Source organism: Vitis vinifera, chromosome 19 (genome assembly GCF_030704535.1).
Source record: "Vitis vinifera cultivar Pinot Noir 40024 chromosome 19, ASM3070453v1".
Taxonomy (NCBI): Eukaryota; Viridiplantae; Streptophyta; class Magnoliopsida; order Vitales; family Vitaceae; genus Vitis; species Vitis vinifera.
The window spans coordinates 8,569,700-8,674,937 of NC_081823.1; the positions used below are offsets into that span (position 1 = coordinate 8,569,700).

General features: G+C 35.7%; 8 protein-coding genes across 11 annotated transcripts; 3 read left to right on the forward strand and 5 right to left on the reverse strand.

Moving 5' to 3' along the window:
- Nucleotides 1-1,159: 1,159 nt before the first annotated feature.
- Nucleotides 1,160-35,082, reverse strand: LOC100258303 (threonine--tRNA ligase, mitochondrial 1). The gene is made up of 20 exons (XM_010646269.3): nt 34,785-35,082; nt 34,455-34,692; nt 34,025-34,084; nt 28,409-28,498; nt 21,259-21,333; nt 21,011-21,139; nt 20,821-20,910; nt 9,748-9,836; nt 9,570-9,666; nt 9,403-9,489; nt 8,744-8,828; nt 7,777-7,871; nt 7,460-7,492; nt 7,278-7,364; nt 4,958-5,050; nt 4,785-4,877; nt 4,462-4,683; nt 3,889-3,960; nt 2,537-2,608; nt 1,160-1,471 (listed from the first exon to the last, which is right to left on the reverse strand). The coding sequence occupies exons 1-20, from the start codon at nt 34,940-34,942 to the stop codon at nt 1,376-1,378; spliced, it is 2,061 nt and encodes a 686-aa protein (XP_010644571.1). The 5' UTR covers nt 34,943-35,082; the 3' UTR covers nt 1,160-1,375.
- Nucleotides 35,083-57,150: 22,068 nt separating this feature from the next.
- On the reverse strand, nt 57,151-57,819 carry LOC109121767 (uncharacterized). The gene has a single exon (XM_019217029.1). It carries the CDS (start codon nt 57,817-57,819, stop codon nt 57,151-57,153), a length of 669 nt encoding a protein of 222 aa, XP_019072574.1.
- Nucleotides 57,820-58,427: 608 nt separating this feature from the next.
- Nucleotides 58,428-76,093, forward strand: LOC100254897 (inactive beta-amylase 4, chloroplastic). 2 transcript variants are annotated; one of them, XM_002265662.4, is made up of 10 exons: nt 58,428-58,781; nt 62,428-62,556; nt 62,961-63,210; nt 63,581-63,801; nt 63,878-63,955; nt 64,034-64,193; nt 72,983-73,236; nt 73,826-73,895; nt 74,798-74,866; nt 75,790-76,093. In XM_002265662.4, exons 1-10 carry the CDS (start codon nt 58,597-58,599, stop codon nt 75,940-75,942), a joined length of 1,569 nt encoding a protein of 522 aa, XP_002265698.1. In that variant the 5' UTR covers nt 58,428-58,596; the 3' UTR covers nt 75,943-76,093. The 2 variants fall into 2 exon arrangements, with proteins under 2 accessions (XP_002265698.1, XP_059591147.1); XM_059735164.1 differs by lacking the exon at nt 75,790-76,093 and having other exon boundaries at nt 58,480-58,781; nt 73,834-73,895.
- LOC100249765 (probable pectate lyase 22) lies at nt 76,075-78,089 on the reverse strand. The gene is made up of 4 exons (XM_002265693.4): nt 77,960-78,089; nt 77,097-77,843; nt 76,861-76,999; nt 76,075-76,468 (listed from the first exon to the last, which is right to left on the reverse strand). The coding sequence occupies exons 1-4, from the start codon at nt 78,055-78,057 to the stop codon at nt 76,244-76,246; spliced, it is 1,209 nt and encodes a 402-aa protein (XP_002265729.1). The 5' UTR covers nt 78,058-78,089; the 3' UTR covers nt 76,075-76,243.
- A 3,433-nt stretch (nt 78,090-81,522) lies between these two features.
- Nucleotides 81,523-82,498, forward strand: LOC100261678 (protein TIC 20-v, chloroplastic). The gene has a single exon (XM_002267833.5). It carries the CDS (start codon nt 81,665-81,667, stop codon nt 82,289-82,291), a length of 627 nt encoding a protein of 208 aa, XP_002267869.1. The 5' UTR covers nt 81,523-81,664; the 3' UTR covers nt 82,292-82,498.
- Nucleotides 82,499-88,128: 5,630 nt separating this feature from the next.
- Nucleotides 88,129-89,803, forward strand: LOC100266865 (fasciclin-like arabinogalactan protein 1). Its single transcript, XM_002267789.4, has one exon. The coding sequence runs from the start codon at nt 88,281-88,283 to the stop codon at nt 89,496-89,498; it is 1,218 nt and encodes a 405-aa protein (XP_002267825.1). The 5' UTR covers nt 88,129-88,280; the 3' UTR covers nt 89,499-89,803.
- A 1,388-nt stretch (nt 89,804-91,191) lies between these two features.
- LOC104877664 (extensin) lies at nt 91,192-91,713 on the reverse strand. The gene has a single exon (XM_010646434.1). The coding sequence runs from the start codon at nt 91,711-91,713 to the stop codon at nt 91,192-91,194; it is 522 nt and encodes a 173-aa protein (XP_010644736.1).
- Nucleotides 91,714-92,391: 678 nt separating this feature from the next.
- On the reverse strand, nt 92,392-100,291 carry LOC100256580 (nudix hydrolase 10). Of its 3 annotated transcripts, XM_003634717.4 has the most exons (9): nt 99,950-100,291; nt 99,139-99,348; nt 98,313-98,378; nt 97,735-97,875; nt 97,175-97,252; nt 97,022-97,072; nt 96,876-96,910; nt 96,329-96,437; nt 92,392-92,693 (listed from the first exon to the last, which is right to left on the reverse strand). In XM_003634717.4, exons 2-9 carry the CDS (start codon nt 99,313-99,315, stop codon nt 92,502-92,504), a joined length of 849 nt encoding a protein of 282 aa, XP_003634765.1. In that variant the 5' UTR covers nt 99,316-99,348; nt 99,950-100,291; the 3' UTR covers nt 92,392-92,501. The 3 variants fall into 3 exon arrangements, with proteins under 3 accessions (XP_003634765.1, XP_019072945.1, XP_010644572.1); XM_019217400.2 differs by having other exon boundaries at nt 96,876-97,072; nt 99,950-100,084; XM_010646270.3 differs by lacking the exons at nt 96,329-96,437; nt 96,876-96,910 and having other exon boundaries at nt 99,950-100,084.
- Nucleotides 100,292-105,238: the final 4,947 nt, after the last annotated feature.

Below are 105,238 nucleotides of genomic sequence, written 5' to 3' on the forward strand. Positions count from 1 at the left end.
CACCGACATCAGTTCGTGGGATACCAAATGGTGGGTCACATATATTCCCTAAATCTTAAGCTAATGGAAGGTAGAAGTTGCCCCACATATAAGGCCCAACCAACATCCGTGATCAGCCCATATGGGACATTAGACTCCCATCCATCCTGCCTTATTGATTGATTTATCAATTTATTAATTAATTAAGAGCGAGTATAACAGTAATTTTAAGAAATTTTATTACTTAAAATAATAAATAAAAGACTAAAAATACTTCTTAAAATCATTATCAAGTGCATCTAACCGTGTTTTTACTTAAAGTGATTTTAGTAAAAGTGTTTTCTCTAAAAGTGTTTATAAGATAATCATCAGTGGAGTACTTCTTAAAGAGAAAAAAAAGCACTATTAAAGTGCATTAAAAATATATCTGATAATGATTCTAAAAAACATTTTTAATATTTTTAATACTTAAAAAATTTCATCATTCAAGAGATAGAAATGTTAGAAATGTTTTATAGAATCACCTCCTCAAAATGTTTTTAGTGGAAGTATTTTTAGAAAAATCACCAATCAAGTATTTTTTAAAATTTACCAAATATCTATTTTTTTTAAATATTTTTTAAGTTAAAAGTGTTTTCTATAATCACTTTCAAAGTGATTTTTAAGTGTTTGATAGTCAATCTATAGAAAAACCTTTTAGAAAACCTCTTATTTTTAAAAGTGATTCCTAAATTTCTATAAACACTTAATTTTATTTTATTTTAAAAAAAAACACATTATAAGTTAAAAACACTTTTTAAAATCACTATAAATCAATAAACTCTGTTTAGAAGTGATTATAATGTTGACATATTATAATAGAGAAAAATAATGGAAATTCATTAATATGTTTTAATTAATAAAAGTACACACGGTTAAAAATTTTAAATCTCACTTTCAATCAAATTTTGATTCTTCTCTCCTTCTACCTGGCATTATCATTCACTTCTATTTTCATCGTATTCTCACATGCCAAATCCATCTGGCTGCCTTTGGTATGCGAAAATAGTAAAGGATTGTGCATAAATTTCACAAAGCTTTGAAACTTACGTTTAAAATAGACTCTATCATGTCACACAAGAGCCGTATAATTATTTATTTATTTTTATAAAATAAAAAAATAAAAAATAAAAGGTGGGGGTGGCAAAGGACAATTCTTATTTCTCAATATAAGGTAAATCATATTCCTAATGTTAAACCCAAATTCACATAGCACAATACAATTGTAACTTATAAATAAAAGGCTAGTCAAAATACAAGAAAGTAGGTATAAGCCCATCTGATCTGTGGGTTGAATTCTTAAATCACTTGCATATTGATCCATCTATTCTGTTGCCCATTTCCTTTTCGTGGGGACCTAATGAAAAGCTGCAGTTTCACTCTTGAAGTAACTGAGGAGGTTTTCCATGCTCATAACTGAATGGTCTCCCTTGTCTCTTACCCGGACACTCACCTGTGGATAATAAGTATATTGGAGAAAATAAAGAATGAATATAAAAGGAGAGAACAGAAACTTTTAGCAAGGATCAACAACCAGGAGATAAATTGCAAGGCGTATTTATGACAAGGGTTACACCTCACACAGAAACTAACTTGTATAAAATATACAGAATACTTGGAACCAGAAATCATATACCTCATCAGGTGACACAGGAAAACTAGAGTTTTCAGCAGTATAGGCTACTCTAACATACCTGGCAAAATTAAGTATCTATATACCATCTAGACCTCTAATGGGATCCTTTTGGGAATAAGATAGAAGTTCTTAATATCCCTCCCCACCATTGATCTAAAAATGGAAACAGTCCAGGTCTAAACCTCAGCAATTGGTGTTTTGTGGGGACGGGGAGAGGAAGGGTGGTTGGGTGTTTGGGTGGTTACCAAAGTAATTAAGATGCAGAGCACAAAAAGTATGTCCAAACATCCATGAAGAAGTTATAAAACACTATCACATTTTGGGATAAATATACAGTTTGATTACATCAGGGTCTTTATGGAAGAAAGGATAAATAAAGGAATTTACACTTAGTTTTAATTAATGAATAGCCATCAGAAAATGATTGGGGGATTAACTCCTCCTTGTTGCACACTTCTGCCTTTTGTGTACATCAAGCATGAAATTAATCTAGATTACAATGTAATTAAATGTTTTCCAAGTTGTTCATAAATTGAGCTTTCTATATTCTATTTCTCAACGATTTTCTAGGGAGTTTAGGGCAAAGGGCAATGTACACATCTGACAATTTTGTATATGCCAAAATCATAAATGATACAAAGATAACATAAGTTTAAACACCCTATATACTTGGGGCACCTAGACACTCTATATCCATGCACTATGCCAAGATAACACTGCTCACAGCTCACCACAGATCAAGAGTCAGTTGACAAACAACTCATACACATCAATGCAACAGAAAGGTGCAAACTCTCTCAAATTTAGTAGTTAAATGTTAAAAAATTCAGCAACCCATCAAGAGGCACCTAACTACATGAATTCAATTATTATATGTCAAACCTGTCTTGTGTTGGCTTCCTCCTCGCCAACAACCAATATAAAGTTGTACTGGGCCAACTGAGCTTCTCGTACCTGTAGGTAGACTAAGTCAGTAATGAGTAGATCTTATATGTTATTATTAAACAATAAAAGGAACAATTTCTGACAGGCATCTGTGTGACCAAAAAATGAGGATTCAGGATATTGAAAGTTAGAGATATTGTGTAAAAAAACTAGGATTTTTTATTAAACATTTTATTTTGGCAAAATTATCTAGTGTTTAAGCAATTTTAATCTTTAAACCTATACCCGGACTATCCAATTTCATCATGTTTAATCATGAAAATCATGCTTTGCTTAAAATATGGATTTTAGCAGATGATTATATTTAAAAAAAAAAAAAAAAAAAAGTAAGTTTGCTGGCAAGTGTACTTTTATAAAAATACCCCAAGATAAGAAATTTAAAAAAAAAAAAAAAAAAAGGTACAAAAGAGAGAGAAAAAATGGCAGTTATTTTAAAAATATCTCTATTTTTAATTGATTTTTAATTAAACTTTCTCTTTCTTTTTTTTTTTTTCCCTTTTAGTATGTCATATCCAAGTTTTTATACCCATTATTTAAATCCTTTTTAGTCATCTCCATGTATCTTAAAATTTTTGAAATGTGAAGAATAAGATAATACATAAACCCATATCAGACAGCACCTGAACCCATGCAACATAGCATAATAATTACCATTAACATGAATGAGAACACTATACAGAATAGAAAGAGATCTAAACAGGCTTCCCCCACAATATGTAATTCACAAGTATCATCTAGTTCCTTTTTGGTGCAATATGTGATATAAGTGATCAACTGAAAAGGATACCCATTACAAAGATATGAATATGCCGACTTCCATCAATGAGAACAACAGATAAAACCTATCATGGCATTTATTATCCAATCAGTGGAACAGTTTCCCTTCTTAGGTTTATATTTGCATTAATTAGTAATAACTTTTTTTTTTTATCAGATCTAATTAGTAATACTTCAAGCTTGAAATTTTAGTTATTTGTGAAGTATTCCACTCATCAATGCAGGTTTACATTACTACTTTCATGTTACAATGTATGAAGTTGTAGCAGAAATTATTAGCATGAATACTGAACCCCTCCTCTAAGACATTGGAAATTGGAATCTTGAATCACGCTCTTAAACCACAATTAAAGCGTCATAATTCCAGGGAAAGAAAGAGTTTATAATTTTGTAAAACCAAGTATACCCTTCCATTAATATTTAAGAAACACTTCTTAAATAAGTACGATCACTAAGCATATAAGATCATTTTCAGTATGGAAATTTGATGATAAGGAAAGTGGTAAACACACCTTTTTCTGGATCTTTCTATCAGTTGTATCAACATCAACATAATAACCAGCTTGATGAATCTGATCCCTTACCTGTGAGAATGCAACTGATAAGGTAACAATTTTAAATGTCTGCTCTACAGTATACTCTTACTCAACAAATAAGGGTCAAAACATACTGTAATTATCAAATTTCACCATTGTTTCTTAGAACCATTCCTCAAATGACCCAACCAATATAAATAAATGAAAAATGGAGCAAGTTATTGAGAAAATAAGGGGAAAAAAGATTGTCATATCATTTCATAATCTGAAAACACAGACAAGGCACAGCCATTATTAAGAAAAGAATAATGTACCTGCATCAGAAAGAACTGTACAAATATCTAGATGAATACAGCCCAACATATAGGAAACAAGAATTCACTATATGTTTCAAATATAAAAAATAAAATAAAAAAAAGAGTCAAATTTACCTAGTCCCACGGCATGCGTATGCATCAGTAAAGATTTCTAGAAAGTTGAGAGTGTGAAACCAAATATAAAATATTATAGACATTAACCAGCAATTGTTAAACGTACATAGCAAACTACCTGAAGTGCATATGGCTGAGATTTCTCTGACACAGGGCAAACAATTGCTTGACGTGGACTAAGCCAGAAGGGCCATTTCCCCTTGTAGTGCTCCAAAAGTATAGCAAACATACGCTCAACAGACCCTAGGATGGCTCGGTGTATCATGACAGGTCTCTCCCTCTTAGCTTCATCCTCTGCTGAGTAAGACAAGTCAAAACGAGAAGGAAGCTGAAAGTCCAGCTGCAACCACATTATCCACTAATTAAAACCTAATTCCGCACCAAAAAGTACAAAAGTAGCAGCACACTAAAGAATAAAAAAAGCAAGTTAACATGATAAACCTGTAATGTTGCACACTGGAATTTCCTATTTAATGCATCAGAAACACTAATGTCAATCTTTGGTCCATAAAATGCACCGTCCCCTTCATTTATCTGTATAGCATGACTCAAATAATAAGAGGCAAGAGAACTTCAAATATAGAACGGTACAGGGTAATTTATTGCAAAGTTACCTCCCATGGCTTCCCACTCTGATTCAAAGCTTCTGTAAGCGCAGCCTCGGCTTTTTCCCATGTTTCTAGATCTCCAAGGTATTTCTCTGGCCTCTACATTACAAAAAAGTGTTACAAAGAATGATGAAATATTCCTCATTCCTCCAAATTATAATCTAAGAAATAGCAAGATATATAGAATCAAAATAAAAAATTCTATTAACCCTTGCCCAACGATTTGCACATCTTTGAAAGTAAAATTTGTGCAACCATCCCCATGTAGGATCAAACTCACAAAAGTATGTGTATTAAACAAAACCACTGTGCATAAGAAGCCTTTAAAAAGCCTAACAAAAAAAATAAGAAGCCTTAAAAAAACTCCAAACTGGAAAACAAAATATCAGGATAGCATTAAATCAGGGTTTTACATCTCAAGGTCCTAGGACATTGCTGTTAACATATAAGCCATTGCATGGAATAATCAAATATTACTCACTCAACATTATATTTTTAAAGAATCGGCCTCATATATGGAACCAAAATAAAGGATTCTGTTATCCCTAGTCCAACCATCTACACATCTTTAAGAGTAAACATTCTATAACCATCAAGGGATGTATAGAGATCAACTCACGATACAATCTCTACAAGGAAACATGATCATTTGACCCCCTTTATTAGTTAATTAAACAAAATGCTATGGATATTAAACAAAAATACTATGGGTAAAATGAGCTGGTAAAGAAACTTCAGTTGAGTTATGCTATAGGAAAGGAAGGCTAAGTACAAGGAGGGGGGGAAGGAGGTTGTAATAGGCCTTAAACCACCCTTGCACTTGTAAGCTGGAAGCTCATCAAAGAAGATGCAACTGGAATCAGTTATTACACATTACAGCTTTACAGAGTTTGATTGCTTATCCCATTCAAGCTCAAAATGACCTTGAAATCACTTAACTAAGTTAGGAATAGAAAACTCTCTCATATAATAGAGGAACAATTAGGACAATTCAAAATATTATAATAATGAATATGCAAAATAAAACCACTGGCCAAACATTTTGAGACACAACTGGCACCAACTGCCCAAAAAACACAAGTCAAAATCACAGAAAGTATTCCAACTTACTAACAAAAAAGGAACCAGTAAGATCATATATCCCTAAAGGCTGGCAAGGGGCATTCCTCTATCGAGACATTGAAGTGTCTAAAGATTCAAAGTAGCTTTGGCTCAGCTGTTTCTTCTGTATAAACCAGAACCATAATGCATTATCCCAAGTATTTGGTCCTCTTATGAACCAAAATATAACCCATCGATTTTTGTACTTATTTTTCTTATTGACCCTCAACATGAAGTCAACTCCCGGATTTCATGTTTTTTCTTTTTTTATTTCCCCCCTTCTTTTCTGTGTGGGGCTGTTACACAATCAAACCTAGAACCTCCTCAATACAGAGGCCAACCCCTTGCCACATGAACCAAACATCAAGACCCTAGTCAAACCTGTATAAGTGGATGATCCATGAGTCAATAAAAAAATTAATTACAAGGAATGCGCACTTCAACTTTGATATCCTTGTTTTTTACATCTTCTAGAAGTACCAAAATTTCATTCCAGAAAAGAATAAATGTAAACCACAATTTAAATTATATCAGAGAATCTATCCAAAAAAAAAAAACTAAATTATATCAGAGAGTTTAATTGTCTTTCCTACTAGTTTCAATTGCTTTTGCATATATCAATCTTTTCCTTCAGAAAAGGGTTTCAAAATTTTAAATTTCAGGCACCACCTAATTAGGGGATAAATTCATTATCAGTCAAAAAATGATACTATGCTTCTAATTTCTACACATCTCTGTCAACAAAGACCTGAGACAGTTTTCAAACCTTCAAACTCTAGGCACCACTTAGGGGATAAACTAATTATAAACAAGAGATGATACTACACTTTTGGCATCCATCCTGACAGGTATCTCTTGACAGTTCCAATTCTACCCCAAAAAGAATATGCACCCAAAGCTGAAGCATTTAACCTTTGTGACAGGCAATCAGTCCATTTTTCCTAAGGTAATCTTCAAAGGCCTCCCTAATGACCACAGAAGCTAGGAATTTGAAAAGCAACTGCATAATGGTCTACAACTGAAAATAAAAAATAAAGCACCCAAACTATCGTTTTTTTGTAAGTTTTGTGTAATTATACTGGAATGAACACTGATATGTGCAATCAGCACCATTATAAATTCACATCTGTTGATCCATGGGAGAATCACCATTAATAGATTCTAGAAATAACATGAAAGTTGGCAAACTCAATACTTTAAGGAGAAACAAGGTTTAGATGCATACTGTAGATAGCTTCAGCTCATAAGTGAAGCCAAATATATTGTAGGCATAATTGATGAAATCCAAGACACCCATGACTTCATCCTTTATCTGAAAATTTGAAGTAAAAATATTCACCCAAGGTACAGGAAACAAAAAAAGAGTTATACCAACATTTTGCTACATATCATTAACTCTAAAATCACCTGGGACTCCCTGCAGAAGATATGTGCATCATCCTGCAGCAAAACAGGGACCAATTATGGTTGTTTCTAAAGATATAAATTATGGAACTAGTGTTATAATCCTCAACCACATCCAAATTAAATGGAACTTTGCACAAACATAAGGCACTTCAGGCCCAAGAAAACTGTAAGGGTAAGACACATAAGATCGCTAGCAATGAAAATTAATAGCTATGTGAGGACAGTACAGGAAGGCTCCTGAACACATAGGGGGAGCCAGCCCAGTACAATTTTCACCAAATTCTGATATCAATAAGCTACAACAACCAAAAGAATACCTGCTGAAATCTCCTGACACGAGTTAAACCTGTAAGTGCACCACTGGCTTCATTTCGATGCAAGACCCCAAAATCAGCAAGCCGAAGAGGAAGTTCTGCAAAACGATCCTACACAATTAGGATGTGGTGGTGCAAGGATGCCAAAGGGAGATTGTTTACAATTGTGCGAGCGATTAAGAACCAGAGAGATTGACCAGGATTTATAAAAATTCACTTCTCATAACTCCTGAGAAATTGTACATAGGCTCATTGTCTAAACCTAGATTTAGATACAAACAAATAAAAACAACTACACTTAGTTGTTGTCTTTCCTGTGGGAGAATGCTAATTTACAGATGCATTATCATGTCAAATAAGCTGACTCCACACAAAACAAACAGACCACACCAGTAAGGCCCAACATGCCCAAATTGAAAGGCATGGAAAAAACAAGAACGGTTCCATAATAGGATAAGACATATGGCTTATAAATCAGCAGACAAGGTAGCCGTATATAAAGCAAGACTTACTTGGGGTGAGGTTACTTTTAAGAAGTAAATTGACAAATGGAATCAGCTCAAAGGAATGTACCACCATTACACAAAGCAAAAAAAAGACACAGAATCCTCAGGAATCAAAGCATAAATAGTTTAGTCCCTAAAGAAACCCATGGGACAACTACTAAAACAAGAGAAGCATTTCTAACAATTGTTATATCTTTTTTATATTCAAACTGTAAAGGAAAAAAGAAAATGCATACAAGTTAAGATAACTAAAAATTGCAGCACAGAACAATTTGATTGGTAACACTAATGATAAACATATTGAAAGAACATCAAGATCCAGGTAATTTAGGTTCTTCCATCCTTTTGAATCAGTATGGATCAAAAGAAGGCTATTGCCTCAATCTAAGATGGAGCCTCAAAGAGCAAAGGAGCACCATGTAATGCTATTTAAGATAAATATATAAAAAATCAAATGCACTCACCTCTATATGAACGAACTCTATGTTCAAACATCAAACAATGCCCTGGGCAATTCATTGGCTTAAGCCCAAACTCTTGTTTTTCAACCTACAACAAAAGGCTAGATGTAGTTTCAGAACAAAGTAAACATGATCCAGGAACATGAAATATAAAGATATACTTCTCCAAGGATGAGTAAAATGTTTAAGAAAGAGATCTAGGTGCATACATACTCCACCTTCTAAAACCTAAACCACTTCATAGATTTCTTTAAAACAACAGTAGTAATAATGCAGTGACAATAACAACAAAAACAATAATAATACATTACCCTCCAATGCAAGGGATAAAATACTTATAACAGTATACTTCTATTAAAAACAGCAGCCCTACACCTAGAGCATGCACTCCCACATCCAGAAAAATTCCCCTCCCTATTTTTAATTCAAATCCCAAAAAGATAAGATGCATTTTTGTACAAAAATTCATTTCTTCTTGCATTCAATCAAAAAGAAAAACCTAGGGGTATATATATAAATATTAGATATAGAGAAAGAGGGAGAGAGTATATTAAAGTCTCTCCACCCTCCCACTTTAACAAGAAATTGGCTTTCTGAACCATTGAAGACAACAATATAAAGAAATATGACTATCTAGAAATGGTTTTGTTGAAAAACCACACCTCAAATACAAACATATTTTCCTTGTAATTAGCAGCATGACCAGATGTTTCCCAAAGTTGCATATTATACATAGTTGGTGAGAAAACCTGCCAAAGCAAGCAACATTAGAAATCTTTTCATTATAAATATTTTTGCATTACAACGACTATGGAGCTGGTCCATTAACCTCATGGTAACCTCTTTCCCTGTATTGAGCTTTTATGAACTCCATCAACTTGTTGTAAATTCGACCCCCATGGGGAAGGAAGAACCAACTTCCAGGGCTGAAATTCATATTCAAAATGAATATCATTTGCAATGTTAATCATGTGGATATAATATTAACTTAACCAAATTTCTTATACCTAAGTGGGTGACAGAAGAAAAGCTCCTGTTTTACACCCAACAATCTGTGGTCATATTTCTTGGCTTCTTCAATTCGAGCAATATATTCCTGAACAAAAGATGACAATCATTAAGTACCAATTACTACATAATATCATTTGAAACACACAATTTACCCATCAAAAAAAAATATTTGAAACACGCACAAATGACAATAACATAAGAAAGAGAAAATAGAGAAGGAAGAGATAGAAAAAACTAGTCTCACTAAGGCCTTCTAGAAGTAGCACCTAGAAGACAAATAATATGTAAAGGATGCAAAAAAATTATCATTCATCATATTCATGTTATAGACCAATTAGACTCATTTATGGGCTTTCCACAATCCTATACACTCAACAATACCATAAAACGAAAAACTCAAACAATATATTAAACAGTATTTTAAAAGGCTATTAAGACTTAGACCTTGAGGTTTAAGGGTACCAGCCCTTTAAGTGAGGTTTTCCCATCTCTTTTTGCATTAGCAACATCAAAAGAGGCTTGGGTAAATGAAGTTTGGACAGCCGAGGGGGATAGGAGGGGAAGTTGGACTCCTACTTTCAATAGGCCGTTTAATGATTGGGAGTTGGAAGAAGTGGGAAGGTTACTATGTTATTTGGAAGGGAAGATGGTGAGGGTGGATGAGGAGGACAGAGTGAGTTGGGTGAAATCAAAGGACGGGGTTTTTTCGGTAAAGTCCTTGTATAAGGCTATGCAGCCGGCTTCTTCAGCTTTGTTCCCTTCAAAGATTATTTGGAGGTCTTGTGCTCAGCCCAAGATTAGCTTCTTTGCGTGGGAGGCTTCGTGGGGTAGAGTTTTGACTTTGGATCGGTTGCAAAAGAGGGGTTGGGTTTTGGCTAATAGGTGTTTTCTTTGTCAAAAGTGTGGGGAGTCGATTGACCACCTTCTCCTACATTGTGAAAGAACAAGGGAGGTGTGGACTTTGCTCCTCTCTTTCTTTGGAGTTTCTTGGGGTTTTTCCACATTCGGTGAAGGAAACTCTTATAGGTTAGAGAGGCTCTTTGTGGGCAAGAAGAGGAAGGTGGCGTGGCTTTTGGGGCCGTTATGCTTGTTTTGGGTTATCTGGAAGACTAGGAATTCAATGGCTTTTGAGGACGGTGTGTTGTCCATCCAAAAGCTGAAAATTTCTTTTTTGTATTTACTTTGGTCGGAAACCAAATTGTGGATAAAATATGGGCCTTCAACCTTAATAGATTTTATTGAATGGGTGTGTATTCGATAAGGGAGGGGGTTTTTTTGTGTTTTCCTAGTGGTTTGGGTTCTTTTGTAAGGGGGTGAGTTGTTCTTCTCTGTATCTATTTGAGTCGCTTCTTTAGCGCTTCTTTTGCAATACACATTTTTTCTTACTGATCAAAAAAAAAAAAGGAAAGACTCCATGAATTAGCCTTGAGGCTATAGCCTTGATCTAGGGCAACTGAGGCTTAAACTTCAAATGTTCAATGGTTGGGCAAGATGTGGTATTGCCAAGACAACCACCCTCCTAGCTATATTGTCGTATATATTTGCTACATGCATGTATATTGAATTTCAGCTGGTACTGTATTGTCATTTGTCACACAGTTTGCCAATACAAGCCAACACCGATACATAAAACCATGAACCAAAAATGGAACCTATCACACTAAGGGCCCATTTAGGTTTTGATTTTAAACCCCCTTAGAATCACTTTTCTTATAATTTTTAATAACTCATGTGTTTAGTAAAATAAAAGAAAAGTGATTGTGAGATAATCACCTACTTTGGCAACCATTTTGAGAAGTAGGCAAGAGGTACTCTTTTAAAAGTGATTTTCAAAAGTTGGAATATTTTCTTTACTGATATTTTAAATTATCCAATACGCCCTCAAATAATTTTTGAAATATCAACTTAACACTTGCGACAAATATAGAGTATTAAAGAAAATATTAACAACTAATTGATAATTTATTTTTATTTCTTTACAAGTAATATTATTATTTATTATTAAACATAATAAATAGACACTATATTATATTATTAAATATTTTACATTAAGTTCTATTATTAAATATATGATATTAGCTTATATTTATTAAACATTTAATTATATTAATTTTACCTTAAATATAACATATTGGCACTAATTAATATTAATATTTTATTTTTATTTCTTTATTCGTAATATTGTTATTTAACATTATACATGATAAAATATTATATTATGTTATTAATTAAATATATGAAACTATTCTATATCTATTAAATAGCAATGGTTGAAGGGACACTCGATTCTAGTCTTCACCATCGTTTTTACTTCAGCTCCGTGTTTAGTGGATGGTGAAAATTGAAGAGCTTCAAGGGAATTTGGAGCTTTAATTCGTAATTTTGAGATATTCCTAGATGGCTTAAGTGAAAACCATGAGAGAAGGATGGTGTTGGTTTGTAGTGCATTCACAGTCCTTTGATCTCTCTAAAGAGGAGGTGGGAGATTGAGAGGTGCAATTGTGGAATTAGGCAAAGGCTTCTCAGTTTGGGTTAGATTTGGGGAGTTGAGTTTATGATGCTTATTGGAAGGGGTGGAAGCATGCTATAGAGATGAGGAGTTGCAGAGATGGAGTAAAGTTTAAGAGGAGGGGGGTAGGAAGTTCAAACTAGAGTGTCAATCAAATAGTGCAAGGAGGTTCATTTTTTGTTATGTTATCATGACAAAGGCAAAGAGATTTTCTTTGATCTTTCCAAAAAGGAGGGGTCTTCATGGAGGTTGGTCCATTTTGGTGGAGAAACTTTGTTCGTTAGGGGTTGTTTGTGCAATTGAGGTAAGGAAAGAGGTCATTACAGTAGAGAAAAGGAGTAGCTCTAGGGTGGAGTGGAGTCAAGAAATGAGACCTGTGCAAACATAGTTAAGAAGAATATGGGCTTGGTGGGAGATGTGATTTGGCTTCAGCTTGGGGAGCAAGGTGCAAAGTAGGGAGAAGCAATACAAGTGTTGTCTGGTTGGGAAGCTTGATGAGGGCTCAATCTTGGTACCGAAGTTAGGTTCGATGAAGAGATGGGCAATTGATCTTTAGCCTTTGACAGGGGATTTAACTATTTTAGTTTTTGGGGGAGCTCTTCTTATGTTTGAGTTTGAAGATTGTTTGAAGGCATAGAAGGTCCTTACTAAAGGCTTAAGAAGGTTTAAGGAGAGAGTCTTGCATCAGGCAAGTTGAACTTTGAAGGCTAGGCGGTTGGTTAAGGGGTGGTCCGTTAAGGAAGCGTGGGTGAGAGTGTTGAGACTTCTTATGAATCTATGGCGTTAGGAGGTGCTCCAAAAGATTGGGAACTATTGCAAAGGTTTCATCATTGTGGACGAAGATACTGCTTCTTTGTCTCAATTGCAATGGGCTAAGATTCTAGTGAAGCTAGATGGAAAGGACTTTCCAAGTACTTTGCAAGTTGTGGTCGGTTCATTGAGTTTCTCCTTGCAGTTGTGGTGGAAAGGTCCCTCTTAAGTTTTCAGAAGTGATTCCGAGTAGTTTCAATAGCAATTATCTTGCTCCAAGGTTAAAGGTGATGAGGATTGTGGGTCACGTGCGAGCAAAGGTGTGGGGAAAGAGTTGTACCCTGTGCAAACTTATGGGGATGACATGTCAATTTCACCATTGAGAGTTGGCCCTCATGCTACCCGGCTTAATTCAACAACGTTCTGGGTATGCCAACAAAGGGCTTTGAGGAGATCTTACCCTTGCTTAAAAAGATGAAGATAAGAAAAGGATAGAAGGCTCAAGTGGTTGGTTTTAAAAGGAAGAAGCTCGAGTCTTCAAGGTTTGAAAAGGAGCTTAGAAGGTTAGAGTGCTCAATGAATTTTAAAGGTACAAGTTGTGGAAGACGTAAAGATAGGGAGAGTTAGGACATTATTTCAATTGGTCTATGAAGCTAAAAATTTTGGCTTAGAATGTAAGAGGGGCTAACGATAGCAACAAAAGAAATATCATCAAGTAAGTGATTAAGTCTTAAAAGGCGAACTTGGTCTGTTTACAAGAAACTAAGATCTAAGAAATATCCTTTAGTTTGGTTCAAACATTAGGGGTGGGCAGCTTCCTAGAATGGGGTGCTCTAAATTTGCATGGTGTGGCAAGGGGGTTCTAATTTTTTAGGATAACAAGGTGATAGAGTTGACTGGCATGGAGATAGGAACGTTTTTAATTTCCAGTCGGTTCAAAAACCATGAGGATGGCTTATGTTGGGTCTTTACAAGGGTATATGGCCCTACTGCTAGGAGTTTTCAAGAAACCTTCTAAGAGGAGGTAGGGGCAATTGGGGGTTTGTGGCAAGTCCCATGGTGTATTGGTGGAGACTTTAACATTATCAAATTTCCTAAAAAGAGGAACAAGGGTTCAAGGTTGTCCTCAGCTATGAGAAGGTGATAGAGTTTATTGGTATGGAGATAAGAATGTTTTCGATTTCCTATCGGTTCAAAAACCATAAGGATGGCTTTTGTTAGGTCTTTATAGGGGGTGTATGACCCTACTGCCAAGAGGTTTCGAGAAGCTTTCTAGAAGAGTTAAGGGCTATCAAGGGTTTGTGGCAAGTCCCATGGTATATAGGTGGAGACTTTAACATTTTCAGATTTCCTAGAGAAAAGAAAGGGATTCAAGGTTGTCCTCAACTATGCAAAGATTCTCGGAGGTCATTGAGGACATGGAGCTACAGGATCTTCCTTTGCAGGAGGGTCCTTTTACTTTGAGGAATGGATTAAATAATCAATCACAATTGAGAATGGATAGATTCTTAGTCTCTAAAGGTTGTGCAGTGTCACTTACCTAGACCCGTTTCTGGTCACTTTCCAATTGTGTTAGATCAAGGGGGCTTGAGGAAAGGCTCTTCCCCTTTCAAATTCAAGAATATGTGGTTAAAGGAGGAAGGCTTTAAAGATCTACTGAGATCTTAGTGGTTGGGATTCCACTTCAAAGGTACCTTTAGCTTCATTTTAGTTGAAAAGTTGAAAGCTCTAAAGGCTACTCTGAAGAGGTGGAACAAGGAGATCTCTAGCAATGTTACAACTAGAAAGGAATTGGCATTAAGTCAAGTGGTTTTTTGGGATTCCAAGGAAGGGTCAAGGGTTTTGTCTTTGGAGTAGCAGAATGTCAAGAAGTGGGCTAAGGAGGAGTATAAAAAGTGGGTTCTAATGGAAGAAACTCCCTAGAGGCAAAAATCATGGGAGTTAAGGTTGAAGGAGTGTGACAAAAATACCAATTTTTTCCACAAAATGGTCATTGCCCACAAGAGAAGAAACTTCCTAGTTAAGATTAAAATCAAAATGACATGGGTGGTAAAGGAGAGAGAGATTAAAGATGGGGTGGTTTGAGCTTTTCAATCTCTTTTGTCTGAAACAAAGGAATGGAGACCCAACTACAATGGGTTGTCTTTTGATGCTTTAGGAGGTGATGATGCAACTATGTTAGAGGTCCCGTTCTTTGAGGAAGAGGTGTTCAATCCTCTCTTGGATCTTAGTGGGGATAAAGGTCCAAGCCCTGACAGCTTTTCTTTGGCATTTTGGCATTTCTGTTGGGATGTTTTAAAGGAAGAGTCAATAGGCTTCTTTAAGAATTTTCACGAGAAAGGAAGATTTGTAAAGAGTTTGAATGCATCTTTTCAGGTGTTATTTCCTAAAAAAGGGGGGCTAAAGACATTAAGGACTCTTATAAGCTTGGTGGTAGCCTTTATAAGTTGTTAGCTAAAGTGTTAGCCAATAGGCTTAAGAAGATTACAGTTAAGATGGTGCCTCCTTCCCAAAATGCTTTTGTGGAGGCAAATTCTAGATGCTTCACTGATTGCTAATGAGGTTATTAATTCACTTTTAAAAAACAATAATTGCGGTATAATTTGTAAGCTTAATATTGAGAAGATTTATGATCACGTTAACTGGAATTTCTTACTAATGATGTTAGAAAAGATGGGTTTTGAAGATAAGTGGATCAATTGGTGTATTCCTATAGTGAACTACTTTGTTCTTATCAATGGCTCTCCTTAGGACTTTTTTCAAAGCTCTCGGGTTTTGAGGCAAGGGGACCCTCTATCACCTTATGTTTTTGTGATTGTCATGGAGACCCTCAGTTGTTTCCTTAAAAGGGATAAGGTTGAAGGTTTCTTATAGGGATGGCAAGTGAGAGGCAGAGGAGAAGAGGGGGTGGAAGTATCTCATTTGCTAGTTTTTTATGACACTTTAGTATTTTGTGAGTCTTCTCTAGATCAGTTGACTTACTTGAATTGGTTATTTATGTGGTTTGAGACTATATTGGGGTTAAGAGTTAATTTGGAAAAGAGCGAACTAATTCCAATGAGGAGGGTGGACAATTTAGAGGAATTGGCTAAAGAGTTGGGTTGCAAGGTTAGTGTGCTCCCTTTAACTTATTTAGTCCTTCCTTTGGGTGCTCTATTTAAGTTTGTGGCAGTTTGGGACAATGTGGAGGAGAAGTTTTAAAAAAGACTAGCATTATGGAAAAGACAATATATATTCTAAAGGGAGAGACTTGCCTTAATCCGTAGCACTCTTTCCAACATGCCTGTTTATTTTATGTCCTTATTTTGCATTCCAAGTTGAGGTTAAAGTAAATCCAAAGAGATTTCCTTTGGGGAGGAATCTCTTGATGCTCAACAAAGCCCTGTTGTGCAAATCCAAAGAGGTTGGAGCAAATCTAAAGCGGAAACCACATTTACTAAGGTGGTCTATCATCTACTCAGACAACAGAAAGGGTAGTTTAGAGTTAGGAATAGCTCAATGCTCAACAAAGCCCTGCAATGCAAATGGAGTTAGAGTTTTGCTCTAGAGATGAGGGCTTTTTGGAAGCAAGTCATTAGCAAAAAATACAAGAAATGGAGGATGGTACTCCTGCAAAGTGAGAGAAGGGTATAAGATAGAGCCATGGAAAGCTATTAGGAAGCATTAGATATTTTGAGTTACAAAGTTGCCTTTTCTATAGATAATGGGAGGAGGATAAGGTTTTTGTAGGGCAAGTGATGAGATGACGATCCATTGTGCATGTCTTTTCCTTCCTTATTTCCTATAGCTTCTTCCAAGGAGGCTTGGGTGGACGATGTTTGGAACCTGTCAACTAATGAGGATTGCTAGGCCCCCCACTTCTCTAAGCAGCTCAACAATTGAGGGGTGGAAATTATGCAGCGTTTCCTTATAAGATTGCAAGGAAGGCAGGTGTGCAAGGATGTGGATGATAAAGTGTTAAGGGTAGAGTTAAAGAATGGAAAATTTTTTGTTAACACCCTTTACAAGACTTTGGAGCCAGGAAGACAATGTGTTTTTCCAACAATTGTAATTTGGAAATCATGGGTGTTGTCGAGGGTGGGCTTCTTTGCTTAGGAGGCTACTTGGAATAAGTTTTTAACCTAGAATCACATTCAAAAGAGAAGGTGGCCTTTGGCGAATAAATGCTTCCTTTGTCTTATAGAGGAAAAAGAATTCATTGATCACATCCCCATCCATTGTTACACCGCAAGGGTTTTATGGAAGTTATTGTTTTCTCTGTTTTGTGTGTTGCAAGCGCTCCCTTCATCAGTTAAAGAGACGTTTTTAGGATGGCACGGTTCTTTCGTGGGTAAAAAAAAGGAAAAAGATGTGGTGGGCTACTCCCTTATGCCTTTTCTAAACAATTTAGAAGGAAAGAAACAATAAGGCATTTGAAAATAAGGGAGCACTCAATTCAAGGGCTTAAATTTTCTTTCCTTCGTAATCCTTGGGTGTGATCTTAGTTGTTTATAGTTTCAAGTCCTACTTTCACCGTAGATTTTGTGGACTGTTTGGGCTCAAGTTGAGAGAGGACTATTTTTTGTTGTCCCTTTCTGTTTTTTTGGTGGTGCTTTTAGGTGTTCTTTTTATACTTCCTATGTATTTTAGGACGCTCTTTTGATGTTTCTCTTTATGATATTCTCCTTTTTATCCATAAAAAAAAAATATATATATATATTAAATAGTTAATTAAAGATTATTATATAAAACAATTTTACCTTATATTATTTCTTTTTCCTCAATAATTTTTTCTAAATCAAAATCATGATATCTAAAATTAATTATTAATCATCCACGATCACAATAAATGAATCATTTAGAAACAATATTGTTGTAACTTTAATAAGTGCACATATTAAATGCCAGTTGAAACTCTATTGTTGTAACTTTACTAAGAATTGGTCTTTACATTTTTTGATAAATTAGAATTGGTCTTTGCATTTTTTGATAAATTAGAATTGGTCTTTACATGATACAATGATTTTTTAATTAAATGTTGACTCTTATAACGAAGTAAAGCAAAATGGTTAAATTGTTAGCATTCCTATTTCAATCAAATTTTTTTTGATTGGCAAACACACAAAGAAGCATATATTAGCAAGGAGCCCCAAAAACAGGCCCAAAAGCATACAGGGAGTATACAAGAGGCGCCCTAGGGCACAAAAAGAAGCAGAAATACAATACCAGCCCTCACCTAACACCTAGCCAATCAAAAAAACCGAGTAAAGAGAGAGGACCTTCATTTACAACTGGTTTAGACCACACCCAAAGATTACAAACAAAAGAATTTTTCAACCTATTCAATGATAGCTCCTCATTGTCAAAGGCAATCCTATTTCTTTCCTTCCACACCGCCCAAAAGATACACGAAGGGGCAGCCTTCCACACCTTTCTGCGTTTCTTGCCCATATTAAATCCACTCCACCCACTAAGGGTATCTCTAACCGAATAAGGCAGGACCCAAGAAACACCAAAAAGAGCAAATAATAATTCCCATAACACTCTAGCCTTGGAGCACTGAATAAGAATATGATCAATAGATTCTTCTTCCTCACAGCAAAGAAAGCATCTGTTGGCTAAACACCGACCCCTCTTTTTGAGTTGATCCAAAGTTAACACCTTACCCCAAAAAGCTTCCCAAGCAAAGAAACCCACTTTAGTAGGCACACAAGGATTCCATATAATATTGATAGGGAATTGAACACCACTTCTTGAATCTAAAATGCTATAAAGAGATTTAACTGAGAAAATCCCATCCTTTGTCTCTTTCCACAACAAACAATCTTCCGCAAGAGGATTAAGCCTCCTCCCCCGAATTATCACAAGTAATCTCTCCACCTCCTAGTCATTAAAGAGCCTAGAGAATCTGGGACTCCAAACCCCTTCACCTCCAGAATGGTCCCACATCTCCTCTATCCAAGCCTCTTTATAAGATGCAAAGGCATACAAAGAGGGGAATGAATTACAGAGAGTGGAGTTTCCACACCAATTATCTTTCCAAAATTTCACCCTTCTACCATTCCCCACAGAGAAGCCCACCCTGTTTTGCAAAAGAGCACCTTCCTTCCTTATATCCTTCCAAAAACCAACTCCAAAGCCCTCCCTGACCTCTTTAGAGTACCACCCCCCTTCTTCCTCCCCGAACTTCCTACTAATGACACACCTCCATAGTTTATCCCTTTCATTCGCAAAGCGCCAATTCCATTTACAAAGAAGGGCCCTATTGAGAATAGACAAACGTCTAACTCCCAAACCACCCTTACTCTTATCCAAACACACGGTATCCCATTTTACTAGATGAGGCTTTTTCTTCAAAGCTCCTCCTCCCCATAAAAAATCCCTTTGAATTTTTTCCAATCTTAAACTAACCGCTCTAGGAATTCGAAGTAACGACATCAAATATATAGGCATACTTGACAAGGTACTCTGAATAAGGGTCATTCTCCCGCCTTTAGAGATGAATTGCCTTTTCCACTTGGCAAGCCTTTTCCGGAACCTTTCTTCCACTCCATCCCAAACGGCCACGGACTTATGATTCGCCCCCAAAGGGATCCCCAAGTAAGAAGTTGGCAGCCTACCCACTTTACAACCAACCTCAATAGCCAACAACTCCAAATTCTCCACTCTCCCAACCGGCAAGATTTCGCTCTTATCCAAATTGATTCTCAATCCTGATAAGGCTTCAAACCACATCAACAGCCAGCTCAAATAAGCCATCTCATCTTGGGATGAATCACAGAAAACTAGAGTATCGTCGGCGAACAGCAAATGAGAAACCAACGCCCCATCGCCTCTTCTACCTTTTATCCTGCATCCTGAAAGGAAACCCCCTCTCACAGCCCTATGAATAAGCCTACTAAAAGCCTCCATCCCAATCACAAAAAGATAAGGAGAAAGAGGATCTCCCTGACGCAAACCCCTTGAACTATTGAAGAAACCCTCTGGGGTACCATTGATTAACACCGAAAAAGTTGCTGTGGAAATACACCAAGATATCCAACCAGTCCACCTCTCCCCAAATCCCATTCTTTGCAAAACCGACAACAAGAAATTCCAGTTTAGATGGTCGTAAGCCTTTTCTATATCCAGCTTACACAACACCCCGCTCTCCTTACTTTTCAGCATTGAGTCAATTGCCTCATTGGCAATTAGGGCTGCATCTAGAATTTGTCTACCTTCAACGAATGCATTTTGAGCTGAAGACACCACCTTTCCCATGACCTTTTTGAGTCTGTTAGCTAACACTTTCGCCAACAGTTTATACAACCCCCCTACCAAATTTATCGGTCTAAAATCCCTAAGATCCTCCGCACCCGCCTTTTTAGGGATAAGGACCAGAAAAGTTGAATTAAGGCTCCTTACGAATCTGCCACCACACTTATTCACAATGATCAAACAATCCCGTTCACCAAACACTTGAATATTTTTAAAACTCACTACAATTTTGAGACCGCAGTTTACCAAATGATCAATTGCTTCACATCACAATTGCTTTTTCTTTTAATTAGTTAAAAGAGATTTTTTAAAAGATACAACAATACCAAACTGGCTTTAAATTTCATAGTGTTCATAATCTTGGTCAAACCCAAATTTTGAACTTGATAAAAAACAAAATTACCTCCTTGTCAAAAGAGAATATCTAAACCAGTCCCACATGCCATGCAGTTTTCAAATTGAATAAAAGAAAATGTCAAACATATATATCCAGCAGTTCAACAAGGCAACTGACCAACTAACAAAATGAAGAAATAAACCATACATACAAAAAAAGTGCCAAAAATGATATTACCTTCAATCGTTTTGAATCAGGATACGATATCCCATAAACTCTTTGCAAACTTTCACGATCTCTATTTCCTCTCCAGTAAGCTGATGAAGCCTGAAAAATTACAAACACCTCAGTAAAACAGAAAATAGATTTGCAAACACACATAAAATTACCTCCCAACTACAGGTCCTTTATGCAACGAACACATCACCTTCAAACAGGCAAATGCTTTCACAAAAGATGTATTTGGTATATGGGGTCCACGGCACAGATCAACCAATGGCCCACATCTGTATACTGTGATAGTTTTGTCTTCGGGTAAGTCATTGATGATTTCAATCTGATTATGAGATATGATAAACAACCCATATGAGTAACAATAAGAGTAGTAAGAAAATAAGGAAGTAGCTAAGGATAGCTCAAATGGTATGGATGATATAAAAATGGAGCTTCACTCACCTTAAAACTATTTTCAGAAAACATCTCAAGAGCCTGATTCCTTGACACTTCAATGCGCTCAAAAGGTTGCTTTTCCTGAAATATAAAAAATATTAAGTAACATATTTTCACAGAAAAGCATTCTTCTGAAAATGTTTAAGAGCAAACACAAAAATCAATCTGCCAAACATTGGACAGACCCAAGACTGATGACAGTATAACTTTATGGTTCTGAAAAATCTTGCATTTTCCAAACTCAAATTTACAATCAAAATCTATAAAAGTGTCAATCCTAGAATTGAGCCCTCTACATAAGAAATCCTTTAGTTTTATTTTGAATTACAAATTAATCTGAATCTTGATTACTATTATCTTACCATTCTAGCAAAACACACCATTCCATACCCAGCTCCAACTCTATTGTGAATTAAATTGTATTCTTCCATGATAAACTTCCCTTGATATCAATTTCAATTGCATTTAAATTTCTTGGGGCACTGTGATGGATATGAATTGCAATGCTCATCTGCATAATTGCCTTTATAGGAATTCTAAATTACTAAAATTTAGCATAGGATTCATTAGGTTGAACAATGTTGTCCTAAGCACAAGGGGTAAGTTTAATAAAAAAATAACATGATCAAGCACTGAATGACTAGTGGAAAATAAAACAAGAATGAGGAAATTAATTTTAAGAAAAAACAACTAACATAAGGACTTTCATTAGATCCGTGTTAGTGCACAGAAGTGAGAGAAAGAAAGATAAAAAATTCCTGGATTCCCAGCTTAAGTACGTGGAGCCTAAAGAGGAGTTTAGTACTCAATAAGAAATCTCATGGAGAACCAAAACCACATAATGGACAATAAACATGAATAAAAAATTAAGACCAAACAACCATTCCTTAGATTTGTGTTAAGCATGTGTGAATGCAGGCAAGCACACAAAAATAAGAGAAAGAAATACAGAAGGGCAGAGATGGAAAAGATTCCTGGAATTTCTATATATCATTGACTATCAAAAATGGAAGTGAAAGGAGGAAGAAGATGGTTAGGAATAGAATCGAAATCTTTCAAGATTTCTATTGAGCTAGCCAGAAGCAGGGAAGTAGGAAAGATTATAGAGGGGAGTTGAGGCTTCTCTTAATGGATCAGATTCAGCAAGAAGTTTTTGTCTTTTCCATTGGAGGGGATGGAGGCATGTTATCCAAGAAAGGAAGAGTTGGATAGAGGGTGGTAGGAATTACAAGTTAGAATTGTGGACTAATGGTGCTGGGAGGTTCCTTGTATGTTCCATGTGCTGAGGGGAAGCACAAACATTCTCTCGAGTGTTTCCATAAGGAAAGGGAGTGCTCTGAGAGTAGAGTTTGTTTGCCAGAAAGCTGAGTTGTCCTAAGGTTGTGTCTCCTCTTAGTTCTGCTGAGGCAACTCTAGTTTGCATGTTCTCTAGTAAGGAAGTGGGGTTAAGGTTTCAAAAGTGGGAGAATCCTATGCAGCCATGGTGAAAAAGAACCCATTGGAGGTGGGAGAAGTGTGGATTGAGATTGGGGGGATGGATGCTTTGAGCAAGATGCACCTTGCATCATTGCCTAGTGGGTAGATGGGATAACTTCTTAGACCAGACCCTGTCCTTATCTTCCCTAAAGAAATGGCTATGCTTAACTGGTGGCTGCAAGGAAACCCCCATTAAGCATTGTTAGGAGGACCTCTCATTCTGTTTGAGTTTGAAAAGGTCTTCAAAGCAAAGAGGGTTCTGTAAGAGGGGCAGAGGATTTTTAAGAAAAAGTTGTTGGATAAGTCCATGCAAAGGAAACTTGGACGAGAATTGTTGGGCTGTCAGTTTTCTTGTGGACAAGGAGTTTTTGAGCAATTAGGAGGTGCATGTGGGGGCTTCACGATAATAGATGAAGACACTGCAAAGTGATGCAATTTGCAATCAACGAGGGTACTGATTAAATCACACGGGAGGAGGGTGTGAAGAAAATAAGTAGTGGTGAGACTTTCTTGTTTTGCCATTCAACTATGGTAGGAGATCCCACCGTGGCTTTCTCAAGTTGAACCAAGGCTGCTTAGAAAGAAGCTGGAAGTTAGGGATGAAGTGGTGGGTTTGTCACGTGCCATGGAGAGTGTGGGGTGGCTCTACATCAGCTATAGGTAGGGATTAATGTGTCAATGCATGGTGATAAAGTGACCAGCATGGATAAGGGTTCTACCGATGACACAAGACACCTAGTCCCAAGTAAGTAGCAGGTCAACTAGTATCAGAATATTATTTAAATTACCTACGAAACTTGATACTTGTAGTACTTGGTTAGTTGTGGTTGTTATTTATGTGAGTTTTCATTTTCTAAGTGTTGGAAGTTCTAAAGACGCTAAAGAGTTATTGGGATAGATAGGAGGGACAGATGATGGAGAGAGATCATTCCTCTTTTGTTCTATTTTTAGTCAATGGAAATCTCCCCTTGAGAGTTTCTTTGGTGTATTCCAGATTTTCTTGGGTTAGGCATGTTCCATATTTTTAATCCAGCCTACAGCATAAGGAGATGAGTGTTTTTTTGTGGGCAGCTAGCTGCAAATGCTCCATTAGCATTTTCACCACAAAGTTCTCACAACTTCCACTATATATGATTAGATTACAAACCTTCTTTGCGACTGTACACTGTGATCGGAATATGTTGTTGGAGAATGGTCCTTTTGCTTAGATGAGTATAACACCCTCTTCACCACACAATTAACCTGCTCTCCATCTTCTTCTGCAAATTCAGCTCCTTGATATAAATCATCATTTTGCTACATCTCCGCTTCATTAGCAACCACATTCATCTTCCTGCTTTGCCAGGTTTACTAGTTTTCTAGTTGCACATTGATTTGATTTATTGCCAGGTTTTCCGCACCTATAACACCTCTGAGTTGCATCACTGACATAAGGATTTTTAGACACCTCCATGTTAGGTGTCTTTGTTGTTTTCTTTATGGAACTAAAACCAGTATTAGAAGCATCCTTGGTCTGTATACTTGTGTGTGGGTGAGTTTTGTGGTGCTTTTCCTTTCATAGTAGCAGCATATGAAGAATCAGGAACAATTCAATGACTATAATTTGATTTTCTCAACATCTACTATAACATCTTTGAGCCATATTATGGGCTTTATCCACCATATCAATTCTCTGCAACCCAATCCTTTTTCTAAGAGATGACTTCAAACCATTAAGATACCTTGAAACCTGTTGATTTTTTGTTTCAACTAAATTATCACAAGTGAAGAGCTGTAGAAATTCAGATGTGTAATCAAAAACTGACTTGTGACCTTGCATGTGATTCTAATACATCTGGAACAGGTATTGCTCATAATCTGAAGGTAAAAGTCTGCCCATCAGCAGTTGTTTCATTTTCTTTTGAGTCCTCACAAGCACTTTTACTAGCCACTGCCTATTCATCTGTAGTTGATCCCACCATACCATTGCCCCACCCTTCAACTAAAAAGCAACAGGTTTCACCACTTTCCTTTCTGGAACCTTCATTATGTCAAAGAATCATTCTATCACAGAAACTCAATCCAAAAAGTCTTTTATGTGTAGATTCCCTTCAATAACTCTTTAGTGCTTCACAACTTCTAACACTTAGAAGATGAAAACTCACATAAATAACTACCATAAATAACCAAGTACTACAAATCTCAAGTTTTCTAAGTAATTTAAATATTATCATGATACTAGTTGGCTTGACTACTTTGTTGGGACTAGGTGTCTTGTGTCACACAAGCCTATTCCCATTAGGTGGCAAGAATGTGCCCACGCCTTAGAGGGAGGTGCTTTGGTTGTACACGATCCTATTAGGTGTGATGTAATTAGAGATATGATGGGCCAAAAGCATGGATCTGGACCAAACAAAAGGAATTATGTTGAAGGAGTGAGGCCATGGTTCAAAGTCACGGTCTCAGTCATTGACTTAGAGGGTCCCAGTGCATATTGGTCTCAACATCTTTGCTCGTTATCGAGCGCTACACAAAATAAAATAATTAAAAAGTTCAAAAAACTATAAAATAAAATAAAAAATACTTTGTAAATTATAAAAAAAAAAATAGGTACAATTAAATAAGCTCAAAAAATTAGTAAAACGAAATTGTCTCACATTTAACATTGTTTATATAATCATAAAAGTATCTACTAAAAGTTATTTATGATATTGCTAAGAATTGAAAATTATTTTATTTCAAATATAATGATATTTTTACTAAAAGACATACAATTCAATAATCAATTCCATGTTCAACATAAATATAATCCTTATACCATATGAAAATAATTACTAATTTCCTAATGTAAATATGCTATTAAATAATTACTTTTACAATTATGATTCTATTAAACAAATTTGTTTTAAATAATTATTGATTTCCTAATGTAATTTAATTCTAGAATATTATATGATAAAAAATTTATATGATATAATAAATTAAAAATGCAATCTCTATTAAACAAATTTGTTTTAAATAATTATTGATTTTTTAATGTAATTTAATTCTAGAATATTATATGAGAAAAACTTTATATGATATAATAAATTAAAACTATAATCTCTATATAAAGACATACCATATAAATTTATTTTATGCAATCCATATTATTACCATTAAATCCCATGCCACCTTTAAAAAAAGCCATTTCACTTTACCAATTGGTGAGGCAACTCCTACTTTCCCAATCTTTGAGGCTTTGAACTCCCACCCAACCACCCTACCATTGAAAGAGTCCAGACCCATAACATGAGGGGAGAGCAAGCAGCCACCCACACTTCAAGAACCGCAATGGGAGTCAATAAGGGAGAGCAAGCAGTGACCGTAAGACCCACCTTACCCACTTTCACACAAGACCCACCACTTTGAACCATGATCACCAACCTCGTTAGTGAAAGAATCAGTTCTACACTTTATCGTGCTATATTGTAGTGAGGTAAGTGAATGCCCTCATTCCTTTAGTGGTTTCCCCTCTCATAGACTTCTAAAAAAGTCACAGGTGGGGTTTAATTTGATTTTTTTCTTCTTCTTTGATCTTCATCATGGCGAACGGGATTGATAGTTTGAGAGTTTAAAAGGGAATATCTGATTTTTTATGAAAATTTTCTGATCCTCTGTTGTGATTTGAAAGAAAAAAAAAATCTTTGTTTTGACTTGGAAAAATTTATGTGATTTAACCGATTCGATTGATTTAACTTGAAATCTCAATCGAGTCACCTGAGTCGCACCAATTTAGAGTCGAGTTTAGGCATAGGACCATATCTAGTATTGAACTCATCGCAAAAAGGAAAAAAAAAAAATCTTTGTTTTGACTCGGAAAAATTTATGTAATTTAATCAATTCAATCGATTTAACTCGAAATCTCAGCCGAGTCTCACCAATTTAGTATCAAGTTTGGGCATAGGATCATATCAGGTATTGGACTCATCGTGGCAAGTGTCGAGGTGAATATGACTTGGCCAATATTTTGAACTTTGAGTGGGGCAAACCTAATGGACAAAAGTAGCCCAAGCAAGATGTGGCCTTACCCTTAGTGAGGCCAACGAAGAGGTCCTAGGCCTAAAGGAGGGGAAGGGTATTAAGGGGACAAAGGGTAAGAAAGGCCTAATCTTGCCAATTATAGCCCAAGGTGGCAAGGAAGGTTATGCAAGCTTGGGCCTTGAAAGATTTAATGGAGGATTGGACTAAAAAGGCTTAGGCCTTGCTATTTTAAAAGGTGTTGATCCTAACCTAAGGGTGCTCTTTGAGATTGGGCCTCTCAAGCAACAAATGAGTCCTTTGCCCACTCTCAAAAGCTTGTCCTCACAAGCTCTAACCATCACAAAAAGGACACAACTCAAGCGAGCAATTGTGTAGCAATGGGGCTAAGGGTAATCATTGTCACATAGTGAAGAAGATGACTAATACAAAGTGGCTTTGGAGAGACCAGCTCCAATCAATGAAGCTCTCATGGTAGAAGTGCCACACTTCCTAGGTATGGCTCCTCCCTCTCTTTCCTTCTTAGCATGCAAGGCCTCCTCTCCTTCTTTTCCTCTCACTATAAGAAAAAACAACCATAAGATGAGGTAGTGAGGAGTTTGTTTTGCTAGAGGGAGCAAGTTGAAGTGCGTTCTATTGAGCCCAATGGAGTGGTGAGTGGGTCTATGCAATTGGAGCATGATTGGAGGAGTTCACAAAAAATGCCATGAGGTGCATTGTTGACATGGAAGCAAAGCGGTTGGAAGGGGGAACAATTATAGTAAAGGAGCCTCCCCCCACTATTATGAAAGGGATTCCCACACTTCTATGGATGCTTCTATAAGGTTTCATTTTTCAGCAGTTTTGTGTGGATGCCAGTTGATAGATTTAAAGGAGAAATCCTAGCTCTCCTAAGGAGGACAGAGCTTAGGAAAAAGGGTAAAGTACTAATATGAGGATCAAAAAGAAATTTGTCTTCGGGTCTAGATTTAAGAAGGAGCTTCACAAGCTGAAGTGTTCCATCAACTATAGTTCTACTTTAGGCAAAGGAAGGAAAAGTGGAAAGAGCAGTTGGGAGTTAGCCAGATTTTGCCAATGAAGCTTTGCATTATTTCTTGGAATGTTAAGAAGGATCAATAAGGGGAGGAAAGTGGATAGTTATTTAATCCATCATTAGATCACAAATGACAGACTTGGCATGTTTACAAGAACAAAGAACAAGCATATGTCAAAGCAGATTGTGAGGAGTTTAGGCGTGGGCAAGTTCTAGGGTGCCATGGAAGCCAGGGATCATGCAAGAGGGATTTTGGTCTTTTGGGATAGGGTGCTGACTTAATTGATATGGAAGTGCGGGCATTTTCAATCTTCAAAAACTGTGAACATAAGTTCGTCTTGATGTTTTCAGGGGCGTAGGGGCCAGTACAAAATAGGGAGAGGAATTGGACAGAATTGGGTAATATAAGAGGGCTCGGGAATTGTGTGGCTACAATTAGCAAATTCATCAATAAAAACAAATAGGTAAATGATAAAGGAACATTGTGAGAGTAAACTATCCTATTTGTTATATCATTGGTACCTTTTCTTTATTAGAATATCATTGCTATCTTAATGGTGGTCCATCACTTTCATTATTAACAATAAACTGGAGAAAGCCTTAATCTCAATACTTGGGGTAATAGGTCAAGTGCTAAGAGAACAATACCCCAACAGCTTTCAACACGCCTGATTCAATTTGCTTGAAGTGATCTTCATTCAAGCCCAATTCACCATAAAATGCATCATAATAGAAACCCTACACCATAAGATGCCAACATAAAGTTGATTTTATGACCAATAACATACACACAAGTAAAGAGCTAGATGAAATGAAACACATACAATTCTTTACATCACTAAAGTTAAGCATGAAACATCAAATAAATAAAGATATTGCATTACAACAGATCACACGCACCAAAGAGAAGATAATGTCATAAACATCTCTAAATAGATAGGAAAATGTCTGAACATGCATACAACCTCAAATACAAGCATAGATGTACCTAATCACATAATTACATTTAGAGTCCAAATGCCAAAAAAAAAAAAAAAAAAAACAAACAGACAAACAAATATACAAACAAATAAATACAAAACAGAAAAATAAAAAAAAAATAAAAAATAGTTGCAGATCCTAACTCCTTTATATGGTGACCAAATACAGGGTGCACTTCCAATTGAGAAGTTAATGGGTAAATGAAGGACCTTTTACCAAATGCACCATGATTTTCTCACAAGAAGTTTTCCCAGTGAGTGTATCCAGTAGGCTAATAGCTAACAGGAGAAAATACTTTCAGAATAGAAGGGGTACCAAAAGTGGGACAATGCAACAGAAAATATAGTGCCACAAATCTCCATCAGAACTAGAACTATTGAATACCACAAACTTATACGTCATTTCATTTTATGTCAATTTAGAAATCTCCATAATCAAAATTTCCTTACAACCACCCTCTTTTCTAGACAATATTGACTTTTTGTCTATGTAATTTGAGTTGTTTAGCTATTCACATGCATAACTTCCAACAGGCAAGTTTTATAATGGCTAGATAAAACATAAAATAGAAGAGGTCATATAATGTATTTGATTAAGAGGCTAACTCTATGTTCTAGATCTTACTAACAAAGGTTAGAATGGATCATAAGTCTGTTATTGCTCAATCAGGCTCTAACAATTGAGCAGCTTATGAGGTTCTTGAACTATGACTAGCAAGTATTATCTATGTAATCAAATGGAGGAGACAGTGTATCATTTTCTAATTCATCTTCGATGAGCTTCTAGTTTGTAATCTTTGTTGGTTTTCCCTTTTAAGGCACTTCAAGTGCTTCCCTGGGTAGAGATGTTTTGTTGGATTGGCACAACAATTTCAATGAAAGGAGCTGCAAAGTGAAGTGGGAAATGGCTCCTTTCTCTTTCCTTTGGACAATATGGCAATGAAGGAACAAGATATCCTGTGAATCATTTGACCAATCAATGTTGATTGTGAGAAAAACATTTATTCAAACTCATGTTTTTGTAGTCCAGAATTTTAGTAATGGTTGCTGATCTCTCCTTTATAGACTTTGTGAGATAATACACAGGGATTTTCTACAGTTGAGCTGAAGGAAGAGAGATATTTGATAGGATGGAAGCTGATCTCTAGGCCACAAAGTGAAGGAGACAAAGGACTAGTGGAGTTTCCTTGAGCAATAAAGCCCTTACGGAAAATGGTTGTGAAGACCCCAAAGAGAGAGTGATGCTCTTTGGTAAAAGGTCGCTCGAAGCATCTATGGGGCACAATCCAATGGTTGGAATGACAACATTCAGATTAGTAAGGTTGAGAGATTCTTGTACTTCTTGAGTTTTGATCTCGTCCCCTCTCTTTTATTCATGGAATTTCAATTTCCAGCACAACCTTTCTGACCATGAAATTGAGAAACTTACCATCCTTATGTCAACTTTAGCCCATGTATATATTTTCTTGTTTTTAATGATAGGAACTTTAGCCCATGTGCATTTATCATTGACTCTCTTCTTTTTGTTTGTCTATTGGTGCCTATGGTACACGTCATGTGTACTTTAGTGCACCCCATTGCTAAGGCATTTTTAATATATATCCATTTTTTGCCTTCAAAAAAAAAAAAAGGACCATTATCATCCACTTTTCCAAATATGAGGGTTTTGCCTTCAACACCCTTTGATCTATTATTTGCCAGTTCATTCTTTAAAGCGCACTTCATCTCCACCAACTCGAAATCCCTCCCTCCTGCAAACTTTGTTTGGAAGCCTAGAGTCCCACTTATAGTCAAAGCCTTCACATGGCTAGTGGCAAATATGAAGATTAGTAATAATGATTTGTTGCAAAAGAGGAGACCTCACAAAGCCCTTAGGCCAAATATGGTGTCATATACGTAAGACAAATGGTGAATCAACGGATTATCATTTTTATTTTTTTTTTGCATTGATTATGGTATAAGTTAATTGGACTTGCAAGATTGATCGGATTCCACCCAGGAGTGTGGTGGAGATGTTAACTATTGCTTATAGGAGTTTTGAAGGTCTTCCTAAAGGTAGGTCACTATGAGATATTAGTATTACTCTTATACTATTTTGGAATATATGGCCTAAGAGGAATGCGAGACTTTTTTAGGACAAATGGTGTCATAGTTCAAAGTCGCGGTATCGGTCATTGACTCGGGAGGTCCCGAAGCACATCGGTCTTGGTATCTCGGATCGGTATCGGGTGATACACAAAAAATTCCAATTTAAGAGCTCAAAATAATTTTTAAAAATTATGAAAATTATTAAAATAAATAAATACAAATAAGTAGAGTAAAAAAATTAATAAAATAAACTTCTATTATATTAAAATTATTTAAATTATAATAAAAGCAAACTTTTGGGATGATTTATAATAATATTAAAAATCTCTAAAAATATTTTAATTTAATCACTTGATAATATTCTTATTGAAGATGAAAATAATAAAAAGTAAATTTTTTTTTATAAAAAATTGTTTAAATTAAATATTTTGAATTTTTAAAAAATATTTTCAATTATTAAAAAAATAAAACCATGATTCATCTTTAAAAAAATAAATATAATTTTTCTTATAAAATATATTCATTAATTTTAATTTTTATATAAATATTCATTTCCTATTTATTTGATATAAGCCTAATATTCATTATTCATTTTTTACCATTATAATTTTCATCAAATTATTTAAAACTCAAATTCCCACCAAATACTCATTATCTACTTAAAAAACAAATACATATTATTTAAAACCCAAATCCTCAATTCTGTTAGATACCCATAACCCCCATCCACCAGTCAAACACCTATCTCTCTCAAGATACCCATTTCTCCTCTAAACCCACAACTCCCTATTTCTCTGCAAAATACCACAACTCCCTGTTTCTATGCACAATACCCATTTTTGAAAAGTGTTTAAACCAAAGACAAAATATCTTTATGAAGATACAGAAGGATGAAGATGCAAATAGGAATGAAGATGCAATTAGGGATGAAAATGCAAGGTTCAAACTCTCTGTATTTTTCATTTTCGTGGGTTTTGATCATCTCCTCTCCTCCACCATTTCTACTTCAATATTACCTTTTTTTCCATTACCAATTACCCAAATGGCTTAGTCTCAACATGATCTTGGAGTTGTCTCAAACTTTCCACGGGATTCACTCTGAGACTGTTCATTTATCTTCAATCCAACCAAGTTTGTTCACGAGCTGGCAAAATATCCAACTCGGGTATCGGTTTGGTACTGGCCATGGCCGAGGCGGATACGACTCAACCGAGTCGTACCGGTCTCGACCAAGATTTTGAACCCTGAATGGAGTACTATGGGGACAATGAGGAATTAATGTATTTTCGCTCCTCTTTAGGTGTTAACTAGTGCACCATTTGTGGCCATCCCTTTGACCATTATACCATTAGACTGGAACCCAGTAAACAAATCCACTAGGATGGTTGAGGGGATACTCCTTATATGGATGCCTCCTCTAATGGGCAGTGTCAAGTTGAATTTAGATGGATGCTCTTTAGGTAACTTGGGACAATTGAGAATTAGAGGAATGCTTATGGATCATCATGGAACATTATTGAAAGTATTCTTTAAGACTGTTGGAGGAGTCTAGCCATTGAAGCGGATATATTAACATTATTGGAAGGCCTAAAACATGCTAAAGTTGAGGTTTATTCAACCTTCCTGTAGAAAGGAGGTTTTGCAGTAGTCCTATCTTGGGTGAATAAGGAGAGAAGCTTGTGGAGGTTTAATAGATGGCTACACCAAATTTTTTATATTAATCTTAGAGTTAAGGTGTTCATTTTGGTAGATTTCTTGGGCAGCTAACCATTTGGCGAATATGCTAGCAAAAAAAAAAAGGTCAATTAGTTCATTTCTCTTATAAGGGATTTTCTATCCCCCAGAAGCTTTTGAGTTTGTATTGGTAACCATGTTTAGATGTGCATTTCCATCGTCTAGTGTAGATAATTTTTTCTTACTTTTGATCAAAGCTATATAGTGGTTGTGGTTGCGAGAAGTAATTCCCATCCTTCTTTGTATTTATTTAATCCATGATAATAAAATGTCTATTCCAATAAAAAATATAAATAAAATTCTTAGAGGATCTTACCAATGATAGTGGTGGTGATATTGAGAACCATCTGATGGAACCATGAGAGAGTTGGATTTGGATGAAAGGGGGAGAAACTAAATTATAAATTATTGAAAATGAAAAACAATTAAACTTTCTATTTAAGTTTATAAGTCCCATCTCTTCTCAACGCATTCACACCACTCCTTTTCTTACACATTCACAACTCAGTCCAACATTTAGGTTTTATGTATTTTTTTATTTAGATTATATTTATTCAACTAATTTGTTTTTTATTTAGGTTATTATTTATTTATTTATATCCACTCTTCTATACTATTCATGAAATTCTTTCTAGTCCATCAATTTCCTTCTTTTATTTTTTATATATAGCAAAATTTTTATGCAATTTAATGATTCCAATGTTGCATACCCTAGTTAGAGCGTAACATTGAAAAGACAAGAACCAAACAAACATTAGAAGGGTGTTTGGTAAATCAACTTAATGACTTAATATGACTTAATGACTTAAATTATTAAATAGATTAAGCATATTTGGTAAAATAACTTAATATCACAACCTAAAGTCAAAAATAACTTTAAGTACTAAGTTAAAATAGTTGACTTAATTTTAATCTCAAATCTATTTTGCTTCATTTGCCCATATTTAGCAAGGTACATTTTACAACCATGACATGACATTCACATCTCATCTTTTATAGTAAATATTTTTATAATTATCATATGCATCTATAATACTTTAAATATGAGTGTTTAACAAATAAAATTATTACTTAAGATTAGTGAAAGTATAATTATTAATAAAAATTCATGAGGGTAAATATGTTAATTTGATGATTTTGAATAAAAAAATTTAAGTTAACTTTACCAAACAACCTTAATACTTGAAGTAAAAATTAAGTAATAAATTTTAATTCAACAACTTAAGAATAATTAAACTTACATTTAACTTAAGTCATTAGGTAATATGTATTAAGTTCTACCAAACACTCTCTAAATCCAATACCACCAAGTTGCATATATTTAACGGTACATTAAAATTCTAATACAAAATAAAGGTGATAAGAAGGTAAAATTAATTAAACAAAAATAATAATATTTAAATAAAATAAGAAAACATCACAATCAGATTGGCTTCCAAAACTAATCATGCTTATAACATACCTCTCCTCTTGTGGTACAGGGCCCAATGCACAGCTTGCAACCATATTCCATTTCAAGGGCCTACACCATTGCATGAGCTATCAATTCAATTGCTCAAAAAATATGACTCTATTTGGGAAATGTCTTCAAAAACAATTCTGAAAAACAGTTTTTAAGAATTAAAGTCTGTTTGGAAATCTAGAATGTTCTTAATTCATTTTCTATGTTTTTAAACATGTTTTAAAAATGTGTGCAATAATTTTCAATTATTTTTAAATTTTGCCAAGAGGAAACAAGTGAAAACCGCTCAAATATGTTATCTAAAAACAGCTCGTTTTCTCCTGTTAAAACTGTTTTCTGTGTTTTTGTTGTAGAAAACTATTTTCAAAAACAGTTACTAAACACGCCTATATTTCCGAAAACTAAATTGAACGAAGAGAACTGCTAGAACCTGTCCCAGAATGTGTGCACTCGAATGCCAAAAAGTGTCCCGACCTTCATCACTATCGAATGTGAACAACTTAAGCCCGCAGTCGCCCTCCAGCGCCCTCGACATGTCCCACAAAACTCCATTCACTTGAGAAATCAATGCATTGGAGGCTAAACCTTTCGATATCTCTTTGGCGATATCAAAAGGCGTAGTCTCCCATTTCTTCCCTTCCTTCACTGTCCCATCCGGCAAAGTTATCCTTCGCCACATAAATATCAAAAATCAACCAACGATACCAAAAAAAAAAAAAGAAACATATATATTTACTATAGAAACAGAGAAAGGAATTACTTTATGGGGTCACCGGAAATGGATCGGCGGTGAGAGATTTGTTGAGATTTGATGGACTCGAAGAGGGCTATGCGCTTGGGAATGACGCAACTGAGATATTCGTCATCCTTCGGGTGAGAGTGGCAGGGCTTCGATTTTGCATCAGGTACGTCTCCCATGGGATCGCCGGCGGTGGTAGAAGAGTAGTGGTGGAGAGGCAGAGGCAGAGAGCCGGCGGCGCGGGAGGGTGATAGCGAAGCGGGAGAGGGAAAAGGGGAGTAGGAAGAATATGGCTGACTATAAATATTTTGATGTGAGGTCTAAGGGTTTTAATATTTTTCAAATTCAAATTTGGTAAATGCAACAAAATTTAATAATATATCTATTATACGAATATTAAATAATAAATAAAGCTAAAAGCATGGTTTTAAAAACCGGACCGGACCGGCCGGTCCGATCGCCGGCCGGTCACAGTTCCGGTTCGGTCCGGTCATTAGACCGGATGGAGACCGAACCGAGATTGGACCGCTTGAACCGACGGTCCAACCGGTGAACCGGCCGGTTCTGAGGGAAAAAACCGGTTCAAATGATTTGAATTTTTTTTTTTGGTTTTCCAAATGCTCATTTTCAATCTCCATATTCCAATTTCCAAAATGAATGAAGACATTAATTTTATATTTATTAGTATGCAAAAATCTTCATGAATATTCAAACATGTTATGTTTTTATTTTGAGTAATTATTTTAGTGTTGTGGACTTATGGTTGACATTTGTATTATTTGTTATGGACAATGTGTTAAGTTAATAACTCTTTGATAATTTGGTTATTATAGGATAGTAATGGTTTGATTATTTGATAAATATTGAGTTTATTGACATTATGAATGTATAACATCTTATATTGTGTTATAAATATCATATATGATAATTGATGACCTCTACAAGTAAAAAATTTTGTGACAAAACTCAAGTTACTCAATAAACAAAGTAGATGCTGTCAAAATTTACATAGAATTTATTAATGTTTTAATTTTTTATATTATATAAAATAATAAAATATATATTTATGACGTCACCGGTTTGATAGCGGTTCGACCGGCGATCCGACCAGTGAACCGTAAATCGGTAACTTTTTCGGTTCAATGACCGGTCCGGTTTTTAAAACATTGGCTAAAAGTGAATTTCCATGCACCTCCATACCCTTTATTATTATTATTATTATTATTATTTTTAAACCATCGGGTCACCTTACGCGCACTCCGACTAACAAATATGAGTTTTCTATTCATTAAAAAAAATAAAAAAGCGAAAGTATCCCTATAAATTTTGAGAGAAAAGTAAAATTCACAATTATATTTGGGAAATGTTTTTAACAGCAATTCTAGAATAATGTTGTTTAATATTTTATCCAACAAATGTTTGATTGTTACATCATTTTAACCTATTTTTTATATTTTTTAAAACAACTCCCAAAATATAAGTAAAAATAACTTTAAAATAAATCTCTAAAAATATATATTTTTTATTTTTAATAATATAAATGTTTCCAAATTTATAATTGCTAAATGTGCTTTTCTATTTTTATTTAACATTTTATTTGTTTTTTTCTTTAAATTCTCATATTTTTATAATTTTTTTTTAGCATTCATTCTTGAATCTTTTAAAAATTTACGTGTTACAGATATTAAAAACATTTCTTGTAACCATCAAACGTATTCTCATATTTTTAAACGTATTCTAACCATAAGGGTTTGTACGTCAAATGTTTCCAAACACACTCTAAGTTTAAAATTTAAAAACACTTCTTTAAATAAATTTCATTTTCATTTTTTGGGAATTGAGCTAGAGATTTATTCCAATGATATAAAATTTAAACAAAATAAAATAAATAAACTTAACTTTTCTATTCTATTAATAAAATATTTTTACTATTTTCTCCATATTTGTTAGTGTTCTATATGATTAAAATATTTGTGTGTGCCATGATAGATGTTTGAAATTTCTCTATTATATTTTTTATAATGTATCAAGATTTTTTTTCAATTTACGAGTCAAGTGTTCTTTCCCCATTATTGCAAAATACTTTGATTACACCATATAAATATCTTACTCTAAATTACCATAGAAAAAAGTCGTCTTAACATCTATTTGTCAAAGTTCAAGATTTAGAGTGTATTTGATAATGATTATAAAAAACGTTTTTAATATTTTTAACACTTGGATGATAGGAAAATTAGAAACACTTTGTAAAATCACTACAAAACACACTTTTAAACTAGCTACTAACCATAAAGCAACTCTAATGGAAGTTATCTTTGCTATTAGAGAGAAAATTTCATCAAAATCCACACATTTTTTCTACAAGAAATTCATTTCATTTTGCATAGCTCTCAACTAGTTGCTGTCATCCTTGCGAGACTTAGTGGGTATTTGATAAATCAACTTGATAACTTAAAGTGATTTAATAACTTAATTTAAGTCATCAATTAGGTATGTTTAATAAAATAACTTAACAATATAATAAAAAATTAATTTTAAGTAATAACTAAAAATAATTAACTTATTTTTATGTCCACATCTTCATTTTACCATTTTTTTCCCTTACTTATCTTAATTACCTTCGGGATCTCCTTTGTTGCTCGATAATCTCTATTGTTATTTGACCTCGACTATTGCCTCCACCTTCATTACTACTTTAACTCTCATTGGTTGGCTTCAAGATTTTAACATCACAAACGACCATAGGTTCATTGAGAGGTTTTATATTTTGCATGAACAATATTTTTTTACATTTCATTAAATGCGAATAAATTACAAATTTTAAATGAATTTTTGTATATTGTAATATGAATATTATTTAATTTTTTTAATATTTATTTTAAAATAAATTTTTGTGTATTTATTTAGTAGTGTAATATTATTTCATCTTTTATAACAAATATTTTGTAATCATTTTATAAAATTTCAAGTATTTATAATACTTTAATACAAATTAAAAAAAATAAATTTATTACTTTATATTAATAAAATAAATATTAGTTATAATTTATAAAGGTAAATATATCAATTTAATGATTTATAATAAGTTTTTTAAGTTAATTTTATCAATCAATTTTAATATTTAAAGTAAGAATTAAGTAATAAATTTTAAATTAATAATTTAAGTATAATATAACTCAAAGTTAATTTAAATTATTAATTAATAAATATTAAGTTTATCAAACATTCATCTGCATTCCCGATAAATTTGTGGTTCCCTTTATCAATAACTAACAACATTCAAATGAGGGATGTTCAATAGAGGGACACCGCTCTCTGAGAGACCCCATAGATTGGGGTACCAAATCCTTTTGATGAGGTGACTACTCCTTGCACTCCTCACGAGTCATGCCCAATTGGCTTCTATGCATATATGTCAAATGCGATGAAAGGAAATAGGTTACATCTACCCAAACACACATCTCTAAGTAACTTGATAAAAATTTAAGAGTAACAAAGAATAGAAAATCATCACTAACACATACAAATTACAATTAACATCATATCCTTAATGCTAATTGAAATAAATTATTCTCTATGTGGTGATAAACCCAATAGTTTAATCACATAGTAAAACACATATTTATATACTATAATAGTGTGTTTGACAATTATTATAAAAAGTGTTTTTGAGTTTTATAATATTTAAATGATGAAAACTTTCGAGTGTTATAAAACTCATAAATACTTCGTAGAATAACTACTAGATGCACTTTAAAAGTGTGTTTGACAGTAATTTTATAAAATGCTTCTACTCCTTTTAATACTTATAAATTTTTATATTTAAAGTATAAAAAATGATTGAAACACTTCATAAAAAAATTGTTAAACGCATTCTAAATGGAGTTTTTAGATAAACTATTTAATTTTCAAAGTAGAAACTTTCACTCAACTAAGAGGGTGTTTGGTAAATTAAGAGCACGTTTGAGAGTGATTTTATAAAGTGTTTTTAGTATTTATAACACATAAAGTTTTTTATTTTTTACGTATTAGAGATGTTATAAATACTTTCTAAAATTATTGTCAAATGGACTCTAAAAGTGCGTTTGGTAGTGATTTTAGGAAGTGTTTCTATCATTTATAATACTTTAAAATTTTTATTTTTTAAGTATTAAAAATATTAGAAACACTTCTGTGGACCCCGCATTTCGGCTCATGCGTTTCCCACTCGATGGCGAGCTCGATTTTTATTTGAAAAATTGATTTTTATTTGATTAAGAAAATGACTTGGAGTCGCCACTTATTTTTGTTTTATTTTTAAAAGGGTAAACAAAATAAGAAAGAAAAACCCTAAGTGTGACTCCTTGTTTTGGAAAAGGTTAGTCTACGAAAAACCGGATCAGGTTCGGGGGTCAGGTTACTTATCGGGAAGGTACGGTAAAGACCGTAGCACCCCTCTAAGCCCCTGAAGTCGGGTCTCTACTAATAGAATGAAACGGACGTGGCAATCGAATAAGAAAGTCAATGGATACTCACATCAATTATGCATATACGAGAATCAGAATATGTATAGTGAATGATCAGAATGAGTGAATGCGTACCTGGGCAGCAAACAGCAACGCGCTATCATTGAATGAGGTTAGTGAATAAACACAATGATTATATGTATATCAAGGAACAGAGTAAATCGATCACACATGGCAAATGAATCGATCAATCAGTCAATCAATCATGAAATCTCGTATGTGGGGCCCCCACCAAAGCCCATTCATTTTTGCATGAATTAATATCACAGATTCCATTATTCTGGAATTGAGAAAAATTCATTCATGTCTACTAAAATCAAGAAGAGCAGAAGATTGTTTTGAAAATCAGAGTAGAATTAAAACTATTTGAGAGAAGATTGGGTTTTTGAAATTTATTTGAAAATTGGATGTGGATTATTTGAAAATTGGAGTTTTAGAGATTAAATATAAGAATGAGAATTTTAGAAATTAGATTCGAAAGGAATTGGAATTTCAAAGAGCTAAATTTGGGAATCTGAATTTTGAAAAATTATTTAAAGACGAAATTTTAATAAACAAATAAGTGGATAAATAAAGGAATGGAATAATAATAATAATGATGAAATAATAAAGATTAAATAAATAATTGCGAAAATAGAAATTGAATTTATGAATTTGGCAATTATGGAAATTAATTAAGGATTGAATTTTGAGTAAATGAATGAGTGAACAAGTAAATAAATTGGATAAAAAAATAATAATGATTAAGTAAATAAATGTGGAAATTTAGAAATTGAAAATTGAGAATTGAATTTGGAAATTGAGAATTTGAAGAATTATGTAAATGAATGTAGAAATTTAGAAATTGGAAATTGAATTTAGAAATTGGGAATTTGAATAATTAATTAAGAATGAAATTTTAAATAAATGAATAAGTGAATAAATAGATAAATTGGATAAAGAAATAATAATGATTAAGTAAATAAATGTGGAAATTTAGAAATTGAAAATTGAGAATTGAATTTGGAAATTGAGAATTTGAAGAATTATGTAAATGAATGTGGAAATTTAGAAATTAGAAATTGAATTTAGAAATTGGGAATTTGGATAATTAAATAAGGATTGAACTTTAAATAAATGAATAAGTGAACAAATAAATAAATTGGATAAAAAAATAACAATGATTAAGTGAATAAATGTGGAAATTTAGAAATTGAAAATTGAAAATTGAATTTGGAAATTGGGAATTATGTAAATGAATGTGGAAATTTAGAAATTAGAAATTGAATTTAGAAATTGGGAAATTGAATAATTAATTAAGAATGAAATTTTAAATAAATGAATAAGTGAATAAATAAATAAATTGGATAAAATAATAATGATTAAGTAAATAAATGTGGAAATTTAGAAATTGAAAATTGAAAATTGAATTTGGAAATTGGGAATTATGTAAATGAATGTGGAAATTTAGAAATTAGAAATTGAATTTAGAAATTGGGAAATTGAATAATTAATTAAGAATAAAATTTTAAATAAACGAATAAGTGAATAAATAAATAAATTGGATAAAATAATAATGATTAAGTAAATAAATGTGGAAATTTAGAAATTGAAAATTGAGAATTGAATTTGGAAATTGAGAATTTTGAAGAATTATGTAAATGAATGTGGAAATTTAGAAATCGGAAATTGAATTTAGAAATTGGGAATTTGAATAATTAATTAAGAATGAAATTTTAAATAAATGAATAAGTGAATAAATAGATAAATTGGATAAAAAATAATAATGATTAAGTAAATAAATGTGGAAATTTGGAAATTGGAAATAGGATTTGGCAATTTGAAAAATTAAAATAGGATTGAATTTGAAAAAATATATACGAGAATAGGATTTTTGAAGAACAATAGTAATAATAATGGTGAGAATTAATGATAATAACAATAATAACAATTATGAGAAATAATAACAATAATAATAACAATAGTAATAATAATAAGAATTAAAAATAAGGGCAACAATAATAACTATGAGAATTAATAATAATAACAATAATAATAATAAATAATAATAATAATAATAGCAATAATAATAATAATAATAACAACAATAACAACAACAATAATGATAATAACAATTAAAGGCTAAGAGGGTGATGGGCTTAAGCCCAAAAACCAAAGATTAACAAAGAATTGGGCCTAATGGCCCAATTCAGCACCAAGATGGGCCTAAAACTCCAAGGCCCAAAAACCCCTTTCTTTCCTTTCTTCTTCTTCCTTTTTTTTTATTTCTTCTTCTTCTCTCCCCCCCGCGCAGCGCCCCTACCAATGGCAGCCATGCCAGCGCCGCCGGACAGCTCGCCCGTCGCCGCCAGCCGCCAGCCGCCAGCCGCGCCTCCGGCCAGAGCAGCACCAGCCGGCCAGCACGCAGCCGGCCAGCGTGCAGCTTGCTGGAGCTTCTCCGCGATCAGCTCCTCCGCCATCAGCTCCTCCGCGCCGTCAGCTCGCGTCGCCGACGCCGCCAGCATCGCGCCTCCATCGCCAAGCAATTGATAGCAAAGGAAAAACAAAGTGAAACGAACAAGAGAAAGAAAAGAAAGAAAGGCCATACCTGCGCGAAGAAGTCCTCCCACCAGCTCTTGCTCCTCCTTCCTCTTCCTTCACGCGCCCCCCCTCTTTTCCTTTCTCTCTTTTTTAGCTTTTTCTTTGGCTTCCCCCGCAAGCCTCCCTGCTGCCTCTCCCATCAGCCGCATTCCCGGGGTGGTCAGAAGGGTCCTCATGATAGCAAAATAAAAATAAAAATAAAAATGGCCCAAAAGACTAACCCTCTTCCCCGGGAGGGGGTCTACAAATATGCCCCTCTTCGGTAGAGTTCACGAGTGTAAGAGATGAATGCTGGAGTGAAAAGAAAGTGTGAATAATGAGTGCAATGAAGTGAACTCTACCGAAGAACCAAGGAGACCCCCATAGGGACACTAGTGAGATGTGAACTCACTCAGGCCAAAAGACAAACACAAAGGCTCTAATCCTAAAAGAGAAAGATGGGCGCCTCAAAATGCCTCTGAAGCCACACTAAGGATCCAAGCTCCCTCTAAAACGTCTCCAAAAGTGACCCGAAGATCGATGTCAAAGGTGAGTAACGGTCGAACCACCCTGGAGTACGAACAAGAATGCGTCTAAAGGAGACTGCCCTATGTGGACTACGAGATGAATAGGCGATAAGCACAGGGTAACGAGGTGAGGAGAGTGAGAATAAGTGCAAATCCATGAAGGTGAGACATGCAATGCCAGAGAATATGAACGCTAGGAGCTGTGACTTTGCATGACAAGACTGACTTTAAACGCTAAACTAGAAAATAAGAAAATAAAGCTCTGGAAGTAAAACCAAAAAGCTAACTCTAAATGCTACACTAGAAGGCCCATAGGTGAAGACCTACGGTGGTGACACAATAAAAATGCCCATAGATGTCAATCTATGGTGGTGAAAATCTCGAAAGCCCAAGGATGAAAATCCATGATGGTGATAACTGAAAGCCCATAGATGAAAATCTATGGTGGTGATAAATCTGAAATGCCCATAGATGAAAATCTATGATGGTGATAATAACTGAAAAGCCCATAGATGAAAATCTATGGTGGTGATAAATCTGAAATGCCCATAGATGAAAATCTATGGTGGTGAAAACTGATCAAAGCCCAAGGATGAAAATCCCTGGTGGTGAATCTGAAATGCCCATAGATGAAAATCTATGGTGGTGATAATAATTGAAAAGCTCATAGATGAAAATCTATGGTAGTGATAAATCTGAAACAAAGGCTCATGGATGAAAATCCATGATGGTGAATCTGAAATGCCCATAGATATCTGATCTATGGTGGTGAAAATCTGAAACAAATGCTCATAGATGAAAATCTATGATGGTGATAATAACTGAAAAGCCCATAGATGAAAATCTATGGTGGTGATAAATCTGAAACAAATGCTCATAGATGAAAATCTATGATGGTGATAATAACTGAAAAGCCCATAGATGAAAATCTATGGTGGTGATAAATCTGAAAGGCCCATAGATGAAAATCTATGGTGGTGATAAATCTGAAAGCCCAAGGATGAAAATCCATGGTGGTGATATAACTGAAAGAAGGGGGATGCCCTAAATAAGATGACAATAGGGGGATGCCCTAAACAAGATGATGGTAGGGGGATGTCCTAGGCGATAACTCATAAAGATCGAAAAATGGGTCTGACAACCATGAAATCAACCTGAAACACGGTAAACCCAAAGAGAGGGGGTATGCCCCAGTAGAAAAACGCTAAAGGGGGTATGCCCCAGTATGACGACTCGCAAAGATCAAGAAATAGATCAAGCAGTGAGAAAGTACGCAAAAGATCTGATAAACTCAAGGATGGGGGTATGCCCCAGTATGACAACTCACAAAGATCAAGAAATAGATCGAGCAGGGAGATAGTCTGCAAAAGATCCGATGAACTCAAGGATGGGGGTATGCCCCAGTGTAGGATAGTAACTGACATAAGACACAAAACCTCACCATACAAGACACTCTGGGATATGCTCAACGACGATGCAATGGACAAGATATACATAGCCTCAATGAACAAATGCTAAAACAAGACCAAACATCACCAAAACTATGCTGACAAAGCAAAACCCAAATAATGGATCAAACAAATGCTGACCAAGACTCTAGGTCTGAAATGTAAGCAAATCAAAACACGACATGTCAACTATCAATATGAGTACATCATCAGAAGTATATCAACAATCTAACAGACCCTACCATCATGGGGGATGTTGAACCTAATGTCCAAAGGCATGTGAAAACCCAACCAGAAAACCCGAGAATGGTCTGCATCCTCCTCTGATCACAAAGGAAAAGGATAAGGTCATGTAAGACGATGAAATATGTGGGCTCAAAAGATGTAAGGCTCCGATAAGATGGGTGCAGGTATAACGGTGTCCAATGTAGGATGGATGGGCGTGTAACAAAGATGAGTGAGTACCCAAATCCAACTAGGTATGCTGAGAAGACTGAGCCCAGGATATCAATGACTCTATGATCCATTGAGAGCAGCGATCATAAACACGAAATGGAGTCTCAATGTCAAAATCGGCAAGGTGGCTATGCCCCAGTGTGAATGCATCATCTCAGAATGGGTAAGCTCTCAGTGCAGAATGATCTCTGGAAAGTAAGTGCCCGACATGAACTGTCATCTCACAAAATCATCATCAATGACGAGTGGGCCATGCCCCAGTGTAAGCATCTCCAAATCAAACATCAATGAGAGGAGTACAACCAATCATACATCATCTGATCAAAGTGAACCTCTGCTCCTCAAAGCCATCGTGGTAATGTGAAGAGAGTATCTGACCTCCTCTAAAGAAAAAGCACGTCCCAATGTGAACTAGTATCTCTAAGATCAACCGCCAATGAAAGGGGTATGCCCCAGTATAGGGCAAACCCTGAAATGACTAAACTCTACTGCATGCACTCATCAGTGCCCGTGTCCTGATCCAATCATCTCAAAAAATGTCAACAATGATGAGAAGGCTATGCCCCTGTGATCACATCAAATATATCACCCAATCATATCTCGTACTCCAATGTGAAATGAATCTAATCGCCTCCAAGGAACAGCTATGCCTAAAAACCAATCACGGACCAAAAGGGGTATGCCCCTGTGTAAAATACACTAGATGAAACGCGCCAATCATGTCTCATGCTCCAATGTGAAAAAGGACATCTGATATCCTCCGAGGAATGGACGTGGCTCAAAAATCCATCATCAACTGAGAAGAATATGCCTCAACATAATGGTCATCCAATAGAAAAGAACTCTCCGAGATGGTTATGCCCCAGTGTAGGGTCATACCATAACTCCTGGTCCATCACAATCAAAACGCTCTCGAATCAATCCCAAGTATCGCTCACATAAGAGCTATCAAACACAATGCATGATGAGTCAAAAGAACCAGATGAGCCCAGATCACCCGTCATCGAATGCGCGATCCAAGTCATCCACGTGTACAACTGAAAAAGACCCATAGATCAAAGGGGCGTCTCTCGGAAGGAAAGCATGATGACATCGAAGCGTCGCGAGGTGCAAGCCTAACTGGGTAACTCCCGAGAGGCTCCACGGAGGAAACATAGTGTCAAAGTGTATCTCGTAAGTGGGGATGAGCGTGCAACTCCATGAAGATCCATAAATCTCAATCGAAAAGGAAATATGCCCCAGTATGGGCATCGAACGTATGGCAGGTCAGAGATCGGACGACATGAAATCATCTATCATCGGATCATGTGACATAAGTGAAGATCTACGAATCACATCTGAAATGGAAAATATGCCCCAGTATGACATCCGATGTACCCGATCTGTCCTGATGACCCGAGAATAACACCGATGGGACGCGTAACAGATCGTATCCCTCTGAAATGATGACGCGGGAAATCCAGGCACTAGAGACAACTCCATACGACTATATCAAAGGGTATGAATCTGGCTGAATGACTCAAAAGAGGCTCCTCGGAGTAGCCGGACAAAATGAGATCAAACATCGACCTAGCATGTATCTCATAACCATGGATGATCATGTAAACCAGTGGGGATCTATAAATCTCGATCAAGATGGGGAATGTGCCCCAATGTGGCATCGAGAGTGCAATACGTCGAAAAATCAGATGAGCTCAGGTCATCCATGCCTGGCTAGACGGCTCTCGATAGGCTCCACTAAGGAATCATCGTGAGGATAGCAAATATATCATCATCTCTACATACATCTCGCCAAATAAGGCTAGGCACGCGACTCCCTCGTGATCTGTAAATCTCATCCGAACCGAAATATGCCCCTGTATGGCGTCGAAATGTATGATAAGTCGGAGACCAGATAGCATGGAATCATCTATCCTCGAACATGTGACCTCTGCGAAGATCCGTAAATCTCACCCAAAACGGAAATATGCCCCAGTATGGCATCAGGTGCGTGACAGGTCCGAAGAACAAATGTCATGAAATCATCCATCATCGCACATGCGACTTCTATGAAAGTCCGTAAATCTCATCCGAAACGGAAAATATGCCCCAGTATGGGCATCGGATGCACGACAGGTCAGAAATCGAGCGACACGAAATCATCTATCATCGAACATGTAACAATGGTCGTCCGAATCCATAACTGAATCATGCACACATGCCCAAAATGTACCTCCCAGGTGGAGAGGCATGATGGAATCCAAGTGTCGAGAAGTGCGGACCCGGCTGGGTGGATCTCAGAGGCTCCGTAAGATAAACGATCATGTCCACGTCTCGATGAGCATCCAGTAAGTGATGGTCGCGCAAGTCCGTGAGGATCCATGAACCTCTAAATGAAATGGGATATGCCCCAGTGTGGTACCAGAGGTATGATAGGTCAAAAATCAGGTGACACCAAATCAATCATCATCAAACTCACGATCCTGGTAATCCGAACACAACTGAATCAGACCTACACATCAAAGAGGCGACTCCCAGAAGAAGAAGCATGACAATATCTAAATATCAACCAGATCTCAATCACCTGTCCAAGTAGAGGCTGCCGAAGACGACATCTGATCCCATGGCCTCAGGGTGGTCTTAAGACACGGGACGTAACGTAGGCCAAGGTGATAGGGTGATAGAAACGAAAGGAAACTAGGCTCAAATACCCAATGATCAAAAACTCATGCCCTCATATATGAAATGCAACATGTATAGTGAACCCCATGAGCCATGGACCTGAGAATGCCTAACGTGAATATGATATCGATAAGGAGACAAATGAAGCAAAATGAACTGGTAGTGATACGTGTAACGATGATGCGAAGTATCGAACCCGAGATGGGTCGCTGTAAGGGGAGAATAAGATGTGAGGGGAATGAGATGAATCACAAGCAACGATAAAAACGACAGCGAAACAATGGATATGTGAAGAAAGGTAGTGATCGACTCAGATCAAACATGAAGTGAAGTCACATCAATAATGAATGTAATGATGGGAAGGACAATGACTCGGAGTCCTAAGGAGAAGGTCACTCATCTCTCTCACAAATAGATATGACGAAGCAATACAAATAACATGGGATCTCAGAGAGCTCACATACGAACTCCCAATAACGAACATACTCGATAAAAATGACCCCCAGACATCAATATACATACCCAATGATCGAGAACACTATGCACATACACACATGTGCTAATAATAATAATAATGATTTGATTTTTTTTTTTTTTTTTTTTTTTTTTTTTTTACATATGTACAAATACGCGTACCCTGAACGTGAACAAATGAACCCCAAAGATGATATCAATAACAAATGGACACACCCCCAAGTGATAAGGTAACAAACAAACTCTCTCTGACGAGATGACCTTCTCAAACCAAGGATCTCTAAATCAGTGTCCGCGAGATAGATGGTGGAAATGATGTGACTACCCTCCATGTGATGAACTGAGGAGGCTCACCACCCAGGGTGAAGAGAAATATGAAACAAACGAATAGTAGATAGGATAAGGAAGAAGAGACGAATAACATAACCAACAAGATGAGATGAAAATGCAGAGGTGCAGTGATAGGAAAAGATAATGAGAAAAACATGCCTCTAGGTCCAAAGCTCATGAAACTACCAAACAATGCATGCATACATTAAAGGGCCCCTATCCCGGTGTGAAAATGTGAGCAAGGCGATAAGAAAGAAAGACTATAATACCCATGTGAGGCACAATGGGCTAGCAAAGGACTATAATGTCAATAAAGGTAATAAGATATGAGCTAACCGAAATGAAGGCCACCCATCCTACGACCATGGTCTCAAACATAGTACCTCTTTAGCTGATCCACGTTGGTTGGCTCTGAGAATCGGTTTCCATCTAAATCCATCAACCACGCAGCGCCCTCTGGGGTCAACTCCCTGATGAAATAAGGTCCGCTCCAGTTGAGTCTGAACTTACCTCTAGGATCATGTATCAACCATACTCCGAATGCTCCATAATAATCTCAAAGATGATCCTCTCAAAGCAAAGTGAATGGTGATCTCATCAGGCATGACTGCCCATCATAATCCAACTCTCATCATACAACATCAATCTCTGTACTCACGGAAAAATAAGTGACAGTCTCATCAAGCAATCGACCAATCCTCATATCGTAAACCACCCAAAGATCATAAGCTAACCTTCGTCATGTGAGATCAACCCTAGGGTCAAACTCCTCGCTCTCTACCTGGTCGGACTAGAGGGGGAATGTGTAAAGCTAGAAAAAAATAGAGGATGGGAAAGTCATATAATGGTCTCAAGGGTAGTGTTGTGCAAAGCTCACAATGGATGGATGTAGGTCAAAACAGAGTCAAATTGCGGGAAGTGAGCAAGGCACTACTCTGATCATAAGAAGATGCGTCACAATCTCGAACTTCCTGAGTCAAATCTCTGATTCTAGGCTAATAGGCTCAATATCCTCCCTGGTCAAGCCTCAATACCACAACGTGCAAGTGAAAAGACGCCTCGAGTAAAAAGTATAACACATCATATCACAAAACACAAAGATATGTCCATAAAAGAAAATACATCCAATGGGATAATCCGATGAGTACATCATGCAAAAAGAAAGATAACAAAGACAAATACTCAAGAATCGAGTTATAGTCTCTAAAAGTCAAAAGTAAAACGAGACTAAACAAACAAAAACAGTGACTGGTCCTGTCATCACATATCTAGCCACAGAGGGAACAAAATCTGAGCGCCACCGTACCAAAGTAAGCCAATCATGAGTCAATCGCTCAAGTCAATAAGATCAGGGACTGCTGGTGAAGGGGCGTCTGCATGCATGGCCTGAGCTGAGGTAGGAATAGGAAACATATCGGACTGAGGATGCCCAAACGTCCCAGAATCAACAATGTCCTGTATGGCATGTCGTAGAGCAGTGCAACGATCAGTGTGATGTCCTACTGACTGATGGTACATACAATATAAATCAAGTCGAAACTGTGGAGGCACTGGATCTGGAAGTGCCCTAGGAGCCAGAGGAGCCAAAAGTCCCATGGCTTGGAACGTCTCAAAAACTCTGCTCAGGGGTGCGCTCAAATTTGAAAAGTGTCTCTGACATCGTCGACGAGGGTGAAGTCGCTCCTGAGGAACTGTAATAACTGGAGGGCCCCGAAGCCGGGATGGAGGTCGTGTCGACGTAGCCAGTGAAATGGATGAGGAATGCTGTTGGAACACTGAATGTGGGCGAGGCCGTGGAAGTGAGGCGCCCAAAGTAGCAAACATCGATGGAGTCAAATGTGGTAATGAAGGCATCGCTACTCCTGGAGCTCCTCTCGATGACGATGGATGCTCTGACAAAATAAGCTCAATCCTCTCAACCCTCCGCGTCAAATCCACCATCATCTCATAAAGAGCAGTAAGAGTAATGGGTGGGATCTCGTCCGACATGGTGAACCTCAGCTGAAGAAGTCTAGTCTCAAGGTGCTCTGTATCATAATCATCATACCATCAATCTCCGCTCGGGGACCAGTCACGACACTAAAACCGTCCAAGACTCTAAAACAAACACATGCAAGAGACAAAATAAAACAACACACGACGCTACTCAAAACAACAACACATAAAATACATGATACGAAACAATGATAAAAAGAAGATGAGAACACATACCCAAGAAAGCAACAATATCACTAAGTGAAATCAGAGTACATCATGCAAAATAATAGGACAACAAAGGTCTACTCTCGAAGCATAAGGTACGAACTCAAAACACTAACTATAAAACAAGACTCAAATACAAAGCAAAAGATAACAAAAACTCAAACGGCCAACTAACAAGGTAGCCCCAAAATACACCAACGAGGTATCAAAGTGTCTTGTGAATATCAGTGCCCTGGGCGTCCAAAACATGATGGTATAAGCCCGAAGGAGGAGGAACTGCATGTGTGGAATAAGCCGGAAAGGAATCAGCAGTCATATCCGGACCAAGATCAATGTCTGTAGTCGATATGGGAAAACTAACTGCACCACTGTCAATAAGATCCTGTATGGTGTGACGTAGAGAAGCACAATAATCAGTACGGTGGCCTGCCATCTGGTGAAATGCACAGAACTCATGAGCACGAAAACGCGGATGCAAGGTACTCGGGAGTGGCCTAGGGGCCAATGGTACTAAAAAACCAGTAGATCTGAGTCGCTCAAAAGCTCTATCCAAAGGCATCCCCAAATCAGAATAAGTCCTCTGACGTCGCCGATGGGGACGAGACTGCTCATACCGTGGGATACTAGTCTGTGGACGCTGAAACTGAAATGAAGGTCGCACCGTGACAGTATGAGGATGCACAGAAGGGTACTGCTGAACCGAATGAGGATGACGATGCTGTAAAGGCGGGAAATCACTCCTGGGTATCTGCAATGATCTCGCATAGGGATGATAACCAGGTCGTTGATGCTGAAAGTCCGCGGAACATACGTCTCCATGGCTCTTAGATGATCCAACAACTCCCTTCCCCTCAGTATCTGAAGAAGGGATAATATCTGACCATAATCCTCTAGATATGCCATCATCTACATCGAACAAAGCTTGAACCAATGATCTGAAATCATGGAATGGGACTCCTGTCAAATGTCGAGCAAACCTAGGGTGCAAACTCCTCAAAAACATGCTCATCTGATCTCTCTCGGAAGGTCGCTCAATCATCTCTGCAGCCCTCTCCCTCCAGCGAGAGATAAAAGAGGAAACAGACTCATCTGATCCCTGTCTAAGAGACTCAAGCTCTCTACGTGTATCACTCGTATCACCACTGAATGAATACTGTCTCAGAAACTCCTGTGCTAAGTCCTCCCAAGTTCTCCGACGAGATGACTCTAATGAAGCGTACCATCTCTGTGTCATGCCGCTCAATGACAATGGGAACAAAGTGAGCAACTGTGCCTCATCTAGACCAAGGGCCCTCATAACTGTGCTATAAAGTCTGAGATGAATACGAGGACATCCAACACCCGTATATCTCTCCATATCAGGCATCCTGAAACCGACTGGCAAAGTGGCCACTGGCACATCGTCAGGGTCATCCCACGAAATCATCTCATCACGGTCTCTCATCTGTCTAATCCGCTGCTCGAGTCTGTCCATACGAGAATGATGATCCTCAATAATGGTAACTGGTGTGACAATAGGTGGAATGACAGCAGCATGATCATGTGAAACAGTAGGCAACGTCTGTGTAGATGGCATCTGAACGGGTAGAATAGGTGGTGTCACTAAATCAGATGGCATGTCCTCGAGCACTACATGTCTACTCTGCTGAGTATCCATCATCTAACTCAAACTGGTCAATGCCTCCTGAATCGAAACCATAGAAGTGATGAGCTAACCAAACGAAACTGACTATGAATCTGTCTATAGCAACCCAGCAATACGAATCAACCTCTATCCCACTCAACCCAGGGCACTGAACCAAGACTGGGACTACAAACAGACCCCTACAAAAGAACTCGGGCAAAACGACTCAAACACGACTCATGCAACGACACGGGATGTAACGAACAATGACCAATGCATGATACAACACAACTCAATACATGACAGGGTGCGATACACAATCATATGGTGACGATCAAAATTTGGATATACAATAGAATCTCTAGAGTCACATGAATGTCCAGTGTGAGACGACTACAAATATGACTAAAGAAATTCTATCGATGATCCAAAAAATGATCGAGGTGTGAAGAAAGTAAATGGGGTGTGAAGAACACTATCACGAGATCGATACTCAATATAGACCAAAATGTCCTTGATTCAATCTTCAACTCGAGCTCCATAAGAAAAAAATGATAAGGTGATCAAGGCGAATCTCTCGAAAAATGTGTGAATATGAAATGTGTCTTTCACCTTTCTGTAATGAAAATATGAGCATCAAGTTGAAAATCGAACCAAGAATCAAACAAATGATGAGATACTAAGCCCGTGATAGGTGTACAGTGTAAAAAGATGATCAATGAACATATCCCAAAGTATCAAGTGAGTGACAACAAAGTGAAGGGGTGTGCCGAGCTAAGAAATGATAACGAAAGCCCTAGGGAGAAAACATGACAAACTCATCGAGTGAAAAGAACATACTAAAGCGACAAGACAAAAGGTGATCCAACCGTACTCAAACTCATACCGATCTCCAAGCACTCTCAACTGGAGACTAAAAAGAGGGAATGTCAAATCTGAAGTGTAACCACAGAGGCTCTGAAAGCCCTCAGATGCACCCACGTGTAGGGAGGGAGTCCTAATCGAAGGATCTACGGCTCAACCTACGAGGTGAAGATGGCTCTAAATGGATATGGGTGGACTTTAAAGATCCCTAGCAGAAGCGATCATACCCTCCGACGGTACGCAACCCTCTGCACGCCTCCGAAGAGACGGGGTGCTTCTATGCAAGGTGGTCATCACCTCCACATATGCACTACCTCGCATCCTAGGGGGCTCCTACAGTGAAAGCTCTCACACTCTCAACACTCAATGGTCAACTAAAGTGCACAGTGAATGGTGTGGGTGCATCCGAAAACCCTAAGAATCTAGAGCAGAAGAGGAAACACACTGGTCGCACGACTATCCATGAAACCAAGCTCGGGGCTATACAGGTCTTCAATGATCGGACTCCAATCGACATCAAAGTGTCGCTCTCCTCCAGAATGCTCCCGTGCATCGATATAGCCCGTCGCTAAACCTTACTCCTAATCTCTGGCTCGGTCAGAGAGCAAGCACACAGAATGTCTCACACTTGCAATAGTGAGAACCGAGATGAAAGGAATGACCGAAACCAAGAGAGTTGGAGGTAAGGGGATAGAAGTGAGACCCACCTAGACAAGCGGCATGCAATCATGCAGAGGGAGGGCAATCATGCATCATACAGTCAGGCAGAGCAGGATATATCACTCATGTACACACAAGATAAGCGAGAATACGACAATCAAGACGAATAGTGATACAAACATCATGCTCAAAGACGATCAAAATAGTATACGAGTCAGAGAATCAACATGTTAAGCCGAGTGATATACAATGGTGAGTGTATGCATGTGAAGTGATCAGAACAATCATGCCAAAATCAGAATCAATACGTTAAGCAATGCAATAAGATCAATCATCAATAATCCAGCATGTCAAAATCTCAAATGAATACGACATCTAAGCATGCATCAAGAAATCCTCAATGTGCAATGAAGAGATGAGCATCCACTGATCATCCAATCAAATGCCACGTTTGCTTCACTCTAAGTTCAAGCTTGACCCTCTAAAAAAATCCCCAGTGGAGTCGCCATTTTGTGGACCCCGCATTTCGGCTCATGCGTTTCCCACTCGATGGCGAGCTCGATTTTTATTTGAAAAATTGATTTTTATTTGATTAAGAAAATGACTTGGAGTCGCCACTTATTTTTGTTTTATTTTTAAAAGGGTAAACAAAATAAGAAAGAAAAACCCTAAGTGTGACTCCTTGTTTTGGAAAAGGTTAGTCTACGAAAAACCGGATCGGGTTCGGGGGTCAGGTTACTTATCGGGAAGGTACGGTAAAGACCGTAGCACCCCTCTAAACCCCTGAAGTCGGGTCTCTACTAATAGAATGAAACGGACGTGGCAATCGAATAAGAAAGTCAATGGATACTCACATCAATTATGCATATACGAGAATCAGAATATGTATAGTGAATGATCAGAATGAGTGAATGCGTACCTGGGCAGCAAACAGCAACGCGCTATCATTGAATGAGGTTAGTGAATAAACACAATGATTATATGTATATCAAGGAACAGAGTAAATCGATCACACATGGCAAATGAATCGATCAATCAGTCAATCAATCATGAAATCTCGTATGTGGGGCCCCCACCAAAGCCCATTCATTTTTGCATGAATTAATATCACAGATTCCATTATTCTGGAATTGAGAAAAATTCATTCATGTCTACTAAAATCAAGAAGAGCAGAAGATTGTTTTGAAAATCAGAGTAGAATTAAAACTATTTGAGAGAAGATTGGGTTTTTGAAATTTATTTGAAAATTGGATGTGGATTATTTGAAAATTGGAGTTTTAGAGATTAAATATAAGAATGAGAATTTTAGAAATTAGATTCGAAAGGAATTGGAATTTCAAAGAGCTAAATTTGGGAATCTGAATTTTGAAAAATTATTTAAAGACGAAATTTTAATAAACAAATAAGTGGATAAATAAAGGAATGGAATAATAATAATAATGATGAAATAATAAAGATTAAATAAATAATTGCGAAAATAGAAATTGAATTTATGAATTTGGCAATTATGGAAATTAATTAAGGATTGAATTTTGAGTAAATGAATGAGTGAACAAGTAAATAAATTGGATAAAAAATAATAATGATTAAGTAAATAAATGTGAAAATTTGGAAATTGGAAATAGGATTTGGCAATTTGAAAAATTAAAATAGGATTGAATTTGAAAAAATATATACGAGAATAGGATTTTTGAAGAACAATAGTAATAATAATGGTGAGAATTAATGATAATAACAATAATAACAATTATGAGAAAGAATAACAATAATAATAACAATAGTAATAATAATAAGAATTAAAAATAAGGGCAACAATAATAACTATGAGAATTAATAATAATAACAATAATAATAATAAATAATAATAATAATAATAGCAATAATAATAATAATAATAACAACAATAACAACAACAATAATAATAATAACAATTAAAGGCTAAGAGGGTGATGGGCTTAAGCCCAAAAACCAAAGATTAACAAAGAATTGGGCCTAATGGCCCAATTCAGCACCAAGATGGGCCTAAAACTCCAAGGCCCAAAAACCCCTTTCTTTCCTTTCTTCTTCTTCCTTTTTTTTTATTTCTTCTTCTTCTCTCCCCCCCCGCGCAGCGCCCCTACCAATGGCAGCCATGCCAGCGCCGCCGGACAGCTCGCCCGTCGCCGCCAGCCGCCAGCCGCGCCTCCGGCCAGAGCAGCACCAGCCGGCCAGCACGCAGCCGGCCAGCGCGCAGCCTGCTGGAGCTTCTCCGCGATCAGCTCCTCCGCCATCAGCTCCTCCGCGCCGTCAGCTCGCGTCGCCGACGCCGCCAGCATCGCGCCTCCATCGCCAAGCAATTGATAGCAAAGGAAAAACAAAGTGAAACGAACAAGAGAAAGAAAAGAAAGAAAGGCCATACCTGCGCGAAGAAGTCCTCCCACCAGCTCTTGCTCCTCCTTCCTCTTCCTTCACGCGCCCCCCCCTCTTTTCCTTTCTCTCTTTTTTAGCTTTTTCTTTGGCTTCCCCCGCAAGCCTCCCTGCTGCCTCTCCCATCAGCCGCATTCCCGGGGTGGTCAGAAGGGTCCTCATGATAGCAAAATAAAAATAAAAATAAAAATGGCCCAAAAGACTAACCCTCTTCCCCGGGAGGGGGTCTACAACTTCCTATAATTATTATCAAACGCACCCTTAGAGTTTGTTTGGTAGTGATTTTAAAAAGTATTTTTAACATTTTTTACACTTAAAATTTTTTATCTTTTAAATATTAGAAAGAATACAAACGTTTCTTAAAATTACTGTCAAACATAATCTTAATGACGACTTAATAACTTAATTTATATCAATCTTATTTTTTATTTTTTACTTTGTTAAAATAATTTAACATCAAAACTTAAAGTAAAAAATGTTTTTAAGCATAAAATCAAAATAATTAACTTATTATTACTTAAATCTAAAATTATGTTTACAAAAAATATTTGGAATTGCTATAAATTAAGTCGTTAAGTCACTTTAAGTCATTAAATTGTTTTACCAAACACCCTCTAACCCAAAATGAATGAACCTCATTAAATTGATATTATACACTAGGTATACAACTTAAGTCCAAACTAAACCACAATAATTATGCATTTAGCAACTTAAAGATTTTAATGGAAGTAATGTAAGTTTGGACGGCAAACATTGCGGATATCTAAAATCTTTACAATTTTTTTAATTAATCACTATTGTGGAGATATTTTTTTAGTATAATTTGTATAACTTGATTAACAAGACATCAAAGAACAAAGAAAGTTAATAAAATATATTACATTCAACCCTTACCCAAATTTAATACATTCTAATTGTGCATGATGTAACATTTTTTCAATTTATTTATTTTATACTTTGTTTTATATATATTATTTATCTCTTAATATCTTAGTCATATTTTTCACATCATAGTTATATTGTTTCTACCTAACTCATAATTTTCATAATTTAATTATTTTTTTAACATTTTTCTTACTATATTTACATTTTTTTTATCCAAGTCATGGTTTTGAATTTATATTGGATGTTAAAGTATATTGAAAATTCAGTAAAATACCAAAATAAATATTATAAAATATTCCTATATTAATCTTTATTTTAAAGTATCTTTATTTTTAACTAGAAGTTAAAAAGCAAAGTTTATGTGAAATTTTAGAAAATTAAGAATCCAATGATTAATGGACCTCTAAAATTATCACAAGCTGAAAGCATCCAAAACATATGAACAACTATCTTACCTCGAGATTAGGAATCTCTGGTCCCCGTAATTTATACCCGACAAAACCACCCGGTCAGGCAGACAAATACGTCAAAAGTAACGGCTATATTACCCGCTACAGCCGGTAGCAATGCACCCCACCACCCCAACGGTCATGTGGCCTTCGACACCTGTGAGTCACAACGTTTAGTTTGGGAAATTCCTATAAATATCTCCCTCAAGCGCCCTTCATCTTCATCGGACTCCAATCATTTGAATCACATTCGTTAATCACCCAGCCTTCTCGCTGCGACGTCGTTTTAGCCCCCGTTATTTGCTCTGCGACGTCGTTTTGGTTGCTGGAGTTTCTTCTACACGAAAATGTTTCGTCTCGTTGTAGTTGCTCTGTTGGTGTTGTGTGTGTCGGGTGCCGGCGTCGTACATGGAGCCAATGCTCCGGCACCGTCTCCTAAGTCGCCGACGTCACCATCGCCGGCATCGACTCCACCGGCCAAGTCTCCAGAGTCGGCATCTCCAGCCAAGACTCCAGAGTCGGCATCTCCGGTCAAGTCTCCAGTGTCACCACCTGCGGCTAGTCCCGTCCAATCCCCATCAGAATCGCCATCTTCTTCGCCGCCCACAGCCTCTCCCGTGACGCCTCCGAGTGCCACTCCGGCTGTGAGTCCAACTACACAAGTGTCTTCTCCGGTTCCGTCTCCCGAATCCACTACTCCACCATCCGCATCTCCATCTGCAACTCCGGCAGCCACTCCGGCGACGTCTCCAGAAGCATCGACTCCTTCGGCGACGCCTCCAGAAGCATCGACCCCTACCGCCGAGTCTCCAGCAGAAGTTCCGGCCACTGCTACGACTCCAGAGGCACCCGGAAGCATTCCTTCCAGTTCCGCAACTCCTGCAGAGTCGCCGGAAATTTTCCCGTCAAGCAGTCCTCCGACACCAGCGAGTTCGTCTCCTGAAACTGCAGAGGGTCCGGTGAACGACGATTCGGGTTCGGAGCCAGTATACCGGACTGGAGTCATATTGAGCGGGTTGGCTCTATTGGCCGCTTTGGCTATTTAAAATTATTTTTTCCCTCCTGTCTATTATTTTCACTTTTAGGGCACGTATTCTTCACACCTCACGAAAAAGAAAATAGCAAGAGGGGGAGGGAGTGTGTGATTCTTACTACGTTGTATAATTTTGTTTGGTAATCGATATTAAATAATATAATATTTATTAATTTAATTTATTATTATTATTATTAATTTAGTCTACTTTCTCTGAAAAAAAATATTTTTGTAACACGAAATCATTGATAAACAGGCTCTGGGCTCAGCCAAGAGTTGTGGGGACCAAAGCACTTTGGTTGTCGCAACGCCAAATCAATCGTGTGTAGGTGTTTCGCTACCAAAAATAATCATTTTTGGAATTCTTTCTTATCCCTTGTGTGGATTGCTACTTACTTCCACGTCGGAAATGTGATTCACGGGACAAACCCCCCCACGTCTCATTTATCAGTGCAAATCTCATTTATCTACTTCTTATTTACGCCATCTATTTTATAATTAGATCCATAAAACTTTTGATTTTATTGTTTAAACCCCTCTCTTATCGTACTAGTCTGTAATATCCATAAAAATTGTATGCGAACTTTTTGAGAAAAAGTTAATGTAGCAGAACCCCAGGGCTAAGGGCCAAAAAAAAAATAAAAAATAAAAAAAAAAAAAAAATAAAATAAGCAAGATGCCAGGATGAACGAGAAATGAACGAAAATTCAGTCAAGTTAGCTCCTCTCTGCGGGGAGATCGAAGAGTAGAATGGCTGAAAATGGAGGAGTCGCTTGCAAGTGTACGGAGCGAGGAATCTATGGTTTCAGAGGAGCGCGTTTCGATAAGAGATCACGAATCCGAAAAAATCTCCGAAACGTTTCGATGATTCCCCTCTTCAAACACAATGGCCTCTTCATTTGGCGATCCATCGCCGCCAACAACTGCATTTTCAGGTCAACTCTCATTTTCCGATCCAAGAAAATTTTGGATAACAAAGCAAAATTTGTTTGTTTTTAGTTTCTCAGAAATGGAATTATGGAGAGCTCAGCTCATCTGAGCCGAATATTAGTCTGTTGAGAGGTTTGAGGTGGTGAATTAGAGAAATCTGAGGTTGAAATTTTTTGTTTATTTTGCTTTCCTGCAATCTCTAACTAACCAAACGGAGAAAACTGTGGAAGAAATGGAACAGTATTAGTTCGCTTAATTTATAAGCATATAACTTTGGTATTTAATAGCTTGTAATGATTTTTAGGAAGTTCTGCAAATAGGTGTCTGGAGTGTCTTTTTGGTTATTTACCTGGATTTGAAAAATTTTACATATGTTTCCAGTGAGACTACATATTTCCACGGGATTCAATAAAGTTTCATGTAATGACACATGTTTTTTCATTAATATATCTGGCTTACTAACATGAATTAACGTTATTTGAATCAGAAAACATTATTTATATAACATTTAGAAAGCTTTTATAACATGGAAAGTAGAGAAAATAATTTCTTTTTTGAATGAAAACGTTTAGGCTATCTTTGGTTCCCTGAAATTACTAAGAAAAGAAATAAAATACCAAGGAAAAAAAATATTTTCTCATATTTGGTTTTACTGTGACAAATATGAAAGAAAATAAAACGTAATTAAAATTAAAATTAGTTAGAAATTTATGTAGTTTTAAATTATTTAATTTTTAAATAGAGGAGGAAAAATAAGTGAATTGAGTTTAAAGTATTATCTAGAAATAATTCACCGTGTTTCAATCTAATTTTTATTTTCCTTCATTTTTTCTTTTCAATCCACTTTTCATCTCTATTTTCTTTCCCTTGTATTCCCTCAAATTTTCCAAAACCAGACATTACCTTAAGATTTATCATAGAATCTTTTATTATGATGTTTTTGTGTAAGAGAATTTTCCCAGATATCTTGAAAAGAGGTTGAGGTACTTGGTTCTTGCCAATTAGTGCAAGAGTTAGGAGGACTAGTATAAAGTCTGAGTTAAGTTGAATCCCGAAGATAGAGTTGCCATGATCCCTTGCATAAGTGGGAGGCTTCAACTATCTTCAAGAAGCATTATGCAGCCTCTTAGCTGGATTTGATACTAGTGCAAAGTTATTGTGCAGGGTTAACTTTAATTTGTTATTTTTCCAATATACTTAGTATCTATATGCCTGTATGCTTATCTAGTTGAAATGGCTGTTGAATTGCATTTTTTTTTTAAAATTATGATGATAATTTTAAGGCAGTGGTTGCTCTATTCAGTTCATTTTACGAGCAAAGAAAATTTTGGAACAGGACAGAAAATTATATTGTTTTGGTCTGTGAGAAATGGAAACCTAAACAACTGAACCTTATATAGGTGTGTTGAGAACTTGGAAAGCTCAGGCTACTGGAGGTTTTTATTTCTGTTTTTAATTTTGTTTTTTCTTTTTATTTTATTTGATCTTTCTATAAATTGATGAGAAATTTTGTTTGTTTCATTTGTGAGAAATGGAGTTTGCTGCTCAACTGATGAGAATATAAGTGCATTGAGAGTTCAGCCAGTAAAGGATGATAAATTTGAGATGGAGATGTTTGTTTCTTCTATTCCGTGCAATTTTTCACTAGCCAAATGAAATGATAAGGAAATATATATGTATTATTTATGTGTGCATGTGTAAGTATATGCATGTATGTTTGTGTGTAGTTTAACTGCTTTATTTTGTTGCTTGATTTTTGTTATGATAATTTTTGAGGTAGTGGTTGTTTTGTTTGGTTGTGAAGAAAATTGTGGAATTTTTGAGGCAATGATTGCTTTGTTTGGTTGCAAAGAGAGTTGTGGAATTTTCTTCTCTTTTCTTTTCTGTTTTTGATGCCTTTATGAGCTCTCCAATGAGCCTTCTTCTACTAGATTGGGACCAATTTTGCTCCTTAAGAGGTTTTAGGTGAGAAGACTGCCCTTGGTGTCTTGCCGCCTGAGGGTTCAATAAACCTAAACTTTGACATCCTCTTTCAGTAGCCTAGGGCAGTTAGGCATAGAAGGTGTGTTGAGAGGCCATTGTGGTGCGGTATTGAGGGCTTACCCTAAACCTACGTGGGAGGGTTGATCACCGAGGCAGAGATATTTACTCGCTTGGAAGGTTTACTGTGAGCCAAACACTTGGGTATTTCTAACCTAAATGTGAAGGAGATTCATCAATTGCTATTTCTTGAGTATCTAATAGGTAGAGAGGTTCATGCAAGTTTGATGGATGCCCTTGCATTATTATAGAATCGAGATATTCTTTTTCTTGGGTTCCACTCTTGGCTAATTAAGTTGCAGACCATGTAGCCAAACAAGGAGCAAAGCAGGAGACTTTTTACCTCCTCAAGTGTAGAGAACATTTTCTGCATGTGTACATTGTTTTTCGTTTTTTAAGCTACATGTGGTTTGTTTTGTTTCTTGAAGGAGCAATGCATGCATGCTGTTCTCTTTTTGATTAGCTATTGTTTATTTTGGAAAGATTTTTCTTCCTTCTATGTGCTTGCCATTTTAATACAATGAGATTGTTGTTTTTTATTTTTTATTTTTATTTTTAAAGAAAGAAAATTATGGAATATAGGCAAGGAGAATATACAAGGGTTACTGCCTCTGGCTTTGCTCTCATTGGTCAATGAAGGTGTTGGTCTTAATTGTGTCATGGAGCAACCTTGTAAGCATGGGAATACACAATCAAAATGTAATGTGTGAGACAACAATCGCCATAGCAGTAGATTATAGGTTTCAACACTTTACACTGGTTTGGAGTTAACATAGGGGATAAACTGTGGGCAACAACTTTACAAGGTCTAGGACTCACCATGCACATTTCATGAAGAGCTTTTAGGACACTTAATTCACTGGTAGGATGGCTGGTTTCAGAAAGTATGGCCTTGGAGAAAGAAAATTCCAAAAAGAATTTCTTTAGCTGACTCCAAGTACTTGCAATGAGGTTTTTTAAGGTTGAGACATCGTGATTTTATTTTATGTCAACCTTTCAAAATAAGCTCTAATGTATATTAGGTTAATATTGGCCTCAGATTAAATTTTAGAAACCTCAAGGGTTGGAACTTGAGTTGATTGTGAATCTATATGCTCTGGATAGCACTCTTTTGATCCTATGTAGCCATACCTTGCTTATATGTTGCCTGGTCATAAATCATAGTGTACATGTTTAGGAACTATCTAAACCTAGTGGATTTGACATAGAAGTTGTTTCACTCCATTTTCCGGATCCTTTTGTACCCCATGTTTATGGCTAAAGCTATAGGACAGAGTTCCCTGATCTTATACTTGTTAAGGTTGCTGGAGTAATTGATTTTGATATTTAAGTTAAACTTTAAGAACCTGATACTAGTATACAATTAACAAATAAGCATTTAAATATGACCTTGTACTGAACTTGTTATTTCTTCATGATGCCTTTCTGTCTAAAATAAATTGCTGTCAATTTAAATATTTTTTCCTAATTTCTGGATTTTATAGATACCTGTGGTAAAATATTCTAATTAACACACATTCTCTTATACTTATTATTAATATCATCAGTATCAATAGAAGGGAAGATATTCATTTACACAAGCATTTGTTACATGTTAATTGTGTCTTGCAGCATGGATGCCCGAGAGAAATCAAGATCCACAACATTGGAAACACCAGGACATAAGAGGGTACCCATCTTTGTGATGATGCCTGTTGACTCATTTGGCATCGACACTTCTGGGGCCCCCAGGATTAGAAGGTGAGTTTTTTAAGCTTTGAGTTGACAGGCATTTAAAACACTGTGTACATCAAAGTTATAGAAAGCTATTGACCATGAATGTTGGAGAAAGATTGTTGAATCTCTGATGCAATTAGAACACCGGTGGACCTACCTGAATTAAGAGATGACCTCCATTTCCACCATATACCTCTTTTAAATAAAAAAGAATGCACTAGCAATGGGCTTAGGGTAACCACTGGGGCCATTTCCTAATATAAGATGCAAACCATTTTAATCTTGATCTCTCTCTCTCTCTCTCTCTCTCTCTCACACACACACACACACACACACACACACACTCCTTCTCTTTCTATAATTGTATATTATTTTCAATATGTATTGGTGACAAAAACATCTCTATGCATTGCTTGTTGCCGTTTCAGAATCAAGGCCTTAACTATATCTCTAAAAGCACTCAAGTTGGCAGGTGTCCATGGCATTGCAGTTGAGGTTTGGTGGGGCATTGTAGAGCGTTTCTCTCCTTTTGTATATAATTGGTCTCTCTATGAAGAGCTTTTCAAATTGATATCTGAGTCAGGGTTGAAGTTGCATGTTGCCTTATCTTTCCACTCAAACATGCACTCCTCGTCCAGAGTGAAAGGGGGTGTCAGTCTTCCTCTATGGATTGTAGAGGTATGTTTGTTTTGCTTGGTCATCTCTGGTTGATTTAATGTTCCTATGTTGATACATCCTTGAAAATCTCCAAGGGCAAACTATCAGACTTGTGACCTCTGGCATCCAATGTGCCAAAACTTTCTAGATTGTTTGATACATATGCTTTATTCAAAGTCATAGAGAATGTTCTAGATTTAAATGGTCTTATGCGATGTACACTATCCTACATCTTCATCTTTTCCTAGGTCTATCCTCTGCATGTGTGCTATTTTATGCATTGAAAGTTTTATGAGAGAACAGTGGCAGTTAATGGCAATATATATTTGTTTTCATCCTTTTTAGAACATGAACCTAGATCATGAAAGCTAGTACATGTTTCTCTTTTCAGATTGGAGATCTCAATAAGGATATTTATTATCGAGACCAAAATGGTTTTTCCAATGATGATTATCTTACACTAGGGGTGGATGAACTTCCTTTGTTTTGTGGCCGGACTGCTCTCCAATGTTATGAAGACTTCATGTTCAGTTTTATTAATAAATTTGAATCATTTATTGGAAGTGTGATTGAAGAAATAAGTGTTGGCCTTGGTCCTTCTGGGGAACTTAGGTACTTTTCCAGATTTGTAACACATCCACAGGTATGAAGCAGGCGCAGACTTTATCTTATGGAAGATCACATGCAGGTATCCAGCACATCCTTTTGGTGATGGTAGATGGAGATTTCCTGGGATTGGTGAATTCCAGTGTTATGACAAGTACATGTAGGTTATATACTATTTCATCCTGTGATATCCACTCAGTTTAGATTGTCACTATTAAAAAGCTTGTTTTACTTACAGGATGAGGGACCTGAAGATTGCTGCATGCCAGGAAGGAAAGCCTCAGTGGGGAGATAAGGGGCCGCAGAATGCTGGTTATTACAACAGTCTTCCATCTGGGGTCCCTTTCTTTGAAGAAGGACAGGAAAGCTTTCTCTCTGACTATGGTCGTTTTTTTCTTGTACGTATCCTATGTGCAATTTTCTGGTTTGAACTTTTTTGTATCACCAATGTGCATAACTAAAACTTTGTGGAACACGACCTTGTGTAAAAAGTTTTTCCATCTTGACACCATCTCTGATGATGCAACCATAAATTTTACCTTCATTTATAAACAAATGGCTATTGTTATTTTTTAATTTCAAAAATAAGATTGCATTGTCTTAAAACAGGGATTTGAGATGGGAAAACTTTGTGCAAAAAAAAAAAAAAAAAAAAAAAAAAAACAACCATTTTCCAACTTTATATTTGACTTGTGATATATTAACATTCACAATTATCTTTACAGTTAAAACATGTAGGGTTCACCATAAATTAACATTATATTAATTAATTTCAAAAACTTCTGAATGGGGATGGTGGGTCAAATTTTACCACTCATCTACAACTTTGTGTTTGAGTGTATAATTTGTATGCAGATCTTATCTGCAAAATAAAACATCAATATTTTACTGAGAAGAACCTAGTTTTTCTCCCCATGGTGTAGTGATGGGTGGTTGGAGTGTTGGTTGGGTGAGTTGCCTTTGCAAACTAACCATTTGATAGTTTTACATTCATAGAAATCATATAATTTGATGTTTACAATTATTGTCAAACAGAATTAAGAGAGCTAGTATGGAAGGATAGTAAAAATTCCTTTTCAGGATGCTGGAATGTATCAAATGCTTAGACATAAAGATAGTTTTGTGGTTATTTATTGCAATGGTAAAGATCTAAAGTAAACATAGTTTGTAAAATTTTTCATGGTTGAAGCTCATGTTTCCCATTAAGTTAAAACTTAGATAAAATTTGGTATATCAACTTAATGACTTCTGTTGAATATAATGTATTTATAGTGTACAATCTTTCTTTCCTTTCTTAATATAGGTCACATATATGGTAGTTAGTTCAACCTAGCCTTGTATATATATTTCTCTATTGTAAGAAGTTAATCATATGAATGAGAATTAAGGTTTTCTCTCTTTCTTTTTCAACATGGTATCAGAGCTAAGGGAGAAAACTTTATTATTTCTGGTTTACCCGTGTAATTAATTTCGGGAATCCGTCTAGTGACCGTGTTTCATTTCGGTCACCTTTTCCATCTCCTAAAGCTTTTCGGTTAGCCATATTGTGGTCAGAAAACCCTCATCACCGTTAATATTTTTCCGGCGATATTTTCCGACACCGACCACATCATCCGGAGCGCAAAGAGGGGATCTGCAACTTTTCTCAACGCACCGGAGCCAAAAACTGATCCACACGCCTCCCACGCATCGTTTTTCTTCGGCGGCCTGAATCCCACTCGCCAGCGCGTGACCCACTTTCAGGTGCCGAGCTTCTACTAGCAGGCTCGTCTGGCACCATCTTGCACTTCTAAGCCTTCGTCAGTCCTCTCCGAACCCTGTTTCTCCATTTTTTTGGCATTTCAGCCTCCGCGATTCTTCTTTCAGCCTCTTTTAGCCTCCGACGATAGCTCCCTTCCTTGGCCGAGACCTGTGTGTGCCTTGGGAAGGCCTCTTCTTCATCTCCAGTCACTTTTCTCCTTTGTTTGGGTCCCGACATACCAGGTTCTTCTTCCAAAGCTATGATCTGACCTCCCTTTAGGGCTCTCTTCGATCCAAACGTGATTCAATCTCAAGTGAAGTAGATATGGCGACTAAAAATCCTATTTTTACATCCGTCATCTCTGGATCTCCTACTATCACATCGAAAAAATTGATTGGTAGTGAGAATTATCTCTCCTGGTCAGCGTCCGTGGAACTCTGGTTTATGGGACAAGGTTATGAGGATCATCTTGTTACACCTGAGGATGCTATACTTGATGTTGACAAAGTGCAATGGAAGAAAATCGATGCACAATTATGCAGCGTATTATGGCAATCTGTTGATCCCAAAATTTTACATCATCTTCGTGCCTACAAAACCTGCTTTAAATTTTGGACTCAGGCTAAAGGATTATACACGAATGATATTCAATGATTTTATAAGGTGGTTTCTGATATTGTTCATGTGAGACAACAGGATATGGATTTGTCTACTTATATTGGCCGGATTGTGTCTCTTAAGGAGGAGTTCTTAACTTTGATGCCCTTTACTAATGGTGCTGAAGCTCAACAAATACAGACTGACAAGTTCTTTATGGTGTTAACCCTCATTGGCCTTCGTCCAGATCTTGAGTCTGTCCGAGATCAGATTCTTGCTAGTCCATCAATACCATCATTGGATGATGTGTTCTCTCGTCTCTTACGCCTCTCCTCTACTCAGACCTTGTCGACTGATGGTCCTTCAGATTCATCTGTGTTAGCCTCTCAGACTAACTCTTGAGGAGGACGTAGTGGCAATCGAGGTCGAGGACAACGTCCTTAGTGCGCTTATTGTAATAAGCTTGGTCACACTCGAGATCGTTGTTATCAGTTACATGGACGGCCTCCTTGCATTGCCCACATTGCTCAGTCATCTGATCCTCTACTATCTCAACCTGACTCCGCTGCGAGCTCCACATCTCAGAGTATCACCCTTACTGGTAGTGATTATGATGCCTATTTTCGATATCAGGCAGCCACTTCAACTTCTGTTGCTTCTATTGCCCAGACTGGTAATGTCTCTGTCTGCTTTACTCAGTCTCCTTCTCTTGGCCCATGGATTCTAGATTTTGGAGCATCTGATCATATCTTTGGTAATAAACACATTTTCTCCTCTATTACTACTATCTCTGCCTTACCTACTGTTACTTTAGCTAATGGTTCCCAAACTATGGCTAAAGGTATTGGTTTGGCTCATCCTCTCTCTTCCCTACCTCTCCATTCTGTCCTTTATGCCCCTGAGTGTTCTTTTAATCTTATTTCTATCAGCAAAATAACTCGCACTCTTAACTATTCTATCACTTTTTCTGATAAATCTGTGATCTTGCAGGACCGGAGTACGGGGAAGATGATTGGCATAGGGCGTGAGTCTCAAGGCCTCTATCACCTCACATCACCTTCATCTCCCGCAGCTTGCATTTCCACCGATGCTCCTCTTCTTATTCACAGTCGTCTGGGTCATCCTAGTCTCTCCAAGTTCCAGAAGATGGTCCCTCATTTTTCCACTTTGTCGTCGTTTACGTGTGAGGTGTGTCAACTTGGGAAACATACTCGTGTCTCGTTCCCAAAACGTTTGAATAATTGGGCAAAGTCTCCTTTTGAACTTGTCCACACTAATGTTTGGGGTCCGTGTCGAATCGCGTTTACTTTAGGATTTCAGTATTTTGTCACTTTCATTGATGACTATTCAAGATGTACTTGGCTATTTTTCATGAAAAATCGAGCTGAGTTATTCTCTATTTTCCAGAAATTTTATGCTGAAATCCAAACACAATTCAATGTTTCTATTCAAGTGTTACGCAATGATAATGCTTGAGAATATTTTTCTACACCCTTTACTTCTTTTATGTCCTAACATGGGATCCTCCATCAGTCATCTTGTGCTCATACTCTTCAACAAAATGGGGTTGCTGAACGTAAAAATCGACATCTTGTTGAGACAGCTCGTATCCTCATTTTCCATAGTCATGTTCCTTTTCGTTTTTGGGGGGATGCTGTTCTTACAGCTTGTTGCTTGATTAATCATATGCCCTCATCTATATTACATGACTAAATCCCTCATTCCATCATTTTTCCTACCCAACCTCTTTATTTCCTTCCTCCTCGTGTCTTTGGCTGTACTTGTTTTGTTCATACTCTCACATCTGGACAGGACAAGCTTTCCGCCAAGGCTACGAAATGCATCTTCTTGGGATACTCTCGACTTCAAAAGGGCTATCGTTGTTATTCCCTTGACACTCATCGTTATTTTCTCTCCGCTGATGTCACATTCTTTGAGGACTCTCCATTCTTCTCATTCTCTGAATCTCTTCCCATTTATGAAGTATTGCCACTTCCCTATATATCCCCCCCTTCAGATGCGCTCTCTCGTCCTCTTCAGGTTTATCATCGTCGACATCGTGCTGTTGCTCCTCCTCTCTCTTCAGCTGAGGTACCTGATGACTCACCTCCTATCCCACCTATTTTTTCTACCCCGGCTCTGTCATCTACTGACCATTTGCCTATTGCTCTTCGGAAAGGTAATCGATCTACTCGTAATCCTCATCCTATATATAATTTTTTGAGCTACCATCGATTATCTTCATCCTATTCTGCCTTTGTCTCTACTTTATCCTCTGTTTCTCTTCCTAAGAGCACTAATGAGACACTTTCTCATCTTGGGTGGCGACAGACAATGGTTGATGAAATGACTGCTCTGCACTCCAAAGGCACATGAGATTTTGTTTCTTTACCTCCTGGTAAATTTACAGTTGGATGTTGTTGGGTCTACACTGTTAAAGTTGGTCTTGATGGTCAGGTTGATCGCCTTAAGGTCTGCTTGGTTGCTAAAGGTTATACTCAGATTTATGGTTGTGACTATGGTGACACCTTCTCTCCTGTTGCCAAGATTGCTTCTGTTCGCTTATTTCTCTCCATGGCAGCTATGTGTCATTGACCTTTTTATCAGTTGGATATTAAGAATGCTTTCCTTCATGGTGAACTTCTCGAGGAAGTGTATATGGAGCAACCACCTGGTTTTGTTGCTCAGGGGGAGTTTGGTTTAGTGTGCAAGTTACGCCGCTCTCTATATGGCTTGAAATAGTCTCCTTGGGCATGGTTTGGGCGTTTTAGTTCAGTTGTTCAAGAGTTTGGAATGCTTCGGAGTGAAACAGATCATTCAGTTATCTATCATCATAACTCTTTGAGTCAGTGCATCTATTTGGTAGTTTATGTGGATGACATTGTCATTACAGGCAGTGATCAAGAGGGTATCCAAAGACTAAAGCAACACATTTTCAACCACTTTCAAACCAAAGACTTGGGTAAACTCAAGTACTTTCTGGGACTTGAAATAGCTTAATCCAGTTTAGGTGTGGTTATGTTACAAAGGAAGTATGTCTTAGACATCTTGGAAGAAACATGTATGTTAGAATGTAAACCTATTAACACTCCTATGAATCCAAATGTCAAACTTGTACCAGGACAGGGGGAGCCTCTAAGAGATCTTGGGAGATATCGATGAATTGTAGGCAAACTGAACTGCCTCACCATCACTCGGCTAGACATCTCTTTTCTTATGAGTGTGGTTAGTCAATTTCTATAGTCACCATGTGACAACCATTGGGATGTTGTGATCCGCATTTTTCGATATATTAAAGGAACACCAGACCAAGGTATGTTGTATGAAGACAAGGGCCATACCTAAATTGTTGGTTACACAGATGCAGACTGGGCTGGTTCACCCTCAGATAGGCGTTCCACCTCAGGGTATTGTGTTTTTATTGGAGGTAACTTAATATCTTGAAAGAGTAAGAAACAAGATGTAGTGGCCAGATCAAGCGTCGAAGCTGAGTATCGAGCTATGGATTTGGCAACATGTGAACACATATGGTTGAGGCAACTCCTTCAAGAATTGAGATTTGGAAAATATGAATAGATAAAGCTAGTCTGTGACAATCAGGCCACATTACATATTGCATCTAATCCAATCTTTCATGAAAGGACCAAACATATTGAAGTTGACTGTCACTTCATTAGAGAGAAGATCGCATCAGGGTGTGTTGCTACAAGTGTTGTTAATACATATGATCAACTAGCAGACATCTTCACTAAATCTCTCAGAGATCCTAGGATTAAATACATTTGTAACAAGCTTGGTGCATATGACATATATGCTCCACCTTGAGGGGGAGTGTTGAATATAATGTATTTATAGTGTACAATATTTTTTTCCTTTCATAATATATGTCACATATATGGTAGTTAGTTCAACCTAGCCTTGTATATATATTTCTTTATTGTAAGAAGTTAATCATATGAATGAGAATTAAGGTTTTCTCTCTGTCTCTTTCAACAACTTCATATAATTATTAACTTATTTTAAGTCAATAAACACATAAATATATTTATTAAAATAACTTAATATTGCAACTTAAAATTAAAATGACTTAAAGTAAGAAGTCAAATAAATAACTTTTCTCCTCAAATATATTTTGCCATAATTACCCATATGTGATTTCCTCCCTTTCAGCAACCTCCCTTGGCTTCAACAATTGAGCTCAACCAGAAGAATTCTTCCATCTCTAGCAGTACTCATTCTTACTTTAATATTTGACATATTAAAGTAATATGCCAAATATTTTTATATTTAGGGAATTTGTCAAATTACAAATTTTAATTGATTTTATGTAAGTAGAATTATAAATATTTTTTTGATCTTTTGGTATTATTGTAGTATATTATGTGGTGTATTTTTTTATGATAAGTTATTTTTTTTTAGTTATTTATGTAACTTCATATGCTTTTAAAATACTTTTTAATACGAAGTTTTGATAAACAAAATCCATTTTTTAATATTAATGAGGATATGTTAATTTAATATTAGAAAAAGTTTAAGTTGGTTTTACTAAATAACCTTAATACTTGAACTAAGAATTAAGTAATGAGTTTTAAGTTAATTTAAGAGGATGTTTAGTAATTGTGCTTTATGATTTACTATGACCTAATAACTTAATGACTTAATACAAGTCATTTAGTATATTAAGGTGGTGTTCGTTTGTTTTTTTTTTTGAAATCTAAATAGATTTGGATTTGATTTAAATTTGAATAGAGCTAAATATCATTAAGTGTTTGTTTATTTTTTATTAGTGTTTTAATGTTGTTAAGTGTTAAGTTGTTTGTTTTTATTAATGTTTGAATATTGTTAAGTGTTAAATCTATTTATTTTTATATATTTAAAACATTTGTAAAATTAATTCTTCTATTTCTTTTTATTTTAATTTAAAAAGTAATAATTTGAAAAAAAAATAGTTTAATATATTTCCAAATGTCCTAAGATATCATAATTTATTACGATAATAAAAATTTATAATTATTAATTATGTAATTAGTAGGAAATTGGTAATTGGATGATAATTAGAATTTCTAATTGTGCTTGGTTGTTAAGAGAATGTTAGAAGTTTTCTAAATTAACATTTGTTTTTTATGTAGTGTATCTTTGGATATATTGATTTGTAATTAAAATATGTGTTAAGTTGTTGAGAAATTCATTAATTTTTTAAATTTTAATTGGAGGAAAAGTAGCAATTTCTTACTTTGTACTTTTCGTCTTGAAAGAGAGGGATGCCATTGGGAATGCAGAAGTAGGTGGTGCATGACTGTCGTCAGCTCAAAATTAATTAGAATTGTTGATTCTAGTAGATAACTAAATAAGTGTGAATTATGTTTTGAAGTTCTAATTAAAAAAATTCATTAGAATTGATGATTGTTAATTTATTTTGGTTTTGTAGTGTAGTGTAGTAAAAGGTTGAATCTTGAAAATTTGCAATACAGTTATTTTTAATTTAAATTTTATGATTTTTAGTGTTCAATGAGAAATTTACCTAAATTTATGGAATTTAATTTTGTTGAGAATTGGATGAATTATAAGGGAAAAATAATGGCTTCATGTGGTAGAATTTTGATTTCAATTTCGATTGTTGAATTTTGTGAAATTATTTTAAAATAATTTTCATCCAAATTGAGTAATTTTTATGTTGTTAGTTTCATTTTTTAAGTAACTAATCATGAGAAAATTCTAGATTTAAATTTTCTTGAGAAATGAAAAAAAAAAGAACAAAAATAAAATCATTTCTTTATAGGTAAATTTTTGTCCCCATTTGGACTGGAACCTGGAACATCCCACAAACCTCCTAATCCTTCATCACTTTAGTCAAGCCTCAAGGGCAAAACATGTTCTAGTCATATGCGATTTTTTCTTGATCATAATTTTGCTAATTTATATTAAATTCATTTCTCATTCACGTTGCATAAAAGTGATGTATCTTAATTTGTTTTTAAAACAAAAGATATCTAAAATTTTCAAAAATGAATTTTGTTTTATTTTGTGTGAGGAATTAGATTTGAGTATTATAATAAAGTTAAGTTGAAAAGAGAAAAGAAAAAAAGATGACTTTTTCCATTAAGATAAAAGTAAAAAAAAATTGACTTTCTTAATTAGGACAAAATTATCTTAAAAAAAGTGATAAGTTAAAAATAAACAACTTTAAAAATGTCTCAAATCTTAAGTAACTTGCTATAAGACTTAAGTCAAAAAACAAACAACTCCTACTGTGTTTGATAAAATAACTAATTTTATAACTTAAAGTTGAAAATGACTTGAGATAATAAGTCAAAATAATTTACATTTTTTTGTTTTAAATTCCGAAGATCCTTTGCCTTGTAGTCAATGTCTCTTTCTTTCCTTATTTCTCTTTTATAGCCTCATTACTTAATATCGACGAGGGTAAATCTGCTATTTTAATATTTAGAAAAAATTTTAAGTTGGTTTTAGCAAACAATCTTAACCTAAGAATTAGGTAATAAGTTTTTAAGTCAACAACTAACTCAAAGTCATCTTAAATCATTTAGTATTAAGTTTTACCAAACATCTAATTAAGCATAATTTAATTGAAAGTCATCTCAAGTTATTAAGCATTAAGCATTGTGTTTTACCAAGCGTATACCCTTAATTAGGAACAAATGTGTAATATTCCTGCTTTGTTGTAATCATGGAATATGGGATTGGGAGAAATGACCTGTGCTTATTTCTTCAAAGTGGGCATAAATCCATTTTGGTAGCCGGCACCAGAGGAATGTGAGAACTGATTTATCATTTATGGACCATGTTGCATGAAGCAAGAAAAAAATTGACAATTGCACCTCTTTGTAGGAATGGTACAGTGGTAGGCTGATCCGTCATGCGGATGCTATTCTTACAAAGGCTGCAAATATGTTGAAGAAATATCAAGAAAGCAAGAAAAGTTCTGTTTTATTAGTGGCCAAAATTGGTGGAATATATTGGTGGTACCATACACTATCACACCCTGCTGAACTTACTGCTGGTTACTACAATACTGCTCTAAGGGATGGTTATGATCCTGTGGCTTCAATGTTGTCTCGTCATGGAGCTGCTTTGCATATTTCGTGAGACTCTAATCCTGAAGTTTCTTTACACACTCTCTCTCTATCTCTATCTATCTAGCTATCCATCTATATATCATCTTTATATATCTATATTCATCCATCCATCTATCCATCTATATATATATATATATATATATATATATATATGTATTTATGTATGTATTTGTTTAATGCAATGCACTGTACTAGAAGATTAGAACAGTCTACTGGGAATGCTGTGCTAAGAATAATGGACATGCTACACGCTAGTGGTCATCTGTGGACCTGGCTTTGCAACCTCAGTGAAGATTGGTTGGTTCAAACTTACTACCTAGTTGATGACTTACTTTTGGATTAATTGAAGAAAAATGGTAAAGGGAAAAGTGTCTATTGGATTTTTTAGATCTAGAAAGCAGCATTTGTCAGATGTTTTTCCCATTTCTTTTCTATGGAAAACCACAAGATAGAAATAACTTTACTGTGAGTTTTATATTTGCCTATATTCTGCTTGTAAATCACACAAACTGTATGATTGTGAAATCTATCTCCTTTGTCTGATAAGATGATATCTATCTCTTCTGGCTTTCTCATTTTGAATCTTTTCTTTTAGCTGTTTAGAAATGATGGACAATGAAACCCCGCCAACCTATCTTTGCAGTCCAGAAAGATTGCTCCAGCAGGTATGAATTCTTTTTAATTAATCGAGATTTCTTCTTTTCTTAGGTTAAGGGCTGTAGCTTATTCATCCCATTCTTCATACCGCTTAAATACAAATATATAGTGTCCTTGTAAGTAAATTGCATCTCATTATCAATTAAGGAAGTTGATATCTAAAGTTTGTCAACTTTTGTTTGTATACTGGACATCCCACGTTTGAGACACTGGTTGGAAATTGCAGCAACCGTCTGACTTGCTTGTTTCCCTTCTATTCTACTATTTTTGTTTCCCTTGTTGAACTTCCCATATTTTGCACTTCCAATCAAAAGGCATTGAGATTTGGCATACAAACATTTGCTAGGTTGTAATAAATGATAATGTTCACACCCTCTCAAAATAGAGAACCATAAGATCATCTGTGAGATATAACTCTTATCTTGTATAACATTTAATATTCCTAGTTTCCTTTTCTAATTTCTATCTTTTTATTTTTTGATGAATCTTCATTGTAACTTTTTTCTAAGATATACATGGATACAAATGCAATTTTGGTGTCAGTGTTTTCCAATCAATTTCTAACACCAGATAAAATTTTATTTATTTATTTCAATTGGTGTACCAATTGCTTTCCGAGTTATTTTTCTCAATTGCTTTCCATATGTCCAAAATCTCAGGACACCAAATTCTCTTTAGCAAAACACCTATTCCTTTTCAATACACCTCCTTTACTGCTATAATTGCCTTTGGAAACTGTATTTCCATTCAAATAGAAATGTTAATTGTTCTTCACGTGTTATAAGTATTGTAATGCAAGATTGTTGAGTATGTTTTATGACACGTTAAATTATTAGAGCCTGTATCATTCTTGCAGTTCTCTTACATCGATTTATTCTACTTCCACTGAGTTGATTTTCATTAAACCCAGATATGGACCGTGTCGAAGAAAAGGATAGTACATTTGACAGGAAGAAATACCAATGAACGGTTTGATAAGGTAGGCATTACCATTTTCTCCCTACAATTTTTAACACCATGTTTTGCCAGTTCAATCTGGCTTTGAAACAGGTTTTTTTTTTCTTTTTTGGTATTATCCAATTTATAACCAACATGTTCTGACCTTTTTGGAGTTCCTCTATTTTGATCCACTTCTTCATGAAAGACATGACTGATTCAAGGAGAATCTCAGTAATGATTATAAACTAGTCAGAATTATTATGATGTTAAAAGCACAATGCAGTATAAAAATGGAATTAAAAAGTGAAAAAAAAAATCCCAAAACTGATTGCTACTGGTACCCTTTTAGTTATTACTTTGCATTTGTCTGGTTGTGCGGTTGCTTAGAAGTATTTGTTTTATAGGCAAGAGAAAATCAGACCATTAAGAAATATCCTTGTGCAATACCTTCTGGAGGCGGCTTATATTCTTTTAGGAGGATAGAGTCCCAATTAATGGTAGACATGTTACTGCAAAGAGGTCAGGAGTTCAATCTTCCTGTGGGTATTAGTGAAACCGCATGGTGGGGTCAGATGTGATTATGTTAGGCCTGTTGGCTCAATAATATAATTATTTAGAAAGGAGAACAAACAGCAATAGAACTATCAGGATGAGGAACAAGTTACAATTTTTATATCTTATTCATATTATGCATGATCGTAAATATTGGTGTGGTACTCCAGTGTCACATCAGTTGGACATAACACAACATTGTTGAGAAGCTATGGTCAAGAAAGCTTGATTTGTGAAAATTCCACTGTTATTCCTGGATTTTATCCGAAAAAAGCCTAAATAAATTTCTTTTGGATTTTAACATCAAAATCACCTTTGTTTTCATAAATTGATATACTTTCTTATTTTTTATTCTCTCTTTGCTCCCATCTTTTGTTTTAGAAAGTAAAATGTGATTGTTTGTTAATGCAGGCTGGATTATGGCAAATACATGCAAACTGTTACCATCCACAGGCAGAAGCAGTAAGATCATTTACTTATTTCAGAATGAATGAGAAGATTTTCAGGGCTGAAAATTGGAATAACTTTGTCCCATTTGTGAGAAAGATGAGCACAGACATGTAAAATAACTTTAAAGCCATTTAAGCATTTAACCACTTAACATTGTGGTGTTACCAAATTACCAAGAATAATCTCCCTGCATTTTTCCTTAGAGGGTGAATATAAAAGCTTCTGTAACTTTCACCATCATGAATATAGCCAATAATTTTTTTTTTCCTTTTCTTCACACATAACAAAATTGAATGAATTTTAGACATTTACTTAAACACAATTGATTTTTTTTTTTTAATTTATAATTCTAGTTTACACCAAAAAAAAGAAAGGAAGAAAAAAAATGAAACTGGATATCTTCTTGGGCTGGATTTTAGCATGCATAGCCTATCTTACAATTGAGAACTCCAGCAGATGCAGTGATATATGTTAAAAGTGAAGCTGGTCTTGCTACCATGCTCGATGCTTTTGAGTAACTTGCAGGTGCTTCTTCTCCAGAAGCTCTAAAGTAAGCACCATTCAACATCAAATCTCCATCTGATCTCCAATTCCAGTCCTTCCACTCTTCATATCCCAAGAGGCTTTCACGTTTGGTCACCTGAAAGTGAAGTAAATTTGGTTGGGACATGAGAAAGTAGGTATAGAATCCATTAGACTGGCTGCAGTTCAAAGTTGGTCTTCTAGCGGGTAAGTGACCTTTCAAAATCCCATTCAGTTTGCTTTAGGCAAAAAATTATAAGTGATTTGGCACTCAATGGCTTGATCTTTCTGAATTTTCTGCTCCTCTGTTTTGTAGCTCTTGCTACCTTGAAAGGGATGGATTACAATTAACCCATAGTCAACTACTAAGAACACTACCTTGAAATTTAGATGATAGTTTGAAAAACTAATTTTATCATCTCTTCCAAACCATGCCCTTTCAACTTGGAAAATAAATGATAGAATAGTTTTACTATTTGTTAAGTTGTATTGTTTGATCTTGAAATTTACCTCCTTGGTAGAATTGTCATCCCTTGCAATGAAGACATTTCCTTGGCTGTTGATTGTTGGATTGGCACTTCCACCAATTGCATACATTTCCCAATCAGTGTATACATTATTTACAATATGGAAATACCCATGTCTGCACCTGCAAGAGTTCAAAAGTTACACACTTGTGCTCAGAACTATTTCCAAAAGGGAGGGAAAGAAAAACACCTTACCAGAATGGTAGTTAATTCAGTTACCTGGGCATTCTTTGAACTAGGCCTTCCCCAAAGTAATTGAAGGCAATTGTGACCTGCATATTCTTGTCAGCAAGGAAGTCATCACTATGCCCCATGAGCATGGCTTCATTGTGATTCAACATGTAGTTGTTTGAGATGGTTATTGATTTAGATCCATACACTGCATCAATGAGTCCGTCGTAGCAATCAGCTAGGGTACAATGATCAATCCATATATCCGTTCCTCCAAATATCGATATCCCATCCCCATCTGACATCCCTCTCATCCCATAATGATCCGGCCTGTCCCTCACGATGGCGTTCCCAGTTGGCACACAACCATGTATGTAGACACCATGTATGATGATGTTGCTCACGTTTTGTATGGTTATGCAGGCCCCATTGGCTATTTGGATGTTGAATCCCCTCCCATCTATTGTCTTGTAAGAGTTCATGATGAGCTCTTCCTTCAGGTTGATGACCATGTCATGATCAAACACTATCCACAGCGGCACGTATTGGATGACAGCATGTCTGAGTGTGCCTGGGATTGGGTTGGCAGGGTCGTCGTTGCCTGAATCAGTGACAACGTAAAGCTCACCATCTCGACCGCCAATGGCATTGCGCCCGAACCCTACACCACAGTCTGCTAGCATCTTTCTGTTGGTTTCCCAGTCAGGGTCACACCTCCAGCAATCATCAATGGGGTTCCCAGTTCTACATGATACTTCATCAAGCTGCGTTCTCAAACTTCCTCCTCTTGAGCTCCTGTAAGTTCAACACAAAGCTTAAGTGTTCAAACCACACAATACCCCACATTCCCAACAGCATTTTCAGCTGTTGGAAAAAAAAAAACACAATTGAATCAGAACAAAAACACTCACCATGTTGTTGCTTCTGATTCTAGCGGTAGGAGACGTGCAGAGTATGCAGTAGAGACATATAAGAGAATCACAAGGAAGGAGAGTGACAAGGTTGACATTCTTAGACGAAAATGGTTGGTGAATGGCCGTCATTTTATATAGAAAAAACCCAAGGTGCAGAAGCTCTGAAAATGAGAGTGGTGACTGGGATATAGGTACAAAAGCAGAGAGCTCCATAGATGAATGAGAGTGAAAAAATTAGGTGGAAAATTCAAGAGCTTGTTAAAGCTGTTGGATTGGTATTAAATTTCCAGTTTTTAAAACTTCTGCAAACTGAAGCAGAGTGTAGGAATTTAATGAACACCGCACAAACTGGTTTTTCTTTAATTCTTTCTTCTGGGTTCCCCTACAAGCCACACAAATTCCACTGCAAAAAAAGAACAATACCCAGTACTTCTTTCTCTCTATACGCGAAGGACCCTTCAAAGTTGAGGCGTTACCCGAAAGAGCATATAATATTAGGAGTGGAAAAAGTCGTGTTTGGATTGATTTCTAGAGAAAAATTAGTCCAATTGATATGGTCAATTTATGCTCCATTATAGTATTCAATAACTTTATATTTTAAAACTGAAAGATTATTCACTCGCGTGCTTGCTTTCTTCTTGACTCTCATAATTACAAGTCTTCTTCTAAGTTCTAACACAAAACCGAAAATATTTCTATATTTAGATTAAGAAACTGGGCCAGTGTCCTATAGAATCAAGGCTACTCTTGTAAGGCTATTTAATAGCATTTGAAATAAGCACCTCACAAACTCAGTGGAGTATTAATGCCTACATTAGTTTGCTGCTCTTGTGTACCCTCTTGATTGGGTCGTGTCAGAAAACTTGAAACCACAATTAATGTTGTGTGTTTTTGAGTTTAGTATAAACTTATATTGAATAATTTAATTCAATTATAGAATAGGTTAGAAGAAGCAGATAGCGAAATCCTTCTGATACTTTTATTACTTGATTTAATAGGATTTAGTCCTGTAAATCTTAATGGAAGTCAAGTGTTCCTAATTTAAATCAAAGTACACCAATGGTCCGAGCCCTCTAGATACCGATTTGTGTAATGATGATTATGATGTTTGAACAGTGATGGGAGGCGCAGCTAACAATCTGATTAATGAAAACTTGTAAATAGCTGTGGACCCACTCGCCGGAGGGGGGTGGGTGGGTTGGGGGGAGGTGGGTCGGGGGGAGGTGGGTCGGGGGGAGGTGGGTCGTCTAAGAGGGAAGGACCCATGCAGGGCCTGGCTATAAAAGGGTTTGGTCCAGCCCATGTTCCTATAAATCTTGTATGACTTTTCGTGATCACTTCATATTTTATGTTTTTAGGGAAAATTATGTTTCGGAGGGATTGTGGAAGGACTGTTTTTCTTTTTTTTTTTGGAAAAAATAGAGTTACTTTTTTAAACTAAACAAAATATGATTATCTTCGAATTGAATCAAAGAAAAGAAACTCTCGTTTTCGTTTTCTTTTGAGAGAATCATGTTTGGAGACTCGGATTAGGTTCTATTTAAATTTTGGTGGTCCAACTTTTCCGACATTTCAGCTTAAGATAATAATAGACAAAAGAATTGATTTTTCCAATACATTGTTGGAAAATTTATTTGGTTGATTATCATGGTGAGAAAAATAGGCATGAAAAAAAACTTCAGAAAGTTTAGGGCTGTTTGGTTGTTATTTTTGAAAAATAGTTTTTGAGAACAGTTTTTTACATTTTTAGAAGAAAAAAAAAATTATGTTTGGAACTAAATTCTGGAAAATAGTTTTTGTTTTAAAAAAAACATGTTTGGTTGATTTAATAAAAAAGTTTTTTAGAATAAATAAAACAAAAAAACATATTTGAAAGTTTTTTTTTAATTAATAAAGTGTTTTCTTTCATTAATTTGATATTATAAATATATAAATAAATTTCATATGCATAATTCATTTAAATTAAAAAAAATTATTCAATTTTGAAAATTTTACATCAGTTATAATTTTCTTAAACAAATAATGACTTTGTAACCATGTCTAAGTATATTAATTTCAATAATTTAAGGAAAAAGAAAGGGTTTGTCGATGGGAGTGTGGTAGTTGGGTAGAACTCACTTTTGTGGAAACACAAAAAGCAGTTAAGAAAACACAAAAAGAGGAAAGAGAGAACAAGCAAAACAATCTATTATTTAAACAGTAAAAAAAATAATGAAAACATCTTTTTATTATTATCAAACAAGTCGTTTTTGATAACACGGAAAACACAAAAAACAAAAACACACCCCTTTCCCCAAACAAGTTTTTTGTTTTCAAGAATAGAAAACAGTTCTTGAAAATAGGAACCAAACATGCTTTTTATTTTTATTTTTTTGGTATAAAAATGGTTCAACCTATTGTGAATAAAAATAGGTATGAAACAAATTATGAAAGTTTGATTTTTTTTTTTGTAATAAAGTTAATGGAATTTGAAATCTTAGTAATAATATTAGATAGAATTTGCCTTAATTTTAATTTTTTAATTCATATATAATACATGAAAAGGGAAAAAAATAGATAAAGTTAAACATAAACTAAAAAAAAATGATGAATTTTCATAATAATTATAAAAATAACATAAGATTAATTTATCTTAAATTAATTTCTTTTATTATGCATGATATTTAATGTAATATTTATTACAAATAGATACCTTCATTTTTCAATTATAAAATTTGTTTTGTAAGTATATTTAATTAATATATATATATATATATATATATATATATATATAAGAGTTTTGAGCAAAAATAATTCATTTTAAAAAATAAATCCACAAATTAAGAATTTGTTTGATGATGGTTTTGAGAAGTATCTTTAGTATAAAAAAATGTTTTTGATATTTGATAAGATTTAGGAAATATTTTAAAATTTTGAAAAATCACTTATAATATTAAAAAGTTACTTATTGCAGTGTGTTTGACGATGTTTTTTTTGAAAAAACGCTTTATATGTGATTCTCCAGAACACATTTTCATTAAAAACATGTCATATGGAAAATGTTAAACGCATACTAAAAACTCATTTGATAATGATTTTAAAAAACGTTTTTAATATTTTTAACACTTGAAAGTTTTTATTATTAAAGTGTCAAAAAGTTTAAAAACATTTTCTAAAATTAGTATCAAACATACTCTAAAAGTATATTTAGTAGTGATTTTAAAAAGTGTTTCTAAAATTTTTTAAGACTTGAAAAATTTTATTTCATAAGTATTAAAAAATTAGAAACACCCCTTAAAATTACCACCAAACAAACTCTAAATCCCCTCCTAAAAAAATAATAATCAAAATTCTCAGGCCACATGGGTGCGCCTAGGTGACTGAGATGAACTAGTTTGTGAATTTTTATTTTTTTTTCCAAACATATTATTTTCGCTCATAACTCTATATAACAATGTTCCACTTCCAACTTAGCCAAACGCGCCCTAGTAAAGTTTTTAACTCGGTAAGGATTATTTCTTCAAGGTGAAATGCTTATTACTATTATTTATAGACCGTCCTTAGGATCTACAAAACGAGGAGGAAAAGGGGAAAAGAAAAAAAGATATTTTATTTTATAAAATCTACCTGGTCTCCGTTTGATACTTTTCTTTTTGCTCTGGATTTTTTCTTCCCTATCTTGTGACCGTCCAAACAATCCCTCACCTCCCACCCCACGAAACAATGGCAATGTCCAGTCTTCTATCCCCCCTCTCCTCCACCCTTCAGTCATCCCCACTCTTCCCCATCAGACACCCATCTCTCCTTACTCTCACTACCAAACTTAGGTGCCCAAAAGCTCAGGAACGAAGAAGATCCATCGCCGCGCAATCCAAGGGCAGCAACTCGGCTGACCCCCCAGACCGCTTAATCTCAGCCGTCTGTTACTTCTACCCATTCTTTGATGGCATACAGTACGGAAAGTATGTTCTTACACAGTTCACGCCCATTCAACTCCTCATACAACCCTTATTTCCAGCCATTAAGGTCTTCAAGAGCTTCCCCTTTAATGGGTTTTTGGTGTTTTTGACTCTCTATTTTGTTGTTGTGAGAAACCGCAATTTCAGTAGGTATGTGAGGTTCAACACCATGCAGGCTATAGTGCTTGATGTCTTGTTGATTTTTCCTGATCTTTTAGAGAGGAGCTTCAATCCAAGAGACGGGCTAGGGTTGGATTTCGTGATGAGTTTGGACAGCACTGTGTTTTTGTTTCTGTTGGTGTCTTTGATATATGGGTCTTCTTCCTGCTTGTTGGGGCAGGTCCCCAGATTGCCAATAGTTGCTGAGGCGGCCGATAGGCAAGTACTTTGAACACCAATATGGTTTTTTATACTGTTGCTGTAACGATTTTTGTCTATTGGGAATGCTAATTGTTAAAGGGGGTTTTTACATTTGGATATAGTTCATCGAATTTATGAAAGTTGCACACTGCATACTACACTGCTGTGGTGGTTGGCATTCTGCGTTTTGTTCTTAAGATATTGGGAAAATTAGGAAATGGAATTTGGCTTTTTAGAATTTGTGGGTGTTGGTGTTTAAATTGCTTTGATGTTGGAGTAAGTAGGTTGACAAGTAGACATGTTAGATATTGCCATTTTGTGATGATGTGATGTGTGGTAAAGCCCTTTGATGGTATAGGGTGTACTTAGTTCGAGTTTGAATGAAATTCATGTCACATGCACATGGGCAAATGCTCATGTGAGAATTAGGAAGCGTTGACAGCCACAAGAAGATGTAAGGGGAAAAAAAAGGGATACTTGTAAAAGTTTCTATTACCTGATTGGTAATGCTGATATGATTAGAAATAAGTTCGAATTCTTAATTAAGATCATGTTAAGTTTCAAAACAACCTCTGAGAATCCTTTATATTAAGCATCTTTAGTGCCCTCTCTGAAGAAAAAGTGAAAATAAAAAACCTGTATTGCACTGAAAGGATGTCAGGCTCGTATGTGTTTTGGAATTGATGATTCTTCCGGGGAACTGAAATTGCTTCACCAGAAGCTGAAGCTTGGAGCATTATGCTTTCTGACTTATATTGTCTTATATACTCTCATAGTTATTACCTAGTTAGGCCAGTGATGGTGCTTATCCAAGTGGACTGATAAAACTCATGCTTGATTGTATTGTATCACAAATAAAATAGCAGGATCAATGTCATTTTCTTTTCTGTGCATGGGCTTTAGAGGACTATTAGGTTTTTCTAACTGTTATCTACATTGTTTCACTAGAGTATAACTAACTTTGCAGCAAAAATCAACTTGGACACCTGCTTGAATCTGAAATGCTGCCTGTATTTGGATGTTAAAATTCCTCCATCTAAGCTTATATGTAAAGTTATGCTTGGTTCCCGGAAAGTATTAAAGAAAGAAGAAAAAAATGGTAAGGAAAATGATTTTCTCATTTGGTTTTATAATGGAAAATATGAAAGAAAATAAAATATAATTAAAATTAGTTAGAAACTTGCATGAGGAAAAAAATAAATGAAATGAATTTGAATTAGCATATAAAAATAATTTATTAACTATTGATCTAATTTTATTTTTCTTCCACTTTTCCTTTCTATGTTCTTTTCCTAGCATTTCTCCTCAAAATTTCCAGGAACCAAACGTAGCTTAAGATTTTACAGTGAGAGTTGCAGGAGAGGTGTTATATAAGAGATGTCAAAGGAAGTCCTTTGATAGGCGAGTTACTTTTATTCAGTGAACTTAAAGTCCCAACTGCCATGCCATTATGTCTGATGATGTATTGAAGTGGTTGCCTCTGGCTCCCCATTACAGACGAGATAAATGTTCAAAACTAGTGCTTTTTTGTGTGGTATTTGCAGCTTCAAAGCAATACAAGTGGTCAGTCGACTTATCAATGTACCATTTAGGTGTATAATTTTGATATTTCTAGGAGAAAACTATGGTAACAGACTGATGAAATGTTCTTCTGGACAATCAAGAACTGATTTTGTAGTTGATCCCCAGGCTGTGTTTCTGTGCTGAATCCTAGATTCATTCTTGTTTTAAAACGATAATGAAATTTAGTGTCAAAGTGATGATGGATGAAACTGGCATGGATTATATTGTCTGGCTTGCTATATAATATTGAAACATTTGCTCCACAAACAATGCAACCGAACAAACTTCACCTCAGGCAATCAGACTTATTCTATTTGCCCCAGAACTGTAGTTATCCTCTGGAAACAATCTTATGGTTCCCTGAAAACTAAGGTATATGGAGTCAATATGTCCTCTTTGAATAACTTCCTGATATGTCATGGTTAGCAGTTCTCAGAACAAATGCTGTGTAGCCTTGCACTGATAGAAGTTATATTTCTCGAAAATTTTAGTTGAAGACCTGGAAGGAGCTACTGCACTCTGTTGAAAACAACCCATGCATTAATCTTTGGTTTGATTACTCACAAACTGGAACAGTTGAAATGTGGGAATGTTAAAAGGATTGAGGCATTATGAAAATGGCCTATTGCATTGATATTAAAGATTGACCACACCTCTAGAAGTATTTCTAGCCCATCAGTTTGGCTGTCACTGTTGAAAGATGCTTGTGGTAGCCTAGGTGAGCTAATTCATACTGTAGTGTAATATTTAGCCTCAACAAAGATGTTTGGTTTGTTTTGAATTATTTGGATAGAATAGAGCAAAGGTCATAGGATCAGTTTCATCTCTCAGGATGATTCTCATTTCTCACCCATCACATGGGTGCTCTTAATTTGCTTGCATCTTTTCCATGTTACTGAATGTTATTGTTAACTGAATCCTACGTTGGCCATGTGAGAGTGTCTTCTTTTAGGGATGTCACTCAAATGAGTGAAAGTAAAAATCGACGGTTTTTTACAAGAGTGCGGTAATAGTAATTCCAAATCTATCGTAATTTTTGTCAAATTTTCTTTTAAAATCGTCTCTTCAAAAGACGATTTATTTCATTTAAAAAACATTATAATGAAAAAAATCATCTTTTGAAAAGATGATTTCTTAAATTTCTTTTTAAAAAAAATCTATAGACTAGAAATTGTCTCTTCTCCGTTGATAAAAAAAATATATATGGGGAATGATTTCTTAAAAATAAAAAGAAAAAGAGAAAAAAAAAAGTAAGATGATTTTCAAAAATTTATTTTTCCATTTTCTCTTTTCTTTTTTTCAATAACATTTTACCAAATAATATATATATATATATATATATATATATATATATATATATAAATTTGATATATAAAATAATTATAATAATTGATATATTTATCAACAATAATATTTATAAAAATGTAAATTTTGTTTAACATCCGATATTTAAGAATATTATTTTATATTAAGTTTGATATTGATTTTAAAAATATTTTGTCCTTTATGTTCAATTTTATCTTTAAATTAATTCCATTAATTATAACTAATAAAATTAATTTAGTTTTATATTTTTATTGTTTATAATATAAATAGTATTTATCTATTTTTTTTTTGTTTCTTTCACTTCTAGATTAATATATATATATATATATATTATCAATTTTATGTAAAAATTGAGTTTATAAAAAACAAATTTATTTTTATTTTTAAAATTTATTAAATAATTATTTACAAAATAAATAATTTTGTTTTGTTTTAATTTTTAAATTAATTTTATTAGATAAGCTTTGAAATTAAAAATATTATTCTTCAATTTAAAATTTAACTGTAAAATGAATAAAATATAGAAAAATAAATTAATTTATTATTCAATAAATTAATTATGAATAAAAAATTTAGCAATAACAGAGATAATTTTTTGAGTATTAATCAATTTAAAAAGAAAAAAATAGTAATCATTTCTATATTAAAATATTTTATTTAGTAATTATAAATAATAAAGAACTAAAGTAATTTGAAAAAATAATAAACTATTTTTAAAAATAATAAAAAAAATAGATACCTTAAGCTGATTTTTGAATATGGAACCCTTCAATAAGATTGATGCAATGATGCAGTATGCCGGTTGTTTAGGAGCCTATATCCACTGAGTTGTTTGGTTCTTCTACACCAGTTCAGGAGCCTATATCTACTGAGGGGCTCTGCATGAGTTGGAGATCGGTCGCCGGAAGCCAGTGGTGTGACTAGGAAACTTCTCAGGCCCTCTTGGTTTTTTTTTTTTTGTTTTTCGGGTACAATATGGTTTGTAGAGAACTAAGGTTCAGACTTTTTTGGTACTTGAAGATTTGAGGTTCAGGCTTAGAGTGACAGAACCAAATCATTGTCAGGAAAACAGATGGGTGATGGGGGCAAAATTGTTTTGATACCATTTTAATTTTTTTTATTAATTATTTAACCTTTTAGTTTATTCAAAAGATCACATGTAGCTTATAAATCCCCCAGGGGTTACTAAGTTTACAAATGGTTGGAAAGCCTACGAGTCATTATACCCAACCTTCAGTTGACAGTTTGTAAAAACAAAACAAAGCATCTCCTCTGTCCCTCACTGCTCTGTCCATTCCCGTTTCCCTCTGCTATGACTCCATGCACGGAGGGTCTTTTCAGCAGTCACCATCTACTTTTGGTTAGCTTATCTGGAGACTATACCTACTTACCTGCCCTCATTTCCCTCGTTTCCATGCGTCATTTCTCATAATTCATCTACTTCCAAATCATGTGCTGTTGCTCTCCATATTCAAACCTTTCAACATCAATTTCCATTAACATCACCAACATCTCCATCCACCGAATTCACCTTGTTTGTTTCCATGTTTTCTTTTTTACTTGTTAAGCGAAAAATTTTCAGTATTAACTTCTCGTAACCTTGTAAATATATTTTAAAATCTTAAGGATTCATTTGGATTTAAAAAGGATAATATCTACACGATTGAAAACATTCTGTTATAAATAGTATATCTCGACTTTAGTATGAGATTTGTTTGATTTCATAAATGGTGTTTATCGATTTGATGCCATAACGTTATATTTAGGGGATATTTATGATATTTCACATCGAATAGGGGAAAAATTCTTAGTTCTTAAAGCTCTTTGTAACCCTATAAAACAATTGAGTTATATGTTGGACTTTGCAATATATATATACAGATTTTATAAGTGTTTTATTAAAAAAAAAAAAAAGAGTATAAATCTAAAAAATCCGGTCATTCGTCAAAATATAAATTCAGTGGAATATCCCAAAATCTTGTTCAATTTCTACAAGGGTGAGAGCCCTGCGGATGTCGGTGGTGCGAATTGTCGACAAGGTCAAACATCGGTCACCATTAGTCCACGTGGCGCACTCCATGGGGCCATGACCAGCTTGGCGATTTTCGGAGAATCGGTGTATGCCCCGCAAGATCGCTTGGCCCGGGTCCGCCTGCCTACTTCACTAGTCTACCCTCATAATTTCCAAAAACCACGAAACTACCCTTCCTTTAGGTCGATACGGCCAACTCAGCATGCAGTCATCCTCCCTGCACGTGCACACACCAGATGATGGGTGTGAGTAGGTTGGGCCCACCCCACCGCAGCTGGGCTTTTCTGAAAATGCGATGGAGCAACATGATGGGTATATATACCATGCTTGCGGTGTGGTCTTGCGTGCACTGTATCATTGCTTTAGTGCTTCTGGAGATGCTAAATTCACGTGATCTCTTTCCAAAGGCCCTTTCTTTACTTCTCTCCATCGCCCGTTACATTTGTTTTTGCTCCCTCCCATTTATTGCCACGTGCTCTTTTGTTATTCCAAACCCACATTTACGTATTTTCATTTTTCTCTACTCACAGTTTTATTTTTTTTATTTAATATTTTATATAAAATTGGAAAAATAATTACAGCCAGAGAAATTGAACGTTGTTTTATTTATTTATTTATTCATGTGATAATTGCTGGGTCAAAATCTTTTACTAGGTACGTGCACTGAATGTAGAAGAAGATTTTAATATATTGAATTTCTTTTTTTAAAAAATAATTTAAATATGAGAATAATGGATTGATGTGGTGTAATGAGACCAAAAGTTGGCTGGTTTTGGAGGCTAAAAGATTACAATCATTTCATTTCACCTCGCCTTTTCCGACAAATTAAATGAAACCTTAAAAGGCTTAACTTATTAATTGCCTCAAAAATCAAGCAATTAACACAGCAATATGATGCAAAATGGCATTACTTGTAATTTAAGCTCAAATTCAAGGCAATTAGTGTAGCAGCTCCTCTACTTACGCAATTCATCTCTTTCCTCTCCTCTTCCTGAAACCACAGTTTCGAGCTCAATCTTGTGCTCAGAACTACACCCCCCACTGCTCAATCTTCGTTCTCTCTCAAAAGAACGGACGCATTTTCTCTCTCTGCCCCACAATGCAGCTCCTCCCGGGCTCTGCAAGGACCCTCATGCTCAGTCTCTCGGCCTTGCTCCTCCTGTTATGCTGCGCCACCGAGGCGCACAATATCACCAGCATTCTAGCTAAGAACCCTGAGTTCTCCACCTTCAACCACTACCTCACAGTCACACACCTCGCCAACGAGATCAACCTCCGGGAGACCATCACTGTGTGTGCTGTCGACAATCCCGGAATGTCGGATCTGCTTGCTAAAGGCCTCTCCATCTACGCCATCAAGAACGTCCTTTCTCTGCACATTCTTCTCGACTACTTCGGCGCCAAGAAGCTCCACCAGATCACCAACGGCACCGCTCTCGCCGCCACCATGTACCAGGCTACCGGCTCCGCCCCCGGATCCTCCGGCTTCGTCAACATCACTGATCTCAAAGGGGGCAAGGTAGGGTTCGGTGCCGGGGGCAACGATGGCGACCTCACCGCTACGTTCGTTAAATCCGTGGAGGAGATTCCATACAACATCTCTGTCATCCAGATCAGCAAGATCCTGCCGTCGGAAGAGGCTGAAGCTCCGACGCCGGGACCTAGCGAGCAAAACCTAACGGCTCTTATGTCCGCGCACGGCTGCAAGGTGTTCGCGGACACATTGGTGGCGTCGGACGCCCAGAAGACATATGAGGACAACCTAGAGGGAGGTTTAACTGTGTTTTGCCCTATGGACGACGTGTTCAAGAGCTTTCTGCCCAAGTACAAGAATCTAACGGCGGACGGGAAGCTATCGCTGCTGTTGTACCACGGCATTCCGGTGTACCAGTCGCTGTCGCTGTTGAAATCCAGCAACGGAGTGATGAACACCCTGGCCACCGACGGAGCCAAAAAGTACGATTTCACCGTGCAGAACGACGGCGAAGTGGTGACGCTAAAGACGAAGATTGTGACGGCGAGGATCACCGGAACATTACTGGACGAACAGCCGCTGGGAATTTTCACAATCGACAAGGTTTTGTTGCCCAAAGAATTGTTCAAGGCCGAAGCACCGGCTCCTGCTCCCGCACCGGCGCCTGAAGCCGATGCTCCCACTACAAAGAAGAGCTCTCCACCGGCGCCAGTCTCCCCTGCGGAAGCTCCCAACGAAGATCCAGCGGACCAAACGGCTGATGATAACGGTTCCGTCAGATATAACGGCGGGAGATTCGTTGCTCTACTGCTGAGCTCATCGCTGGGCTTGCTAGTGCTGTAAGTTTTCCACTCTGATTTTTCTTTCTTCCTGTTGTTTTTTTTTTGTTTTCTCTTTTTAAATAAATGAGACCGTTAGGGTTTAATTTATTTTTATTAAAATGGATTTTTAGAGGGTGTTGATTTTTTGATTGTCGACGGTTGTGATTTGTTTAAGCGGTTTGTAAGTTAGTAAATGGTGATTACGGTGTAGTTTTCATTATAATGTCATACCACTCGGTGTATGCAATCTTAGTTCTTTGTAGACACATGCCTCTTTGGATCATTAGGGGCGCGTTTGGATATCATTTGAGTTCATGGTGTTCTTTCCTTCTTTCTTTCCTTTTTGTCCTTTTCAATCCCTCATTTAAGACACTATTGCACTGTAATGAGTTTATATTAATCGTGTTTCGATCATTTTTTCAGAGTGAAAATTGGCATCTCCTCCTATTTCAATTTCTATTAAGTATTCTTTTTATACGGTAAAAATGAAATAAAAAATGATTTATAAACAAAATCTCGCTTATTAATGAAAATTTAATTGTTTTTTGAAGATGAGGCAATAAAATCCCGTTTATAAGTGGAATTTCAATTGTTTTTCAACTGAGACATTTTAATGTGGTGTAGGAAACAAAAAATCCAGGTGTTTTCGGAAAACATATTTTAATTTTGTTTTTTTTTAAAGTTGTATTAAAAAATATTAAAACAAATATAAAGAATAAATGAAAATAAAATACTAGTTATAAAATTTATTTTTAAAACATATTTGAAATTGAAAATTTTATCCCAACCAGACTGAAAGTTTCGTTCATATTCCATTTCAAACAAAGACATTTATAAATGTAAAAATCAATTCTGATGTTGAGCAAAAGGTGGGAGCTCTTAGAAAAAGTAATATTGATGAGGCAAGTGAACTTCATTGGGCAGGAGAGGAGTTGAGGGATGGTGGTGGAATGGCATCTTCCTTTGGCTTCAACCTCTCTTTTCTGAATGGTTCACATGCTTAAAGCAGTAAAGTAACGTACTCATAATGCTTCCATCAATGTAAGCCTTGCAACTACCTGGAGAAAATTGGATGAACAAGCCAAGCCCACTCCACAAGTCCAGATCCATTAACCTTAGAAAGCTGTCTAATCTCAATTTTCAAGCTTCTAATTCAGCACTAAAATTTGGGATTTATTAACACATCCATTGGAAAGGTCCTTGCGAGAAGAAGATACCCACATAGCTGTAAATCACCAGATCGGTTCAACACATGGCACATTTAGTAATAAACTCATTGTATGGTAAATCCCAAACCCTTTTAAAACTACTTTAGGAGCACAAATTGTGGGCGGTGGCGGTGGCGGTGGCGGTGGCACCCTCTCAAACCCACCTGAAGAGGGTTGAACTCATTTATTATTATAAAGCAGCAGGGCCTTTGTATTTTTGTGAGGGAGACTAGGGCAGTTTGGATCCACCTCAACCAACCCCCCATGTAGGACAATCAACCATGGTAAGCAGGGAACAAAGGCTTAAAAGCTCCTTCTGCTTTTGTGCCCTCAAACCATTATTTAACAGTCAGCATACATAGTCAAGAAAGCATGGAACTTCGCATAGAATAAACAATTAATGGCAAACACAGAAGAACACTAGTAGCAGGATTACAAGTGAAACACCAACAAAAGTCAGGTACTTATTAGAAGGAAGCTCCTCCAGGATTAGGAGAAACATGGCACCTAGAGTAAAAGTGCAAAGGAAAGTGACAGCACCATTACAGAAAACCAAGAGAGGGGCAGAGGTGAAGGAGCAGAGTAGTTTTGATTGGGAAGATATTCATAAGGTGCTGGAGGACCATAAAGGCAGCATTGAACCGGAGCAGGAGGGCTACAGCCTTGACCTGGTGTCGATGGTGATGCCTGTGTAGTTGGTGGTGGTGGTGCTCCATAGGAAGGATAGCCAGAAAGTGAGGGTGGCGGTGGTGGTGTTCCGTATGAAGGGTAGCCAGAAAGTGGTGTTGGCGGTGGTGGTCCTCTGTATGAAGGGTAGCCAAAAAGAGGGGATGGTGGTGGCGGGGTTCCATATGAAGGGTAGCCAGAAAGAGATGGTGCTGGAGGTGAAAGCAGAGGACGGCATGGATCATTCACACAAGTAGTTGGTGAAGGCATGCCATAGCCAAGAACCTCCCCTGAATCAGCAGAACCATGGCTGATGATCAGCACCCAGAGTGTTACAAGGAACACCCATTTTTGAAGCAACATTCTTCTCCCCTTACAACCAGAAGATCGTCTTGGAAGAAGAAATGGAAAAGAACCAGGATATAGCAGTGGTGTTGTGTTTTGAGGGAAGATGGATTGTGAATTATATGGGATGGGAAACAACCTCTGATTTGCTACAGATTCATGACCAGTGCCTATTTACCATGGTTTCGCTTTCATCTTTTTCTTGTACATCCTGGATATGGTGCCGCATGGCATACCATCTGTCAAGGCTATGCAAAAGTGGTATTGAAACTTAACTTATTTGCATGTATTCACATAACACACCGACAAGTCATAAAATATTCTGATTTTTCTCTCACAAGCTCCCTTTCAAGCCAAGAGCCTTGTTTACATTTATGGGAGTCCCTTACTCTGGCAATTTCATGGTTGCAAACTACCTCAAAACCATCATCGAGCTATTCCAATTTGTTATGGTGAAGAAATCAGCATGAGGAACTCAACAAAACACCCTGTAAAAATGCATATGTGCACACTATTTGTACATGCATTGAGACCAGAAACCAGAGTAAAAACCCAAAAGAGATTATATATCCTACACCAAATGTCATCTGTAGTTCCTTCTGTTCCTCCCCCTTTTTCCTTTCTATGCAGTAAGAAAATAAAATCTTAATTTCTGGTTCATGACAGGCAAGCAGCACAGAGTAATGTGACAACAAATAAACAAAGGGCAGTTCATTTAATTATATCTTTCTCCTCACCAGAGTGTAAGAGAGGAGTGATAAGTACAATAAATATCAATAGTTACCATTCAGGACCAATCAATTAACTTAAGAACTGTTAGAATCTTGTTCGTTCAAATAAAAGTAACTCAGTTGATCGGTAAAACTTGATTTTACAAGTCTTGGAGAGAAACCGATGTAGTCCCCGTCTACCTTTGCTAAGCATATGTCTGTGATGCACTTGTAAAATCCAGGTTTCTCGACAATTTGTTGAGCTGTATACTCCTCGAATGGCATCCACTGGAGAAAAATGGCAATTGTGTGAAAATTTTGCAACAGGTATTCTGAATTTAAGTCTCTATGTATGTTATAGCAACATTTGCAACAGATTGGCAGGAACTAGGAAGAACAAGCCTCACCACTTGTCTAAGTGTCACAAGCATGAAATTTACCCCAAATCTCAATAAGACAACCTTTCAAATCCCCATGAGACGCAAATGTAAGGGCACACAAAGGGAAATACCTTCAATTTGTATTAGTAAGTACAAGAAATGGCCAAGGCCCTTTCTAAACAAGACTCCCACAACTTTCCTTGGTGAGTTCATTCAAAGAAGGCCTGGAAAGACATAGCATATATCAGTACTAAGCACTACAAACGTTTTAGGAATCAGCCCACTAACCTCACCCACATCTTGATAGTGGTTCTTGACATTGCTTCAGCCATTACCATCTATCCAGCAGTTGCATTGCTTGGCTCTACTCATGCCATTTGTTGCAGCGGTTGCATTGCTTGCTTCTACTCATGCAGCCTATACCGTGTTCAACAGCCCACTCTTTGGGTCATGCCGCCTTTATAGGTTTTGTTGCACCATTGCATTCCATTTGCCCCATCTTTGCAGAGATTTTTTGGCTTGTATCATATGTCTAGCAAAGCAAGCGTTTCAACCCATCATGCATCTCATCTCAGATGTCTTGCAACATCCCATGGATCTGTCATCTCCTTGATGTGCTAGTAGGCTTTTGCTTAGACTTCCCCTAATACCAAGGTGCTACACTTGACGTCTCCAAGTGTCATACTCTTTGTGTCCAACAGCCCTTACTTGGTCTTTTACCAATGCTAAGTGTTGTACCATTTTTACTCACGTGTCATTCAACCCATTATTGTGTGTATGGGTGGCCCATGTATGCTAACCGCCCTCTTGGCCCACATGCTTGTTGGAACATTGCCTTTGTGTGCTAAGCCTTTTCCCAACCCATGTCCTATATCTATTGTATTGTTGGCTAGGGCATGCCAACCTTGTTGATCCCTTCGCTCATGTCATGTGCCACAATTGCACCCTATGGCATGGAGCCCACGAGTTGTACCATGCTTGTGGCATTACACCTATGTGTGTACTAGCAAGGTTCACCATCACACCTTTGGCATACTTGTTGCCACCAATGTTCTATCACCATCCTTGGAGAGAGTCACCCCCTCTTCTCCTCATAAAAAGGTTTTTGTAAGCATTTCTCATCTTGCCAAGAAAAAACATCATAAGTGCTTCTATAGACATAATGATTTTTTTTTTAATTAATGAAAATTTAGAGAAATATTCCTTCACTTGGAAACTCCTTCTCAAGGCATCCTTTAAAAAAAAAAAAAAAAAATCTCAACCTAATGAAATCCTACATTTTGAATTTTCATCAAGTAGAACCACCCAAACGGGGCCTAGTGTGTGCAAACTTGCATGTTGCAACCCCTCAAATCACCACCAAGCCACTTCCTAGCACCCATAGTAATCATCCCCATGCATTGACATGCTACTCAACCTCGCAAGCATTCTCACTTGTCACCTTGTTGGCCCCCAATGCTATAAGCAATCATGGTTGCATGGTGCCACCCCATGAGGCCTTAGTCCCGCATCAACATAGTTAAGGTGCTAACAAACAACCCTTATTAGGTAGAGTTGGTGCCCTCACCGACTTAGCTTGCAGATACTTCTGTGCTGCATCTTTAAATTGCCATAAGATTGTATCTCCTCTCCAGCTAGCTTTACTTTCTCGAGTCCTTTTCCAATGGACTAGGTAATGAATTCTTCTATTCTTTTTGTGTACTCCCATAGTCTGATGATCTAAGATCCTATAAATCTCTCAATCAAATTGCTTTTGAATAGTCGATAGTGCACGCTTGTGTTGCACTCAATGGGATCTTGATCCTCATGAAAGGACTTCAAGAAACTCATAAAAAGGATGAATTTTCAATCTATCAGGGAGTTTCAACCTAAATGCAACAACACTAATCTTCTTTATTACTTTTAGAGGACCCATCATATTCGGGGATCAAGCCCCTTTGTACCCTCTTGCTGCTAATCTTCTTCTAAATTTGTGGTGTAAGCTTTAGCAACACTTTGTCACCCACTTGGATTTCTAAGGGCATTTGTTAGCATAAATTTTCATTTGTCTACTAGCTTTATTTAAACTTTTTTTGGCTTCTTCAAGTATTTCCTACAGAAATTTCACAAATCTTAATGCTACAATACTGATGTTGCACCTAATCCACATCCTAGCCAACATATCTAAAGGCTTGTGAGGTTGCTACCCAGTTGCCACCTTAAATGGGATTAATCCTATGGAAGAGTTTTTATATAAATTGTAACACAACTAAGCCACTTCCAACAATTCTAGCCAACTTTCTGCATAGGAATCACATAATGCCTTAAATATTCTTCTATTATTGCATTCACCTTCTTAGTCCGCCTTTGTTTGAGGGTGATTTGTAGTTGAGAACTTTAATTCTAATCCTAGCATCTTGAAGAGCTCTACCTAAGATTTTCCCATTAGTGAGAGTCTCTATTGTTTACTATATCTTCAAGTAAACTATAATGTTTAACTACATGGTTGAAGAACAAATAGGTTATTTTCTTAGCAGGACATGCATCTGGTGAAGATAAAAACCACCATATTTGGAAAATCAATTCATGATAACAAAAACTGACTTGTATCCTTGAACTTTTGGGAACCTATTAAGTAAGTCCGCATGTGGTGAAGATAAAAACCACCATATTTGGGAAATCAAATCATAATAACAAAAACTGACTTGTACCCTTGAACTTTTGGGAACCTGTTAATTAAGTCCATTGAAATGCTTTGCAAGGATTCTCAGGGACAGGCAAAGGCTGTAGTAATTCCATTTGTCCATTGAAATGCTTTGCAAGGATTCTCAGGGATAGGCAAAGGTTGTAGTAATTCCATTTCTTTCTTCTTTGTCTTATCAATTGACCTACTAAGCATGACTTGACATAGGGCAACCACCTCATGTTTAATCAGAATGATTTGGCAAAGAGAGCCAAACTTTCCTGCTCATCCATATCAAAACTCAAGGGAAGCATGCAAAATTTCAAAGGTAAGGAATAAAGAATGCAAGGCAGTGATCACACTTAGAAGTGGAAAAGGATGTAAAGGGCCTACGCAACCAATGATAGAAGACAAGGGTACTAAAGAAAATGTTTCAACCTTGGAAGCAGATATGGAAATGGAAAGGGAATGTGAAAGGCTTGAAGAAATCAATAGTTAGTGAGAAGGGAAAATTTGCTATCTCCATGTTGAAGAAACAACATGGTGGTTTGAGATGCCGATATTATGCCATCTCCATGGCACAGATATGGGGTCACCTCTTCTCATGTTGCAATCTCCTCCATTGCCATTGGTTATGTTGTTTTATTTTTGTTTTGTTCTTTCTCCATTGTCAAAAACATCTTTAGAATCTAACATATTGGTTTATTAAACAAGAATTGCAGTAAAGATGCAGCAAAAATGATTGTAGGAACATGGTTTGGGTAGAGAATAGGAAAGATAAGTCATTGGGACTGGATGCATAATAGATCTTTTAATCCTTAAAAGTAATATAAAACCGAGAAAAGAATCATTGCCATGCATCATTGTCAATGAAGGATTACCTTGGCTGCGTCAATCTCTAATTCTTGCTTCTGAACATCAAAGGAGAGTGGGCGCATCATGCAAAGGAAGAACAAATCCGATTTTTCAAAGAATGACTTGTGGGTTTGCCTATAAAAAGGGTGTTAGACAAGTGGCACAACTTTGCTACGAGGATAAATAAGAACTATTACGGATGTAGGCAGAGGAGACAGATATTCTATATATAATGCAGCTAGAAACCATCAGAATAAGGTATATCTTAAGCACAAATTTCATGTAGACCATTTTCCAGATCTTCCAAAACCGTAAACAGAATATAGTTGGGATTACTCTACTCATAGAAGATCTATTGGGTCCACAGACAATTCCCTTTTCAGTAAGCTTATAACCATAAAACTATAATACCATATAGGAAAGTCTAAAGTAGTGGCTTTAAGGTAAGAATTCATGCACAAAGGTTTCAAGCAAATTACCCACAATGATCAGCAACATATGGCCTATCTATCGATTATTGATAACAAAGAAATTTGGGGTTCAGTGTAAGTGAAAATATCTGAAATATTGTACCTGAATCCTAGGATTTCCACAAATTCTGTGTCAATCTGAAGCAGTAAAAACCAGCTCTTAGAAAGACCACCAACACTTGAATGTGAAACTTGAAAGCATAGCTTCACATTCACTGTAAAATGCATAATCAGACATTTATCACTTACATTTGTCTCTTCTTTTACTTCTCTCACTGCTGCCTTGAAGATATCCTCACCCTGTAGATTGCAGAGTTCAATTAGAATCACAAAAAAGAATAAATAAAAGAACAGTGTTTAGTTTTAGCAACAATGAGCTGTTTCCTTGATTAAGGCACACACCGCATCAACTACTCCAGTAGGGATCTTCCATATTCCCGTTCCTTTTAACTTCCCGCTCTTTTCCTGGACCACAAGCAGCTACCAACCAAGAAATTTCCAGATTCAAAACCCTCAACACAAAACAACAAGTATGACAAATCTAAAAACAGACTGTTTTTAAAATCACATGTACAAGAGTGCATTCCATGAACAATAATAGGATCAAGAAACATGAATGTCTTCAAGTTAAACCCATGGTTATGAGAAGGCATACAGTCAGTTTTGTCAAAAATCAACTCAACAAAGATTAGAGGAAGCTCTCATGTACTGCTGTATAAATAGATCCATGTGGAACAACTGAACAAAAATGAAATGACCCATGAGTATTCATGTTACGGGAATATTAAGCCAAACATGAGGTTTAGCCAGAAAATATTGTTGGGATAGGGGAACTAGCGTCTACCCCTTGACCATTACAGATTTCCAAATGAACCAGGGAGACTCCTCTTTGGGTTAAACATATTTCTGTAATATATCTATAACTAGAATGATTATAATAAATCATGGACCTGCAGGAATACCTCTCTTTTATCATTCATGACAATGGCACCAATGCCTACTCGGTGTGTGGCATTTGCAGGGATAGTACTAGTGGTGGACTCAGAAATCCAATGAACAAGCATCAGGTAATCTGGCTCAGCATGATGATAATGAAATCCCTCCTGCCACCCGTGTAACAGATGTACCATGTAAGAAGTCAATGATCAAGGCAATAGATCAATTCAGATTACTGAAGATAACATGATACAGAAAACATTCTACAAGTTTTGACTGGGAGTTCTAAGAAGTTGGCTGAGTTAAAAGTATTCAAACTGTAAATCACTGAACCACTTCTAGGTAGAGTGCCTTTACTGTAGATAGTAGAACACCAAATGTCAACAATCATAGTAAATACACAAAGAATAACAAGTAAAAGAAACTAAGATTAAAAAAAAAATAAAAAAATAAAATAAAAAAAATAAAATAAAAAATTCAGCATGATGGAATCAAGTTATGTGGATTCTGTTGAGATGATTATTGCATAATTGGGTGGTTAGGTGCTCATTCCTATGCCTACCTATAGTCACGATTTAAGTCTGTGCAGGTCCAGGGGAATTACCTTTACTGCACTTTCAATAAGATTTGCAAGGCCAATGGGCAATTTAATCCAAACACCCCTTTTGCCCTGCAAAACAAATCATAATCAATATATCAAAGAGAAAAACCCCAGAAAGTTTCTTGATAGAACAATATTCACACAGTGGCCAACTTAGTATGTTGAAAACGGAAAGATTATGTGGCTCAAAATCCATGTTATTTAGTGTCCTGAAGGTTGTTGACTAATAAGCTATATGTAAAATGATGATCCAAAGCAAGGACGTTCAATGACCCACCAAATCAAGCATCTTTGAGTACGAGGGCCTGGTTTTGAATAATTGAACTGCCTCTCATTGAGCTTTATACTTCTAAATATACCTTTTACACAACATAACTTCCTTTACAACAACACCCAACAGTTCACAATGGCATACATGAGAACCCCTTGGAAACAACCCAGAGGAAGTTTATATACCTTGTATCCCATAAGCTAAAAAATTGGGAAAACTGAATAAAATATGAAAATTTAAGTATCATTTATTCTTGAGAAACTCTTCTTCATCACTCTGTTTTGTCTTCATATCTCAACTTAAATAGTAAACAGAGTCTAGCCTCTCTTCTAGCTGACTTCCAGGGTTGGAAAGCAGGGCATGACCTTTTGGAAGTCATAGTACCATGTCAAGTAACATGTATAAAGCTAGAGATCAATTAAATACTTTCCCTCTGTCTACTCCTCATAGCAAGCCTAAAGCCTCAGAGTTGATTCAATTTATTTTCAATTAGCAAGAGCGGTTATCAGAGATCAAGTCAACCAATTCTGAAGGAAATTGATTGAAATGAACACCTACCTGTTTCCTCCACAGCGATATCGAAGCTCTAAGTGCAGTGAGAAAGACCTTGGAGTCCATAGGCTTTTCCATGTTCACCATGACACCTTCATGTTCATCATTATTCCCGGAGAGTAGTTCAGCATGTTCATATCCATTTTCAAGAACCTGCGATGATGAATCTATTGAAAGTGACATCGATTATGATCACCCAAGCTCTAGCCTTCATGCCTGAAAGCAAAAGAATTACATAAGCTGTTACTATGTTACATAACGAAAATACATTGACTTTAAGCTTTTGGTGAGATGTAGCATTTTCCATCAGGAAATAAGGGTTTTTGGTTTTTATAGTAAGTCCTTCATAGCCATCATCCTTCATTCCATTCGATTCATTTTTTCTCATTTTGGATCTCAAAAATGATGGGGTTATAAAGATGGTAAAATGCTTTTAAAAAAATTCCTTCAAAACCAGCCAATTTTTGAGCATTTCCTTTCCTTTCTCTTGTTCTTCCAGAAACCAAACACACCCCAAAATTCTTGGCATAAGAGAATAATGAGATCCCACTATGACTCCACAGCCAAACAAGTTTACAATCTCCAAATCCAGACACTTGCTCAAAACAACTTCAAAAGCACCAAATAAAGAAAACACACTCTACACTGAATTCAACTCTTACCCACAAACTTGGATCAACCAGAGAAACGTCCCACAGAAAAAAATAACCAGATTAATCAAAGTCCAGAAAAAAAAAAAGGAACCCCCACCCAAAACAAAGAAAAAAAAAATCATAACTTACAGCGCAAGAAAAAGAAAAGGGAAAACAATGATTACCCAGTATCAGCACATGGCCTAGAAGCTCTAATTTGCAGAACTTTAGGTGCTGAGGGCAGAGTTTCGACTGAGAATTGAAGAGTGAAATGTGGATGACTGGCTGTTCAAAGCCCAACTATACATATATATATATATATATACATGGATCTGGTGGGATTGCTGACGTACGTCCATCCACGCCACAAACCAATAGGAGCCATTCCAGCGTCATGTGGATCCCACAATCATTAGCCGCCCTCGTTGATTTCTTCAACGTGGCAGATGCACAGAGGAAACATTGTAGCCACTTGGTGTTCGCCCGCCACGCGAGGAAGGTCAACCGAGAGAGACGTTGGTGGTGCTTTGGCGCCGCGCATCGACTGGTGGCATTAAGTTACGGATGTGCCAATATTCATGATTTTAAACTATGGTTGTGTGGAAGGGTAGTTTAGGTATTTCCAGTTGGCCATCCACTTTACAACTGGATGCTTTATCCTCCGTTTGGATCATAAAAAATCAGCAGAGAAAAAACATTGAATATAATTATTTTTAAAAAAATAAAAAAAATTCTGCATTCTAAAGATGAAAAAGAAAATTAAAAAACAAATCAATTAGCCTATGTTTAGTTCCAAAAATATTATAAAAAGAAATTATATTTCATTTCACTATAAAAAAATATTAAAAAAATTAAATATAATTCAAATTAACTAGAAATTTACACATTTTAAATTATGTAATTAGAAAAAAATAAGTTAAATAAGTTTAAATAAATATATAAAAAAATTATTTTTCTTTCACTTTTTTTATTTTCTTTTTCTCATATTTTCTCTCAAAATTTTCAAGCCAAACATAACCTTATTAAATTAAACTTTTTCTTTTCTTTTCTTATATCCTTTAAAAAAATAAATAATTAATTAAAGCAAAGTCATTAAAGTCCACAAAGATGGTGATGGCAAAGCAAATGCTACCCAAGTTCAATAATTAAGCATTAGATAAGGAAAAAAATTTGTGGGATGGGCCTCTCAAATTTGACTTTTGAGGATTGTGGATGCAACCCAAACATCCTTGTATACATTATATGCCTTGCTATAAATGCCTTTTATAATCCTATTAATAAATTGAATCTCTTTATATATATATATATATATATATATATATATATATATATCTTAATCCAATTTATTGTATCTATTGGCATCTAACATTCTCAATTTTATCATATATTTTTAGTAATGATGATATGAACTTCGACATTGATAGAATTGAGACCTCGATTCTTTTTTCTCTTTTTTTTTTTTTGTCTTGAATTGAATGACTTCAAACTTTTGACCAAGTAAAATTATGTTTAATACTATTGAGTTTGAATTTTATGAGCATTGATGATGACTAATTATTGAAAGTGTATTCACTATTCAATTTTTCATTAATTATTGTGATAAAATAAAATAGAAGACTGATATTTTTTTTTTCGATCTTTTAAGACCTTAAAAAGAAAAAAAAATCTCCCAACATGAGGTTCTCGTGAATTGAATCTATGACCCGTAACTCTAATATCATTTATTGGATTGAGTTTTGATTATTTTATTTGAAAGTTAATTTTTTGATATCCAATGAAATGAAAAGAAGTTAGACTTTTTATGACATTCGACGTTACATCTTAAAATATGTATAGTAAAAAATGAAAATTTTGTTATATTGAACAATATTTATGATTAAAATATTTAAACTTTACAAATAATTTTTTTATATTATGTTATTTAATATATAAAAATAATTTATATATCATATATTAATATTATTTTATAAATATTTTTTTAGTTTTTTCATTTTTTATCGTAAATTTAATTTATAATAAAAAAAATATTTTGTAAAATGAGTATATTAAAAAAGAAAAAACTAAAAAAAAAAAAGAATTTTTGATACGTGGGATGTGTATATCCCATATATTATCATTGGATTAACATATCCTATGTGAAATGGATGAAAAAAAAAAAAAGATATCCCACCATTTATCATATCCAATGTTTGGTTGAACATAGGATATGATAAATGATGAGATAACTTATCATATCCCATCACTAATCAAATATAAGATATAATATAATATCTCATTTTTTATCCTATTTCATGTTATATTCGACCAATCAAATATGATGTTAGAGTTTTAGGGGATGAAAAGCGAATAATTATGTAATCATTCCCTGTTTGACAAAAAAGAAATTTTTTGGAATGTTAAAGATTAACATTTCATGACATGCACACATTCCAACAACCTTGAAAATTCCATAAACGCCCCTTATTTTTTAGTTGTTTTGTCACCCAAGCAGCCATATTGAAACCCATTTAAAATGGCCACATAGACTAACACCACATAAGACATGGCTGCTATTCCATTGCCACATCAGCAATCCACGTGTACATGCGCATAGAATTCAAAAAAAATAAAAAAACCAAATTTAAGAAAATCAAATAAACTCTATTTGTTTTGAAAAACAAATATTGGGATTCTTAGGGTTGGTTTGGCCATGTTTTATAAAACTTGTTTTTAAAATCCATTTTTTATTCTTTAACTTAAAAATAGTTTTTAAAAACAAGTTTAGAAAACACGACCAAATGAGCCCATATTTTCCTTTTAAAGATTGGTTTCAAAGAATAACAACAGTGTTAGAAATTTGATGTTTTTAAAAATAAAAAACTATTTTTAAATCATATGGTCAAATAGACTTTTAATTTCTTTTTTTATACAAAGTATGCTTGCATAATTCTCCCTAATAAATAAATTATAATTTTTTTTAAATTATTTGAATACATTTTTTTTAAAAAAAAAAAAATCTCTTTAGCTCTTTATAAAAAAATATAAATGATTTTAGAATATTTAAAATTTTTTTGGATATTTGAAAATGAATTTTAACTGTGATAAAGGATAAAATGTTTTTTTAATCAATTTTTATTATTTTCTTATCATACTAATTGATAGTTGAAAGAAAAAAAAACTGAAAAATGAAAATTATAAATTTAAATAAATAGAAAAGGTGAGTCTTTTATTTATAATAAAATAATGAGATTGAATTCAAAAATCTTGAAACCTTTGTTAGTATTATTAGAATTATAGTTTTAAATAATTAAATAATTTTGCAAATATTTTTTTTTTCCATTTATTTCTCAAATTATAAAAATATTATTATTATAGTAAATAAGTGTCATTATTTGTCTCAAACTTGTGCAGAAAAAAAATATGACACTATGTCATATTTTTTTAAAAAAAAATTTTTCATTTTCTCCCATCATTTTTCCACCATTAGCCATATATCCTATTTTTATATAAAAATTAATATTATCATTATAAATGTTGGTAAAATATTAAAATTTAGGTTTTTTTATTTTTAAATATTAAATTTATAATTTTTATGAACAAAAAGGTATATAAACACTCTTGATTGAAATGATAATTAAAATATTTTTTAAATTTAAAAATAAGTACCTAGAGATTTATTTATTATAATTTCTTGTTTCCATTTATATATTTGATCGCATTAGTTACGATTTGAGCATTTACATCTGTATTACTAACATTATTCATGACTTTGGTGTATTGAGAGTAGCATAGAAGATTCAAGTCATAGGTTCCTTGTAAGATGATAGGTTGTTCCTAGTAGATTCATATAATTAGGTAATCCATAAAATACTATATTGCACTACCTTTTAAGTGGATGAATGACTTATCTTGGTTATCGATATAGTTTTCCTATTGTGAGTGCGCTATTATGTATTGTTGCAGATTGGATAGAACCTTCTGTGAATCATGATATTGACTATCGAGTAGTCATAATTTACTAAACTATTATACTATATGACCTCTCAACTTTGAAATATTGAGTGATCTTTCAACGACTTTAACCTATGAGTGAGACCTTAAGGTAGTCATATATTCTCTGTAATTTGGTTCTATGTGACAAAGATCGAAAACATAACCATAAAGTGGAAAATCGTGAAAATTTTTAGATCTCTCTTCCAACTAAAGTAGGATATGAGAACCTCTAGATCCAAAGATATGATTTTTATAGCACCTAGATCGAAGATTCTAATTTTGAATGCTTATGTTGCCTAGATCTAGTATCCGTAGGAAGACTAGATGCATGCACTTGTTTGGAGTTAGGAATGGTTTTTCCAAATATTCTAATAAAAGTCCCTACAATATAGGTACCCATGATTAGAGACAATTGGTGTGTTATCTAGCAAGGTATGTTAAAGTCTTATAGAAGATATTAATGATATATATATATATATATATAGTTTTGAATGAATTCTTGTTTGATGTTACTAAAAAGCATGGAAATTGAATTTTATATGTTTGATTTTTTGAATGAATCCTTTTTTATTGAGCTATGACTCACTTTTATCTAAAAATCTCTTTTTCAAATGTAATTAGAAAGATTAAGAAGATAAAGAATAATTGAAGTGCCATGTGAAGCTTGAAGATTTCCTATTGTTTATTTTCAATATAATTTTCCATTGTAATTATTTGTATAAAAAGCTACTTGGTGTTGTATATGGAAGGAAAATGAGAGTTTGAAGGTGAAGAAGTATTGTACTATTGTGTATTGGAAACTAGCTTAAAGGTTTTTATTCTAAGGTGAATAAAATTTGAATTTTGGTTGCATAAATTTAAGATTTTCAATTGTAAATTGGTTTCTAAAGTTTAAAAGTCTTTATTGAGGTGCATTAAGATAATGTGTGCAGGAATTCTTTTAACCTAAGGTACATAGGTTTACCAAAACATAAGGTGCACAAGTTTTATAGTAACAAAAGGGTGTGCAACTTAAGTGAGGGTGCACTAGTTTTATTTCACTTGAATGTACTTAAAAATCAAGTTCAATTGTCATATTAGTCAAAAGAGTATAAATAAGTAGGGGATGAGTCTTCCCATAAAAAGTATGAGCCATAACCTTACACTCAACCGATGAGTGGGTTTAGACATCATGAACCATGGGCGGAGCAATAGCCTAGTAATGTTGGATCCTTAAAACCTAACAAATCAATGTCATAGCCATTACAAGGGTTAAACCCACACATAAATATGTTAAACTAGAGTCTAGGAACGTAGTAAGATTTTCCCATAGAATACGTGGGTATAATGATGGTATGCAACATGTGAATAGATGAAACAAACTCCCATATTCTCTCTTGAAAAATATGGGGAATAAAAATAACTCTAAAATCATAAAGAATCATTTGACACTTTAGCTTAAAACGCATTTTAAAGAACCTATCATAGAATGTTATCCTATGCACCCTAGAGTAGAAATAATG

What these genes read in the sequence shown, in the direction of transcription:
- LOC100258303 (XM_010646269.3), bottom strand. Translation starts at nt 34,942, where the DNA reads ATGGGAGACGTACCTGATGCAAAATCGAAGCCCTGCCACTCTCACCCG. An exon ending in GCGTGTTGAAAGCTGTTGGG is followed by an intron (nt 21,334 to 28,408) that starts GTATTGTTCTCT and finishes TTTATATTTCAG; the next exon opens with GAAAAGCAACCTTTTGAGCG. An exon ending in GTGTCAGGAGATTTCAGCAG is followed by an intron (nt 7,493 to 7,776) that starts GTATTCTTTTGG and finishes GTTTTGCTGCAG; the next exon opens with GATGATGCACATATCTTCTG.
- LOC109121767 (XM_019217029.1), bottom strand. Translation starts at nt 57,819, where the DNA reads ATGACTCCAGTCCGGTATACTGGCTCCGAACCCGAATCGTCGTTCACC.
- LOC100254897 (XM_002265662.4), top strand. Translation starts at nt 58,597, where the DNA reads ATGGCTGAAAATGGAGGAGTCGCTTGCAAGTGTACGGAGCGAGGAATC. An exon ending in GCCAACAACTGCATTTTCAG is followed by an intron (nt 58,782 to 62,427) that starts GTCAACTCTCAT and finishes TGTGTCTTGCAG; the next exon opens with CATGGATGCCCGAGAGAAAT. An exon ending in CAGTGTTATGACAAGTACAT is followed by an intron (nt 63,956 to 64,033) that starts GTAGGTTATATA and finishes TTTTACTTACAG; the next exon opens with GATGAGGGACCTGAAGATTG.
- LOC100249765 (XM_002265693.4), bottom strand. Translation starts at nt 78,057, where the DNA reads ATGTCAACCTTGTCACTCTCCTTCCTTGTGATTCTCTTATATGTCTCT. An exon ending in GAATCAGAAGCAACAACATG is followed by an intron (nt 77,844 to 77,959) that starts GTGAGTGTTTTT and finishes TTGAACTTACAG; the next exon opens with GAGCTCAAGAGGAGGAAGTT. An exon ending in CTAGTTCAAAGAATGCCCAG is followed by an intron (nt 77,000 to 77,096) that starts GTAACTGAATTA and finishes GAACTCTTGCAG; the next exon opens with GTGCAGACATGGGTATTTCC.
- LOC100261678 (XM_002267833.5), top strand. Translation starts at nt 81,665, where the DNA reads ATGGCAATGTCCAGTCTTCTATCCCCCCTCTCCTCCACCCTTCAGTCA.
- LOC100266865 (XM_002267789.4), top strand. Translation starts at nt 88,281, where the DNA reads ATGCAGCTCCTCCCGGGCTCTGCAAGGACCCTCATGCTCAGTCTCTCG.
- LOC104877664 (XM_010646434.1), bottom strand. Translation starts at nt 91,713, where the DNA reads ATGTTGCTTCAAAAATGGGTGTTCCTTGTAACACTCTGGGTGCTGATC.
- LOC100256580 (XM_019217400.2), bottom strand. Translation starts at nt 99,315, where the DNA reads ATGTCACTTTCAATAGATTCATCATCGCAGGTTCTTGAAAATGGATAT. An exon ending in TTATTGAAAGTGCAGTAAAG is followed by an intron (nt 97,876 to 98,312) that starts GTAATTCCCCTG and finishes CACGGGTGGCAG; the next exon opens with GAGGGATTTCATTATCATCA. An exon ending in CTACTGGAGTAGTTGATGCG is followed by an intron (nt 97,073 to 97,174) that starts GTGTGTGCCTTA and finishes TGCAATCTACAG; the next exon opens with GGTGAGGATATCTTCAAGGC.